We start from the raw sequence: 121,896 nt of genomic DNA on the forward strand, positions 1-121,896 counted from the left end.
GAATCAATATTGTGAGAATGACTATATTACCAAATGCAACCTACTGATTCAGTGCAATCCCTATCAAATTACCAATGGCATTTTTCACAGAACTAGAACAAAAAATTTCACAATTTGTATGGAAATACAAAAGACCCGAAAAGCCAAAGCAGTCTTGAAAAGGAAGAGTAGAGCTGCAGGATTCAACCTTCCTCACTTCAGACTATACTACAAAGCTACAGTCATCAAGACAGCATTGTACTGTCACAAAAACAGGAATATAGACGAATGAAACAAGATAGAAAGTCCAGTCATAAACCCATGCACCTATCAGCACCTTGTCTTTGACAAAGGAGGCAAGAATATATCATGCAAAAAAGATAGTCTCTTCAATAAGTGGTGCTTGGAAAAGCCACGTGTAAAACAACAAAATTGGAATACTTTCTAATACCATATACAAAGATAACCTCAAAATGGATTAAAGATCTAAATGTAAGACCAGAAACTATAAAACTCTTAGAGGAAAACATAGGCAGAACACTCTTTGACAGAAATCATAGCAAGTTCTTCTATGACCCACCTGTTAGAGTAATAGAAATAAAAGCAAAAATAAACAAATAGGGCCTAATTAAACCTAAACGCTTTTGCACAGCAAAGGAAACTATAAACAAGGTGAAAAGACAACCCTCGGAATGGGAGGAAATAATAGCAAATGAAATAACTGACAAAAGATTAATTTCCAAAATATACAAGCAAACAAAACAAAACAAAACAAATATACAAGCAACTTATACAAGTCAATACCAGAAAAAGACACAACCCAATCAAAGAGTGGGCATAAACAGACATTTCTCCAAAGAAGACATACAGATGACTAATAAACACACGAAAAGATGCTCAACAATACTCACTATTAGAGAAATGCAAATCGAAACTACAATGAGATATCACCTCACACTAGTCAGAGTCAGTTCAGTTCAGTTCAGTCGCTCAGTCGTGTCCAACTCTTTGCGACCCCATGAATCACAGCACGCCAGGCCTCCCTGTCCATCACCAACTCCCGGAGTTTACTCAGACTCACGTCCATTGAGTCAGTGATGCCATCCAGCCATCTCATCGTCTGTCGTCCCCTTCTCCTCCTGCCCCCAATCCCTCCCAGCATCAGAGTCTTTTCCAATGAGTCAACTCTTCGCATGAGGTGGCCAAAGTACTGGAGTTTCAGCTTTAGCATCATTCCTTCGAAAGAAATCCCAGGGTTGATCTCCTTCAGAATGGACTGGTTGGACCTCCTTGCAGTCCAAAGGACTCTCAAGAGTCTTCTTCAACACCACAGTTCGAAAGCATCAATTCTCTGGCGCTCAGCCTTCTTCACAGTCCAACTCTCACATCCATACATGACCACAGGAAAAACCATAGCCTTGACTAGATGGACCTTTGTTGGCAAAGTAATGTCTCTGCTTTTGAATATGCTATCTAGGTTGGTCATAACTTTTCTTCCAAGGAGTAAGTGTCTTTTAATTTCATGGCTGCAGTCACCATCTGCAGTGATTTTGGAGCCCCCAAAAATAAAGTCAGCCACTGTTTCCACTGTTTCCCCATCTATTTCCCATGAAGTGATGGGATCGGTTGCCATGATCTTAGTTTTCTGAATGTTGAGCTTTAAGCCAACTTTTTCACTCTCCTCTTTCACTTTCTTCAAGAGGCTCTTTAGTTCCTCTTCACTTTCTGCCATAAGGGTGGTGTTATCTGCATATCTGAGGCTATTGATATTTCTCCCGACAGTCTTGATTCCAGCTTGTGCTTCTTCCAGCCCAGCGTTTCTCATGATGTACTCTGCATAGAAATTAAATAAGCAGAGTGACAGTATACAGCCTTGACGTACTCCTTTTCCTATTTGGAACCAGTCTGTTGTTCCATGTCCAGTTCTAATTGTTGCATCCTGACCTGCATACAGATTTCTTTCTGGTATTCCCATCTGTTTCAGAATTTTCCACAGTTGATTGTGATCCACACAGTCAAAGGCTTTGGCATAGTCAATAAAGCAGAAGTAGATGTTTTTCTGGAACTCTCTTGCTTTTTCCATGATCCAGCGGATGTTGGCAATTTGATCTCTGGTTCCTCTGCCTTTTCTAAAACCAGCTTGAACATCTGGAAGTTCACGATTCATGTATTGCTGAAGCCTGGCTTGGAGAATTTTGAGCATTACTTTACTAGTGTGTTGGAGAAGGCAATGGCACCCCACTCCAGTACTCTTGCCTGGAAAATCCCATGGATGGAGGAGCCTGGTAGGCTGCAGTCCATGGGGTCTCCAAGAGTTGGACACGACTGAGTGACTTCACTTTCACTTTCATACATTGGAGAAGGCAATGGCAGCCCACTCCAGTGTTCTTGCTTGGAGAATCCCAGGGACGGGGAAGCCTGGTGGGCTGCTGTCTATGGGGTCGCACAGAGTTGGACACGACTGAAGTGACTTAGCAGCAGTAGCAGTTACTAGTGTGTGAGATGAGTGCAATTGTGCGGTAGTGTGAGCATTTTTGGCATTGCCTTCCTTTGGGATTGGAATGAAAACTGACCTTTTCCAGTCCTGTGGCCACTGCTGAGTTTTCCAAATTTGCTGGCATATTGAGTGCAGCACTTTCACAGCATCATCTTTCAGGATTTGAAATAGCTCAACTGGAATTCCATCACCTCCACTAGCTTTGTTCGTAGTGATGCTTTCTAAGGCCCACTTAACTTCACATTCCAGGATGTCTGGCTCTAGATGAGTGATCACACCATCGTGATTATCTGGGTCTTGAAGATCATTTTTGTACAGTTCTTCTGTGTACTCTTGCCACCTCTTCGTAATATCTTCTGCTTCTGTTAGGTCCATACCATTTCTGTCCTTTATCGAGCCCATCTTTGCATGAAATGTTCCCTTGGTATCTCTAATTTTCTTGAAGAGATCTCTAGTCTTTCCCACTCTGTTCTTTCCCTCTATTTCTTTGCACTGATCGCTGAGGAAGGCTTTCTTATCTCTTCTTGCTATTCTTTGGAACTCTGCATTCAGATGCTTATATCTTTCCTTTTCTCCTTTGCTTTTCACCTCTCTTCTTTTCACAGCTATTTGTAAGGCCTCCGTAGACAGCCATTTTGCTTTTTTGCATTTCTTTTCCATGGGGATGGTCTTGATCCCTGTCTCCTGTACAATGTCACGAACCTCATTCCATAGTTCATCAGGCACTCTATCTATCAGATCTGGGCCCTTAAATCTATTTCTCACTTCCACTGTATAATCATAAGGGATTTGATTTAGGTCATACCTGAATGGTCTAGCGGTTTTCTCTACTTTCTTCAATTTAAGTCTGAATTTGGTAATAAGGAGTTCATGATCTGAGCCACAGTCAGCTCCTGGTCTTGTTTTTGTTGACTGTATAGAGCTTCTCCATCTTTGGCTGCAAAGAATATAATCAATCTGATTTTGGTGTTGACCATCTGGTGATGTCCATGTGTAGAGTCTTCTCTTGTGTTGTTGGAAGAGGGTGTTTGCTATGACCAGTGCATTTTCTTGGCAAAACTCTATTAGTCTTTGCCCTGCTTCATTCCGTATTCCAAGGCCAAATTTGCCTGTTACTCCAGGTGTTTCTTGACTTCCTACTTTTGCATTCCAGTCCCCTGTAATGAAAAGGACATCCTTTTTGGGTGTTAGTTCTAAAAGGTCTTGTAGGTCTTCATAGGACCGTTCAACTTCAGCTTCTTCAGCGTTACTGGTTGGGGCATAGACTTGGATTACTGTGATATTGAATGGTTCGCCTTGGAGATGAACAGAGATCATCATCAAAAAATCTACAAACAATAAATGCTGGAGAGGATGTGGAGAAAAGGAAACCTCTTGCACTGTTAGTGTAAATTAGAGAATGGAGCTTCCTTTAAAAACTACAAATAAAACTACCATATAGAAAAAAAAAACAAACTACCATATGACTCAGTAATCCCACTACTGGGCATATATCCTGAGGAAACCAAGTTTAAAAAGACACATGTACCCCAGTGTTCATTGCAGCACTATTGACAATAGCTAGAACATGGAAGCAACCTAGATGTCCGTCCACAGATGAGTGGATAGAGAAGCTGTGGTACATACATACGGTGGACTATTACTCAGCTATAAAAAGGAACACATCTCAGTGAATTCTAATGAGACAGATGAACCTAGAGCCTATTATACAGAGTGAAGTAAATTAGAGAAAGACCAATATTGTATATTAATGCATATACATGGGATCTAGAAAGATGTTACTGATGAACCTGTTTGCAGGGCAGCAGTGGAGACACAGACATAGAGAATACCCTGTGGACATGGGGGAAGGAAGGAGAAAGTGGGACACCTGGAAAGAGGAGCATGGAGTCACACTATCATGTGTAAAATAGATAGCCCGTGGGAATTTGCCATATGACTCAGCGAACTCAAACTGGGGCTCTGTGACAACCTAGAGGGGTGGGATGGTGTGGGACGTGGGAGGGAGGGTCAAGAGGGAGTGGACCTGTGTAGATCTACGGCTGGTTCACGTTGATGTGTGGCAGAAACCAACACAATATTATAAAGCAGTTATCTTTCAATTAAAAACAAATAAAATTTTTTGGTTTCATATGGAATAAACGAAAGTAGATCTGCATCTCACATACTATATAGAAATAAATTACAGCTAGCTTAAAGATTTAAAGTGAAAGGCAAATTTTAAAAGCCAATATAGAGGAATATCTTTAAAATCTGAAGGTAGACATAGTTCACTAAGCAAGATACAAAACGTGAAAACGGCAAATGGAAAGTTTGATAAATTTGGCTATATTAAAATTAGAAATACCTAATTCATCGAAAGGTGCCATATGTGTTCATGTTCTTCTTTTTCTCCTTCTTTCCACTTCCTCCCATCCCCTCCTTCCCTTCCCTTCCTGAAACATTCAGTACTAAAAAATTAGGTGAGGACAGGTCAGGTATTTTGTCACGTTAGAGGGTGAAGGGAGAACAAGGGTGGCTCAAAGGAGGCGTCAGAGTCCAAGCAGCATGGAGGCATCTGCATGGGAGATGTACCAGAGGCCAGAGAGCGTAAGCAGGGAAGCAGAACAGGGGCAGCAGCCTGGAATAAGGTGGTAGAGCACAAAGGAAGTGGGGAAGGCATCGGACAGGATGCGCATCCTTTTAAATATACAAATATGCGTATGGATATACATGCTGTCTGTGATTTGCAAAACAACACAGGAGGAAAAGGAAATAGATGCGTGGCAAGGCAGGAGGAGCCAAGGGCGGGAAGTTCCATGAGTCTTGATGATGGGTACACTGGGCTGTATTAGCTTACGTTTTTGTACGTCCAAAATTATCCATAATAAGCAGTTTTCAGTGTAAACACACACACACACCACAATGAAAATGAAGAGATAAGCTACAAATCTGTAAAAGAATTGTGCTATGCATGTAAGTGATGTAGGATTTGAATCTATAACACAGGACTTCCCTGGCGGTCCAGTGGCTAAGACTCAGATATCCGAATGCAAGGGGCCTGGGTTCAATCCCAGGTCAGGGAACTAGACTCCACATGCAACTAAGACTGGGCACAGCATACATAAATGAATGAATGAATAAAAATATAAATATATATCTTAAAAAAAAGAAACTATAACATATATTTAAAGGAAACAAACCTCTCCATGACAACAATAGACAAATAATCTGCTTCCTGGAGAAGGAAATATAAAGACCAAAAAATCTGAAAGAATTTCTGACCCATAGTAGTCAGAAAAATTCACATCAAAAGCACAGTTAGGGACTTCCCTGGTGGTCTAGTGGCTAAGACTCTGTCTTTCCAACGCAGGGTGCCTGGGTCAGAAAATTAGATTCCACACGCCACAACTAAGATGTGGAGCAGTCAAATAAATAAATAAAAATAAATAGAAAAGAAAAAAACACAATTAGATACTAGTTTATCTTTATCAGATTGACACAAATTAAAAGCTGTGTTGCTAAGTTTCAAGCACTGCTTGTAGGAATGTAAGTTCATCAATTGTTCTGGCACCATTTAGCCAAGTATAAACTCTTATACGCGTGCACCAGAGCATGGGAGTAAGAAGACTGAAGGTAAATTTGCCTGTAATTTAAAAAAACAAAAACAAAAACTGGGAGTAAGCCAATGTCTGATGGAGCAATGGGTTAGTCATTGCGACACACACTGAGACGACATTAGCAGAGCAAATGTACTATTTACATCAGTATGAATGAATCCTGCAAACATAAGGTTGAGAGAAAAAGGCAAATCAGAAAAATACAAAAAATAAAACAGTACCTTTTGAAAAGTTCAAAGACAAGCAACACTAAACTACATATTCGGGCTTCCCTGGTGGCTCAGAGGTAAAGAATCTGTCTGCCAATGCAGGAGACACGGGTTCAATCCCTGGTCTGGGAAGATCCCACATGCTGTGGAGCAACTAAGCCCATGCATCACAACTGTCGAGCCTGCGCCCTAGCGCCCAGGAACCACAGCTGCTGAGCACGCAGGCTGCAGCTACTGAAGCCTGTGTGCTCTAGAACCTACGCCATGCAACAGGAGAACCCACCACGACGGGAAGCCACAGCTACAGTAGCCCTTGCTCACGACGACTGGAGGAAAACTCCACAGAGCAATGAAGATCCAGCAAAATGAATAAGCGAAATTATATAAAAAAGAAAACAACACACACACACACACACACACACAAAGGAAAAACAATACGGTCTTTAACAACACATGTACATACGTATGTGGTAAAATATAAAGGAAAGCAGGACTGATAAAAATTCAGGACAGGTTTACCATGGTGGGTGAGGAGGGAGAAGCTTCAAAGACACTCTTAGAGCTCCATTTCTCTTTTGAATTTATTTTTAATTGGAGGGTAATTGCTTACAATAGTGTGTTGGTTTCTGCCATATGTCAGCATGAGTCAGCCGTAGGTATACATGTGTCCCCTCCCTCTTGAACTTCCCTCCTGAGTTCCAGTTCTTACGCTGGAAGTTGGGCACATAAGGGCTCATTTTATTATTTTTATACCTTATATACACATTTAATCATATACATGTTTTGTACTGATGAAATATATAATCTTCTGATACAAATTTTAATCAAAACAGAAATAAGACTATTGAGATCTATAGTAGTTATAAGCAATGCAGACACTTCTGGCGATGCTCTGTGAGAGCCAGGGTAAGCACACACGCAACCTATGTCTTTGGTCTCAGCATCCTCGTATGCACCCTCTTTTCACTCTCGGAAGTTTTGCTGATGGAATCTATTGACAAAAGGATCCTGTGCTCTCAGTGATGGCTGCTGTCACCACTGCTTGTCCCAAGATGAACAGAAATGAACAACAAGCTTAGCTAGGACACTTTCAATTTTTATTACTGAAAGGGAAGCAAGATGAATCAACTGAATTCAAATATTTGAATGGTGAACATTAAAACATAGAATTAACTATAAACAGATCTTTCCTCACCTTCTTTCTAGATAGACAAGAAATACTTACATAAAGATGATCAAAAAAATTTGCACTTTGACCTGAACCAAGTATCTTGTATGGTAGTGGGAGAGCTAATTGTGACAAATGACTGAGTTGTCCAGTTACCTGAATTTTTTAAAAAGAAAAAGTCTTTGGAAACACTTTAAATATTAAAATAATAAAATTATTTAAAATAATATTAAAATAATAAAATACTTTTTAAAAAAAGAGAAAGAGACCTAAGAGACCCATCCACCAAATGTGAAATGTGGATTTTAGGTGGATCCTTAGGTGGTGGCTCAGAGAGTAAAGAATCCACCTGCAATGTGGGAGACCCAGGTTCGATCCCTGGTTTGGGAAGATCCCCTGGAGAAGGGAATGGCTGCCCACTCCAGTATTTCTGCCTGGAGAATTCCATGGAGAGGAGCTTGGCGGGCTACAGTCCATGGGGTTGCAAAGAGTTGGACACAACTGAGCGACTATCTGTTTCTTTTAATTCTGAACTGAACCAATCAACTATAAAAATATATTCTTTATAAAGAGGAAAATGTGAGTAGGGATTGGGTATTAAAAGATACCAAGGTATGATAGTGGAACTGTGGTTGGATTTAAAAAACAACTCTCACCCTTTAGAGATGAAGCCTAAAACATCTGGGGAAGATGTTATAATAGCTAGAATTTGCTGTGAAATAATTCAGTGGTGGGAGTGGAGAGGGAGGGATAAAGATGAAATGAGTGGTCATGAGATGCTCACTGTAGCTGACCGGTAGGTACAAGGGTACCTTGTTCTCTTTGTCCTTCTCATGCTTGTGCTAAATTTTCCATGGGAGAAGGGAAAGATGGGAGAGGAAGAGGGAGGGAGAAAGTAGGAGGGGAGATTCTCCAAACAATGCCTTGTATCTCTCAGAGCAAGAGCCCAGCTCGGTGGATGGTTTCTGCTGCCCTCCTGCAGGAGATAACATCACTGGCCAGAGAGAACCTCAGAGGAGAACGGCCTTGCGCACTATGCCATTTTACTGTTCTGTTGAGGCCAAACCCACACAAAGGGCTGCTGTATCAGAATGCATGGTCTGAGCAGGCCCAGGTATCCAACCCTAGTGCATTTCACAACTCTGGCCCTTCTCAGTCCCAGGAAGCCATGCACAAGAAGTGAGCCACTTTCCTTTTTTTAACCTCCTGAAATACCACAGCAGTTCTGAGTTTAGTTGGCCTCGGCCTGCAGCGCCTTGAAGCAGGATTCTGGTACCAGAGCCTGAAGCCTGGTACCCTAGAGACTAAAGTCAGGCCAAGAGCACTGAATACTAGCCACCAGACCAGCAGAGCCAGTGGCCAGTGATGAGGCACGGGCCCACCGGCTTTGTAGAAATGACTTCCCACGCACAAAAATGGAAAGCAGCGAAACAGGTAGTGTTTATTAAAACACTTTAATAAGGAAAAGGGTACGTGTGGGTAGACACATGTGTGGGCTCAGAGAAAGAGTCATGCCCTTGTGGCCGTTTGAATCACATGGAGCGTTTCTTCCGGGTTTCCTCTGGTCAGTCATCTTGCTTTGCTTGAATCTGAGTCCATAACTGGTTTATCTCAGGGTCCTCTCCTATGTGTGCGCACATCTCTTAGCCAAGATGGATTCTAGTGAAGAGGCCTATGGGTAGATTGACATCACCTACTATGGGATGGCACCCCTCCGTTTTAGCTCTCAAGGAGCCTCATGTGTAGTCAGGAAGGTCTCCTTGACCTCGAGAATGAGAATATGTGGGCTCTCTTTCATTTGGCACAGCTCCTCTCTCACTCCACCTATCATCTTCATCTTGGAGTATCTGTCCACAGTGGACAGATTCTAGCTGCTCAGCCTGGAGCCCATCTATCTCCTGCCTCAGATCCTCTTGGAAAACACCCAATATTTTCATTACACTCCTTCTGGCACAGTCTGATAGCCCCTGAGAAGGAGTTCAGATTTAACAACAAGAGCCTGGCAGCACCCCACGCCCACCCTAGGCCTCTGCCTCCTCCTGGGAAGGGGAAAGACATAGTGTGGACTGGGTAGGGATAATCTTTGCTGATTAATTCCTGTTCACCCCCTATTCTACTTGCCCCAGCCAATATAGACAAGGAGACATCTCACTATAGAAGTGCCATGATAAAAGTTAAGAGGGTAGGTCTCTGCTATAAGCAAGAGAGACTCCAGGTGCTGAATGGAGGCTGTTCGTTCCCATTCCCAGCAAGAGCTCGCCATTCATCCACCGGTTTTTACCGCCCCCTTGTGGTCATTTGCTTCCTGTAGCCAATCCCGGTTTCCCAGGTGGCGCTAGTGATAAAGAACCGGCCTGCCAATGCAGGAGACGTAAGAGATGCTGGTTCAGTCTCTTGGTCTGCAAGATCTCCTGGAGGAGGAAATGGCAACCCACTCTAGTGTTCTTGCCTGGGAAATCCCACAGACAGAGGAGCCTGGCGGGCTGCAGTCTTGCAGTCACAGAGTCGGACATTACTGAAGCAATTTAGCACGCAATCCTGCAACCTCGAAATACAGGTCTCCCACCCACACTGTCTCCCACCCACACTGACCAGTCAATCCCCTGCACACCTTGCATTGGGTTTGTCTTCGTTAAGGGACAGATATTTCGCTCAGTAGTGAGAAAACTTCCTTCCAAAGCAAATAAGAACATGAGTGTCTTCCAGACAATTTCTTTTCTTCTTTTTTATCTTTGACGGTGCCTTGCAGTTTCTGGGATCTTAGTTCCCTGACTAGGGGTTGAACCTGGGCCCATGGCAGTGAAAGTACCAAGTCTTAACTGGACTGCCAGGGAATTCCATCTTTGCTTTTTAAAACCTCTACTGGTTGAACATTTTTAAAACAAAAACTGGCGAGAAAGAAACTTGATGGGGATTTCCCTGGCGGGTCCAGTGGTTAAGAATCCACCTGCGAATGCAGGGGATATGGGTTTGATCCCTGGTCTGGGAAGATCCCACATGCCACAGAGTAACTAAGCCTGTGCACCACAACTCTTGAGCCTGTGCTCTAGAGCCCAGGAACCACAACTACTGAGCCCACGTGCTGCAACTGAAGCCCATGCGCCTGGAGCCCGTGCTCGGCTACAGTTCAGTTCAGCAAGTTCAGTTAAGAGAAGCTGGTGCACTGCAATGAAGCGTAGTCCCCACTCACTGCAACTACAGAAAGCCCACGCATAGCAACGAAGACCCAGCACAGCCTAATAAATAAATAAGAAACTTCATGAGATGGCTATAGGGAAAGGGGATCAGGAAAGTATTCCCTGCCTCTATGTGGGTGAAGGAAGCTCGGTAATTCCTGTAAAAAATGATGCCCCTCCGGATGAAACCATGTAACTCAGATTGGGACTTGAACACATGATCTTTTTAACTGAGATCACATCTAGTCTTAGGACTTAATGAAGCTCAATTTCTTGACGTCTCATTGCAGACAGAATTCAGTGAGAGACAAAGTGACAGGTAGGAAGTGGATTTATTTAGAGAGAAACACACTCCACAGAATGTGGGCCATCTCAGGAAGTGAAAGGTCCCAGGGTAGGCAGTTGTCAAGTTTTTATAGGAATGGGTAATTTCATAGGCTTATGAGTGGGAGGTGTATTCCAGCTATTTTGGGGAAGGAGTGGAGATTTCCAGAAATTGGTCCACCATCCACTTTTTGATCTTTCCTGGTAGGTCACTGTCATGGTGGGTGTGCCAGTTAGCTTGCTGATATGTTACAATGAGTATATGATGAGGCTCAAGATATAGTGGAAGTTAACTGCCATTTTGGACCTATTTGGTTCTAATCAATCAGTTTATGTTGTATCCTCAGGCTATGTCATTTTTTTAAGTTTGTGCCCTGCCCCCCTCCCTCCTGTTTCATTTCCCCCTCAGAGACTTTACTTCCATATTCTTATGGGAAGCAGCCCTTGATAGTCTGTCTTCTGTAACTGCTTCAAGGCTCAGTAGGGGTGTTGACTCTGCCTGTCAGGGAGTAGAAGTCTCTGGATGCCTGATCTAGGGGCCTCAGGGGAGGACACCTCCTTGTTTTAAGTCAGTATGGGCTGGAAATCCTTGTACAGCTGTTAGGAAGGTAGAATAGGGAAAATGAGTCCAAAATGGTGGTGTGATGAGACAAAGAACTGAGGAACATACACTCACGTGACACAGCCATCATGCTGATGTGGAACTGTTGTAACTGCTTCCATAGCTTTTCTATGAATCTCCTTGATAACGAAGCGCTTTTTGTAAAAGCATCCAAGTACAAAAATAACTATCTATAAATAACAAAAGACTTAACAAGCAAGGTTAAACATCTGATTACAGTGTTATCTATAAAGAAACTTAGTTACAATCACTAGAATTACAAATGATTACATTTAACTCAACATATCAAATAATTCTAGCTAAATATTTCTCTGAGAGGCCTCAGGGGCCATCTAAAGCATCCCAATATTAGCTGTAAATCAAAATAACTTTAATTAAAATTTTACATATGAGAAGTTCTGAAACATTTAGTCAAGTAAGATCATCGATTACTGACAATACTTATTTTCCAACCAAAGTTACCAGAGATCTCAAGAGCAAATACCAATAACTTAAAGGCAAACAAACACACAGTCTGTTGTCAAAAGCGGCATTACAGGAACACTTTAGAGGGAGAAACCAAATCCAGTCTTTTCCTAGCCCATGAGGAACAAAATCCATTCACCCAACTAGATTTAATGCAATCTTAGAAAATCCTGATCATGGATAACTCTTTTCAGTATTCTTTTTCTTCCTCACAACTTGTTTTACTGAAAACATAATGTTACTTTCATTAAAAGTTTTTTCCACATTGAGTTACTTTTCTTACTAACAAATCTGCAATAGATATAATAAAGTCTTATTTGAACTCTAGCAAACCTAAGTACATCTAGTAAACCTAGGTAAAGGTATGTCTACTCAAAGCTATGGTTTTCCAGCAGTCATATATGGATGTGAGAGTTGGAATATAAAGAAAGCTGAGCACCAAAGAATTGATGCTTTTGAACTGTGGTGTTGGAGAAGACTCTTGAGAGTCCGTTGGACTCAAAGGAGATCTAACCAGTCAATCCTAAAGGAAATCAGTCCTAACTATTCATTGGAAGGACTGATACTGAAGCTGAAACTCCAATACTTTGGCCGCCTGTTGCAAAGAACTGACTCATTGGACAAGACCCTGATGTTGGGAAAGATTGAAGGCAGGAGGAGAAGGGGACAACAGAGGATGAGATGGTTGGATGGTATCACCGACTTGAGGGACATGAGTTTGAGCCAGCTGTGGGAGCTGGTGATGGACAGGGAAGTCTAGCGTGCTGCAGTCCATAGGGTCACAGAGAGCGACTGAACTGAACTGAAACCTAGGTACAACAGAAGTACTATACTTAACATTGATGAGTCTAAAGAAATGTCTGTATTAATCAAACCAACAAGCTGAAGTCATCTTAAATATCAGCTATCAGTTTGAAACTGAAAGTGTTAGTTACTGATTGTGTCCAACTCTTTGTGACCCCATGGGGTTGGGGTATAGCCTGCCAGGCTCCTCTGTCTACGGAATTCTCCAGGCAAGAATACAGGAGTGGGTTGCCGTTCCCTTCTCCAGGGGATCTTCCTGACCCAGGGATCAAACCTAGGTCTCCCACATTGCAGGCGGTTTCTGTACTGTCTGAGCCACTAGGGAAGTCCTATCAGTTTAGTACTGAATATTTTTCAGATGACATGAACTTGAAATTCATTTTGGCAGATTATTTTCTATTTCTGAGTATTTATATAAGCACTTAATTTCCTTTAAGTCAATTAGAGTTCTTTTTTTTTGCTTAAATATATTTTATTGAAGTATAGTTGACTTAACAATGTTTCAGGTGCACAGAAATGTGATTCAGTTATACATATACACATGTTATTATTCAGATTATTTGCCATTTTAGGTTATTATGAGATACTGACTATAGTTCCCTGTACTATACAGTAAGCCTTTGTTACTTGTTGCATATCTATTTTTAATTAGAAATCTAGCAGTCTATTCATACTAAATCAAATTAGAAATTTTTTTAATTAGAAATTTTGAATTAGAAATCTAGCACTCTATTCACATTATTAAAAAATTATAGTTAGGTACAAGTTCATAATTTTTCTGAAATACATACATAGTATTTATATCCATGTATACAAAAACTTTTCTACTATGCTTGATAGAGGCTTGAGAAAGAACATCAAAAAAAAAAAAAGAGGTGGAGAAATTGGAAAACATAAACTAAATGAAATGGGAGCACTGAATATGAAATAGAAAAAGTGAGACAAACTAGATAAAAGTAAAGATAATCATGTAGTCCAGTTGTTTTTAAACATGGCTGCTCATTCGAAACATATCTGAAACTGGAGAAAAAAAGGCACTATCTGGGCATTTGTATTTTTCAAAAAATTCCAAGATAATTCTGATATGCATCTGGATTTTAAAAAGTGATTACAGGTTTTTCTACTAAATGGCAGTTTTGGTAATAAAGAATTCTATTATTTTTCCATTGACCAATCATAATATAATGGTGTTAAGTGAGTAATAGTTACATAATCCCAATAGTGAAAGATGCTTATCAGTTTCCACAATCAATAGCCAGACAAAAAATAAAAGATAATTACAATTGCAAGTCATAATGGAAACATGATTAACTTAATGATGTAAAATAATTACATGCAGTTGGGGAGGTCAAGCAGAGTGATGCGGTAAGTGGAAGTGCATATATGCACACGCTTTCATCCACCCAGCCAGTGTATGTATTTTGGTTGGTGCATTTAATCCATTTGGATTTAAGGTAATGATTGATATGTATGATCCTATTACCATTTTCTAAATTGTTTTGGGATTATTTTCCGTAGGTCTTTTCCTTCTCTTGTGTTTCCTGCCTAGAGAAATTCCTTTAGCATTTGTTGTAAAGCTGGTTTGGTGGTGCTGAATTCTCTTAACTTCTGCTTGTCTGGAAAGCTTTTGATTTCTCATCAAATCTGAAGGAGAGGTAGAGTGTTCTTGGTTGTAGGTTCTTCCCTTTCATCACTTTAAATATATCATGCCATTCCCTTCTGGTTTGTAGAGTTTCTGTTGAGAAATCAGCAGATAGCCTGATGGGAGATCACTTGTATGCTATTTGTTGTTTTTCCCTTGTTGTTTTTAATGTTTTATCTTTGCCTTTAAATTTTGTCAGTTTGATTACTATGTGTCTCAGTGTGTTCCTCCTTGGGTTCATCCTGCCTGGGACTCTGGGCTTCCTGAACTTGGTTGACTATTTCCATTTCCATGTTATGGAAGTTTTCGGCTATTAGCTCTTCAAATATCTTCTCAGGTTCCCTCTCTCTCCTCCTTCTGGGACCCCTATAATGCTAATGTTCGTGCCTTTAATGTTGTCCCAGAGGTCTCTTGGACTGTCTTCATTTCTCTTCATTTTTTTTTCTATATTCTGTTCTGTGGCAGTGATTTCCACCCTTCTGTCCTCCAGGTCATTTATCTGTGCTTCTGCCTTGGTTATTGGGCTATTGATCCTGCTAGTGTATTATACGGGCTTCCCTTGTAGCTCAGTCAGTAAAGAATCTGCCTGCAAGGCAGGAGATCTGGGTTTGATTCCGGGGCTGGGGAGATCTGGAGAAGGAAATGGCAACCCACTCCAGCATTCTTGCCTGGAGAATCCCATGGACAGAGGAGCCTGGTAGGTTCCCAGTCCGTGGGGTCCCAAGAGTCAGAAACAACTTAGTGACTAAACCACCACCAGCAGCGTGTTATACATCTCTGTTTGCTAGTTCAGTTCTTCTAGGTGTTTGGCAGCCTTTCCTTGCATCTTCTCCATCGTTTTCCTGAGATCCTGGATCATCTTCACTATCATTTCTATGAACTCTTTTCTTTCTGGAAGTTTGCCTATCTCCACTTCATTTAGTTGTTTTTCTGGGGTTTTATCTTGTCCCTTCATCTGGGATATAACTTTCTGCTTTCTCATCATGAGTAAATTTCTGTAATACATTTTTGTTTTGGGACTGTGGGACTGTGCTTCTTGCTTCTGTCTGCCCTCTGATGGATGAGGCTAGGAGCCTTGTGTAAGCTTCCTGATGGGAGGGACTGGCATGGGAAAAACTTGGTCTTGCTCTGGTGGGCAAGGCCTTGCTCAGTAAACCTTTAACCTAATTATCTGCTGATGGGTGGGGTTGCACTCCCTCCCTGGTAGTTGTTTGGTCTGAGGTGACCCCAGCCCTGGGGTGTACAGGCTCTATGGTAGGGTTAATGGTGAACTCCAAGAGGGCTTATGCCAAAGGGAACCTTCCCGACCTGATGCTGCCAGTGCCCCCATCCCTGTGGTGAGCACCTGCTGACCCACACCTCCACAGGAGACCTTCCAACACGAGCAGGTAGTTTTGGTTCAATTGCCTTTTCTCTGGATCTTGGTGCATACAAGATTTTGCGTGTGCCCTCCAAGACTGAATCTCTGTTTCCCCCAGTCCCGTGGATGTCTTGTAATCAAATCCTGCTGGCCTGCAAGGCTAGATTCCCTGGGTAGTCCCAGTTCCTTTGTCAGATCCTCCAGCTGGGAAGCCTGATGTGTGGTTCCGAGCCTTCATGAAAGTGGAATTTCCTTGGTTTTATTCTTCTTCAGTTTGTGGGTCACCCACCAGGAGGGTATGGGGTTTGATTTTATTCTATTTTAGGCCCCTCCTACCGTCTCGCTTCGGCTTCTTCTTTGTCTTTGGACACAGGGTATCTTTTGTTGGTGGGTTCCAGCGTCCTCCTGTCAATGGTTATTCAATAGATCGTTGCAGTTTTGGTGCTCTTGCAGGAGGAGACGAGTCATGTCTTTCTACTTCACCGTCTTGAACCAGAACGATTGAGTTCTTTTACCAATTAATTTTTGCCAACACTATTCAATTACAACACATATACAGATACATCGGAACACACAAATACTGTGGCCTCATAGCTCCCATTTCAAAATTTCAGCCCTGAGTCAGGTACAGCAATGTAAAACTTATTAGTTTACAAAAGAGGTTGGATTAAAATTGGATTTTTGGCAGACGGAACAAATCAAGCTCATTTGACTAGATGGCTAAACTTTTTACTAATGTTTACAGAAAAGACACTTAGGATTTCTATTTATCCTTGACAAGTCAAGTTCTAAATTATTTATCTCTTCAAAATTTGCACTTTAGAAAGAAGGCAGAGATAAAGTTCCTGAGAAGACCAGAAAGGACATTTGCATTTCAAAGGTACAGGCAAGTTTCTTTGCAGTTCAGTTTAGCTCAGTTCAGTCACTCTGTTGTGTAGGACTCTTTGTGACCCCATGGACTGCAGCACACCACGCTTCCCTGTCCATCACCAACTCCCGGAGCTTACTTAAACTTATATCCATTGAGTCAGTGATGCCATCCAACCATCTCATCCTCTGTTGTCCCCTTCTCTTCCTGCCTTCAATCTTTCCCAGCATCAGGGTCTTTTCCAGTGAGTCAGTTCTTTACATCAGGTGGCCAAAGTATTGGAGCTTCAGCTTTAGTATCAGTCCTTCCAATGGATATTCAGGACTGATTTCCTTTAGGATGGGCTGGTTTGTTTCCCCTTTGTTTAATATTTACCAGCCTCTTAAGATAAACAGGGAAGGTTTGGGGCATGGTAAAAGGATTGGTGGGGTTTAGATTATTTTTGGAGCCACACCTCTGGTCCTGTAAGACTAGATTTGAAAAACAAGGACAGTTTTTTATTTTTTTATTTTTTTTCTTTTTCAAAGTATTCCATGGCTACCGCAATGATATTCAAAGGCTGACATACCTATTTACCTGTGCTGAAATGTTTTACTTTTCCTCATTTAGTTTAGGGCAGAAGGACTCCCTGCAAAATTCTTGAAAGTGAAAGCCGCTTAGTCGTGTCCAACTGTTTGCAACCCCATGGACTATACAGTCTACAGAATTCTCCAGGCAAGAATACTAGAGTGGGTAGCCTTTCCCTTCTCCAGGGGATCTCCCCAACCCAGGGATCAAACCCAGATCATCCACACTGCAGGCAGATTCTTTAACAGCTGAGCCACAAGGGAAGCCCAAATATCAGCTATGATTAGTTTAGCTGGACCAGTGGCCTCCCATTTTGGTAATCAAGTTACAGGATTTGAGGATTTTTCCCAGGTATAAAAAATTTGTGCCTTATATTTAGACACTCCAGAACCTTTTTTACTTAGTAACTGTTGGCTGGATTTCTTTAGCCAAGCCAGGAACCTCCATATTCCACATTCCAGGTTCTAATAAGGCTTTTATTTTAGCTTCAGTTTTATCTGTTCCTTTTCCTTTTCTGTAGGACTTCCCTGGTGGCTCAGCTGGTAAAGAATCCGCCTTCAATGCAGGAGACCTGGGTTCGATCGCTGGGTTGGGAAGATTCCCTTGGAGAAGGGAAAGGCTACCCACTCCAGTATTCTGGCCTGGAGAATTCCATGGACCATATAGTTCACGGGATCGCAGAGAGTCGGACATGACTGAGTGACTTTCAGTTTCACTTCACTTTCTCTTTCTGTTAGAACCATTTGGTGATGAGGGTGGTTCCCTTGCCCCTCAAGAAACAGAGTGGCCCCTAACTTAGTCTCTTCCCATTAAAGGCGAAACAGGAGGGGAGGGGGTAAGGCACAACTTTTGAAAGAATGACATAGCCTGAAGATACAACTGATTAGAACGAAATGGGTCCAAGATGGCAGGCAAGTCAGCTTCTGACTTGACCTTGATCCTCAATCAGCAAGCTAAAGGACACACCCAGAGGCACCATGACAGTTCCAAGGTTGACCAAAAAGTGAGTGGTGGCCCAATTCCTGGAAATCTCCACCCTTTCCTGCAAATAGTTGGAATAATACTTCCACTCGTCCTTGTTGTTCAGTTGCTCAGTCATATCCAACTCTTTGTGTCCCCATGGACTGCAGCACACCAGATTTATGCTGGCCTACTCATTAGCCTATGAAATTACCCAGCCCATAAAAGCTAACCACACCACATTTTGAGGTAGCACTTGCCCTCTGCAATGACCCACACATTTGTCTGTGGAGTGTTTCTCTCTGAATAAATCCACTTCTTACCTATCACTTTGTCTCTCACTGAATTCTTTCTGTGATGAGACATCAAGAACCTGAGCTTCATTAGGTCCTGAAACCAGGTCTGTGATCTCAGTTGGAAGACTGTGAGTTTTGGCTGGGTTGGAGTTCCACACATATGGGTTCAAGTTACAGGCAGTTTGCTCAAACTCATGTCCATTGAGTTGGTGATGCCATTCAACCATCTCATCCTCTGTCACCCCCTTCTCTTCTTTCCCTCAATCTTTCCTGGTATCAGGGTCTTTTCCAATGAGCTGGCTCTTCGTATCAGGTGGCAAAAGTATTGGAGCCTCAGCATTAGTCCTTCCAATGAATGTTCAGGGTTGATTTCCTTTAAGATTGATTGGTTTGATTTTTCAGTCTAAGTGACTCTCCAGAGTTTTCTCCACCACAATTTGAAAGCATCAGGTCTTCAGCTCTCAGCCTTCTTTATGGTCCAACTCTCACATCACATGCATACATGACTACTGGAAAAACCGTAGCTTTGACTGTACAGACCTTTGTTGGCAAAGTGATGTCTCTGCTTCGTTGGTTTCAGACCATGAATTTTAAATCATAACTAGGCTCAAACACAGCTTTATTAATCAAAATAGAAACTATTCCAATCAACACATTTTTGCTAATGAGAAATAAGTTTGTTTATTCCTGTAGCATAAAACTCCATGCTTCAGGATTCAAAACTCTTGGAAAGCATTTTCTGCATCCTGCTAGTTGTGGACGGAGAAGACACTGGCAACCCACTCCAGTGTTCTTGCCTGGAGAATCCCAGGGATGGAGGAGCCTGGTGGGCTGCCGTCTATGGGGTTGCACAGAGTTGGACATGACTGACACGACTTAGCAGCAGCAGCAGCTGGTTGTGGAAGCATTTTCCCTGCAAAAAGTTGTCAAGATGCTTGAAGAGGTGGTACTCAGTTGGTGAGAGATCAGGTGAATATGACAGATGAGGCAAAACTTCATAGCCCAATTTGTTCAACTTTTAAAGCATTGGTTGTGTGATGTGCAGTTGGGCATTGTAGTGGAGGAGAACTGGGCCTTTTCTGTTGATCAGTGCTGGTTGCAGATGTTTCAGTTTTTGGTACATCTCATCAATTTGCTGAGCATACTTCTCAGATGTAATGGTTATGCTGGGATTCAGAAGGCTGTAATGGATCAGACAGGCAGCAGATCACCAATCGGTGACCATGATCCTTTTTTTGGTGCAAGTTTGGATTTGGGAAGTGCTTTGGCACTTCTCGATCCAACCACCGAGCTGATTGTGCAAATTTACTTTTTGTTTCAATGTCACAATCCCATTGAGAAATGGTTCATTGTTTTTGCATAGAATAAGAGATGACACTTCAAAATGATGTTTTTGTTTTTTTTTTTGATTTGTGGTCAGCTCAAGGGCCTTCACTTATCAAGCTTTTTCACCTTTCCAATTTGCTTCAAATGCCAAAAAACCATAGAACGGTCGATGTTGAGTTCTTCAGCAACTTTTTGTGTAGTTGTAAGAGGACCAGAAAAACATCTACTTCTGCTTTATAGAGTATGCCAAAGCCTCTGACTGTGTGGATCACAATAAACTGTGGAAAATTCTGAAAGAGATGGGTCTAGCAGACCACCTAACCTGCCTCTTGAGAAATCTGTATGCAGGTCAGGAAGCAACAGTTAGAACTGGACATGGAACAACAGACTGGTTCCAAATAGGAAAAGGAGTACATCAAGGCTGTATATTGTCACCCTGCTTATTTAACTTATATGCAGAGTACATCATGAGAAACACTGGACTGGAAGAAACACAAGCTGGAATCAAGATTGCTGGGAGAAATATCAATAACCTCAGATATGCAGATGACACCACCCTTATGGCAGAAAGTAAAGAGGAGCTAAAAAGCCTCTTGATGAAAGTGAAAGAGGAGAGCGAAAAAGTTGGCTTAAAGCTCAACATTCAGAAAACGAAGATCATGGCATCCAGTCCCATCATTTCATGGGAAATAGATGGGGAAACAGGGGAAACAGTGGAAACAGTGGCTGACTTTATTTTTGTGGGCTCCAAAATCACTGCAGATGGTGACTGCGGCCATGAAATTAAAAGACACTTACTCCTTGGAAGAAAAATTATGACCAAGCTAGATAGCATATTCAAAAGCAGAGACATTACTTTGCTGACTAAGGTCCATCTAGCCAAGGCTATGGTTTTTCCTGTGGTCATGTATGGATGTGAGAGTTGGACTGTGAAGAAGGCTGAGTGCTGAAGAATTGATGCTTTTGAACTGTGGTGTTGGAGAAGACTCTTGAGAGTCCCTTGGACTGCAAGGAGGTCCAACCAGTCCATTCTGAAGGAGATCAACCCTGCCATTTCTTTGGAAGGAATGATGCTAAAGCTGAAGCTCCAGTACTTTGGCCACCTGATGCAAAGAGTGGACTCATTGGAAAAGACTTTGATGCTGGGAGGGATTAGGGGCAGGAGGAGAAGGGGATGACCGAGGATGAGATGGCTGGATGGCATCACCGACTCGATGGATGTGAGTCTAAGTGAACTCCGGGAGATGGTGAGGGACAGGGAGGCCTGGTGTGCTGCTATTCACGGGGTTGCAAAGAGTCGGACACGACTGAGTGACTGAACTGAACTGAAGAGGATCAACTTCAATGATCGTCTTAGTTGCTCATTGTCAACTTCCAATGGCCAGCCACTGCACTCCTCATCTTCAAGGCTCTTGTCTCCTTTGCAGAACTTCTTGGGCCACCACTGCACTGTATGTTTCATAGCAGTTCCTGGGTCAAATGCATTGTTGTTGTTGTGAGTTGTCTCCTCTGCTTAATGACCATTTTTGAACTTAAATTTAAAAATCACTCAAATTTGCTTCTTGTCTAACATCATTCCTATAGTCTAAAATAAACATAAAATAAGCAGCAAGTAATGTCATTAGCAAAAAAAATAAAGCAAGAAATGTGAATTAAAATGATGCATAATATAACCATACTTACTTAAGAATGCATTCTGGGGGAGATTTAAAGATGGAGGACAAGTAGGTGTACGTGGAGTACATCTCTCTCCACGGATACATTAGGAATACACCTTCAGACACAGAAGTGCATGCAGAACACCAGCTGAGAGAATACAGGAGTGCCTGGCCAGTGGAAAAGAATATGTAGAACCACACAAAACTCGGTAGGATGAAGAAACTAGGGAGAAAAGCAGGAGTGTCAGTAGGACTGGACCTGCCCTCGGCGGGTGGGGGAACTGAAGCAGGGGTCTGATCCCCACATCAGGGCAATTGTCTGAGTCAGAGGAGAAACGTTTAAGGCTGAAACAGCTGATCTGTGGCAGCCTAAATGGAATGAGAATCAGACAGTCCTTGCCACAGCCATACATACCCTAGACAGGGAAGAGGGTCCCCTGGAAGGTGCAGTGGCTGGGAGCTGGAGTTTAGCAATTGAGGAGCAATCCCAGGGTGAGGGCTGCTGTTGACTGCAGAGAGACAGATTGAAGGGATGTGAGGGAGGAGATTGTGGTGGGAAATGCCTGTGAAGGAAAACCAGGCAGGGATGGAAGCAAAGCGATACTGCTGAGTCATGCATAGGGGGTGGAGCCATCACCGTAGCCTCTCTCGCCCCAAATGCCAGGATCAGCAGCTGAACAATAGAGGCTGGCCCATCAAACATCTGACGCACTGAACTACAGAGCTGGACCCCACCCAGGGTACCCCTTTTAAGTGCCTGATGCACTGATCTAGAGTAGGACTCCAGCCAGGGGTAGCCCCTCTATATGGCTGATGTGCCAAACAACAGAGAAGGATCCCAGGCAAGGGAGCCCTCTAAGTGCCTGAACAGGTGGAACTACGGAGAAAGACTGGCCAAAGAGGCCTTCTGATTGCCAGCTAAAGAAGGCTCGAAAAAAGACTCTGAGAGGACCGTATCTCCTGCGGCAGAGGCAGTCTGTGTCCCTGCACACTTGGTGCCACCAGGGTCCTCGCAAGACAGGCAGCTGCACCACCTTCATGCTCAACTCTCACAGGGGCAGAGCTGCCACAGGCAAAAAAAAAAAAAAAATCTTGCGTCTATGCACACAGGGTCACTTCAGTCATGTCCAACTCTTTCTGACCCTGTAGACTGTGGCCTCCCAGGCTTCTCTGTCAGGGGGATTCTCCAGGCAGGAACACTGGAGTGTATTGGTCAATACTGGTTGCCATACCCTTCTAGAGCACTGTATTTCCTGCTGCCCTAGCCGCCAACTCCCTTGAGTACCTGGTGCTGCCAGAACCCCTGCGACCCAAGCAACTGCACCACTTCCACACCTGGCCCTCACAGGGCCAAACCCAAGTCCTCCAGGGCAGCCTCAGGAGCAAACCTCAGTGGACGAACCACATGCAGAGGTAGAAATAAAACCACAATTGAAACTCTGGGGCAGTGTGGCTAAGGAAGAAGACCCAAAACCTTCCTAACCTTGCAATTTTACAAGCTGCAGATTAAATCCACAGGATCAACAAGGTAGACTCTGTGTCTATGGAATATATAAAAGGACTTTGAGAGCTCCCACAAAAGAAAAGGCACTAGTTCTGGTAGCTATGGATGTTGGAAGCAAGAACACACAGGAGTAGGACCAGAATAGAATCTGAGCTGCCCCCACAACAGGTCCAGAGATCAGTACAGTGTTGGAAGACATCCTAGGGAGGTGAGGTGGACTGTGACTCCCAGCGAGGGAAAGGACTCTGACAGCAGTGACTCAAGAAAAACACTTATTATTCCTATGTTTTGACTTGTTCTGTAGATTCTTCTGGATTTTTTTCTCTCACCCCCCCCCTCTTTTTCTCTCCTCTCTGTTGTAGTTGTCAATTTTATTGGCACTATGAAATCTAATTAAGCTTTTTTTTTTTCTTGTCATATTTTTTTATTGTTGTTATAAACCTCTGCCTCTATGTTGGACTTTGAAGTTCTGTAGAGTCTTCCTTTTTTTCTTTTTAATTTTTTAAACTTATTATTGTTTTTTCTACATTTATTCCTTTGTTTGCTTTTGCTACTGATCTTTTCCCCTTGCAGTTAATCTTTAATGTACATAAATTTTCTTTATATACCTCTATTTAACCTTGCATATCTACTCTTTCTTTCCTTTCCTCTCAACATATTTGTTAGTTTTATTTTCATTGCTTTATTCCCCAATTGGCACCTTGCTTTAGTTTTGTTTTCCAGTTTGTGCTTTAGTTAGTTTTGTTCTTAACTGGTAGATATAATTTTTGGTTTCCTTTGTTCGCCAAGTCAATCTATCGTACTTTATTTTTGTTGGACTGTTTTGACTTTACTTATGGGTGTATATGAATATGTGTATATTCCATTATTTTAATTATTACTTGCCTGATTTTGTAACCTCCATTTGTCTGGGGTTCATCTTTGGTTTCTCACTTTTGGGTATTTGTTTTAAGCTCACTTAATGCCATAACAAACCACTTGTGGAATCTTCATTCCTGACCAGAGATCAAGTCCTGAGCCTTTGGAGTGGGAGCACTGACTCCAAGACCCTAGACTTCCAGAGACCTAACCTTAGGGAGTATCAGATAGTGAGAACTCACACAAAGGAAATCACTTGAATACAAGACCTGGCATCATGCAACCACCCTGTGCAGGACAGCTCATCTAAACAACAAACAAAACAAAAATACAAACCCAATCATCAGCAGACAGGATTACCACCTCACTCAGCCTTGCCCATCAGAGGAAAAACAAACAAACAAAAAACTGCACAAATCTCACCTATATGAAGTTTACACAAACTACTGGACCAAACTTAGGAGGGCAGAAACCAAAAGGAAGAAAGAATTCAGCCCTGAAGCCTGGGAAAAGGAGACCTCAAATACGATAAGTTAAAAATGAAAAGGCAGAGAAATACTACACAAATGAAGGAACAAATTAGAAACACAGAAGTCCAAATAAATAAAGAGGAAATAGGCAAATTACCTGAAAAAGAATTCGGAATGATAGTAAAGATCATCAAAAACCTTGAAAACAAAATGGAGAAAATGCAAGAATCATTTAACAAAGACCTAGAAGAATTAAAGAATAAACATATACAGACAAACAACACAATTACTGAAATTAAAAATACTCTGAAAAGAATCAATAGCAGAATATCTGAAGCAGAAGAATGAATCAGTGAGCTGGAAGATAAAATGGTGGAAATAACTTCTGAAGAGCAGAATAAAGTAAAAAAGAATGAAAAGAACTGAGGATAGACTCAGAGACCTCTGGGACAATATCAAACACACCAACACTTGAATTATAGGGGCCCCAGAAGAGGAAGAGAAAAAGAAGGGTATGAGAAATTTTTTGAAGAGATTATAGTTGAAAATTTCCCCAACATGGAAAAGAAAATAATCAATCAAGCCCAAGAGGCACAAAGAGTCCCATACAGGAGAAACACAAGGAGAAACACGCCAAGACACATAGTAATCAAACTAATAAAGACCAAACACAAAGAAAGAATATTAAAAGCAGCAAGGGAAAAGCAACAAGTAACATACAGGGGAAACCCCATACATTTAACTGCTGATTTTTCAGCAGAAACTCTGCACACCAGAAGGGAATGACAGGATATATTTAAAGTACTGAAAAGGGAAAATCTACAACCAAGATTACTGCACCCAACAAGGATCTCATTCACAATTGATGGAGAAATAAAAAGCTTTTCAGACAAGCAGAAGTTAAGAGAATTCTGTACCACCAAACCAGCTTTACAACAAATGTTAAAGGGACTTATATAGTCAAGAAATACAAGAGAAGGAAAAAGGTCTACAAAATCAACCCCAAACAATTAAGAAAATGGCAATAGGAACATATATATCAATAATTACTTTAAATGTAAATGGATTAAATGCTCCAACCAAAAGGCACAGACTGGCTAAATGGATACAAAAACAAGACCCGTATATATGCTGTCTATAAGAAACCCACTTCAGACCTAAAGACACATACAGACTGAAAGTGAGAGGATGGAGAAGTATATTCCATGCAAATGGAAAGCAAAAGAAAGCTGGAGTAGCAATCTTCATATCAGAAAAAAATAGACTTTAAAGTAAAGAATATTATAAGAGATAAGGAAGGACACTACATAATGATCAAAGGATCAATCCAAGGAAGATACAACAATTGTAGATATCTATGCACCAAACATAGGAGCACCTCAATAGACATAAAAGGAGAAATTGACAGTCACACAATAATAGTAGGAGACTTTAATACCCCACTTATACCAATGGACAGATCATCAAAACAGAAAAATTAATAAGGAAACACAAGGTCTTAAATGATACATTAGATGAGATGGATCTCATTGATATCTTCAGGACCTTCCATGCAAATGCAGAAGACACCTTCTCAAGTGCACATGGAACATTCTCCAGGATAGACCACATCTTGGGTCACAAATCAAACCTCAGTAAAATTAAGAAAATTGAAATTGTATCAAGCATCTTCTCCAAGCACAACGCTATGAGACTAGATCTCAACTACAAGAAAAAAACTGTAAGAAACACAAACACATGGAGATTAAACGATGTTTCTAAATAACCAAAAGTTTACTGAAGAAATAAAAAGGGAAATAAAAAAATTCTAGAAACAAATGACAATGAAAACACAATAACTATGGATGTAGCAAAAGCAGTTCTAAGAGGGAAGTTTATAGCAACAAAATCCTACCTCAAGAAACAAGAAAAACATCAGACAATCTAACTTTATACCTAAAACAACAGGAAAAAGAACAAAAAACCCCCAAAATTATTAGAAGGAAAGAACATCATAAAGATGCTCACAGAAAGAAATGAAAGAAACAATAGTAAAGATTAATAAAACTAAAAACTGGTTCTTTGAGAAGATAAGCAAAACTGACAAACCTTTAGCCAGAGTCATCAAGAAAAAAAGAGAGAAGAATCAAATCAACAAAATTAGAAATGAAAAAGGAGAGGTTACAATGGACAGTGCAGAAATACAAAGGGTTATAAGAGACTATTATGAACAACTGTATGGCAATAAAATGGAAAACCTGGAAGAAGTGGACAGGTTCTTAGAAAAGTTCAATCTTCCAAGACTGAACCAGGAAGAAATAGGAATTATGGACAACCCAATTACAAGCCCTGAAATTGAAGCTGTGATCAAAAAATCTCCCAAAAAACAAAAGTCCAGGGCCAGATCACTTCACAGGAGAATTCTATCAAACTTTTAGAGAAGACCTAATGCCTAGTTCTTCTAAAACTCTTTCCAAAAATTGCAGAGAAAGGAACACTTCCAAACTCATTCTGCAAGGCCACCATCACCCTGATCCAAAACCAGACAAAGACAACACAAAAAGAAAACTGAAAGGCCAATATCACTGATGAACATAGGTTCAAAAATTCTCAGCAAAATTTTAGCAAACACATCAAATTCAGCAACACATCAAATAGCACATACACCATGATCAAGTTGGGTTTACTCCAGGGATATAAGGATTCTTTGATATATAAAAATCAATCAATGTGATATACCATACTAATAAATCTAAAGATAAAAACTACATGATAATCTCAATAGAAGCAGAAAAAGCCTTGGACAAAATTCAGCACCCATTTATGATTAAAATTCTTCAAAAAATGGGCATAGAAGGAACCTACCTCAACATAGCAAAAGCCATATATGATAAGCCAATATGTGAACCACGAACTTCTAGATATTCAAGCTAGTTTTAGAAAAGGCAGAGGAACCAGAGATCAAATTGCCAACATCCACTGGATCATGGAAAAAGCAAGAGAGTTCCAGAAAAACATCTAATTTTGCTTTATTGACTATGCCAAAGCCTTTGACTGTGTGGATCACAATTAACTGTGGAAAATTCTTCAAGAGATGGGAATAGCAGACCACCTGACCTGCCTCTTGAGAAATCTGTATGCAGGTCAGGAAGCAACAATTAGAACTGGACATGGAACAATAGACTGGTTCCAAATAGGAAAAGGAGTACGTCAAGGCTGTATACTATCACCCTGCTTATTTAATTTCTACACAGAGTACATCATGAGAAACGCTGGGCTGGAGGAAGCACAAGCTGGAATTAAGATTGCTGGAAGAAACATCAATAACCTCAGATATGCAGATGACACCACCTTTATGGCAGAAAGTGGAGAAGAACTCTTGACGAAAGTGAAAGAAGAGAGTGAAAAAGCTGGCTTAAAGCTCAACACTCAGAAAACTAAGATCATGGCATCCGGTCCCATCATTTCATGGGAAATAGATGGGGAAACAGTGCAAACAGTGGCTGACTTTATTTTTGTGGGCTCCAAAATCACTGCAGATGGTGACTGCAGCCATGAAATTAAAAGACGCTTACTCCTTGGAAGGAAAGTTATGACCAACCTAGATAGCATATTCAAAAGCAGAGACATTATTTTGTCAACAAAGGTCCGTCTAGTCAAGGCTATGGTTTTTCCAGTGGCTATGTATGGATGTGAGAGTTGGACTATAAATAAAGCTGAGCACTGAAGAATTGATGCTTTTGAACTGTGGTGTTGGAGAAGACTCTTGAGAGTCCCTTGGACTGCAAGGAGATCCAACCTGTCCATCCTAAAGCAGATCGGTCCTGGGTGCTCATTGGAAGGACTGATGTTGAAGCTAAAACTCCAATACAGTGAAGAGCTGACTCATTTGAAAAGACCCTGATGCTGGGGAAGATTGAGAGCAGGAGGAGAAGGGGATGACAGAGGATGAGATGGTTGGATGGCATCACTGACTCAATGGACATGAGTTTGGGTGGACTCTGGGAGTTAGGGATGGACAGGAAGGCCTGGTGTGCTGCTGTTCATGGGGTCACAAAGAGTCAGACATGACTGAGTGACTGAACTGAACTGAACTGAAACATTATTCTCAATGGTGAAAAACTGAAACCATTCCCCCTAAGATCAGGAATAAGACAAGGGTGTCCACTTTCACCACTATTATTCAACATAGTTCTGGAAGTCCTAGCTATAAAAAAGAAATAAAAGGAATCCATATTGGAGAAGAAGTAAAGCTCTCACTGTTTGCAGATGACATGATACTGTACACAGAAAACCCTAAATATAGTATCAGAAAATCACTAGAGCTAGTCAGTGAATTCAGCAAAGTTGCAGGATATGAAATCATTACACAGAAATCACTTGCATTTCTATATACTAACAATGGAAAAGCAGAAAGAGAAATTAAGGAATCAATCCCAATCACCATTGCAACAAAAAGAATTAAATATCTAGGAATAAACTTACCTAAGGAGGCAAAAGAACTGTACACAGAAAATTATAAGACACTAATGAAAGAAATCAAAGATGACATAAACAGATGGAGAGCTATTCCATGTTCCTGAGTAGGAAGAATCAATATTGTGAAAATGATTATATTACCAAACGGAATCTATAGATTTAGTGTGATCCCTATCAAATTACCAATGACATTTTTCACAGAACTAGAACAAAAAATTTCACAGTTCATATGGAAACACAAAAGACCCTGAATAGTCAAAGCAGTCTGAGAAAGAATGGAGCTGGAGGAATCAACCTTCCTGACTTCAGGTTATACTACAAAACTACAGTCATCAAGACAGTATGGTACAGGCACAAAAACAGAAATATAGACCAATGGAACAAGATAGAAAGCCCAGGAATAAACCCATGCACCTATGGGTAACTTATTTTTGACAAAGGAGGCAAGAATATACAATGGGGCAAAGACAGCCTCTTCAATAAATGGTGCTGGGAAAACTAGACAGCTACATGTAAAAGAATGAAATTAGAGCACTTCCTAACACCATACACAAAGATAAACTCAAAATAGATTAAAGACTTAAATGTAAGACCAGGAACTATGAAACTATAAAATTCTTAGAGGAAAACATAGGCAGAACACTCAATGACACAAATCAAAGCAAGATCCTCTATGACCCACCTCCTAGGGTAATGGAAATAAAAACAAAAGTAAACAAGTGGGACCTGATTAAACTTAAAAGCTTTTGCACAGCAAAGGAAACTATAAGCAAGGTGAAAAGACAACTCTCAGAATGGGAGAAAACAATAGCAAATGAAACAACTGACAAAGGATTAATTCCCAAAATATACAAGTAGCTCATACAACTCAATACCAGAAAAACAAACAACCCAATCAAAAAGTGGCAAAAAGACCTAAACAGACATTTCTCCAAAGAAGACATACAGATGGCTAATAAACACATGAAAAGATGCTCAATATTGCTCATTGTTAGAGAAATGCTAATCAAAACTACGATGAGATATCACCTCACACTGGTCAGAATAGACATCATCAAAAAGTCTACAAACAATAAATGCTGGAGAGGGTGTGGGGCAAAGGGAACACTCTTGCACTGTTGGTGGGAATGTAAATTGATACAGCCACTATGGAAGATGGTATGGAGATTCCTTAAAAAACTAGGAATAAAACCACCATATGACCCAGCACTCCCACTTCTAGGCGTTTCCCACCCTGAGGAAATCAAAATTGAAAAAGACACATGTATTCCATTGTTCATTGCAGCACTATTTACAACAGCTAGAACATGAAAGTAACCTAGATATCCATTGATAGATGAATGGATAAAGAAGTTGTGGTACATATACACAGCGGAATATTCAGTTCAGTTCAGTTCAGTCGCTCAGTTGTGTCCGACTCTTTGCGACCCCATGAATCGCAGCACGCCAGGCCTCCCTGTCCATCACCAACTCCTGGAGTTCACTCAGACTCACGTCCATCGAGTCAGTGATGCCATCCAGCCATCTCATCCTCTGTCGTCTCCTTCTCCTCCTGCCCCTAATCCCTCCCAGCATTAAAGTCTTTTCCAATGAGTCAACTCTTTGCATGAGGTGGCCAAAGTACTGGAGCTTCAGCTTTAGCATCATTCCTTCCAAAGAAATCCCAGGGTTGATCTCCTTCAGAATGGACTGGTTGGACCTCCTTGCAGTCCAAGGGACTCTCAAGAGTCTTCTCCAACACCACAGTTCAAAAGCATCAATTCTTCGGTGCTCAGCTTTCTTTATAGTCCAACTCTCACATCCATACATAATCACTGGAAAAACCATAGCCTTGACTAGACGGACCTTTGTTGACAAAATAATGTCTCTGCTTTTGAATATGCTATCTAGGTTGGTCATAACTTTTCTTCCAAGGAGTAAGCGTCTTTTAATTTCATGGCTGCAGTCACCATCTGCACTGATTTTGGAGCCCACAAAAATAAAGTCAGCCACTGTTTGCACTGTTTCCCCATCTATTTCCCATGAAGTGATGGGACCAGATGCCATGATAGTTTTCTGAGTGTTGAGCTTTAAGCTAACTTTTTCACTCTCCTCTTTCACTTTCATCAAGAGGCTCTTTAGTTCTTCTTCACTTTCTGCATATCTGAGGTTATTGATGTTTCATCCGGCAATCTTGATTCCAGCTTGTGCTTCCTCCAGCCCAGCGTTTCTCATGATATACTCTGCATAGAAATTAAATAAGCAGGGTGACAGTATACAGCCTTGACGTACTCCTTTTCCTATTTGGAACCAGTCTGTTGTTCCATGTCCAGTTCTATCTGTTGCTTCCTGAACGCCTTTGAGTCAGTTCTAATGAGGTAGATGAACCTAGAACCTATTATACAGAGTGAAGTAAGTCAGAAAGAGAAAGATAAATATCATATTCTCATGCATATATATGGAATCTAGAAGAATGGTACTGAAGAATTTATTTACAGGGTAGCAGTGGAGAAACAGACATAGAGAATAGACTTATGGACATGGGGAGAGGGGAGGAGAGGGTGAGATGTATGGAAAGAGTAACATGGAAACTTACATTATCATGTGTAAAATCGATGGCTGACGGGAATTTGCTGTATGGCTCAGGAAACTCAAAGAGGGGCTCTGTGTAAACCTGGAGGGGTGGGATGGGGAGGGAGATGGGGGAGGGGTTCAGGAGGGAGGGGATATATGTATACCTATGGCTGATTCACTTTGAGGTTTGACAGAAAAACAACAAAATTCTGTAAAGCAATTATCCTTCAATAAAAAAAACTTAAAAAAATAATATATTCCAATATCAAACGGCAAATTTCAGCGAAGCAAAACCACAATTACTTTTGCACCAACCTAAATAATACACACAAGAGGGTGTTGGGGAGACAAGAGCCCTGCAAATATTGTCCTGCAGGGGGTGCTTTCCACTCAGGGACCTGCAACCACCTTGGGGGTGGAGGTGGGGTAGGCACTGTTCTCACAACCTGAGGCAACCCTAGATGCTATGTCATTTGGTGTGCATCCACTTATTAAAACATTTGCTTTGCTGTAAACAGGCCCAGAGAGCTCAAGCATATACACTCCTTTAAAATCTCAAGATAGTATCTACCCAGATATCTGTATCCTACACAGACAGAGAACCCTTTCAGAAATACCACCCCCAATTCTCTCTTTCAACAAGCCTCCCAGGCAAAGGTCAGGTTTCTGGTCAATTCTTTTTAGTCTTAGAAAATGTTCCAGTAGTGGATTCAAAGTTACATAAGCCAGTGTGGTTGGTTATGTTATATGTAATTGGCTGTAATTTCTATCTGCTTTCTGTTTAAGGTTTGCTTCTTTAAAAAATGTTTTTTCTGTTTAACTTTGCTTTTTGAATATGTAAAATATTTTCATGATTCAGAAATCAAAACTATATAAAAATGTTAGGCGAGCACTGATCAAAACTGTCTGCCCTGGCCAGGCCTGATAGTAACCACCTGCATGAGTTATCTTAGGAGGTCAGATGTGGAACTAACAAACTACCGCTGACTGGAAGAATTCAGGGAAGGTCCAAAGGAGGGAGGAAAAAACGAGAGGAGATGCTAGTCCTTATGTCCTATCAACCTCCCAGAATTCTCGCTGAAATCCATCTTGGTTGAGTAATACACGCATCACCAGGAAGGACCCTGAGAAAGAACAATTGGTCAGAGACAACCCGGAGACTAACCCCATTACCATAAAACCTGAGACTGCAAGCCACAGGGCAGAGCAGTTCTCCTCGGTTCCTTTACCGTCCTCCTCTCCATCCAGATGTTTTGTTTTGGTAAAGTCTTTTGCTTTGTCAGCACGTGTGTCTCCTCAGACAATTCATTTCCAAGTGTTGGACAAGAGTCCACTCAAGGCCACTTCCTGCAACAAATGGCAACTCAAGTGGGACCTCTTCTTTGTTATGACTGACATCCTGACCATTCAGGGTGCTTGGGGACCAGTTCGCCTGCAGACAGACTAGGCCCAGCAACCCCAACTGGGATCCTTTTGTCTCTGTTCTCCTCCTTACACAGACAGCAGGCCAGAGTGACGTGACTGGGTAAGGAACAAAAGACTTTGTTAATCTCTTTCCCCTTCTTCCCTCTCCCTTTCCTCTTTTCAACCCCTCCTATCCTACCCTTTTTTCTTCTATTCTGGTTCTGGACACAGGAGTCTGGTTGAAGGGCCTCAGCCTGATCTGAGGGTTGGAGCCTGATCTCTTCTAGAGGGCAGAAAACTTGAATTCCCATCTAGTGTTTGGCACCTGGTTTCTAGTTTCTGGTTGGGCCAAGTTCCTGTCCTCCCTTTCTGGAAGCCCAGGGAAAAGTTCCATAATGCCTGAGCATCTGCAGGCAGCAGGGGATGTCTGTAAAGCCACTCTTTGGCCCCTTGTCCTTTCCCTCTTAGTTAACCTGGCCTCCTTTCCTTCCTTTGAAATCTTTGAAGACCCACGATATTTCAATTTACTCTGTCGGTGTTTGGATCTAAAGTCCTGTGACTCTGTGGAAGTAGATTTTCTTAGAGACTGCAACCTTGTCTTTAAGGGAGTGTCTGATTAGGACAGCTTTGCCTATTTGTTTTTTTTTTTTTTTTTTTTTTTTTTGCCTATTTGTTTTATACTCTGTGTTTGTGCTATGACTTGTGATGGCCATTCTGTCTCGTGATATGGGGAATCCTGGTTCTGATCGCATGTGCCACCAGGAAGGACCCCAAGTCAAAACATCTGGCCAGAGACAACCTGGAAACTAACCCCATCACCATAAAACCCAAGACTCATGGCACGTGGCAGAGCAGTGCTCCTGCGTTCACTTACCCTGCCGCTCTCTCCCAGGCGCTCCTTCACAATAAAGTCTCTTGCTTTGTCAACATGCGTGTCTTCTCAGACAATTCATTTACAAGTATTAGACAAGAGCTCACTCTCAGGCCCTGGAAGGGGTCCCCTTTCCTGTAACAAAAAGGTGAACTCAAAGAAGTATATGCTCCTTTGATTCTGCACCCTGATTCCAACACGTGGGTTTTTTTTCCCCCCACATCACCATGCAATTGACAAAAGAAATGCTCACATACTGAGGTATGAGGAAGTCATCCTGGCTTATACATGAGTTAACTTGAATTTTATGCTAACTGGAACAACCTGTTTGTGTCCTATCAAACATACATTGTACATCTGCTTTAACTATTAAAGAAAGGGGCACATTGACCAGAAATAAAGAATTGTTCATGTTAAAAATAAAGACTAAATGCCTCGTGTTCTGGGACATCAGTTCTGGTACTCCTTCAATGATAAGACTCCCTTTCCAGATGCTAAGGCCATACTGACTTGTTGTGTACGTGCTGGTCTGGCTTTTTAAAAGAACCTGGAAGAAATGTACCCCTGACTTATTTATTTACTTATTCTCCTTCTGAGAAGATGTAAATCTGCACTGAAGGTGTCAGTTCACGGACTTTCTTCTGATTGGTGATGAGGTAACAAGGTGATGTTTCCAGAATCTTAATCATCAATCTTCTGGTTCCAACCAGTCTGGGGTCAGCAGATGGTCGCCATCCTTCCACCTGGGTGTGTGTGTGGGGCAGGGGGTGTTGGTGGTGGTCTTAGTTTCTGCAGAACGGCTCAAAGATATGTGTCAGTTTGTTACATATATCCCTTGAAGCGGAGCTAGGACTATGCTTTGGGGCTGAACAATTGTTTTAGCTATGTTTACTTTTCTTGTTGGACAGTTTTTCACTTGTTTCTGCATTCCCTCACTTCCCTAATTAGTAACTGTTTGAGTCTGCTCTTTGGAACTCAGGGAAACCTAAGAAGACTAAAGCCTTTTTCTACAAATAAGAAACAGGGGAACAAAGAGTGATTTTTGTACTCTGGAGGGCCCTGTAGGGTCCTGCTTGGTTTTGATCCTACCTTTTCTTTGATCCTACTCAGTCCTGAAGGAAATGATACCATGCAGGTCCCACTGGGGCTCCTGGGCACGAGGCCTTTCTGTAGCCTCCATTTCTTTGATTATAGGAAACAGTCTTCATTCAGCCTTCATGACCTTCCCTGAGTTCCAATGAGCAGATTCAAGCAGTTTTTAATTAGGGAAGGGAGGGATTGGGAGACCAGGGACAAACAGTCAGGAGCAGCCTTTGGGTAAGGTCCTGTTTCCCCCATCAATGGATACATAATATCTTTGAGCTATTTTGCAGATACTGAAACCCCCTCCAGGTGGGAGAAGTTAATGATTAATGATGTTATGCTGCCCACAACTATGTGGACCCCAGACAGTTGGACCTGAAAATTGATGATGCTGACTCCTACTTATCTCACCACCAGCCCATCAGAAGAATGTTCACGAGCTGATCACACCCTACTTTTACTATAAAACTTGTCACTATCTTCCCCAAGTTGGGACACTTGGTCTTGAGGGCATTAGCCTGCACCCCTTTGCCAGGCAAAGCAGTAAAACTATCCTTTTCTACTTCACCCAAAACTCTGTCTCTGAGATTTAATTCGGCACCAGTGCACAGAGAAGTTGAGCTTTCACCATCAGAATCAGGGGTGGGACAAGAATGGGAATCAAGTTTTGGAGAGAAAAGCTAATCATAAACTCAGCAGGAGAATTTGGTTTTGGAGGTGCTTGGTTTCACTTCTGGCTATATCAGAGATTCCCAAGATTCTCACCTTGGGTTTGATGATGGCTCACAGAACTCAGAGAAAATATTTACTAGGTTTGAAAACGATTTAACTCAGGAACAGCTAGATAGAAGAGATGCACAGAGCAAAGTATGGGGAAGGAGCTTGGGGCTTTCACACCCTCTCTGAGCAGGACACTCTCCCCAATCTCCAGGTGTTCACCAGCCCAGGAGTTCTCCAAACCCTACCCTTTTGGGTTTTTATGGAGGCTTCACTATTAAGGCATGATGGATGAAATCACTGACAGTGCAACTGATTGAACCTCCAATCCCTCTCCCCCTTCCAGAGGTCAGGGAGTGAGAATGAAAGTTCCAAGCCTCTAATCACCTGGTTGATTCTCCAGGCAAACAGTCCTCATCCTTTTGTTGTTGTTTTTCAGTCATTCAGTCATGTAAGACTCTTTGCGACCCCATGGACCGCAGCACTCCAGGCTTCCCTGTCCTTCACCATCTCCCAGAGTTGCTCAAACTCATGTCCATTGAGTCAGTGATGCCATCCAACTATCTTGTCCTCTGTCATCCCCTTCTCCTCCTGCCTTCAATCTTTCCCAGCATCACGGTCTTTTCCAATGAGTCAGCTCTTTGCATCAGGTGGCCAAAGTACTGGAGTTTCAGCTTCAGCATCAGTCCTTCCAGTGAATATTTAGGGTTGATTTCATTAAGGAATCACTGGTTTGATCTCCTTGCAGTCCAAGGGACTCTCAAGAGTCTTCTCCAACACCACAGTTCAAAAGCATCAATTCTTCAGCGTTCAGCTTTCTTCACAGTCCAACTCTCACATTCATACATGACTACTGGAAAAACCATAGCCTTGACTAGATGGACCTTAGTCGGCAAAGTAATGTCTCTGCTTTTGAATATGCTATCTAGGTTGGTCATAACTTTTCTTCCAAGGAGTAAGTGTCTTTTAATTTCATGGCTGCAGTCACCATCTGCAGTGATTTTGGAGCCCACAAAAATAAAGTTTGACACTGTTTGCACTGTTTCTCCATCTATTTCCCATGAAGTGATGGGACTGGATGCCATGATCTTCGTTTCCTGAATGTTGAGCTTTAAGCCAACTTTTTCACTCTCCTCTTTCACTTTCATCAAGAGGCTTTTGAGTTCCTCTTCACTTTCTGCCATAAGGGTAGTGTCATCTACATATCTGAGGTTATTGATATTTCTCCCGGCAATCTTGATTCCAGCTTGTGTTTCTTCCAGTCCACCGTTTCTCATGATATACTCTGCATATAAGTTAAATAAGCAGGGTGACAATATACAGCCTTGACGCACTCCTTTTCCTATTTGGAACCAGTCTGTTGTTCCATGTCCAGTTCTAACTGTTGCTTCCTGACCTGCATACAGATTTCTCAAGAGGCAGGTCAGGTGGTCTAGTATTCCCATCTCTTGAAGAATTTTCCACAGTTGATTGTGATCCACACAGTCAAAGGCTTTGGCATAGTCAATAAAGCAGATATAGATGTTTTTCTGGAACTTTCTTGCTTTTTCCATGATCCAGTGGATGTTGGCAATTTGATCTCTGGTACCTCTGACTTTTCTAAAACCAGCTTGAACATCTGGAAGTTCACGGTTCATGTATTGCTGAAGCCTGGGTTGGAGAATTTTGAGCATTACTTTACTAGCATGTGAGATGAGCGCAATTGTGCAGTAGTTTGAGAATTCTTTGGCATTGCCTTTCTTTGGGATTGGAATGAAAACTGACCTTTTCCAGTCCTGTGGCCACTGCTGAGTTTTCCCAATTTGCTGGCATATTGAGTGCAGCACTTTCACAGCATCATCTTTCAGCATTTGAAATAGCTCAACTGGAATTCCATCACCTCCACTAGCTTTGTTCATAGTGATGCTTTCTAAGGCCAACTTGACTTCACATTCTAGGATGTCTGGCTCTAGATTAGAGATCACACTATCATGATTATCTGGGTCGTGAAGATCTGTTTTGTACAGTTCTTCTGTGTATTCTTTCCACCTCTTCTTCATATCTTCTGCTTCTGTTAGGTCCATACCATTTCCGTCCTTTATTGAGCCCACCTTTGCATGAAATGTTCCCTTGGTATCTCTAATTTTCTTGAAGAGATCTCTAGTCTTTCAAAGTCACCTCATTAACATAATAAAAGACACCTTAAGTTGCTCTTATCACTGAGGAAATTTCAAGGGTTTTCCAAGAAGCTCTGTGCTGGAAACAAGAAGACTAAATATATATTTATCATTTTAAAATCACAACATCACTGCTCCCTTTCCCATTTAGGAAGTATATTTACAGCAGCTGTCTCCAGGAGCCCCCCACACCAGGTATTCCACCCCCTACCTTGTCCCTCTTGGACAGAGCCTGACTGTCCAGATTGCCATCAGGGCATCAGGTGGCCTCAGCAGACAGGGTCCCTGGAGGTCATCCAACATGTCTCTCTTACGGATCCAACTGGTCTGACCCAAAGATTTTCATGCTGCACCACAGAAAACATACTATCCTGCCACTCAGCTGCATCTTAAATTCCCCACTTCTCCCAGCAGCAGGAGCAGCCGCAGCATTCAGGCTTCCAGATCAGCCACACAGGAGCCAGTTTAGCTCTTCCCTTTCCCTCACCCTGGCATCCAGCCTATGGGCACAAAATCCAGCCCCGAAGGGCTGAAGAAACCATAAAGGGCATGCAATTCAGCTGCCCACGCAACACTTGGATTCCCTCTGAATGGCCAGGGCCAAACTGTTGCCCAGACTCAGCCTGACCCACCTCCACACCGGGGAGTTGGTCACTTCCTGACATTGCCTGTTACATCTTGAAATAGTTATGATGTTGAAAAGCAGCCTTAGGTTGAGCTGAAAATTGCCTCCCCATTGCTTCCCACACATACGTTTTCACTGTTCCTAATTTTTTTCTGGGTTGTCACAGGACAGACCTCCCTCCTCTATCTGTATCTTAGTCCTTTGAGCATTAAAGCTATGATCACGACTCCAGAGGGTAAAATCCCCCATCACTCCAGCTAGTCTTCCTATTACATATTTCAAGTCACTAACTGGTCTGGCCTCTCCTCCAGACATGCTCCAATTTATCCAAATCAGGTGTTGCAGACAGTGCTTATGGGCGCCAAAAGCCAGTGACATCAGTGGGTAAGATGGGTGGAGCACAATAGGGAGTGGAGGCGACTGCAGCAAAGAGAGTAGTTGCCCTGGTTACTGGAAACAACCATTTCTGTTTCAGCCAGTTGTCCCCACTCAGAAGTGGGGCCCCAGTTTTGCCAGATCTCTCACTTTCCAATAGAAACGGGAAATCTGGATCTGTATTTGAAATGTCCTGATTTTTAAAAATTGGTAAATAATTAAAATGAAACACTGTATGTGTCAATACTGTGCAGGCAAAACAAAAACCCATGGGCACCAGTATGTAATTTCTGTCTGTAGTTGCTAAGTCATGTCTAACACTTTTGCGACCCCATGGACTGTAGCCCGTGAGGCTCTTCTGTCCATGGGATTTTCCAGGCAAGAATCCTGGAGTGGGTTGCCATTTCCTTCTCTAGGGAATCTTCCTGACCTGGGGATTGAAACTGTGTCTCCTGCATTGGCAGGCGGGTTCTTTACCACTGCACCACCAGGGAAGGCCAGTGTTTGGTCTACAGGCATCAAAAAATGTGCCACCTAAAACTGAATGTGACACTCAGAGGTGGCTGCTGACCTATCCCCTCCATCCTTCCTTGGGAAAGCGTTTTCCCTCTCTCTCAGTGTCTACTATTTCAACATCTCTCATCAGGACTGGGTCTGTAGGATCCTGACCAGCAGCCATCTCTACCTCTCCTGCGTCCTGCTCATCACTGTGGAGGGCATGTCCATCACCCTGGTCCCTGTCCTCGGACCTACGGTGGCCAGACCTCCATCAGCCAGGTCTGCTTCCTTCTGGAGAGCAGACAGACCAGGAGCATGATAACATGCTCCCTCAGCCTGCCCCCCTCTTCTGATAGAAGTCCGCCCTCTTCTGCCCAATCCTCCACACCTTTACTCAAGCCAGGCCTCCCTCCAAGAATGCCTTCCTCCTCCCCCACCCACAGGCTTACCTCTTCCTAAGGCCTTTCCTGGCAGTGTGAGCCCTTCTCTGCCTCTTATACTTTGCCACATCCGTAATATGGGGAGAATGACAGACCCAATTCGAAGAGCGTTTGAGGAATAAATGAGCGACATGTGTCACCTGCTTGGAGCAGTACCGGGCATACAGGAAGCATCCAGTGAACACAAACTGTGACTATTAATACCCACTTAGCACTGAATCCACAGGGGCTTTCCTGGTCGCTCAGACGGCAAAGAATTTGCATGCAGTGCAGGAGACTTGGGTTCACCCCCTGGGTCAGGAAGATCCCCTGGAGAAGGCAGTGGCACCCCACTCCAGTATTCTTGCCTGGAGAATCAATGGACAGAAAAGCCTGGCGGGCTACAGTCCATAGGGTTGCAAAGAGTCGGACGTAACTGAGCAAGTTAAGCCTAGCACTGAATCCACAAGCTGTCTTGTGCCTTTTCACATTTGCTACTCACATCTTTCTACCTAAATGATGAAAGAAGCCTGGACGTGCACACTGGCAGACCTGGGACTGAATTCCATCTCTCCCACGTTTTACCCTGGTGAAGTCACACAACCTCTCTTGGCCTCTGTCTCTGCAACTGTGAAATGGAGCTAATGGCTCCTACTTCTCAGGATTGTGATAAGGATCAAATGAGGCAATGTCTGCAAATGCTCTAAGTAAACTGGGAAGAAACACTGTAAGAATGACCAGTTTCTGGAGGAGGAAATTCCAGACCAGCCACAATACTGCTGGATTGAAGGGCAGGTGGTCCCATCTTTGGGTAGACCTAGAAGATTCTTTTGTTGAAAGTTCAGCAAATGGTTCTTGAGCAGCCACTCTGGGCCAGACACCATGCAGAGTTACTGCAAATGTGAGGGGCCAACCATCAGAGTAAAGGGTTAAGTCACCTTAGAGGTGGTCTCACCAGCCCTCCACTCAGTCCCCCCTCTCTATGCAGACCCTCACCTGGGACCCTGTATTCCCACACCTCCTGACTTCTCTTCCAGGCCCCGCCTACTCCTGTCAGTGCTGCCGGAATAACCTTTGTGCAACACATCCATTCATTCACTCATTCATGCATTATATTATTTATTCAGTAATTACCAGCCTTCTGAAAAGTGAAACAGACCAGAATCCCTGCCCCTCATGGGTTTCATATTCTAATAACTCTAGTAACTCATTACCCAGTTTCTTTGCTTTAAAAGCTCATTGGTCTTCAATTACTTATGCTAGAGTCAAATCTTGAGCTTGGTTTTTGAGCTCACATCTGGCTCCACTCCCTTCCAGCACCTGCCCACTTTCATAGGAAGGTGTTCCGAAGGGCTCCAGATGGGCCACCCCCTTGGACTTAGTTTCCTGAGTTTCCTTGTTGTTCCTTCAGGCTGGGAAAGTCCTCTTTCAAGTTAGAGGCAGCTGAATGTTTCATCTATAGGAGACTCTGTTCTCAGCCCTGCCCATGAGCTCTACCACGCTCACCTGGGAGCTCTCGAAGGTCATTTTTCTTTTGTTTCCCTGACATCTACAGAGTGGATGCTCAACTATGGGGATATGTGTGTGTGTGTGTGTGTGTGTGTGTGTGTGTGTGTTGAGAAAGAAGCTTGTAATGAAGATGGCCAGAGGAGAAAAGCAGAGAGCACCCTTCAAAGAGGAGATGACAGAGAGTCTCAGGGAGGCTGTCCCTGTGGCCTGGGCCTGGATGAATGAGCAGGATATGACCACAGGATGGAGGACCACCTGTTAGGCAGAGAGATGCAGGCACAGTGTGGCCAGAATCATGGGACACGCTAAGGAGCCATCCAGTGTTCCACGGGGAGAAGAAGGTAAGAAAAGGAATGGACAGAGAAAGAAGGTGGGATGGAGGACATGTCCCCTGAGTTGGAAAAGTCTTGAATGTCAAGCTGGGGTATCTGAGCTTAGCAGGCCAGGGGTCAAAAGCTCAGGTGGAACAAGGGCAGGTTAAGGAGACGAATGTGGCCCAGAAGACTCAGGGGAAGTGCAGACTAGAGCCTTTCTAAAAGGGAAAGGCACTCTTAGCTCCCTGTGATAGAGCCAAAGTTTGAAATCTGGGCTCAGGCTGCTGTAGCCACCTTTTAAAAAAAGAAGCCAGAAATCCAGTCTTTATAGTGAAACGTTCTGATGGAAAACACCACCACTGCCACCACCAAACCTGTTTATAGGTCTTGAGTTTGCAGTCTCTGGGTCAGAATTTTAGGTGGCAAGATCAGAGATGTGTGTTGGCCTCGTAAGCTGGAGACTGGTGTGGAACAAGGCCCAGGGAGGGGCAGGAGTAGAAGCAGCTGCAGAGGATTGGAGGGGGCTACAGTAGTTCAGGTGGGCTTGAGTCAGGGGTGAGGATGGAAAGGAGAGGAGAGCTGGGGCAGGGGTAAGGTTGCCAGACAAAACACTGAAACCCCCAGTTAAATTTCAATGTTTCAGAGTAACAAATTATTTTTCTCATATTAAAAAGGGGTATAACAGGTAACTCACTGTTTACCTGAATTTCCAATTTGCCTAGGAGTGCTGTGTTTTTATTCGCTAGACCTGGTCATCTTGCAGATTATGGGCTATGGAACTGAGAGCACCAGATGAAGAATTAACCATCGTGGAGAGTATCCCAGGTGGCTCAGGGCAGGGCAGCAGCACCTAGAGGCCTGGTGAGGACAGCTCGGCCTTATGAACCCAGACCCGCGCCACCAGCCTGGATCAAAGAGCTGGGAGAATTCCAGAGGCGGGCGCTCCTGCTTCCTTGCTTCAGTCCAACCTCTGCAGGCTGACCCTCAGGCTGGGCTCAGGAACAGTCAGAAGATCCGAAGCCTCTGGAGTTGAGGAGGAACAGGCAGACCCCGTCCTCCCAGGGGCCTCTCCCTGCAGCACAACAAAGCACTGCCCGCCCCACGTCTTTCCATCAGGTCAGCTGAGCGGGGCTCCCTATCTCTGAGCCTCTCCACGATCACCGCACCTCCCCAACCCGCTGCTCTGGCAGGCAGGGCAGCGCATGCGCACCGGGATGCAGCCAGACCGGGGCGGGACCTGCTCTTCGCTGAACCCAGTGGACAGGTGGGGTCCGCGCCAGCTTTCCGTCTCTCTCTCTGCGGGTCTTGCCGGCTTCTCATCATCCTGGACCTGCTTTCACATCTGGTAGTCCCACCAGCCTTGACTTTGAACCCAGTTCTCTCTCCAGAGGATCTGAACCTCAGAACTTCAGTAATACGCAGAGGGTGACAGGAGGGCATTTTTGCCCTTTCCTGTTTAAACCCCAAGGTATTCTGATCTGTTGTACCCTGTATCCTCTCCCTGCCCCGCCATCCTCCATCTCTCCCTCCCCGTCTGTTTCTGCCCCCACTCTGTCCTTTCTCCCGTTTTCTGTCCCTCTCTCCCCATGTCCCGATATCCCTCAACTATTCTGTTCTCTTGCTCTCCATTTGTCTTGATCACGTAACTGCTCAAAAATTTCTCCTGGATTTCCTAAGAAACAGAGACAAACCATCACTCGTCCACTGAATGCTGTGCTGTGCTAAGTCCATCAGTCGTGTCCGACTCTTTGGGACCCCAGGGACTGTAGCCCGCCAAGCTCCTCTGTCCATGGGGATTCTCCAGGCAAGAATACTGGAGTGGGTTGCCATGCCCTCTCTTGGGGATCTTCCCAACCCAGGGATTGAAGCCAGGTCTCCTGCATTGCAGGCAGATTCTTTACCGACTGAACTACCAGGGAAGCCCCTTCCACTGAATACCACCAAATAAAACTGACAGCAGCTGAACCTGCACAGGCAAAATGTTTGGCTTTAAAAGGTTGAAAAAGTCAAATCTTCTTGACATAACTTAGATCTGCAAAACCTGATCCAGAAGACTGGACTTCACAGAAATAACAGTTGCAAGAGGAAATGCAAACTGACTCATGGAGAAACTGATTTTAAAGTTAGATTAAATAAAGTTAAATTGAAAAGCAGTGATAAAGAAAATAATTTTTTGCAAAATAAACTTTAAATGCAAAAAATAAGAAACTGCACTGTATTTAAACTTTTTCAGCAAAATTATTTGCTTTAATGCAATATGTTCAAACAATGCTTTATCAATCCAAGAAAAAATCATCAGTGTTGGCAAAAATTATAGTTAAAATATTTCCATTCAAGAAAACCACAGGGTCAAGGGTCAAAGTCTTTTTGTTGAAGACTCACAATTTTATATATCACTGCCTGAACTCCAGACCCAAATATGCAGTTGCCCATGGAACACTCTCTCGGACAGTCCAAAGCCTCATCAAATATATATACCCAAAACCAAACTGCTGATCTTTTGTTCCCAAATTGTTCTTCCTCTCAGACAACTATCTCTGAGACTGGGAATCTATTACCCATTCAGTCACTCATGCCAAACACAATAAAAAACGAAGTCCATCATGTCAACATCCAGAGTAGCTCTCAAAATCTGTCCTCTTTCCAGTTCTACTTCTAATATCCTATCAAAGCTTACAGCATCTTCCATATAGCCTTCCACTGGCCTTCCCAAAACCATTCTTGTACTCTCTGATGTATCCTCCACAATGGTAGTTTAATAGTCTAAAAGGCAACCAGGGGAATTTCCTGGCAGTCCAGTAGTTAGGACTTAGCACTTTTGCTGCTGGGGTGGGGTTCAATCCCTGGTTGGAAGACTGCTGCTGCTGCTGCTAAGTCACTTCAGTCGTGTCTGACTCTGTGCGACCGCATAGACGGCAGCCCACCAGGCTCCCCCGTCCCTGGGATTCTCTGGAAAGAACACTGGAGTGGGTTGCCATTTCCTGCAAGTCTGGCAGCAAGGCCAAAAAAAGAAGTAAACATTTAGAAGGACAAATAAAGAAGGACATTTCTTACAGTAAAGGCAGTCTAGATATTTCGAACACGACCTCCTGCTGAAGACAGCTAAAAGAGCTGGTCAAATGTTCATAAAATTCACACACACACCTTTTTTTGGCGGGGGTGGGGGAGCACAGTATGGCTTGGAGGATCTTAGTTCCCTGACCAGGGATAGATCCCCAGCCCCAGGTAGTGAAAGCCCGGAATCCTAACACCAGACAGCCATGGAATTCACACACACACATATACACACACACACTCTCTCTTAAAAGCATCAAGGAGCTAACAAGATGGTGAGAAACTGCTGTGCCAAGGTCCTGCAGAGGACAGGATTCCAAAGAGGTGATCCTGATACTTGATGCTATGGTCCTCCTCAGAAGCTTTTGCCAAGTGCATAGAAGTGGCTGAGAGACCAAGCTCACTTCCAGTAGCCTTGCATGGCTGGAGACAAAAATCAGAGACAGGGGGCTTCCGTGGTGGCCCAGTGGTAAAGAATTGGACTGTCAAGGGAGACAAGTGTTCGATCCCTGGTCCAGGAAGATCCCACATGCTTTGGAGTAATTAAGCCCACGCGTCACAACTATTGAGCCTGTGCTCTAGAGTCGGCAAGCCACAAGTACTGAAGCCTGCGTGCCCTAGAGTCCATGCTGCTGCTGCTGCTGCTGCTAAGTCGCTTCGGTCGTGTCTGACTCTGTGCGACCCCATAGACGGCAGCCCACCAGGCTCCTCTGTCCCTGGGATTCTCCAGGCAAGAACACTGGAGTGGGTTGCCATTTCCTTCTCCAATGCATGAAAGTGAAACGTGAAAGTGAAGAGGCTCAGTCGTGCCCGACTCTTAGCGACCCCATGGACTGCAGCCTACCAGGCTCCTCCATCCATGGGATTTTCCAGGCAAGAGTACTGGAGTGGGGTATCATTGCCTTCTCTGGCCCTAGAGCCCATACTCTGCAACAAAAGAAGCCACTGCTTTGAGAAGCCCATTCACCACAATTAGAGAGTAGCTCTGCTGCTCACTGAAACTAGAGAAAAGACTGCACAGCAAAGAGAACCCAGCATATAAAATAAATAATTAAATTAGTCAGGGGCCTACCAAGGGTGGTGGACTGACAAACCAGATCAACATTGGGCTCGGCCCCAAAGAACTGCACCCCAGAAGTAAAAATGAACTGAAAGCAAAACTGCCCTTCCCTGAATGGTAGTCAAGCTCTGAGTCATTCAGGTGCCCCAGAAAACATCATGCCCTAAGTATGAACTAACATGATCTCAGTTTGCTAATCCCTCCAGGCACCTGGCAAGAGCAACAGCAAATTCTCCTTGGTGAATGACAAAATCACCTCATATCAAATTGTTCTCTAAAATAATTTCACAAACACAATATTCAACATGCAAAAATAACCAGACACAGGAGGAAGTAAGATTCCTTGAGCAAAACCCTTTGGAAATTATAATCAATAGAAACAGAGCTGGAGGAACTCCAGACTATAAAACAAATTACATTTTCTGTGTTTAAGAAATTAAATACTAAAATTGGAAATTTCAGCAAGGAACTAGGAACTCTATAAAATTATATAGCATATGCAAAAACAGAATAAATAAAAACTCAAAGTTCAAATTATAAACTGAATGGATGGTTTAACAGCAGATTTGACATGACTGAAGAATGTATTGCTGAACAGGAAGGTTGGTCAGAAGAAATGAACCAGAAAGAAGTATGGAAAGACAAAAGGATGGAAAATACAGAAGCTAAGAAAGTTATAATAAGATCTGACATATTTCTAATTGCAGTTCCAGAAGGAAAGAAGAAAGAGAGACCAGAACAGAGACGATATTCAAAAGATGAGTGGAGAATATTCCAGAATGGATAGAAGATATTAATCTACAGATTTGAGAACTCAAATGGATCCCACCAGAATAAATAAAAAGAAATCCATGCCTTGATCCATCATAGTGAAACTGTAGAATCTCAAAGAGAAAAATGGTAAACACATCCAAAGGAAAATAGGTAATAATGCTGGTTATTTACTTCTTGTCTCTCAGGTCTTAACCCACCCTTTCATAACAAGCTCTGCGATGTTAAGGGCGAGGGTTTGAAAGCCATATTTCCCAGGCCCCCTTGCCAGCTGACTTTCTATTCAGTTCTGCCAGTGGGAGGCACTAAAAGAAGATTAACATGTAGGAGAAGGGGATTCCTTCCTGCCCACTTCACTTTAGGAGCCTCCAGCTCCTTTCAATTCTTCCAGAACAAGTCATACAAACCCCCCTCCCAGGTAATAGCACTAGCCAGCAGGGCCCTTCCTATGGTCGACCCAGCACAGCTGCAGGTCCTTCTTCAAGCCCCTGGGTCCTGCTACCCTGCCTCTTCCCTTTTATCCTTCTAGGCCAAGGGATGGCGGCTGCTTCCTGTGATTACTAATATCTGGGTAAACTCAACATCCTCTTTTGCTCTTGCTGCCTTCAAAAATATGTGCAAACAACTCATCTTGTATATTATATCCCTTTTGTTTGAAAAAACTAACATAATTTATATTTTCCTGGGCGTACCTAAAGCATACCCTAGTGAAGAGGAACTAAAGAACCTCTTGATGAAGGTGGAAGAGGAGAGTGAAAAAACTGGCTTGAAACTCGACATTAAAAAAACTAAGATCATGGTATCTGGTCCCACCACTTCCTGGCAAATAGATGCAGAAAAACATGGAAACAGTGACAGATTTTATTTTCTTGGACTCCAAAATCACTGTAGACGGTGACTTCAGTCATGAAATGAAGACGCTTGCTTCTTGGAAGAAAAGCTATGACAAATCTAGACAGCGTACTAAAAAGTAGAGACATCACTTTGTTGACCAAGGTCTGTATAGTCAAAGCTATGGTTTTTCCAGTAGTCATGTACAGATGTGAGAGTTTTCATATTTGCTGTTGAGGAGCCAGATATAGTTGAATTCTGTGAGTCAGTCAGGTTTTGCTAGAGTATGCTGTGGTAACAAACAGCCCCTGAATATCTTTGGTTTCTGACAACAAAGGTTTATTTCTAGCTTTCTTTTCATGTGCTGCATGAGTTGGCTGCAGCTCCTGCCTGAGACATGCTAATCTCCTAACGGAGGGAAAAAGAACCGTGGCAAAATCATGTGATGGTTTGTAAAACTTTTACTGAGTAGTGGTCTTTTAATTTCATGGCTGCAGTCACTGTCTGCAGCAAAAGCTTTACAAACCATAAAGAAGGCTGACTGCTGAAGAACTTATGATTTCAAATGTGGTGTTGGAGAAGACTCTTGAGAGTCCCTTGGACTGTAAGGAAATCAAACCAGTCAATCATAAAGGAAATCAACCCTGAATTTTTGAGCAAACTCTAGGAGACAGTGAAGGACAGGGAAGCCTGGTGTGTTGCAGTCCATGGGGCCACAAAGAGTCATGGCTGAGACATGAGTTACTGGCTGAAAAAAAACAACAACACACCTAGGTGCTACAGAACTCTTCAAAGGAGCCACAGTGTGATAGCACTGTTGTTCCCAATTAGTCATCCCTCAGGATCCACAGGGCATTGATTGGTTCTAGGATGCTCAATTCCCTTATGTAAAATGGTGTCACATTTGCATATAAACTACAAACATCCTCTCATATACTTTAAATCATCTCTAGATTATTTATAGTACTTAATACAGTGTAAATGAAAATAAATAGTTTAGTTCAGTTCAGTTCAGTTGCTCAGTCGTGTCCGACTCTTTGTAACCCCATGAATCGCAGCACACCAGGCCTCCCTGTCCTTCACCAACTCCCAGAGTTCACTCAAACTCATGTCCATCGAGTTGGTGATGCTGTCCAGCCATCTCATTCTCTGTTGTCCCCTTCTCCTCCTGAGCCCAATCCCTCCCAGCATCAGGGTCTTTTCCAATGAGTCAACTCTTTGCATGAGGTGGCCAAAGTATTGGAGTTTCAGCTTTAGCATCAGTCCTTCCAATGAACACCCAGGCTGAGTACAAAGCAGATTCAAGTTTGGCTTGTGGAACTTCCTGGATTTTTTTTTCAAATATTTTTGGTTGAAATATCATGATTGGTTGAATCCACAGATGCAAAATCCTTGGATATGGAAGGCCAATTGTATTTGCCACTAATCTTCATGGGAGGCTAATATTTTTCCAACCTATTGTCAGGCTTTGGCCAATAACATGTGTGGATAAGTGATATCTACCACCACTTCTCAGCAAAAGCTTTACAAACCATCACATGATTTTTCCATGGTTCTTTTCCCTCTGCTAGGAGACTAGCATGTCTCAGGCAGGAACTGCAGCCAACTCATGCAGCACATGGAAAGAAAGCCAGAAACAATCCTTTGTTGTTTCAAACCAAGGAGACTCAGGGGCTGTTTGCTACCACAGCATACTGTAGCAAAACCTGAAGGATTCACAAAATTCAACTATATCTGGTTCCTCAACAGCAAAAATGGAACTGGATGGCTGAACAATAGCATCAATGTACTAAAAGAAAATTAGTGCCAACTTGGAATTCTATACACAGAGACATTATCCTTTAAGGAGAAATGTTAAATAAACACACTGTCACAAAAAACTGAGAAAATATGCCACCAGGAGACCATAATACATTAAAGGAATTCTAAAGGCTGCTTTGCAGAGAGAAAGAAAATTATCTGATATGGCAGATCATGGATGCGGGAAGGAATGGACAAAAACCATGTTATATACATGGGTTAATTGAGCTAAAGATTGGCTGCATGCAAGAACAATAATAAAATCTTTAAAGTTATACAGACAACAGTATCTTGGAAATCAAAGGGTAGTGACCGGAGTTTAAATTTTGTAAGATCTTAGCGGGGTGGTGGCTGAGAGGGGCTACCCCACGTCCGAGGTCAGGGGCGGCGGCCGAGAGCGCCAGGCTGCGACAGCGCAGGAGCAGTCAAGAGGAGCTACCCCATGTCCGAGGTCAGAGGCTGCCGGGAGGAGCTACCCCGCGCCCGAGGCCAGGGGCGGCGGCTGAGAGGAGGTACCCCACGTCCAAGGAGCGTTGGCTGCGCTGGCACAGGAGGGCCTAGAAGAGTTACTCCACATTCAAGGTCAGGAGGGGCGGCAGTGAGGAGAGACCCCTCATCCAAGGTAAGGAGCAGAGGCTGCCCTTTGCTGGGGCAACTGTAAAGAGATACCCCACGTCCAAGGTAAGAGAAACCCAAGTAAGATGGTAGGTGTTGCAAGAGGCCATCAGAGGGCAGACACACTGAAACCATACTCACAGAAAACTAGTCAATCCAATCACACTAGGACCACAGCCTTGTCTAACTCAATGAAACTAAGCCATGCCCGCAGGGCAACCCTAGACGGGCAGGTTATGGTGGAGAGGTCTGACAGAATGTGGTCCACTGGAGAAGGGAATGGCAAACCACTTCACTATTCTTGCCTTGAGAACCCCATGAACAGTATGAAAAGGCAAAATGATCGGATACTGGAAGAGGAACTCCCCAGGTCAGTAGGTGCCCAATATGCTACTGGAGATCAGTGGAGAAATAACTCCAGAAAGAATGAAGAGATGGAGCCAAAGCAAAAACAATACCCAGCTGTGGATGTGACTGGTGATAGAAGCAAGGTCTGATGCTGTAAAGAGCAATATTGCATAGGAACCTGGAATGTCAGGTCCATGAATCAAGGCAAATTGGAAGTGGTCAAACAAGAGATGGCAAGAGTGAACGTCAACATTCTAGGAATCAGTGAACTAAAATGGACTGGAATGGGTGAATTTAACTCAGATGACCATTCTGTCTACTACTGTGGGCAGGAATCCCTTAGAAGAAATGGAGTAGCCATCATGGTCGACAAAAGAGTCCGAAATGCAGTACTTGGATGCAATCTCAAAAACGACAGAATGATCTCTGTTCGTTTCCAAGGTAAACCATTCAATATCACAGTAATTCAAGTCTATGCCCCAACCAGTAACGCTGAAGAAGCTGAAGTTGAATGGTTCTATGAAGACCTACAAGACCTTTTAGAAGTAACACCCAAAAAAGATGTCCATTTCATTATAGGGGACTGGAATGCAAAAATAGGAAGTCAAGAAACACCTGGAGTAACAGGCAAATTTGGCTTTGGAATATGAAATGAAGCAGGGCAAAGGCTAATAGAGTTTTGCCAAGAGAACGCACTGGTCATAGCAAACACCCTCTTCTAACAACACAAGAGAAGACTCTACACATGGACATCACCAGATGGTTAACACCGAAATCAGATTGATTATATTCCTTGCAGCCAAAGATGGAGAAGCTCTATACAGTCAGCAAAAACAAGACCGGGAGCTGACTGTGGCTCAGATCATGAGTTCCTTATTGCCAAATTCAGACTTAAATTGAAGAAAGTAGGGAAAACCACTAGAGCACTCAGTTCAGTTCAGTTCAGTTCAGTTCAGTTGCTGAGTCGTGTCTGACTCTTTGCGACTCCATGAATCGCAGCACACCAGGCCTCCTGTCCATCACCAACTCCCGGAGTTCACTCAAACTCACGTCCATTGAGTCCGTGATGCCATCCAGCCGTCTCATCCTCCGTCATCCCCTCTCCTCCTGCCCCCAATCCCTACCAGCATCAGAGTCTTTTCCAATGAGTCAACTCTGCATGAGGTGGCCAAAGTACTGGAGTTTCAGCTTTAGCATCATTCCTTCCAAAGAACACCCAGGACTGATCTCCTTTAGAATGGCTGTGGTTTTTCCAGTAGTCATGTATGGATGTGAGAGTTGGACTGTGTGAAGAAAGCTGAGTGCCAAAGAATTGATGCTTTTGAACTGTGGTGTTGGAGAAGACTCTTGAGAGTCCCTTGGACTGCAAGGAGACCCAACCAGTCCATTCTAAAGGAGACCATTCAGGTATGACCTAAATCAAATCCCTTATGATTATACAGTAGAAGTGAGAAATAGATTTAAGAGACTAGATCTGATAGATAGAATGCCTGATGAACTATGGACTGAGGTTTGTGACATGTTATAGGAGACAGGGATCAAGACCATCTCCATGGAAAAGAAATGCAAAAAAGCAAAATGGCTGAGGAGGCCTTACAAATAGCTGTGAAAAGAAGATAAGTGAAAAGCAAAGGAGAAAAGGAAAGATATAAGCATCTGAATCCAGAGTTCCAAAGAATAGTAAGAAGAGATAAGAAAGCCTTCCTCAGCGATCAGTGCAAAGAAATAGAAGAAAACAATAGAATGGGAAAGACTAGAGATCACTTCAAGAAAATTAGAGATACCAAGGGAACATTTCATGCAAAGATGGGCTCGATAAAGGACAGAAATGGTATGGACCTAACAGAAGCAGAAGATATTAAGAAGAGGTGGCAAGAATACACAGAAGAACTGTACAAAAGATCTTCAAGACCAAGATAATCACGATGGTGTGATCACTCACCTAGAGCCAGATATCCTGGAATGTGAAGCCAAGTGGGCCTTAGAAAGCATCACTATGAACAAAGCTAGTGGAGGTGATGGAATTCTAGTTGAGCTATTTCAAATCCTGAAAGATGATGCTGTGAAAGTGCTGCACTCAACATGCAACCAAATTTGGAAAACTCAGCAGTGGCCACAGGACTGGAAAAGGTCAGTTTTCATTCCAATTCCAAAGAAAGGCAATGCCAAAGAATGTTCAAACTACTGCACAATTACACTCATCTCACACGCTAGTAAAGTAATGCTCAAAATTCTCCAAGCCAGGCTTCAGCAATACATGAACCGTGAACTTCCAGATGTTCAAGCTGGTTTTGGAAAAGGCAGAGGAACCAGAGATCAAATTGCCAACATCTACTGGATCATGGAAAAAGCAAGAGAGTTTCAGAAAAACATCTATTTCTGCTTTATTGACTATGCCAAAGCTTTTGATTGTGTGGATCACAATCAACTGTGGAAAATTCTTCAAGAGATGGGAATACCAGACCACCTGATCTGCCTCTTGAGAAACCTATATGCAGGTCAGGAAGCAACAGTTAGAACTGGACATGGAACAACAGACTGGTTCCAAATAGGAAAAGGAGTACATCAAGGCTGTATATTGTCACCCTGCTTATTTAACTTATATGCAGAGTACATCACACAAAATGCCAAGCTGGATGAAGCACAAGCTGGAATCAAGATTTCTGGGAGAAATATCCATAACCTCAGATATGCAGATGACACCGCCCTTATGGCAGAAAGTGAAGAGGAACTAAAAAGCCTCTTGATGAAAGTGAAAGAGGAGAGTGAAAAAGTTGGCTTAAAGCTCAACACTCAGAAAACGAAGATCATGGCATCCGGTCTCATCACTTCATGGCAAATAGATGGGGAAACAGTGGAAACAGTGTCAGACTTTATCTTCTTGGGCTCCAAAATCACTGCAGATGGTGACTGCAGCCATGAAATTAAAAGACACTTACTCCTTGGAAGGAAAGTTATGCCCAAGCTAGATAGCATATTCAAAAGCAGAGACATTGCTTTGCCAACAAAGGTCCGTCTAGTCAAGGCTATGGTTTTTCCAGTGGTTATGTATGGATGTGAGAGTTGGACTGTGAAGAAAGCTGAGTGCTGAAGAATTGATGCTTTTGAACTGTGGTGTTGGAGAAGACTCTTGAGAGTTCCTTGGCCTGCAAGGAGATCCAACCAGTCCATTCTGAAGGGGATCAGCCCTGGGTGTTCTGTGGAAGGAATGATGCTAAAGATGAAACTCCAGTACTTTGGCCACCTCATGAGATGAGTTGACTCATTGGAAAAAACTCTGATGCTGGGAGGGATTGGGGGCAGGAGGAAAAGGGGACGACAGAGGCTGAGATGGCTGGACGGTATTACCAACTCGATGGACCTGAGTTTGAGTGAACTCCAGGAGATGGTGATGGACAGGGAAGCCTGGCATGCTGCGATTCATGGGGTCGCAAAGAGTTGGACACAACTGAGCAACTCAACTGAACTGAACTGAAGATCTTAGCACAAGAGAGGAAATACGCTGATATCTTTGCCCCTGATGTGTGCCGAGATGGCACACATCTCGGTAGTTCCCTCCCCATGCTGCCCAGCCTCAGACAAACGTAAGTTGAGGATATTCTACAATATGAGTGCTCTTCAGAGAGTGAAATTATAAAAGATAAGGTAGGACTGAAGAAATGTCAGAGTGGAGGGAACTAAGAAGACATGACAGCTAAATGCCTCGTGGGGTGCTGGGCTAGATCCTGAACCAGACAGGGGGTGTTGGTAGAAAAACTGGTTGAATGCAAATAAAGTCCACAATTTACAGTACTGAACCACTGTTAACTTCTCAGTTGTCATCACTGTGCTTGGTTATGGTTGATATTAACATGGATGGAGGCTGAGTCAAGGGTAAAGAAAACTCCATTATTTTTGTAATTTTTCTCTAAGACCAAAACTATTTCAAAATTAAATCTTAAAAAAAGTCACCCAGAAACACTGAGTGTAACATTCTGGTGTATTTTCTGCCTGTTCCTTATCTTGCACGGGGTGAAGTTCTATGCTTCATATAAGTAAGATCATGTCAGACACATGATTTTATTCTACAGCAGGTTTTCAGAGATGTTACCATGTTTAAGTCTTACAACAGGCATCATCACTCTTATTTTACAAATAAAGAAATCAAGGTGTAGAACAGGTTAAAGGTCATATAGCTAATAAAGGCACAGGCTGAAGGTGAGCGCAGGTTTCCTAATGCTAAATTCCAGAATTGCACTAAAACCTGATTCTTGAGGAGTATGTTCATCTACTTGTTTACACATGTGTTCACCCACACCCTGCACCTCCTGGAGGTGGAGACAGAGTCTAGGAGACCATGATCCCACCATTTAACTGCTTCCCCGCTGAAGGTTTTATGCCTGCAGCCCAGGGCCTCCAGTCACACAGCCTGTCCTATGACTGGGTAGGGCAAGGTGACATGCCCCTTCAAGAAAGGACTCATTGCCCAGCTGCAAGGAGTGTGCCTGGATGACAGAGCCCAGCTATCAGCATCTTCTGAGTCCAGCTAGGCTTTCAGACGGAGCTCACACTCTTCTCTGGAAGCCGGCCTGGTGGTGGTAGAAGGACCTTATCCTTATCAGATGAGGGATCCTCCGATGGGCAGTTAGGTCTGGAGCCCCTCGCTGGGCAGAGTTGTTGGAGTCTGTCTTGCTTCATGGTGCCCTCTTCCCAATCCTGCTCCCTTTTCTTTCATAGATGTTCCCCCAATAAACTCTCCCCTTCTGCCTTTCCATCTCAGCATCTGCTGCCCAGATGGATGGACCTGCAACAAACTGTTCAGTACGTTTGTGGACCTTCCCATTGGCTCCTGTGGGTAAACTAACCCAGGGACAAAGGGTGAGGTGTTGTTTGTCACTGTCAGCCTGGTAAGCCCCCTGAAACTGACAGCTGTGTGCAGAGTATGAGACTGGCCCCATCTCCCTGATGTCCATGCTCACACACAATCCTGTGCCCATCCGGCCATCAGGCCTGACAGGAGTACCACCAACTCCTGCTTGAAAGACCTTGAGGATCACGTGAAGATCTGTATGTGGCCTGGATTTCAGAGGAGGTGGAGCAGTGGGTGGAGAATGTCTTCCCTGGGGAAGTTTTGTTGGAGGGTGGGGTGGGGGCATGGCAGGCAGGCGGGCAAGGGTGTGCATCAGCCTGTCTGGCTCTCCTGGGTGGGGCCAGATGAATGTTTGGGTATGGGCAGCAGCCGACACAAGCCTCTTAGCCTGAGTCAAGCCTGCCCTGAGTTGGGGCTGGAAGCCAGATAGGCTGTGTCGGGCATATCTACTCAGTGGGCTGAGGAAGGGGACAAAGCAGGGGCCTGAGCAGAAGACACAGGGAGAGGGCTGACTTCCAGACTTCCAAGGCCCGTGGCCTTTCATGTGCCAGGGCCTGGGGCATGGATAAATGGAAGGGCAGCTGAGGTGCCCACAGGGTGGATATGTGAGCAAGGAGACCAGGGCGGCCAGGTAGCCGAGCTCCCCAAGACCAGGACCTAAGGGGTCAGGCCTACGGCTCCCACTCACTGTAGGAAGCATCCTTGTCTCGGCACTCCAGCCTGCACCTGAGCACATCAGCCATCTTTTAGACACAGGCAGGGGTCCTACATGTGACCTCAAGGTCTTTCCCCTGGCCCTCTTTAGAGAACAAGAGAGAGGAATGAGCTTCCTCGTTCTCCCTCAGGAAAGCAATGTCAGTGAGCAGGTCACCCCGGTGGTGGTACCTGACAGACCCTGAGGAGTCCAAACCCTTCATACCTGTGAAATTACTCAGCCTAGAATAAATGCATATTGTAATTTCGAATGCTTGTCGACACTGAAATATTGACGGATGAAATACCATGTCTGGAATTTGCTTTAAAATAACCTGGAGTGGAAGAGGAGCTAAGGGCGTGGGGGAGGGTTTATATAGAGATGAATAAAATCAGATGATGAGGTGATGGGTACCTGAGAATTTTTTTACTCTTCTCTTTACCTTTGTGCATGTTGGGAAATGTCCATGATTAAGCTTTGAAAGTAAGCTAGGTAAACCTGTGTTTAAAAAAATACCCTTAATAGCACCTTTCAGTGAACACTGGAATATGTGAATCCAAGTTCACTTCAGTGTAGTTTTTTTTCTGTTAAAAAAATTTCTAATTGTGGTAAAATACACGTCACACAATTTGCCATCTTCAAGTGTGCAGTTCAGTATTGTGCTGTGCTTAGTCACTCAGTCATGTCCAGCTCTTTGCAACTCCATGGACTGCAGCCCACCAGGCTTCTCTGTCCATGGGGATTCTCCAGGCAAGAATACTGCAGTGGGTTGCCATGCCCTCCTCCAGGGGATCGTCCCAACCCAGGGATTGAACCCAGGTCTCCTGCATTGCAGGCGGATTCTTTACTGCCTGAGCCACCTATTGGGCTCCCAATCTCCACAACTCTTTCATCTCGCCATAGACTTCCAAGACTTCTCTCAATCTTCCCTCACCCCCACACCCAGCCTCCCCTACTGCCCACTGTCCATAAGTCACTACAGCCAAGGGCCAGAGCCCAGGTATCGCTGGTTTCAGGGCAGGTTCCCTGCTACACCCTGGTTGGCAGCTGGGCTCAGCCTGGCTATGGGGCCAGGGGGCTGGCCAGGTGGCCTGGACTTCTGGGCGACTTTCACAGTGCAGTCCTGCTGGCTCCTGCAGAGCTGAGCTCTCTGCTCCTGGGCAGGCAACTGAACAAGTTCAGGCAGCTCTCTGCTTCCCCCTCCACCTGCGGCCTGAGGTTGCCCCAGGTCACAGTCACCAGAGGAGGCTGGTCACAGAAACGGTAGCAGAGGCAGACTCAGGCTCCTCCCCAGCATGGTGACTCAAGGAGGACAGTCCAGATCCCAGGAGCCCACTTTCACCCCAGGGTGTGGTGTGCGGGAGGGTGAATGGGGTCCTTCTGCCTCTACCCTGACAGCCACAATGCCCCAGCCGTGACACAGCTCTTGGGTTTAGAATAATCTTGGAGCTGGCAGCAGCTAGAGTGGGCACCAGGAGTTACCTGCTAGCCTGCTCTTGCTACGGTCTGAAATTCTTACTTGCTGCCTCTCTGGGAACGCCCAGTGCTTCTCCCTCTTCCTTCCTCCTTCAGGCTAGGGCCTGGCCCCAGAGGACGAGAAGGGACAGAAGAGGACAAGGAGTGAAGAGCAGGTGGGGGACACACGGCTCTCAAGTCCCTGTATGTGCCAGTTCCTTCCCATGGCTGAAGCCCATGACCTGTTCTGCCTGTTGACAAATGAAGAAATGAAGGCTCAGAGAGGTCACCAGGAAGCTTTAGACTGGGGATTACAGCCAGGGCCACCTTTCTTCATCCTCCTCCTCCTGGTTAGAAAGCAGTCATGACGAGGCTGTGTTTGCAGGTGGTGGGTTGGAGCTGAGCACGGTCAACCATCAGGTTTGGGGAGGCACTGGGGGATGTGTGGACTGGGGGCTCAGAACTCATCAGATGTCTCCAGCCAAATGAACCACAGGCGCCAGTGCACTGCATCAAGTGCTGCCCCGTGGCAGAGAATCGGGGAGCAGTTTTGCCTTGGGGGCAAGAGGAGGGGCCATGGGCATGGTGGGTGCCTTAAGTAGATTCTCCCAACAACAAGCATTTACAGACGAGGACACGCACATGGTCCCCAGCGCAGAGGTGGGGGAGGCAGGGACCAGAGCTGGGCCTGGAGGAGCTATGGGACCAGTCCTGAAGATGGGATGCCATCTCTCAAAAAGAGGACGGTAGAGGCAGAATGCGTAGGCTGGAAAGTGCCCTCCGGGGCAGAGTGGGCAAAGGCCAAGGGTAGGCAGTAGGGAGCCCAAGCAGGCTGATGCAACAATCGAGGAGAAAAGTGACGAGGGCAGAGGTGGCAGCCAGAGAGAGAGCAAAAACCCCAAGTCTCCATGGGTGGCTCCAGGGTTTCACTTGCATGTAGCATGGATGCATGTGCCACCCAGCCCAGAGAAACTGACCCAAGACCAAGTGACTGCACACTAGCTGGGAGTCCAGCTGCCTCAAGATAGACTCTGCGGCAGGCATTTTGACCTTCTGATAAACTTTCCCCATAAGGAGTAGGAAAAGGACAAACTGACATTGACAGATGCCTATTATTTGCCAGATACAGTGGTGGGCCCATGCTTCACAGATGATACTTCATTTAATCCTCCCAGCCAAATAATGATCCCCTTTTTGAGATAAGAAAACCAAGGTGTAGAGAAAGAAATGAAGTTGTCCAAGGCCAGCCAATTCAGGAAGCAGGTGCATCCAGGGAGCTTCTTTCCATTCCCCTGGCCCCAGGCCCTCAGTGCCTCACCCCTTGGCATCTGGGCAGTAAGTCAACTCCACAGGGATGCCAAATCTGGGGGCAGGTGCCCAGACAAGGGTGTCTGCCTGGTGAGCCCAGGAGGGTGAGCAAAGTTCACTGCATTCAACCCCCACGCCTGCCCACTCTGGTCTCTCCCATGCTGTCCAGGTATGGGACAGCATGTGGAGGGGGACAGAGGCCTGGTTTCTGCTCAGCCCTCCTTTTTTTTTTGTTTGTTTGTTTCATTTGCTGAGGCTGCTGGCATTTATTGTTTATTATTGAAACCACATCAATTCTATGATATACAAATTTGACTAAATGTGGTGGTGGTTGTGTCTGAGAATGTGATAATCCACGGAATGTACAGGAGAAAGAAGGTGGAAAAGCAAACACAAAGAGTAGTTTACAAAACTGAAGGTGACCCCAGTTAGGTTAAAATAAAGAAGAACAAATTAACAACAAGAATTTCACTTTTGTGCTGTATATCAAGGATATTTTCAACTTTCAAATTTGTTTTTGAAATATAGCTTTACTGAAATATAGTTCACATACCACTTAATTAATTCATTTAAATGTATAATTTAGTGATTTCTAGTGGTGGTATCACCTCAATCAATTTTAGAATATTTTCATCATCAAAAAAAGAAACCTCATGACTGTAACTGCCCATTTCTCCCAAATCCCCAGCCCTAGGAAACCATTAGTCAACTTTCTATTGATTTGCCTATTCTAGACATTTTATATAAATGGAATCATATAATATGTGGCCTTTTGAGACTGCTCTCTTTCACTTGGCCTAGTGGTTTTAACATTTATTCATGTTGTAATAGGTATCAGTACTCCATTCCTTTTTACAGTCCAATAATATTTATAGCTATAAATTTCCCTCTAAGTACTGTTTTAGCTGTATCCAATAACTTTTGTCATTTTAATTCATCTCAATGTATATTCTGATTTCCTTTGTGATTCTTCTTTGACCCACTGATTACATAGAAGCGTACTGCTTAATTTGCACATATTTGTGAATTGCCCAAATTAATTTTGTTGTTGATATCTAATTTCATTCCATTGCCAGAGAACATAACTTGTATGAGTTCAGTCCTTTGAAACTTATTGAGGCTTGTCATATGGCCTAGCACATGGCCTATCCTGGAGAATACTCAATGTGCACTTGAGAAAAAGACATCTTCTGCTGCTGTTGGATGGAATGTTAGGTTTAGAATGCTTGGGTTATAGTATTGTTCAAGCCTTATATTTCCTTCTTATCTTCTGACTAGCTGTTTTATCCACTATGGAAAGTGGGTATTGAAATCTCCAACTATTGTTCAACTTTCTATTTCTCAGTTCAAATGTGCATTTTTGCTTCATGTAATTTGGGGCTATATTATTATATTCTCTACTTTTAAAGAATCAGTATATTCAGATTTGCCAACATATCCTTGTCTAAATTATTTTATAATTGTATTTATTTATTTTTATTTTTGACTGCTGGGTCTTCATTGTTACATGGGACTTTCTCTAGCAGGGAGCAGGGGCTACTCCAGTTGTGGTGCACAGAGTTCTCACTGAAGGGTCTTCTCCTGTTGTGGAGCACAGGCTCTAGAACATGTGGGCTGCAGTAGCTGTGGTGCATGTGCTCAGCAGTTGCAGTTCCTGGGCGCCACAGCACAGGCTCAGTAGCTGTGGTGCACGGGCTTTGTTGCTCTGCAGCACGTGGGATCTTCCTGGATCAGCGATCAAACCCATATCTCCTGCACTGGCAGGCAAATTCTTTACCACTGAGCCACCAGGGAAGCCTTCCATGTCTAAATTTTTATGAGGTAATTTTCAGGAAGCTTTATATGAGAAACTGAGATAACTATTTCTAAGAATCCGTGCCTAGGGACTTCCCTGGTGATCCAGAGGCTAAGACTATGCACTCCCAAAACAAGGGGGTCGGGTTTGATCTCTGGTCAGGGAACTAGATCTCACATGCCACAACAGAGACCTAGCACAGCCAAATATTAAATAAATAATAGAATTACATTTGACTATTAAACAGTAGTCAAAGTTAAGTTAATTTGTCTTTTTATAATACAAATATAACAGAAACAGTCCATTACTTTATAGACAGTGTTAGTCACTCAGTCGTGTTTGATTCTTTGTGACCCCATGGATTGTAGCCTGCCAGGCTCCTCTGTCCATGAAATTCTCCAGGCAAGAATACTGGAGTGGTTTGTCATTTCCTTCTCCAGGGGATTTTCCTGATCCAGAGATCGAACCTGGGTCTCCTGCATTGCAGGCAGATTCTTTACCATCCAAGCCACTAAGGAATGAAAGCTTTATACAGTGAATATACTATTCAGTTCAATTCAGTTCAGTCGCCCAGTCGTGTCTGATTCTTTGCGACCCCATGAATTGCAGCACGCCAGGCCTCCCTATCCATCACCAACTCCCGGAGTTCACTCAAACTCATGTCCATCAAGTCGGTGACGCGATCCAGCCATCTCATCCTCTGTCGTCCCCTTCTCCTCCTGCCCCCAATCCCTACCAGCATCAGAGTCTTTTCCAATGAGTCAACTCTTTGCACAAGGTGGCCAAAGTACTGGAGTTTCAGTTTTAGCATCATTCCTTCCAAAGAACACCCAGAACTGATCTCCTTTAGGATGGACTGGTTGGATCTCCTTGCAGTCCAAGGGACTCTCAAGAGTCTTCTCCAACACCACAGTTCAAAAGCATCAATTCTTCGGTGCTCAGCTTTCTTCACAGTCCAACTCTCACATCCATACATGACCACTGGGAAAACCATAGCCTTGACTAGACGGACCGTTGTTGGCAAAGTAATGTCTCTGCTTTTGAATATGCTATCTAGGTTGGTCATAACTGTCTCTAATTCTAATACATTTAAAAGGAAAATATTTTAACTATTTTTCAGTTTCCAAAAACCATTAGACATTATAGAAATGAAGTATATTAATCTATGAGGAACTGCTATCTTAATTATAATTCATCCTTATTTACTTATTAGAGTAGATAATACCCCAAGGTGTATTTTCTTGGATTTCATTGTATTATCTTGTATTTCATTCACTTGGAATGAAATAACACATTGCCAGCCCACCTTCTTAAAAGCCTCAGAAAGGTAGATCAGAGCTTAAAGGCCAAGGGGACAGAGGTAAGAATAAGAGGCAGCCTGCATGGAGGGAAGGAGAAGAGTTGAACCGTTAGCTGGCTAGACTTCCAGCTTTCATGTCCACCTCTCAGGAACTAGCTCTGAAACATATTTTGGAGGAGGAAATCATGTGCCTTCTCTGGACCTTAGTTTTTCCATCAGAGATAGCTGGACTGAGGTCACCCAAAGGGTTCAGTGTCATGCTCTCTGGTTAATGCCCTAAGGGAAGAAGGCCTTCTTCAATGAACAATGCAAAGAAGTAGAGGAAAACAATAGAATGGGAAAGACTAGAGATCTCTTCAAGAAAATTGGAGAGATGAAGGGAACATTTCATGCAAGGATGGTCACAATAAAGGACAGAAATGGTAAGGACCTAACAGTGGTAGAAGAGGTGGCAAGAATACACAGAAAAACTATATAAAAAAGGTCTTAATGTCCAGGATAACCACGATGATGTGGTCTCTCACCTAGAGCCTGACATCCTGGAGTGTGAAGTCAAGTGGGTCTTAGAAAGCATTACTACACGCAAAGCTAATGGAAGTGATGGAATTCCAGGTGAGTTATTTAAAATCCTAAAAGATGATGCTGTTAAAGTGCTGTACTCAAAACGTCAGCAAATTTGGAAAACTCAGCAGTGGCCACAGAACTGGAAAATGTCAGTTTTAATTCCAATCCCAAAGAAGGGTAGTACCAAAGAATGTTCAAACTACTAGACAGTTGTGCTCATTTCCCACATTAGTACGGTTATGCTGAAAATCCTTCAAGCTAGACTTCAGTAGTACGTGAACCAAGAACTTCCAGATGTACAAGCTGGGTTTAGAAAAGACAGAAGAACCAAAAATCAAATTGTCAACATCCACTGGCTCATAGAAAAAGCAAAGGAATTCCCCCCAAAAAATCCACTTCTGCTTCATTAACTATGCAAAAGCCTTTCACTGTATGGATCACAATAAACTGTGGAAAATTCTTAAAGAGATGGGAATACCAGACTACCTTACTTGTCTCCTGAGAAACTTGTATGCAGGTCAAGAAGTAACAGTTAGGACTGGACATGGAAAAACGGACTGGTTTAAAATGGGGAAAGGATGACAAGATTGTATATTGTCACCCTGCTTATTTAACTTCTGTGCAGAGTACATCACACGAAATGCCAAGCTGGATGAATCACAAGCTGGAATCAAGACTGCTGGGAGGAAAAGACAGAACAAGAAAAGGTTGCTGGGAAAAGTATCAACTGCCTCAGATATGAAGATAATACCACTTTAACGGCAGAAAGTGAAGAGGAACTAAAGAGCCTCTTGATGAGGGTGAAAGAGAGTGAAAAAGCTGGCTTGAAACTCAACACTCAAAAACTAAGATCACAGCATCTGGTCCCATCATTTCATGGCAAATAGAAGGGGGAAAAGCAGAAGCAGTGACAGATTTCATTCTACTGGGCTCCAAAATCACCGTGGATGGTAACTGCAGCCATGACATTAAAAGATGTTTGCTCCTTGGAAGGAAAGCTATGACAAACCCAGACAGCATGTTAAAAAGCAAAGACATCATTTTGCCAACAAAAGTCCATATAGTCAATGCTATGGTTTTCCTAGTAGTCATGTACAGATGTGAGAGTTGGACTGAGCACTGAAGAACTCATGCTTTAGAATTGTAGTTCTGGAGAAGTCTCTTGGGAGTCCCTTGGACTGTAATGAGATCAGACCAGTCAATCCTAAAGGAAATAACCCTGAATATTCATTGGAAGGACTGATGCTGAATCTGAAGCCCCAATATTTTGGCCACTGAGAGCCAACTCACTGGACAAGACCCTGATGGTGGGAAAGACTGAAGGCAAAAGGAGAAGAGGCAGGCAGTGGATGAGAAGGTGGATGATCACCAATTCAATGGACATGAATTTGAGCAAACTCCAGGAGATGGTGAAGGACAGGGAAGCCTGGCGTGCTGCAGTCCGTAGGCTTGCAAAGAGTTGGACATGACTTAGCATCTGAACGACCATTAAGGTTCTGAATCTCCATGGGAAGATGTGAGGGTGAATGGATGTGGAGGAGGAGGCAATTTCTGGATTAGTGCTGAAGGCAGCTGGTCCCCTCAGCCTTGCACTCCCCATCCAGTGACATGGACATCATCAAAGGGCTCCAAGAAGCCAGGCAGGAAGGAACATCTGCCAGGCCAGCTCCTCAACTTCTGAGGGGAAGTGATGGGGTGCTCTTAGCAGTACAGAGACCAGAGCCTGTGCAGGAGATTGGGACCAGTAGCCCGGTCCAGGCTAGAGGGGGCCACAGACCTGAGCTCTGTTTCTCTTCATGACAACTCTGCTAGAGAGACGGAGTCAGGTTGCTCTCTACTCCTGCCCCAGCCCACTGCACTCTGCATCGTGATGCCCAGCAGCCAAGGGTCTGCCAGCCTCCCACCACCAGCTGCTGCCTCTGGTTGCAGCCATTTTCTTGGTATTCCATTCAGAGGGGCCACTCTCTGGCTCCTCTCTCCTCCCTGCCCTGTTTTTATATCTCTGGGCTCCAGAATATCATCTGATTTCTTTCCCTCCTCCTTGAATGTTCTAAGATATTGAACACCCTTCCCCTCCTACCTCCCTCTGGCTGGGAAAAAACAGACTGGGGGTTGGAGGGATGGTCACTTACCCCCCACCTCCAATTTTGGATAAGTCACTTACCATTGATCTCTTCCCTCTCCTCCTCATGGAATCTCTTGCCAAGACAAGTCAATTCTCTCAGACCATCTCATGAACATCCTTCCTCTCTTCCCCTCCTCACTGCCCTTTCCCTCCATAGCCCTGTTTCTATTCCCTAACACTCCTCTAATCCATCCTGCCTTCCTCAGTCACCCCATAGGGCCTGTGTACTTTCCCCAAAGCCCAACTTGGTCCTCCCACTCCTCTCTCTCAACACCTCCAAGGCTCCCATCATCTGGGCTTTCTGAGTCTGCTCAAATGTGCCACCTGAGCTCCGTCCCTCCCACTGACCTTACCTTCCCCAGGGGTCTGGGTTCACTAGTAAGGTGAAGGCTCTGCCTTCACCGACCATGAGCTGCTTTCTCCAGCCACAGGCTCTTGTTCCATCATAAGCACCCTCCTCCATGGAAATGCCTTCCACCCTTCAAGTACCATCTCAAAAGCCACTTCCCAATGAGGCCTTCTGTCAGGTCCCCCCAAAGGTAAAGTGCATGCTTGTGCTAAAGCTTCATATGTAACACTATCAGACTAGGGGCTCCCCAAGAGCTGATACCCCAAATACTTATTAATGAGTTTTCTTAATTAGACAAGTCTTCTGAATTCTAGCACTTCCATTGTTAGAACACTGGTAAGGACAGCATAGAAGACAGGGGTTGCAAACTGGTGGCCTGTGGGCCAAACCTGATTCAAGGGTAACATGATGTCTTTTTGTTTCTTTGTTTCTTTATTTTTGGCTGCACTGGGTCTTCGTTGCTTTGCGCGGGCTTTCGTTAATTGTGGGGAGCGAGGGCTACTCTCTGGCTGAGGTGGGCTGGCTTCTCATTACAGTGGCTTCTCTTGTTGTGGAATACAGGCTCTTGAAGCACGTGGGCTCAGGAGTTTTAACCTGTGGGCTCTAGAGCACAAACTCAGTAGTTGTGGTATGGGGGGTTAGCTGCTCCGTGGCATGTGGAATCTTTCCAAACAAGAGATCGAATTCATGGCCCCTGCATTGGCAGGCAGATTCTTATCCACTGTGCCACCAGGGAAGTCCTGATGTCTCTCTTTTTTTTAATTGAGGTAAAATTCACATCATATAAAACAAACCATTTTAAATTGTGCAACCACCATTTCTATGTGGTTCCGAAACATTTTCCTCATCGCAAAAGGAAACCCCACATCCATTGTCGACTTAAAAAATATAGTCATAACCTGAAAGTGGAAAGTTGTTTTATTTGGTGGGAATGTTTAGGACTTCAAGCCCAGAGGACTGCATCTCAAGTAACCTTGAAAGAATTGTTCCGAGGAGGCAGGGGAAGGAGTCAGGTTATACAGAAGTTTGCAATAAAGGGAGCAAGTAGCCTTAACATCAAAGATTATTGTTCAGTTCAGTTCAGTTCAGTCACTCAGTCGTGTCCGACTCTCTGCGACCCCATGAATCGCAGCACACCAGGCCTCCCTGTCCATCACCAACTACTGGAGTTCACTCAAACTCACATCCATCGAGTCGGTGATGCCATCCAGCCATCTCATCCTCTGTCGCCCCCTTTTCCTCCTGCCCCCAATCCCTCCCAGCATCAGGGTCTTTTCCAGTGAGTCAACTCTTCGCATGAGGGGGCCAAAGTACTGGAGTTTCATCTTTAGCATCAGTCCTTCCAAAGAACACCCACGACTGATCCCCTTTAGGATGGACTGGTTGGATCTCCTTGCAGTCCAAGGGACTCTCAAGAGTCTTCTCCAACACCACAGTTCAAAAGCATCAATTCTTCGGTGCTCAGCTTTCTTCACAGTCCAGCTCTCACATCCATACATGACCACTGGAAAAACCATAGCCTTGACTAGACGGACCTTTGTTGGCAAAGTAATGTCTCTGCTTTTGAATATGCTATCTAGGTTGGTCATAACTTTCCTTCCAAAAGGAAAATTAGATATCTCAAGTTAAAGAATCTAGCCCTTTTCTATGTGTAGGAAGATGCAAGCTCTGGGCTCACTGAAATCTTTCCTTTCATACACATCTCAGCTATCTGAGGTCAGCATCTTGCTTCTTGTTTTTTTTGGTTACATCCTTAGTTCCTTGTTCACTGCTGGAAGAGACATAAGGAATGATGACAGCTGACAGCTGCTGGATTGCAGGCATTGTTCTCCCTTTTGGGCCCCTCCGAGCTCAGAAATTCACTGTTGGAGGCCTTGAAATCGCTGACATCCTTATTTACTGATATGGCAGGAATCAGTCCATTTTACACCATCAAGCAATCACTCTTCATTCTTCCCTCCCCACAGCATCTAGACCTAATCTTCCTTCTGCTGGATTCATCTGCTTCATATAAGTGGAATCACACCACATGCAGTCTTTAGTGTCTGGTTCAGCAAAACTGGCGGATCATCCAAATTGTCCTTTTACGGTTGAATAATATTCCATCTATGGACATACCACATTTTGTGTGTTCATTTATCTGTCGATAGGCGATTGGGTTGTTTCCACCTTTGGGCGATTATGGCTAGTCTTGCTACAAACATCTGTGCACTAGTGTCTGTTTGAATTCCTGTTTTCAATTCTTCAGAGTATATATCTAGGAGCGGAATTGCTGGATCATACCTCACTATATATTTATAACCTTTTTTGGAAGATGTGGTGTTTTCATACTTGAATCTGAATGCCTATAGGTGTCCATCTCTGTCTCGGTTTCCATCTCTTCTGTTGTCTTACACCTGCCAGTCTGACTCACATTATTTGCCTGGCCCCTGAAGTTCGGTGACTGTAGCCATGAAATTAAAAGATGCTTGCTCCTTGGAAGGAAAGCTATGATCAATCTAGACAGCATATTAAAAAGCAGAGACATTACTTTGCCAACAAAGATCCGTCTAGTCAAAGCTATAGTTTTTTCATGTATGGGTGTGAGAGTCGGGCTATAAAGAAAGCTCAGTGGGGAAGCATTGATGCTTCTGAACTGTGTTATTGGAGAAGACTCTTGACAGTCCCCTGGACTGCAAGGAGATCCAACCAGTCGATTGTAAAGGAAATTAGTCCTGAATATTCACTGGAAGGACGGATGCTGCAGCTGAAACTCCCAATACTTTGGCCACCCGATGAGAAGAACTGACCACTAGAAAAGACCCTGATGCTGGGAAAGATTGAAAGTGGAAGGAGAAGGGGACGATGGAGGATGAGATGGTTGGATGGCATCACCGACTCGATGGACATGAGTTTGAGTAAGCTCTGGGAGTTGGTGATGGACAGGGAAGCCTGGAGTGCTGCAGTCCATGGGGTCACAAAGAGTCCGACACGACTGAGCGACTGAACTGAACTGAAGACATCTGAATTTGCTCCCCTTAGAAGTCTTTGGCACCAAAAACCCCCACAAAAACATAGCGCCCAATTCAACTGCTAAGGAGCCCGAGATCTTGGGCAAATCTCTCCACACCTCTCGGAGTACTATTTTGCTCAGGCTCGCCAGGGAATAATGCTGCTTACCTAAGGGGAGGCGGCAAGAATCAGGGAGATGATGGACGGAATGCGCCTCTTCGGAAGCTGTCGGGTTCTGGAAACCGAGACAGACAGGCTAGGCTAGAAGAGGAGGAGGCGGCGGAGGAGCGAGGCGGGCTGGACGCCCTCTGGGAGCATAGGCCGCACTTCGGGTTGTATACCGGCCCGGGTCCGAGCCGGCGCGCCCGGGCGTCCGCGGCACAGAGCGCAACCGGCAGGGGGCTCGGGCGCCACCGCCTCGCGACGTCTCGGCGGGCTGGGCTAGGCTGGAGTCGCGAGCCCGGGCGGGGCTCAGGTTGGCACGCGGTGGGCGGGGGTGGCCCCCGTCCCCGCCCCCCACATCCGGGGGCCCGGGCCGGGCTGTGGGTCGGCCGCGCGCCGGTGAGTCAGGCCGGGTTTTCCCTCCGCCTCTGGGGCAGGATAGCGAGCGCGGCCGATCGCGTCCCTCCCTCGCCAATCCGGCTCCGGAGCCCGCCCGCCCGCGTTTTCCCGGCGCCTGTCGCCTGGCCGCTCCAGCCTGGTTCGCAGTCTCGGCCGGAGCTGGCGCCCTGGAGGAAGGGTTCAAATCCGCGCGCAAGGGAGCTGCAGTGCGCGAGGGGTGCGGATGGGCGCCAGGATGGTGAGTAGGGCACACCGTGGGGCTGGAGCCGCGGCCCGGGGCTGGACTCGGGGGGTGGGGCTGGCCGCCGCCAAGGTCTAGCTTTCCCGGCGACCTTGGCCAAGCCCGCAGCCCTACGCAGGCGAGGTTCCCGTCGGAGAAGTGGGCAGGGGTGGCAGGGTGAGGTGTACGTCCAGGTACCCCTTACTTCCAGACACCGAAGCACCGAGGTGCGGGATCGGGGACCGTCCGCGGGCAGGGAAGCTCTGCTGAAAGGGCAGGCGACAGGTTACGCTCCCCGTAACCCACGCAAAACGCGCTTTCCTTGGAGGAGTTCCTGGGACCCCTGAACCAGCACTGGGGTGGGGCAGGTGCCCTTGGCGCGGGAGTCTGACCTCGGCTTCCGCGCCCACAGCCCATCCTTTCGGGGTAGGTCTTAGAGAGAAGCCTGGGAGAAACATCCCCTCCCAACCCTCAGGTAGCTTGAGGAGCTCCCCCAGTTCTGGGGGAGCCCCCGCCTCTGTCACATCCTTCCCCGAGGAAATTCCGTGGAGATGCCAACCTCCACTTTCCCCAAGAGACGGCTTCCTGCCCTCTCCTGCCTCCTCCGGGATACCCCTTTCCTCCGCTATATGAGCCCTGTATGAGCCGCAGCTGCCAGCTTGCTGTCAGGGGTCCCGTGAAGAGCGGACGCTCCCAGATTCTGAGCACCATCCCAGTCTGGCCACAACCTTCGGCCAAAGTGAGGGCCCGTCTGGAGCCAGGCGGAAATCGGGGCCGTGACTGCGTCCGGAAAAAAGGACCAGGACCTGTCATCTCCGACACGGCAAACCCTACCGCTGCCCCCCCACCCCGCCCCGCCCCGCCTCCCGCCTCGCGCCTCCGGCCTCCCGCCTCCACGAGCAGACCGGACTCTCCTGGGTTGCACCGGGGGCTCAGCCTGTCCCGCGGCCGTGGTGCTCTGTCCCTGGCCGGTCCAGGGAAGAAGAGAGGCAGGAGGCCATCCTGGAACCGGTGATCTCCCTCCTCCCAGAGCCCTCCTGGGCAGGGCTCCTCTCCTGCCGACTTGGCTGTGTGTGGGTGTGTATGTGCCAGACTGAATGAGAGCGGCCAGTCTGCTCACGCCACCGCCTATGGAACTAGCAGCTTCCAGGGCTCACAGTGCCCATGCAGCGGTGTTTCCACTATTTCTACCTGACCCAGGGGCAGGCAGTGGGTATTCCAGGCTGAGGGGACTGGGATACAAGCCAACCTGGCTGCAGGTACCCTTGGGAGAAGCAGGTGTGGGGAGCTGAACAGACATAATCCACAGCAGTGTGTGAGCCCAGGGAGGGCAGCTGGTAACCCCTGGCTAGTAACCCCAGCCTGGGGCAGAAGAGAGGGCCTTGCCTGGGGAGTTGGGATTGCTGGTCATGTGGAATCATGGGCAGCTCACTTCTTTTTGGACCTCAGTTTATCTAGCTATAGGATGGGGAAAGGGTAACTACTGTCTTGCCTGCCTCCATGAAGCTGATGCGGAGATCAGATGATGAAATGAAAGAGCTGATAAAAACTGTAGAGCAGAAGTGACTTGGTGATACTAAGAATCACTCCAGCAGGACTCTGCCTCTTCATGAGTTGAAATGGGGCTACGGAATGCCAGCCTCTCCCGTCTTCTCCCTGGGCCCCTCTTACCCACTGCCCCCTCTTTTGGAGCTGGGACATTCCAGTCTCATTCCTCAGGGGCAGCTGCAGTCACTCCCTTCAGCAAAGCTGATCCTCCAGCAGGTGGTGGGACCCTCCCTGGGGCCAAGGCTCACGAGGGGCTAAAGGCAGTCGAGGCCAGACTGGGAGCTTCCTACACAAGTGGTTTGGGTACACTCCAGCGGAGATGCACAGTGGGGTCAGGGCAGGCTTCTAAATGTAGAGAGCCTGTGGACTTTTTCCTGTGCAGCTGAGCATGACATTAGGCACTTTATTTTACCTCCTGGGCCTCAGTTTTCTCCTCGGAAGTGGGGGATGACACTCTTCCTCTCCCATGTGTGTTGTGAGCATGTGCCAGGCCCAGCATCAGGCTGACCCAACGAGGCACCCACTAAGGGACACCAGGATGCCTCCCTGAGTGTCCTGTCTTTTTCTGCTTCATGACCAGGGCTGTATCCCAGCCCCATTCTCTGATCTCCTCCAAGAGTTGGTCCAGAGAGATGCTCCCAGTGTCCAGGCTGTCTGATCTTGGAGTGGGTGGAGGGGAAGATGGAAGCAGGATTAAAGGGACCTTGTTGGGACCAACTAGGACCTGTGCAGAATAGGGCCTACGTGACCAGCTGAAAGCTTGCTGGCAGAGCAGTGGGGTGGCGGCGGCGAGGTTCTGCTCTGTGCAGAGCTCTGGGCCCCAGGCATGTCGTGAGTTCTGGGTAGAGAAGCCCAGGCACTTGGAGGAGGAGGCCCTGTTTTCCCCAGTGGGGCTGCAAGGCACTTGCTGTTTCTCCCTCCCTCCTCCCCCTCCACATCCTCTCCTGTACAGCTGCCCTGGGCCAGTCCCTGGGCTTCCAAGCAACGGGAAGGAATGTGTGTATTGGGGGATGTGGGGAAGGCAGGGGAGGTGGATGGAGTCTTTTAGGAAAAAGGACTGTCCCCAGATAGAGACCTGGGCAGGGTAGAGCCTCCTGAAAGCCAGGGCCCTTGGCCCAAGGCGGAGGAGCTAATAATACAGCCTGAGAAGTTATCTAGGAGGGGTGGAGAGAGGAGGGGGAAGGGTGGGGGCCTTAGATAAAGACAAAGGGAAGGGCTGTTGGTGCCCCTCCATGTAGCTCAGGAATTATTTCAAATTGCTCAACTCAAGTGTGAAGAAAAGCCTATCCCATGCCCTCCTTTGCCACACACACACACACACACACACACACACACACTTGCCTACATCTAGCAGCCTCGGGGCTAGGAAGGACAGCTGGGTATTTGTGTGTGGAAGGTGCTCAGTGCAGTGTGAATGACCTTGAGTGTGTGTGAGCCTCGCTGTATCCTCTCACGGAGAAGCTTCTGGGCCACTGGTGGCACCGACTGGACTGCAGTATCTGTGTGGTGTGCGTGTTTTGGCCCATGACTGCTTCTCCCCTCGACCTGGGACCCTTTGTGGGGGTTATGGGGTGTTGATTATTGCAGGCGTACTTAATTTACTAACAGGAAATGAGGCTGTGGCCAGGGGAACGTGAAGCAGTGTGTGTTTGGGATGAAGTGGGCGTGTTTAGCTCCCCCTGCCACCATCCCTGCTCTCAGGCTCTCATCAGGCTTGCAGCTCGAGAGCCCTTTCACCTCCCTGTCCCTGTGCTGGCTGTCACCAGCAACCCAATAGGAAGGCAGAGAAAGTAGAGTCTTTCCCATTTGGGGGAAACTGAGGCATGGTCATGGAGAAGGCGATGGCACCCCACTCCAGTACTCTTGCCTGGAAATTCCCATGGACAGAGGAGCCTGGTAGGCTGCGGTCCACGGGGTCGCGAAGAGTCGGACATGACTGAGCGACTTTCCTTTTCACTTTTCACTTTCATGCATTGGAGAAGGAAATGGCAACCCACTCCAGTGTTCTTGCCTGGAGAATCCCAGGGACGGGGGAGCCTGGTGGGCTGCCGTCTATGGGGTCACATAGAGTTGGACACGACTGAAGTGACTTAGCAGCAGCAGCAGAGGCATGGTCAAGGGAGGTGTCCCATGGAGAGATAACATAAAGGGTGGGCTGGAGACCAGATTGTCTGCTGTCTACGTCCCCAAGAAGCAGTGACAGGAGTTCAGTGGGCTTGTCTGTTGCTCGGTGGGCTTGTCATGGTGAAGGGGTGGGAGGAGTAGGGGGCAAGATGCTTCAATTCCAACTCTTGGGTTGTGGGTGACATTGTCGGTTCCCACTAGACATTTCGAATCATTGTACTGTAATCACAGACCAGCACCTCACTCTGACCAGCTCTGTGACCTTGGGCAGGCCACTTCACCTTTTGGAGCCCCATTGCCCTTACCTAAAACACACAGTTAACCATGTGCCAGGACTCTATGAAACCCCTACTCAGGGCTGCATCACTGTAGGTGCCCAGCACCTGTCATCCCTTATCTAGATGACCCCCCTAACCTTGTGTGGCTTGTGGCACCCCCAGAGAGGTTGAGCTGTCTGGGAACAGGAAAGGGAAACTTGGGAAGGTTTCTTTTGCCCAAGGTAAGGTTGAGGACTGCAGGCTGTAGGGGCAGGGCCGTGCCTTCCACCCCTCTCCCTCCCTCCTCATGGAGAGCTTTGTCTTCTACAAACACAAAACCTGGAAATGGCTGAGGAAGATGGAACCTCCTAACCATTGTTTGGGGTAGGAGTCTGTGTCCCAGAAGTGTATTGGATTTGGGCAGTTGGGGCGGGGCACATCGGACTGGTAGCTGCATTTTGCCTGCTGGGTGTCTGTTCAGGAATGGGAATAGCTGGGTAGGAGGCAGAGAAGGGGGCTTCTCTGGTAGCTCAGCTGGTAAAGAATCCACCTGCAATGCAGGAGACCCTGGTTCGATTCCTGGGTCGGGAAGATCCTCTGGAGAGGATACCCATTCCAGTATTCTTGGGCTTCCCTGGTGGCTCAGATGGTAAAGAATCCGTCTGCAATGCAGGAGACCCTGGTACGATCCCTGGGTTGGGAAGATTCCCTGGAGGAGGGCATGGCAACCCACTCCAGTGTTCTTGCCTGCAGAATCTCCTTGGACAAAGGAGCCTGGAGGCTACAGTCCATGGGGTCACAAAGAGTCGGGCACGACTGAGTGACTAAGCATAGCACACAGGCAGAGGTGGCATTCGTTCATTTGGCAAGTCCTTTCTGAGCACTTACTGTGTGCCAAACGCTGGGATGGACACGGGATCCAGCGGGGCACTGGGGACAGGTCCTGCCTTCCACAGTGTGGTCCCAGCACAGGTGGGAGGCAATCCGTAACCCCGTCACTCGGGCACTCGCTGGTGGTGTTAGTGTGTCTACCAACCAAGTTCAGCTTCAGCTAGCCCGTGTTGACCCTGGCTGTGGGCCAGGCCCTGGACTGGACATTTTATCCTCTAATCTTAGCCAGTCCTCCCAGCATCCATGAGTGATAACAGTTGACATAGTCATTGTCCAGATGAGGAAGCCAGGGCCCACACACTGATTGGTTCCACACATTGGGTCAGGATTGGGGCCCTGATGCCTGGCAGTGGGCTTTGAAGTTGTAGCATATTAGAGGGGCTGGCAGGGGCTCTGGCTGCCCCGTCTCCCTGCCTCCTACCACTGCTCCAACATGAACACCTGTTCCGGAAACTGTGGCCATTGTTCCTGCCATCCTTCCTTCCCCTGGGCCCTTCCTGTTTGTATCCGTCCCGCTGGAGCCCCTAGCCCCACCCATGCCAGGTGCTTCCCTTGGGAAATCTCTGAACCTCTGCAGGAAGAGGGGTTGAATGAAGTTTTTTTCCCCCTGCCAAGGGAAGAAGAGGGATTGGAGCTTCTGAGGCCACCAGTCTTGGTTCCCTGTGCCCTCTGCCCACCTACCACGTTGGGTGCCTGGCAGGAGAATGAACAAAGTTAGAGTCAGAGATGGATTCTGCCCGCTCAGTCCTGGGAGGGGCCCCTATCTTACTGCTTCAGGTCCTGGTCCCCCTGTGACCCCAGTCACACACTGGCCCCTCGTCAGAACTAGGGCGCTAGACAGGTAGCCTTGGGACTTCTGCTACTTTCTCTAGGAGTCCTGTTCCAGATTCTCTCTGGAACTCACATCTGCCACTCCTGGGTGGGCTGGGGTGGGGGAGCTGACACAGAGATCAAGCACCTGCTTCTAGGGCATCTGGGGAGTTGGGCAGCAAGTGCGTACCTGCCCCTGATGGAGCCTCCCAACCCCCAGAAGCAGCCGCCTGTGCCCTGGTGAAACTTCATGGCCACAGCCCCAGGCCCTGCCGGCATTGCCATGGGCAGCGTGAGCAGCCTGTTGGAACGGCAAGACTTTTCCCCTGAAGAGCTACGGGCGGCACTCGCAGGGTCTCGGGGTTCCCGCCAGCCTGATGGGCTTCTCCGGAAAGGCTTGGGCCAGCGCGAGCTCCTCAGCTACCTGCACCTTCCCAAGAAGGATGGCAAGACCACCAAGCGGGCCCCTCGGAATGAGCCTGCCGACTATGCCACCCTCTACTACCGGGAACACCCTCGGGCTGGTGACTTCAGCAAGACCTCGCTGCCTGAACGGGGGCGTTTTGACAAGGTGTGCCTCGGCTCCTCCCTTCCCTACTGTGGCAGGGCGGGGAGGGGGGTCCTCTTTGAAGACCCCGAGGCTGGGATAGGACATGGAAGTCTTTCTGTGGGCTGGCCTGGTGACATGTACCCCTCGTTCTCAAAGGGGATTCCCAGGGGCTTTGGGAGGGAGCACCAGAGAGCAGTCAGCCCAGAGCCTCATCCCTGCCCTCTCTTTCTGGCAGTGTCGCATTCGCCCATCAGTATTCAAGCCAGCCTCGGGCACCGGGAAAGGCTTCCTGTCCATGCAGAGCCTGGCGGCCCACAAGGGCCAGAAGCTGTGGCGCAGCAATGGCAGCCTGCACACGCTGGCCTGCCACCCACCCCTGAGCCCTGGGCCCCGGGCCAGCCAGGCCCAGGCCCGTGCCCAGCTGCTGCACGCCCTCAGCCTGGATGAGGGTGGCCCCGAGCCCGAGCCCAGTCTGTCTGATTCCTCCAGCGGGGGCAGCTTTGGCCGCAGTCCCAGCACTGGCCCTGGCCCCTTCAGCTCCTCCCTGGGCCACATTAACCATCTTGGGGGCTCCCTGGACCGGGCCTCACGGGGTTCCAAGGAGGTTGGGCCACTGGCTCTGCTGAACTGCCTGCCTGAACCACCGCCCCCCTATGAGTTCTCCTGCCCCGTCACCGAGGACATGGGGGCTGTGGTGCCGGACACCTGTGAAGAGCTCAAGAGGGGCCTGGGTGAGGAGGATGGTGCCAGCCCCTTCACACAGGTGAGAGCAGCTGTTGTCTTGGCCACCTGTTCTATCCCCTGGCATTAGCGTACAGGGCAGACAGAGGGTCACCCGCCAGCTCTCCTGCAGGGCTCCGGGTATAGGTGGGTAAGGAAGAGAGAGATGAGTTTGCTTCTTTCCCCAGGCCCCACGTGACATGGGGATGTCATGTCATTGGTGGTCCTTGCAGGAAGTTGTGAGAGGGAGACTCCCTGGGAGGGCCGCGTGCTGGGGACACTTCACCTCCAGAGGCCACATCCTGGGTTGGGGCACATGTGTGCCCAAAGCATTGCACCCTGGACCCTGTGGTGCTGAGACAGAGGATATCAGAAGCAGCTGGAGCGTTGGAGCAGTGGGCCAGCCATGGAGTGCAGGCAGTTGGTATCCAGGGAGGCAGGGCGGTATGTGGATCTTGGGCCATGGCAAGTGCCCTTTCCCCTGGGCAGGTGTTGGAAGAGCGCCAGCGGCTGTGGCTGGCTGAGCTGAAGCGCCTCTACCTGGAGCGACTGCACGAGGTGACCCAGAAGGCCGAGCGTAGTGAGCGCAACCTCCAGCTGCAGCTGTTCATGGCCCAGCAGGAGCAGCGGCGCCTACGCAAGGAGCTGCGAGCACAGCAGGGCCTGGGCCCAGAACCCCGGCCACCAGGCAGCCTCCCAGAGGCCGATCCTAGTGCGCGAGCAGAGGAGGAAGCCCGCTGGGAGGTGAGAGACCAGGCATTCAGAGACTCCTGCCCCCACTACTGTCGTGCCATCCTCTGCTTGCCCTCCGACCGGTCCCCCCCTTACCCTGCTTTGCTTGGCTCTTGCCTGTCCCTGTCCCCCTTCAGGTGTGCCAGAAAACAGCGGAGATCAGCCTCCTGAAGCAGCAGCTGCGGGAAGCCCAGGCGGAACTGGCTCAGAAGCTAGCTGAGATCTTCAGCCTGAAGACACAACTTCGGGGCAGCCGGGCACAGGCCCAGGCCCAGGATGCAGAGCTGGCCCGGCTGCGAGAGGCCATGCGGAGCCTGCAGGAGCAGGCCCCTCGGGAGGAGGCCCCAGGCAGCTGTGAGACCGATGACTGCAAGAGCAGGGGGCTGCTGGGGGAGGTGGGAGGCGGTGAGGCCAGAGATGGGGCTGAGCAGCTGCGGGCCCAGCTCCTGCAGGAGCGGCTCCGAGGCCAGGAGCAGGCGCTGCGCTTTGAGCAGGAGCGGCGGACGTGGCAGGAGGAAAAGGAGCGGGTGCTGCGCTACCAGCGGGAGATCCAGGGTGGCTACATGGACATGTATCGCCGCAACCAGGTGCTGGAACAGGAGCTGCGGGCGCTGCGGGAGCCCCCCGCGCCCTGGAGCCCTCGGCTTGAGTCTTCCAAGATCTGAGGCCCTCGGAGCAAGCTGACAGCAGAAGCACTGTCAGAAGATGGCTTGGACAAGCCCACTCTGAGATGGCCAGCTCCTTCCTTACATTGGTCTGGGGTGGAAGCTGCTGAGACCAGCCAGGGATGGAGAGGCTGGCCGAGAGGAGGGGTCCAGTGGGGCTGTGGGCTGGATGGGGTGCCAGTAGCAGGAGGAGCCAGGGCAAGGTCCCCCTGGCTGAGGAGTCTCCAGGTAGAGCCCAGCCCTGGAGTAGATGTGGCCCAGGAAAGGAGGTTTGAAGTGAAGAGCCCTGTGAAGCGAAAAGGGCCAGTGTGAGGAGGGGAGGCTGGGATGGGAACTTTGGCCTCCCCAGAATAAAATCACATTTTCTACGAGGAATTACCAGGTGATAACGTCAGGCCTGTCTCTGGCCTGAGTGCAGAGGACTTTGGAGGGTCCGGGTTGGGGCTGTTGGCCTGGACTGCAGCTCCACCATGTCCATGATCGGCGGGCAGGGTGTACCCTGCACCTCTGTGTGCAGCTGCTGGACAGGCATGTTGGGGAGTGGAGGAATCCTTGCCCTGGCACCACAAAGTTTCTTAGCTGCCATGTGAGCTGAAATTCCTTTCATTAGCATCAGTGAGAATTTTAATAGGGAACAATGCCAAGGAACCCAAGAAAACAAAGGGGCAAGTCAACCAAGGCATTGCTAGAATATGAGATGTCCTCTTGGTAAAAAGTCTGGGCTCCTGGATCCCAGGCCCAGCTGGATGTGGGGCCAGCCTAAAACAGCTTCTGCTGGAGAGCCTTAAGCCTCCAGTAGTCTGCCCCTCCCAGAACTTGCCTCCCACCTTTCTCTCTGGCTTGTGTACCCCTCCATTGGGATGAGGGCCTGGAAAGATGCAGGAAATGAGGCAGAGAAAGTTCGATAAAGGACTAGAACTGCAGCAGGGAATGTGGACATTTCCCCATAGGCATGGGGGGCCATGGGGTATTCTTGAGCAGGAGTGTGAGGTGTGATCTGATTTGTATTCTGGAAAGTTCTGTCCTGGGAGGAAGCACCCCTGTGCCTGGCCCTGCATTGCCTGATCCTTGCTCTTAGCCAAGGCTTGCTGGTCCTTGACCCCCTAAAACCCACTCCCATCCTCTCTGGACCCTTGCTCCCTCCTGGTGGGAGGAAAGCACAGAACAAGTCGGGCTGTGCAAGTGGCATCTCCCTAGCCCTTGCTGTGAAGCTTGGTGTTCTTACAGATGCGTTAGTGTATCTGCTGCCACACATGGAGCACTTCCTGTCTGCCTGCTGCTGCACTAGGCTGTAAGGGTCTAGGTGCTCAGGGATGAATGAGATGTGCTTCATGCTGCAGGGGAATCAATACACAGATGTCTCCCTCCCAGGCTGCCTGGTGGGGCAGGCCCACCTCAGATCTCCGCAGACACCTTCAGTTTGCTCCCTATGGCTGTGTTCTGATCCTTCCCTGGCCACACCCGGCAGCCCCTCAGGTGGGGCCTGATGGTGGAGTGGTGTGCAGGGGATGGACACAGCTGCGGAGGGTAAGCCAGTGGGCCCCGCCCTTTTAGGGCGGAGAGTGGGGTGTGTGTGTTGTCTGCTGTGGGGATAATGTGTTTATGTCTGTGTGAGTGGCAGGTGTGTACAGTAGAGATGTGCTGTGGGTGGTGGGTGTGTCTAAGGGGGTGTGTTTGGGCCTTCTGGGTTGGAGGCTAGGTTGGGGCTCCTCCCTCTGTTCCATTCTTTCCCACCCTTCTCAGCCCCTTTTAGTCCTGGCCAGGCTTGACTAGAGCTTGTGGCTCTAGATAGGTCCCTGGGCCTTGCTGAGAGCTATCTGGACTCAGCCCTGGGAAGGGAAAGTAGGGACACCTGGCTTAGGCAGGCCTATTCTTCACAGGCCTTGATACCCATTTTACACACCCCACCCAATCAAGCTTTCTGGGTCAGTGATTCCTCCAAAGGGCCCTTCAGAGCTCAGTGCTAGCCTGAAGCCTGGCTCACCCCATGGGCTGGAGCTGGTCAGGCTGGATACCCACATGGTCCACAGTGGCTGGGGTCTAATTTTTGGTGTCCCAGCTCTGCAGAAGAGCTCCCCACCCAGCAATTAGGGAGCTGGGCTGGCCAGTACAGCCAGCAGGGAGTGGGTGGGCGGTACCAAAACTTGGCAAGTATGCCAGAAACCAAGGCCAGGCCCAAATGTAGGGGGAGGGCCCAAGAGAGCTGAAGCTGGGGCGTCTCAGAGGGAACCAGATCCTGTTAGCTCATCGCTGCCAGGAAAACCAGTTCCCTGTCCCCAAGCCGGCTGGGCAGCTCTGGGGCCAGCTGATCACAGGTGCCACTGTAGTGGCTACACCTGGGGCAGCCCCTCCACCCTGCCCCCAATGGATCCCTCAGCGTCCCGGCTGTCCTCTGACCCCTCCCCCAGCAAACTAGGCCCAAGAGCTGATTCTTTCCAGAACTGAGACTAGCTCCCTGCACTGGTCTTCCTGCCTTTGGTCCCTCTTGTTCTCAACTCGATAGTGTGTGTCCTCCAGTGGCTCCTTGGGTCCCTTAGCCTATCATTTGAGGCTTCTGACAGTCTTGCCTCCAGGGTCACTGATGGTGGTACCCCTCCTAATCCCAACAGCCCTCTGGGCCCTCGTTCTCCAGGCAGACTCCCCCCGCCAACCATGATGCTCAGATTTTCCCTCCTTAGGGAAGCCTTCCCGGAACTCACACCCTGTCCAGGCAATTCCTTGCTCCCTATGCCCACAGCCCCTGTTTCCCTCCACCAGCTCTGTTTGTTCCTTTGGAATGGTCAGTTTGCCTCTGTTTTCCACTGGGCTGTGGACATGGCTGGGGGAGGGCCACATCTTCTGTTTTCATCCCCAGAGCCTGCTGTGGTTCCAGCCCAGAAAGCACTGGGGGGGCTTTGGAGTCAAGAGAGACCAGACCCCTCCCCTGACTGGCATGGGTTCAAGCTAGAGGTGGTAGGGGGAGGTGGCAAAGGCTCAAATGCGAAGCGTTCATTCACCTTTTGTGCCACCTGGTCCAACCAGGTCTGTGCCAAGCACCACCATTCACTGCGCAGTGATGTATTGAGTGCCTCCTTTGAGGAGGAAGCTGAGGTGGTCAAGGCCTTTGCCCCTGTGGTCCTTTCCAGAGGGTGAGGGAAGGAGACAACACCTACGGGTCCCCAGTAGTGACTGGGCCAGAAAGGTGCCAACATTACAGAGGTGGGGACAGCAAAGGGCCTGCACAGTGGTGAGCAAGCCAGCAGAGCACGCAGAGGCAGAGGGGGTCCATCTGGGGGCTTGAGAGTAGATTTCTTTGAGACTGGTTGGCTGTGGGTATTAGGGAAACTTTTCCCAAAGAGGGTATAAGCCCCACAGTGACAATTCAGATTGTAATCCACCATTCTAGTAGGCTTAGCCCTCTATATTGGATTCAGAAAAAAATAATGTAGAAAAAACAAGAAATATGAAATAATGCAGCAAAAACAAAAAGTGAAATATGAGAAGTGAAGTTTGAATGCCATGGGAGTTCAGAGGAGAGCTGGCTCACTTATCCCTCCAGGTGGTGGGGTGGGGTGAGGGGACAAAGGTTGACCAAACTTTGGGCAGGCACTTCCAAGCTTTCTGACTGGGCCTTCCTGTGTGCTTCCTTGTGCAGCCCAGTTCTAGCAAGAATCCTGGTAAGTTAGGTTAGCCAGAGTCTCCCATCTTCCATGTCTGAACACCCTCCGTATTCTAACCTGTTTCCTCCACCTGCACCATCTCCCACATTGTGTCTGGTCACTCTGGCCTGCCTTCATTGAGAATTCTCTGCAGTCATTTAGCCAGTTCCCCCTGCCCCCTGAGGTTTCCTCTTAGTACATCCACCGACCTCCACCCTGCACCATGGCCGTGAAATATACTTTCCCTTGTATTTGGAATTGAGGCCACTCTCTGACCCTTATGTAAAATCCCATTCCAGTAGCCCCCACTGAATAAAGTCTTCCTTACCACTCAACACGTCATGGCGATTTTTTTTTTTCTTTTTTCTTTAACAGAGGCAAGCTTCCCTGAGGAGGAGACGTTGCTGCGGGTGGCGGGGTGGGGTGGGATATTTCCTGTGGAGTAGGGTGGGATGAGGGCATTCCAGGATGGGCCTGGATTTCGGCATGGGGAAGTGTGGGGCAGGTCTGCAGAGGGTCTTGTCTGGAAAGGGATGAGAGGAGGCAAGACAGATACTGGGCAGCCCGGCAAGCTGGCACAGAACTTTGCGTCCTGTGACTGTGGGCGGATCCCTCAGGGAGCCAAGGGAGAGGGCCAGAATTGGGACCAACTTTGTGTGTGTGTGACCCGTGCAGTCACCAAGGCCTCACACTCAGAAGGGCCCTAGGCTTGGCGCAGTGCTCTACTGTCACTGTCTGGAACTTAACGATGTTTGAACAAGGGGCGCCACATTTTCATTTTCTTCTGGGGCCTGCAAATGACACAGCTGCTTCTGGCCTGAACCACAGCTTTGCAAGGAAGGGAGGGACAGGGAGAAACAGGAGACTGGGAGCCACCTGAAGGGTGGAAGGAAGAGCAGGGCCTGAGCAGGCAACTTGAGCTCCAGAGGCTGAGCCCTGATGCTCCCAGGTTCTGCAGAGAGCAGGCAGTGGCGGTCCCACCTGCTGTTGCCCCCCATCCCATCAGCTATCAGGGGAGGGTTCATCTTTTTCTAGCCTGGCCTTCCTGGACACACTCTGGGGGGCATGGAAGACTGTGTTTTCAGTACAGAATTCCAAGGCTTGTTCTGTCAAGGACCAATCTTTCTTTCTTCCTAAAGATTTATCTGGTGTGCTTTTTGTGTAGTGGTCTCCCTGCCCACTGCCGTTTTAAAAGTACAGAGAGAAAAATTCAATGTTTTGACAACACAGAGAATTGTACAACCAGCCCTAAACCAAGATACAATACGGTTTCATCATCCTCCCAAATCCCACCCCCTGGCCCCCCTCCCCATCCCTCTACCCTTATGCCCCACCCTCAGGCAACCAGTGATCCGCTTTCTCAATAACCTTGTGTTTTTCTTTTTGTGAGTATTGTTTAATCCCGATTTCAAAGTAGTGAGTAAAACAATATGCAAGGGTGAGTGCACGCTCAGTCTCTTCAAGCTCTTTATGACCCTGCCGGGCTCCTCTGTCCATGGGATTCTCCAGGCAAGAATACTGGAGTGGGTTGCCATGTCCTCCAGGGGATCTTCCTGACCAGGGATCAAACCCGCATTTCCTGTGTCTCTTGCATTGCAGGCGGATTCTTTACCCACCGAGCCACCTGGGAAGCCCAAAACAATATGACATTGGTGTAAAAATAAAACTATACCTCAGTGGAAAGAATGAAGAACTAGAAATAAACTTCATTTTGAAGAAAAATCTTGGTATTATGGTAATGGGCTTCCAAAATGAGAAGGGTAGGCAGGATTATTTTATAAGCAGTTCTGGGATAACTAGACAGAACTATGGGGGAAAATAAGTCATACTTTGCACCATCCCCTGCAAAATAAAATGGAATTACATTTAAAAAATAAAATCCTAGGAAACTAGCAAAAGGTGAAACAGACTGTTAAAGAGCTGGTGGAGAACAGCTAAGTTTTTCTGCTTTGAACCTGCCACACTCCAATAAAACGAAACGAAATAAAATCAACTCCAAATACAAGAAAAAGTATATTTCATGGCCAAGGTGCAGGGTGGAGGTCAGTGGATGAAAAATTACTAAATGAGGAAAGGTTGACAAAATTAGCTAGGTAAGAAGACATGTTGTGCCCTGAAAAGTGACAAAACCATCATGACACAGGTGAAGGAGCCTGACATGTGAGCTGGGCATTCTAAGTTTTGGCAGAAGGTAGGTTTTGCTCACACCCCAGTGTGGCTGAGAAGCAGGCTCCTCCAAAGTGGGGAAGCCTGGGGCGTGTGTTTGGAAAGCCTGTGAGGTCCTGCTGGAGTGAACTCAGCTTCAGATCAGTGGCCCCAGGCAAGGTTCACTCAACCCTCCGACCCCCACAACTCCCACCTGGGCCAGGACCACCCAGGCTCCCGGTGCAGACAAGCTTCTCTGGGATGCTCTGACAACTCTGTAGGTTCCTGGAGGGGCTGTTGACTGCCCCCTTCCCTGCAAGTTTCATCAGGTTTGAAGCCGAGGTTTCCTCATTCATAAACAGAGGATACTGGCTACTTTAGACTATTTCTGAGCACCTCCAGTGTTCCAAGCACAGGGCGTTGGGGATACAACAGCGATGAGTACCAAGTGCTGGGCCCAATGGAGCTTTTATCTTGAAAGGAAGGGTGGGGAGAGTTAGGGGCAGGAAACCAGAATAAACAAATAAACGCTCAAGACAATTAAAAAGTCAAAGATTATAAAGAAAACAGGACTGGATTGTGCAAGTGCTATACAGAAAACAAACCGATTGTGCAAGGCTGTTCTGTTGGGATGGGGAAGAGGTACGGAAGGTTGGAAGGCAAAAGGCTTTAGAATGAGACTGGTCCTGAAAGGAAGCAAGTCAGGGAAAAAGAGACCTTTTCGGGATGTTTCTACTCCAAGTCCCTGAAGCCTTTGGAGGGGGTAGGCCGGGAGGGGCTACTCTACCCCTTCCTTGCAAAGCAAGGGTGCCTGGGAGGGTTGTGAATTCAGTCCTTCGGGTCACCGTCTACTCTCTCCTACGTCTTACCCTTCCGCCTCAGGGCGGTTGTGCAACCCCCGTCTCTTCTCCATTCTGCAAAGAGGGCGACCAATGGAGGCCAGCAGATCAGGGCTGAGTACCTCACAGCTGAATTTAATTGCCCAGTGTCAGGCGCCATCGCGGGAAAGCCTAACTGTTGGACCTTACGTGCACTGTATTGTGTGCTATTGTTTTTCTTTGAATGAGAGTGGAGGGCGGGGAGCTGGGGCGGCACAGTCGTTTCTGGTCTAGAGCTGCTTACTGCTGAGCCGCCCCGCGTACCCTTGCTGGCCAGCGAGTGGGTTGCTCCGAGTCCTTCCCGCACACGTGGAAAGTCGGGGCCCAGCCGGAGGCGTCGGCGGCTGGGGCCCCTTCCCCTCGGGCTCCCTAAGGGAGCCCCGTCACAGCCTCAGCAAACATCCAAGGTGCAGTTTCCTAGCCGCCGCCGGGATCCTGTAGCCGACTTCACTCTTAGTGCGCGGGAGGGGGAGACTCGGCCACCCCTCCGCGAAGCCGTGAGTGGGCGAGTCCGGAGCGGCTGAGCAACTGCCGTGGCTTCCGGTTCCGTTGACAGCTGCACCGGAAACCAGAGACCCGGCTGCGGAACCAGGTGAGAGCCCGCTGGCCTCCCGGCTGGGAGGTGCGGCTCAAGGGCGTGGCGCGGTGGGCGGCTGCTCCGCCAGGCTCCGAGTCCCCGGATCTCCTTCCAAGCTTCGGGACTAAGCGCCCTTCTCCAGTCCTCCCTCGGGTTTGTTTTCTCCGCAGACCTCGGCCCGGGCAGGGAGTTGGACCCTTGCATTCTCAGAGAAATTTGAGGAGCCGCCCCTACTGGGGAGGTCGCTCGAACCGGCACGTCCCATCCAATCGCGACCCAGCCGAGTTGGAGGTAACCTGTCACGGGGAATCTGGGAGAAGTTTTCTAGGCAGTGGGAAAAACCCTGAGGTGGAAATAAGCTGATGTTCGAGAAACAAAACTAGTGTGATTGGAATATGGCCATTGAGAGGGACAGTGGTAGGAGATGAGGTTGGAGAGGTGGTTTGGAGTCACATAGAACCTTGTAGACCATAAAAACAAGGGTGGTTTTTAAGTACGTGTCATTTTTTTTTTTTTAATTCTGTATCTTTTTGTTGTTGTGCTGGGTCTTTGTTGCTGCTCATGGGCTTCCTCTAGTTAGAGCAAGCAGGGGCTACTTTTCATTGTGGTGCACAGGTTTCTCATTCAAAGGCTTCTCTTGTAGAGCCCGAGCTCTAGGCACGCAGGATTCATCAGTTGGGGCGCACAGGCTCAGTTGGGGCACCTGGATTGTAGTTGCTCCACAGCATGTGGGATCTTCCCAGACCAGGGAGCGAACCCTGCGTTGGCAGGCGGATTCTTACCCACTGTACCCCCAGGAAAGTCCACTCTATTGGGTTTTAAGCAGAGGAGTGATGTATAAGGTGAAGAATGGATAGAGGTGGGGAGTGTAAAAGGTTAAGTGTTGGGCCAGCGGAGGCTGTTCAGTTCTGTGTCAAGCAAAGGGGACTTTCTGTGATTTGCACAAACTTCTCTCCTTACCCGCTCACCTCAGAAGGTGCCCCTCTTGTGTTAGGATACTGAAGACTGAGGACAAGACCCCTGTGCACACACCTTGGTGGGGATTTCATTATTTCACTCATCTCTCCTCCTGCCCAACCAGGACAAGTGTGAGTTCCAGTCCCCTAATTAGGAAGTACATGTACCCACTGTGGACCAAGCCATAGGCCTGGGGAGAGAAGATGAGACTGGACTCCAGCCCTGAGCAGCTCACAGTCTAGTGTGGGGAGACAGACATGTGAATGGGCAGTTACTGTGCTGAAGTGCTGAGAACTCAGATGTCTGTGGTATGGGGCACCCTTGATAGAGGTTTGGTTTGTGAAGCAGGGGAGGAGGTAGGGAGATTTCACTGAGGGCTCCATGGGGGAGCTGATGATTAAATGTCATCTTGTGTTCTTGCAGAGAACACTCTAGACATAGGAAGAGTGGCATCTAGACGTAGGAAAAGCTCATGCAAAGGAAGTGAGTGAATGTACGATTGCAGAGGGCTTCTGTGTCAAACCATGGCAGTGAGGAGTAAACGGGTGACAGGATCTGATGTGTTGTTCTGGGGTGATCACCCTGGTAGATAATTTCTGTCCATGTGAGACCTTGGGGAGGAGGGCTTAGGACAATGGAAGTGAAATTCCCGGGATTAATCCTGAAGACAGACTCCCACTCATCCATCCTTGTGCCTGGTGAAGATGACCGACTGTGACTAAGAGTGGCTTACCCTGGACACACTGAATTGGCCTCTTGGGCTTTTCAGATGGAATACCTCCAGGCAGTTATATTTTCCCATCTCGTTCATTTAAAAAATTTTTATTGAGGTAATCACACTTGTCAGTTCATGGTACATTTAACTGGTTCACACAGGCCATTTTTCTCCTTGGCATTTGTTTACGTATTTCCCTTTTATCCCATTCCTCCCTCCATTCCCTTCATCTCCGCCCTGACTGCAGAAAGCCACTCTCTTATGTGTTTGGTACATATCCTTTTATTTGCGTGTGTCCTTGGTTGTATACCTGTATTTTAAAAGTGCATAAATGGTATTCTGCCTGGATTTAATTTTTTTTTTTTTCCTTCAGTACCATGTTTTGGGATCTTACTGATGTTGCTGTGGTTTCTCAGTACTACCCCAGGTTCCACAGATGCATCTCCCAGATTTTACTTCCTTGAGTTACAACTTCCTCTAGGCTCCTGAGTTGTCTCAAGCTCACGCAGCACTGGGATAAAAATTCATCTCCTTCCTCAGGTTTTAAATTCAGTTTCAAGTTGCTGACGTGGGCTTCCCTTTAATAATCCTGGTATTAGTTGATGTCTGACAGGGTCATACTCTGATGGTGGTGAGGTCCTAACCTTTCTTGAGCTGTGTTTATTTTTGGTAAATTGTGATTCTGGTTCCCAGACCCTTTTGGCAAATACTCTTTTGTACTGCCATCTTTCCTAGTTGATCATCTCATAGGCTGTGAGGTTACTTTCCTGTTGCTTGTCATCATGAATCATTGCTTTGTACTCATTCCAACCACAAATATTGGCTGTGTTCCTTTCCTGGTGAGACGGTGGCCTGTTAAGCTGGTCCAGAGAGGACTGTGATGCAGACTGCTTCAGAGAGGAGCTCTGGAGCCAGACTGCCCAGCTTTAGTTCGAGATCCTCTACTTTGCAGCTATGTGACCTTGAGCAGTTTAATATGAATTTCATTTCGTGTCCTGTAAAGTGGGTCTCAGTGTACGTTTCTCATAGTGCAGTTGTAAGAATTTAGTAAATTAGTTAATTAACGCCAAGTCATTAGAGTAGTTCCTATCACATAATAACCCCCTATGAAATATTAACTATTAATAGTAATAATTATAGTATATTATTTCCAACAGGTATCCCTGTTATATTTTGCTTGTAATGGTTCATATCCAGTTATAGGATATTTCTTCAGGGAGCATGAAAAGGAGGGCCTGTTTTCTAGACACGGTGATGAACAAATTCTAGTGTGATAGTGTCAGCCATAAGGAGGGAGGACATGAATACATCTTAAGGCCCTGCGTACCATTTCTCCATCACTCATCACCTGTTTGATAAGGAGACACTGGCTGCAGGTTGGGCTGAGATGATGGGGCCAGAACTAACAGTGCTGCTGGGAATGGGAAGAGAGTCTGGTAAAACTGGGAGAATCCCAATGGTCACTTTGGACACAGAACTCTCTTTGTGGTGTTACTCTGTACCCTTCTTTGAGAGAGAGAACAACTGGCTAGATTTGATCATTTGAGAGGTGCATTTGACAGAACCCTCTCACTTTTTGTGGGGGGAGGGCTTCCGTGGTGGCTCAGACAGTAAAGAATCTGCCTGCAATGTGGGAGACCTGGATTCAATCCCTGGGTTGGGAAGATCCCCTGGAAAAGGGAACGGCTACCCACTCCAGTATTCTGGCCTGGAGAATTCCATGGACAGAGGGGCCTGGCAGGCTGCAGTCCATGGGGTTGCAAAGAGTTGGACATGACTGAGTGACTTTCACTTTAAATCCTGTAGATGGAGGGATGAGGAGTGAAATCAACTCTATCACTAACATTTTAAGGATTGTCTATGTGTTCAGTGTCACAGGCTGCTCTGAAATGGAAGGGAGCGGTGGCCCAGTGTTGAAGGGATTTAGCAGTGGGACCTCAGTGGTAAGAAAGGTAGGACAAGACAAGTCAACTCTCTTTCAGTGGTATAATGAGAAGGAAAGTTGTGTTGCAACAAGAGATTTTCTAGTCTAGTGGGGGAGGCAGGCCCTCAAACAGATCATTACCCAGTGATCAAAACTGAAATAGAAGGATGCCAAGAGGGAGTGGAGAGAGCCAGGTGGGAGCAGATTAGGGATAGCTGCAGAATATGGCCTCTGATGGGCCATTTTCTCCAGTAGTTGAGGAGGTGAAGGGTGATAGAGAGTATACCAAGGCATGGAGCTGTGATGGAGTATAGATAGTATTGCCTACTGAGGGCTCTGCAAGGCCTGCTCTCCATTTTGATTTAAAAAAGAGATGAAGGGAATCCCCTGGTGGTACAGTGGTTAAGACTTCATGATTCCAGTACAGGGGTCACGGGTTTGATCAGGGAACTAAGATCCCTGCATGCTGGGATCAGGCGAAAAAAGGAAGAGAGATGGATGAAGATTCTGATGAAGAGTTGAAAACAATGAACATAGGAGTAATTTTCTTAACACGATTCAGAAAACCCCTGTCCTCATGTCTCCCTTCACCCTCCAATGGGTACCCTGGCTGGGGGTTATGGAAGCTGTGTATGTATATGATAGGCTGGGAATTTCACATTGAAATATGATATGGGAATGGTAGGGTGGGATCTGGAAGCCATCTTCACTGCCCCTCTGACCCAGGTGGGGGCCTGACACAGTGGCTGCTATGGAGCAGTGTGCAAGTGTGGAGAGAGAGGTGGACAAGGTCCTGCAGAAGTTCCTGACCTATGGGCAGCACTGTGAACAGAGCCTGGAGGAGCTGCTGCACTACGTGGGCCAGCTGCGGGCTGAGCTGGCCAGCACAGGTGGGTGTCCCCTCATGAGAGTCCCACATCTGCCTCCTTAGGGGCCTAGGAGACCCCAAGGCTACTTGATGACGGAGTTCTGGAAGGATGGTGGTTAGGGCATTGATAACATGGGTCCTTAGGACTCTTCAACAGGGGACAGTGGAAGTCTCTGAACTATTTCAGAAAACCCAACAGAAATCATTAATTTATCTGAGATCATTTACGTTTAGTTTTCGGTTTACTTTTCTATTTTGAATGTTTAAGACATTTTAAGATGTTTTCAAATGTATAGAAAAGTTCTAAGAACAGTATAAAGAGCTCATATATACCCCTTTACTTAGATTCACCAACTGCTAATATGTTGCCATATTTGTTTTATCAGTTTGCTCATACATTCTTATTACTTTTAAAACCACTAGAAAGTAAGCTGCAGATATTATACAGCTAAGTATGACCTAAGGTCAAGGGCATTCTTTTACATAAGTTCAGTGTAATTATTAAAGTCAAGAAGTTAAACAAGCCACTGACGAGTTTCTGGGAGGCAGGAGTAGAAGGTCTGCCAGTTGATGGTAATGGCAGGTGAGGAGACTAATGAGGACTATCCAGTAGGAATTCATGAGTATTTGTCAACCTTTGAGAATTCCATTGGTGGTGTGGATGAGATGCTGAAGACCAAGATGTCTGTTTCTAGAAATGAGATGTTGCAGAAGTTGGACCCACTCGAACAGGTAAAAGTGGATTCAGTTTCTGGCTTACACATTAAATTCAATGTTTGGGGGTTTATTTGGCAACTCATGGAGTCAGTCCTAAGGAACATCCAGTAAAGCAGGAATTGGAGAGAATCAGAATATATGTGAACAGAGGCAAAGAAATAACAGGCAAGAAAAAGGCTAGCAAGTTGGACAGCGGTGCAGCTTCAGGATTTGTAAAAAAATACCCCCTGGGATCCAAAACCTAATAATGCATCCAAAGTTGCCAATAAAGGCAAAAGTAAGAATTAACCTTTCAGTTTTGACGTACACATATTAAAAAGTACATAATTTTTATTGTCTTCCACAAAATGGATGATGATTATGTGGTATTGTAAGTTTTAAATATATCTTTTATTGAATTCATGTATAAAAATTTGCATTTTAAATTTGTAATGCTGAATACTTTTTTCCTCAGTAAGATTGTTACCTTTATTGATTTTCTTATAGAACACTAGGAGGTTTTTAACATTGTGGTATATATACATTTTTGAACTTCTTATTTTGTATTGGGGTATAGCCGATTAACAGTGTTGCGATGGTTTCCTGTGAGCACTGAAGAGACTCAGCCATACATGTGCACGTATCCATTCTCCCCAAGGCTCCCCTCCCATCCAGGCTGCCACATGGGACTGAGCAGAGTTCCATGTGCTATACCATAGGTCCTTGTTGGTTATGCTTTTTAAATATAGCAGTGTATACATGTGTACCCCAAACAACATTGTGGTATACTTTGTATTTATAGTTTACTATCTCTTGATCAGACTTACTTTATTAGGTCACTCTTGCAAGTGTCATTTTATAAGCAATTATGAAATTTAAGTTAAATGTTCTTTGTCAACATTTGTCTTTTTTTGATGAATAATGATTTTATGAAGTATGCTGAAATTATAAATACATCTGTTTTCACTACATAGTATTAAGAAAGAAAGAAATGACTTAAATGTCCATTTTTTTCTGTGCAGTTAGTTCACTGTGCTTTCATGATCTGAGGAATTAATGTTTTTTGTGATATTTGAAGTATGAAGAGCAGGAATTGGAGAGAATCAGAGTGTGCATGAACTTTAAGGTTAGTCTTCAGGTCAGGGCAGTTTGCCGCTTGTTTAGTCACTCAGTCGTGCTCAACTCTCTGCGACAACATGGACTGTGGCCCACCAGGCTCCTCTGTCCATGGAATTTTCCAGGCAAGGTTACTGGAGTGGGTTGCCATTTCCTTCTCCAACTTTGCCACTGTGTCCCATTTAAAACAAAATATATTCTTGTTAAATTTAAATGGGACATGAGGTTGTACATTGATGGCTGAATTTGACATAATGGCTCTACCCTATCAGTAAAGCTGTAAATGTGTGGGACGTGTTTTTTATTTTTCTCTTTTGAGTAAATTTTCCCTTGAAATTAGAAAGGTAGGTTTTAGAAATCCTTAGAAATGGAGGAGTTCATGAGTTTTTGGTGCTTATGCATAGTGCCCATAATTCTTTTGGCCTCACTTTTTCAGATTTCTTTTTATTTGTATCTGAGGCTACAGCAAGTATGTACAATTATTTTGGAACAACTCTGTATGTTATATAATGCCACCACTTAAGCAGAGGAGAAATCCAAAGGAGAGTACATTGTGTTTATATTCTGATTTATTGTTCTGCAATATTTGTTACAGACGATTCTAAATATTAAAACTGTTTTAATATCTAACTAAGCCCATGAATTTTAATTATATACCATTAATGCTTTCAGTTTTTTTTCTTTTTTTTTCTAGCTTATTTATTTGGTTGCACTGGGTCTTAGTTTCAGCTTGTAGGGCCTTTTTAGTTGTGGCATGTGGAATCTGGTTCCTGGACCAGGGATCAAACCCACACTCCCTGCATTAGGAGCTCAGAGTCTTAGCCACTGGACTACTAGGGAAGTCCCAATGCTTTCATTCTTTGAGTTCATATCATTATATATAGGAATGCCAGGTACAGTAAAGTACTCTAATTTTTGAAAAAGAAGTGTTAAATTTTTCCATGTGATTAATTCTCTGTAAGTAACCTGGAATAAATGGATTTCTTGGTTTATGGTAGCAGATATGGGAAATGGTAATGGATTTTGTAAAGTGTATCGAACTCTTTCTGTGGCCCATGAAGAGGAAGACGCAGAAAGACAGATGCAGACAGTCTTCTGATGCAGATGTCAGACAGTTTTTGAAGTAGAACATTCACAGTTATTTCACTCCTTTTTTCACCTTCATCCCCTCTAAATTGTAGTTTTTTAAAAAGTAACTTCTTTATGAGTGAAGTAAATGTTAAGATAAAAAATTAAGTGAATATAGCTAATGAATGGCAATGGCACCCCACTCCAGTACTCTTGCCTGGAAAATCCCATGGACGGAGGAGCCTTGTAGGCTATAGTCCATAGGGTCGCTAAGAGTCGGACACGACTGAGCTTCTTCACTTTCACTTTTCACTTTCATGCATTGGAGAAGGAAATGGAACTCACTCCAGTATTCTTGCCTGGAGAATCCCAGGGACAGAGGGGCCTGGTGGGCTTCTGTCTATGGGGTCACACAGAGTCGGACACAACTGACGTGACTTAGCAGCAGCAGCAGCAGCAGCTAATGAATATAGCTCATATTTCAATTTGCCATTACCCAGTAATTTTCATAAAGCATTTTATTTCCCGGTCCAGGCTCTGATCTAAGATCAAGCACTGCACTTAGTTTCTTGTGTCTGATCTTTAGTTTTTTTAGTCTGGGATATTTCTACCACGTGCTTTTGTCTTTTAGGACATTGACATTTTGGGAACATTAAGGTCAGTGATTTTGCAGAATGTCTCTTGATTTGAATTTGTTTGCTCTTTCCTCATCTTTTTTTTTTTTTTTTTTTTTTTTGCATTTTGGGCAGGATTACTTCAGAACTGATGTGTTTCTCAGTGCATCACATCAGGAGGTACAAGGTATCAGCTTGTTCCAGTATGGGTGATGTTAACTTTGATCACTTGGTTAAGATGGTGTCTGCCAGGTTCCTATACCCTAATAATGTTAATATTTCTTTCTTTAGAGTTAATAAGTAATTTGTGGGGAGATACTTTGAGACTATATACATTTGCTGTGCTTCTTCACATTCTGCCTCATTGGTTTTCTCATCCCTTGACAATTCTTGCCTGAACAAATCACTACAGAGTTAGTTTCAACACAGGTGGTTTTTCCTGCTCTATCATTTCCTATACACTTGTTAGTAGGAATTTAACATAAGAAAGAAGCTTGCCTATCTTCCTTACTTAAGTTCATGCTCATAAATTCTTATTTTATTCAATGGGTTACAATCCATTACTGTTACTATCAAGTTGTCTAAGATTTGACCAAAGATAACCCCTATTTCCTATGTCATCTTTTTTTGGATTGAGCTATAACTCACATTAAAATTTACCCTTTTAAAGTATACAATTTAGTGGATTTTAGTATATTTCCAGAATTGTACATTCATTACTACTAATTATAGAACATTTTCATCTCTCTCAAAAGAATCCCCCACCCATTAATAATCACTCTGTCAGTTTGGTTTATCTCGCTTCCTCAGTTCTTGTCTGTCACAATAAAAATTTGGAACAATGAACTAAAGGGTTTAAAACAACAAACAAGTTAAGAGCTCAATTCAGCTCAAGCAGATAGATCTTTTATAAGACACTCACAAGACATGGGAGCAGGCCGACCCCAAAGGAATTGTCCTCCCCTTGCCTCTTGGCTTCCCCCTTTTTATACTTCCTGTCACCTCCTATTGGTTATGCCCTGTGCAGAATAGGGCTTATACCCACCAATAATCAATGAAAGGGAATGCAAATGGGCGTATGCTCAAGGCCGATTGACAACTGCAAGTTCTGTAACAGCAGGCCCTGGTGTTTACGACTTCCCATAATTCAGTCTGTTTTATATACATATATATATATATACATGTTATAATATATATATATTGGGCTTCCCTGATAGCTCAGTTGGTAAAGAATCCGCCTGTGATGCAGCAGACCCTGGTTCAATTCCTGGGTCAGGAAGATCCACTGGAGAAGGGATAGGCTACCCACTCCAGTATTCTTGGGCTTCCCTTGTGGCCCAGCTGGTAAAGAATCTGCCTGCAATGAGGGAGACCTGGGTTTGATCCCTGGGTTGGGAAGCTCCTTCAGCATATGCTCAAGGCTGATTGACAGTTGCAAGTTATATAAAAGCAGGCTCTGTTGTTCATGTCTTCCCATAATTCACTCTGATAACAATCATATATACATACACACATATATCCATGTAATAATCATATATATAATCATATATGTATATAATGATATATATATAGAGAGAGGGACAGACTATTTATGAACCCTTAATGGGCTCCTAGCTACCTAAGGTTACTTGGAGAAGCCCCTGTGGTTAGCTTATATCCACTGTGTGCCTGGGATGCATGTGCAGGAGTTGGAAAGGTCTCTGTGGTTATTTTTGTAGCACATCTGTGAGCTCTCCGGGGTGTATCTGGGATGGAGTTTAGAGATCAGCTTGCATCCCATTCAGCCAGGCCTCCCCTGGTTGCTCATGTCTAACTTCCGACCTTATAACTCCATTTCTGCTTCTCCTCCAGCCCCTGGCAACCACTAACCTACTTTCTGTGGACTGCTCTGGATACTTCATGTAAATGGAATCATGTAATATATGGCCTTTTATACTCTTTGACTTCGTGTGTTTTCAGGGCTCATCCCTATTGTGCCATGAATCATTGCTTTGTTCTTTTTTATGTGCTGGGTCATGTGGTAACTCTCTGTTCAACTTTTTGAAGAGCTGGCACACTGCTTTCCAAAGTAACTGCAACTTTTTGTATTCCCACCAACAGTGTATGAGAGTTCCAATTTTCCCCCATCCTCACCCTCGCTTGCTTTTATGTTTTTTTTTTTGTTGTTGTTATAGCCATACTAGTAGGAGGAGGCCCAGCCACCACCTTCTGTTTGTATTTGTCAGGACTCATTCAGTTAAATGTGACAGAAACCTAGCTCAGACCAGCTTAAACAAACACAAAGTGGGGGGTTGGGCTGCTGGATTTATAGTCTCAGGTAACTGAAAGGTCCAGCCCAGTTGGATCTGGGTGCTCATGTGATGCCTTCAATCTACACTGACTTCATTTTCAGAGCACCTCCTCTCTGGAGGTGGCCGAGGTGCTCCAGCAATTCCAGGAGTATACATTTTGTTTAGCAAGCTGGCAGAATGCATTTCTCTTCCAGGGCTTCTGATCTCAGAGCTGAGACACTCCCTGGTCCTCATGGGTCATGTTATCTTCCCTGGGTCATATTTTCCTCCCTGAACCCAGATGCTACCATCTAAAGAAGGGGCAGAGATGCTGGCTGGAAGAAGGGAGTTGTCTGCTCTTCTCTATTCCAAGCCCCACACACTTTTGGTAGTGCATGTGGTTCACCCAGCCATGGGGGTGGAAAGCACTGTATTGTGAGACAGAAATGTCCCTGTGCTTCCCTGATGGACCCTGGCCTGCCTGGTGTCCTCTGGGTTAGAGGCATTAATATGGGGATAATACTTTACGATTCAAAGCCTTCCCACACAGTGTCTCCCTCGAGATGTTAAGGAACCTTCGGTGTGGTGGTGAGGAGCCAGGGCTTCAGATGTCACTGCTGTGAGCTCTGGCAAGTTACTGCCTCAGCTTCCTCGGCTGGAGTATAGGCTACTAACAGTGCCGGTGCACATAATGGTAGTGAGGATTAAATGAGCTAAAACCAAGTACTTAACCCACACTAAGTGCCAGAGCATCTTCATTTCACAGCAGCCTCCAAGGCCAGTGCTGTCGCCTGTTTTATAGATGAGGAAATGAAGACTCCAGGCAATGAACTGGCTTGTCCCATTTGGCTAATTCCAAGTCATACAGTTAAAGAGTGGCAGGACCCAGAAGAGAGGCTGAGTCTTTCACTCTGGAGTTTAGGGCTGCTTCCCAGGCCTCCATGCTGGCATATAGAATAGGGAGGCCGGGACAAGGCCTGCTCCTCTGTGTCCGAGTCCTGACTCATTACCATTGTTTCTCTGCAGCCGTCCAGGGAACCCCTCTCTCAGCTACCCTCTCCCTGGTTATGTCACAGTGCTGCCGGAAGATAAAAGACACCGTGCAGAAACTGGCTTCGGACCACAAGGACATTCACAGCAGTGTTTCCCGAGTGGGCAAAGCCATTGACAGGGTGAGCATGTGGGCAGCTCCAGACTGGAGGCGGGAATACCTGTGGCTGGTGTGTATATAGCAGGGCTCCCCGGGAAGCTGGTGTGAGAAGTGCAGGCCTGAGTCACAGGGCGCTGTCTCTCGTCCTTGTCAGAACTTTGACTCTGAGATTTGCGGTGTGGTCTCCGACGCAGTGTGGGACTCGCGGGAGAAGCAGCAGCAGACCCTGCAGATGGCCATCTTGGAGCACTTGTATCAGCAGGGCATGCTCAGTGTCGCTGAGGAGCTGTGTCAGGTAACGGGCTCACCGGGGAGGTGCTGGCACCTGCCTGTTCTGCTTTCTGCTTGGTAGCGTTCTTTACATTAGGACCCCATTATTATTATTATTTTTATATCCAGACAGGTCAGTTTATGTACATGACTCAGACATGTGTGTCAGGGGAACACCTGTTCCCAGAGACCTGTCTCCAGTGGACAGTTGGCCTGGCAGGGCATGCTCCCCTCTGGACTGCACATGGGGAGTCCAAGGTTTCCGTCAAGACTGTGTGCCTTTACCTTGTTTCCTTAAATGAGTTCATCTCTATTTTATTAAAACAAAAAACAACAAAAATAGTTCATCCATTGCTCCCACCCCCTACCCTCCACTTCTTTTAAACACCAATCTGTTCTTTGTATTTATGAGCTTGGTTTTCTCAAAAACTTTTTAGATTCCACATGTAAGTGAGATCATACAGTAGCTGTCTTTGTCTGGCACATTTCATTTAGCATAATGCTCCCATCCATGTTATCACAAATGACAGGATTTCCCCACTTTTTTTAATGGCTGAATGCGTGCATGCTCAGTCGCCCAGTCATGTCTGACTCTTTGCAGCCCCGTGGACTGTAGCCCACCAGGCTTCTCTGTGCGTGGGATTTTCCAGGCAAGAATACTGGAGTGGGTTGCCATTTCTTACTCTAGGGAATTTTCTGACCCAGGGATTGAACCCAAGTGTCTTACGTCTCCTGCGTTGGCAGGTGGGTTCTTTACCACCAGTACCATCTGGGAAGCAACATTTCATTATATATATACATATATATATTTAGATGGTAAAGAATCTGCCTGCAATGCAGGAGACCCGGGCTTGATGCCTGTGAAGGGAATGGCTACCCACTCCAGTATTCTCTGCTGGAGAATTCCATGGACAAAGGAGCCATGGACACAAGGACAGTGGGATACAGTTGATTGGGTTGCAGAGTCAGACATGACTGAGCGACTATGTATTTATTTTATATATATATATATATACACACACCACATTTTCTTTATCTATTCATCCATAAATGGACACTTAGGTTGCTTCCTTATCTTGGCTATTGTAAATAATCCTGCGGTGAATATGGGGCGGTGGTGCAGATATCTTTTCAAGTTAGTGCTTTCATTTTCTTTGGGAAAACACCCAGAAATGGGATTGCTAGATCATATGGTAGCTATATTTTAATTTTCTGAGAAACTTCCATACTGTTATCCATAGTGGCTGCACCAGTTTATGTTCCCACCAAAGATGCATGAAGGTTCCCCTTTCTCCGCATGCTTGCCAGCACTTATTTCTTGTCTTTTCGATAACAACCATTCTGACAGGAGTGAGGTGATGGCTCACTGTGGTGTTGATTTGCATTGCCCTGATGATTAATGAGGTAGAGCATCTTTTCATGTGCCTGCTGGCCATTTTGATGTCTTTGGAAAAATGTCTCTTCAGATATTGTCTCTATTTTTTTATAAGAATTTTTTCTTTTGCTATTGAGTTTTTATATATTTTGGATATTAGTCCCTTAGGTAACACGATCTGCAGATATTTTTTCCTGTCCTGTAGGTTGCCTTTTCATTTTGTTCATGGTTTCCTTTACTGTTTCAGAAGCTTTAAATTTAGTTTGATGTAGTCCTACTTGTTTGTTTTGCTTTTGTTACTTCTTAAATTTATTTTAGAAATCAGTGTCCCTGCCATAAATGGAAAATAGCTACAAAATATATACAATACAAAGTGAAATTATGAATTTCTAGCTGGATTTGGGTGTCCGCCAGAGTTCTCAGTGCCTGATAATCCTTTTCTTAAAAGGGAAGACTAGTAAAATGACAAAGTTGTACTTGTTAGGTGTTAAACGACACCCTGGCAGTGAAAGTAAAGGATGCTTTCCCTTAATGTAATTAGGGGGATTGAAAAAGAGTAATTTTCTCTCCACGCTACTCAGTGTGGGTCTCCAGTACCACAGCAGATGGGGTGGGTTTTGCAGTCTGTCCTCTGGGAGGCCAGCATGTAGCACTCAGCCTCCCAGAACTTGAACTGGGAAAAAGAGGAGTCCAAGGGACTGGCAAGAGACCATGGCCCCTCTCTGGCTTGTCTTTGGTGGTTGAGGTTTTACTAGGTGTGGAGCAGAGAAGTTTGGAAACACAGTCCTCCAGTGGTAGATGGCTCTCTCTCCCTCTAGGAATCAACACTGAATGTGGACTTGGATTTCAAGCAGCCTTTCCTGGAGTTGAATCGTATCCTGGAAGCTCTGCATGAACAAGACCTGGGGCCAGCATTGGAGTACGTTGGCCTTTGGTTGGTCCCACAGGGGACAGGGCTTGTCTGCTCTTCGAGTCACCCAGCATACTGGACACACCTCCAGCCCTGTCTCACGGGCCTCACATAAGATTTTGGAGGCCCTGCCAAGCCCCCTTCTCTTGCCTTACTACCTCCCACTCAGCTGGCCTCTTTCTCCCCAGGTGGGCTGTCTCCCACAGGCAGCGCCTGCTGGAGCTCAATAGCTCCCTGGAGTTCAAGCTGCACCGACTGCAGTTCATCCGTCTCCTGGCAGGTGGCCCTGAGAAGCAGCTGGAGGCCCTCAGCTACGCCCGGCACTTCCAGCCCTTTGCTCACGTGCACCAGCGTGGTACGTGCCCAGGTGCTGGGGTGGCCCCCTACAACATGCATTCCCTTATGCTGCTCTGCCTCACGTGCTATACCGCATGCCCCCCCACCGCCCCCCCTGCAAAAAAGATTAGCTAGCACTGGAGCAGAGGGACAAGAGCCTGAGACCCGCTCCTTGACGCAGCTGGAAGGGTGGGGAAGAAACTGAAACCCCTCCCTACGTCACGTCATGCGGTCATGCTTGCCACAGAAACAGCCCTGAAACCTTACTTCCTCACTGGGTTTTAGGGAAAACTGGCTTTGCCAGAGGGCATTTTAATCTTCGATTGGCCAGGTCATGGGCCTGGGAGCCATGGGGCACAGCCTGCTCCCCATACTGCCTCTGCAGCCCTGCCACCTGAGGGCTAGGGGCAGCCTGGAGAAAAGCTGCCTCCTTGCACCCTGATTCCCTTTTGCCTTGTAGAGATCCAGGTGATGATGGGCAGTCTGGTGTACCTGCAGCTGGGTTTGGAGAAGTCACCCTACTGCCATCTCCTGGACAACAGCCATTGGGCCGAGATCTGTGAGACCTTTACACGTGATGCTTGTTCCCTGTTGGGCCTTTCTGTGGAGTCACCCCTCAGTGTCAGGTATAGTCAGCCCTGAGGGGGCAGTACAAGTGGGCGGGCTGAGGGAAACCCAACTTGTCAAGGCCCTGCCCTGTCCAGGGGTGGTGTTTGGTGCCTTCACAGACCTAAACTGGCTGCTCAGTCACTCTTCTAGGTAGGAATTACCTTTCTTTCTAGTACCCCTCCCAGGTGGTGCTTGTGGTAAAAACCTGCCTGCTATGCAGGAAACATAAGGGACGTGGGTTCAATCCCCGGGTAGGCAAGATGCCTTGGAGGAGGAAATGGCAACCCACTCCAGTATTCTTGCCTGGAGATTCTCATGGAGAAAGGAGACTGGTGGGCTACAGTCCACGGGGTCACAAAGAGTCGGACATGGCTGAAGTGACTCAACACACACTACAGCTGGAGAACAGATTTAGAGTTGTGGCCTGGGGTCACCACAAGGTCAGTGGCAGAGTCAGGGTTCCCATTTTGTAAGGTCTCTTGAATGAAGTCTGTGCTTCCTGTACCTCACCTCTGGGTAATCAGAGGACCCTCTGACGGCCCAGCCTTCTGGCCACCTCATGTCTCAAACACCACTTCCCTCAGGGAGACTGAGTAGCTGAGTCACAAGTGCTGAGAGCTTTCGCTTTGACAGCTCCTTTACAGTAATATTCTCATGGCTTCAAACCAACCCAAGAGTTACAGGTGCTGTTACCCTCATTTTGTAGGAAAAAACAGGCTCCTAAGGCCTCATAGGGAATGAAGGTCACCTGGACCTGACCCCACCACATATACATGTGTGGTGTATGTACATACAGTGATGTATTTTATTTAGGCTGGCCGTGGAACCGCATGGGGCGCATTTGTCTGCCCAGTCATGATAGGCTCCATCCTCCAGTTTCTTCCCATGGACTCTGGTTACAGAACATTCTTCCCCAGCACGAACATGGGCACTTTAGGCCGGTTCTGTTTGCACACCTGCTCTGTGTATTGCAGGGGTTTGGCACCCCAGGCTCCAGTCAGTTGGTTCCCCATCCCCACCCCAATTCAGTGAAAACTGAATCTACTTTTTCCCATTTCTAAGTGCCCTGGTTGATAACCAGTTATAGACGTGCACTGTGATGACAGAATGGGGTACACAGGCAGGATGAGGCCCTTCCGAACATTAGTGTCCCTGTCACACCGAGGATGTATCCGTGGATGAACAGGTATCTGGCCTCTGGATATTCCTTTTGTCCAAATTGTGGGGTGCATTAGAATGACTTTCTAGAGTTAAGACACAGAATCACGTATGTGGCTTTCTGTGTGACCTGAGAGATTTTTAAGGACTGGTTTGATCAAGTGCCACTTTGAAACCCTGTGCTGAGTCATGTACTGACAGCGTGCTGTGCCTTTTGTCTGTCTGCTGGGCTCTTGGTCAGGCTGGTCCCTCCAGCCCCTGCTCTCTGTTCTGCAGCTTTGCCTCTGGCTGTGTGGCGCTGCCTGTGCTGATGAATATCAAAGCTGTGATGGAGCAGAGGCAGTGCTCTGGGGTCTGGAGTCACAAGGACGAGCTACCGGTGAGGCCCAGTGTCGGGGGGAGGCACGGCCTGAAGCACTGGGGAGGACACCGCCACAGGAAGGGGGACTCACCCCACTGTTGGTCTCCCCAGATTGAGATTGAACTCGGCATGAAGTGCTGGTACCACTCCGTGTTTGCGTGCCCCATCCTCCGCCAGCAGACGTCAGATTCCAACCCTCCCATCAAGCTCATCTGTGGCCATGTCATCTCCCGAGATGCACTCAACAAGCTCATTAATGGAGGAAAGTAAGTTCCTGGGGTTCTCTTCCACCTTAGGTTGATTCTTCTGCTGGCTGGCCACCTGAGACATTCTTGGTTCTTCTCCCTTTGTAGGCTGAAGTGTCCCTACTGTCCCATGGAGCAGAACCCAGCAGATGGGAAACGCATCATATTCTGATTCCTGCTGGGGAGGAACTTTGTTGCAAGAGGTCTTTCACCCACAAGCCTTGGTCTGTCTTGGTGGGGGTAGTTGGCTTCCGTGAACTGTGGTTCATTTCAGAGCAACTGGCTGAGGAGTGCCACCACAAGCAGGGCCGGCCCTCTAGCAGAGGCCAAGGAGGGAGATGAGACCGCCTACAGCAGGCAGCTGGCCTCTTGACGAACGGCAGGGAAACTGGCGTCTTGTACTCCTGCTCTGCTTCCTGCTCTTTATATTTGCTGTTGACTAAGTGGCAGCTGACAGAATAGCAAAGGACTTGGTGGGCACAGCAGATGTCTTCCATCCCCGCCCTCAGCCAGATCTCTTCCTGCCACACCAAGGCTTGTGTCCACTCCTCCCAATGTACAGCCTCACAGCTCTATGTGTCAGCTGCCCACTGTAGTCCAGGATAGAACTAAATGCCGTGGTTTTATAACTTTGAGCAAATATATTCACAGGCCTTCTCCTTACTTTGCCTGCCTTTAGCTTCACTGGCAAAGAATTACCATGTGCCCACCGTGCACAGGTGCAGGGCGTGCCGGTTGGGAGCATGGCAGCCACAGAGTGCAGTTGGAAAGAACCCAACCTGCGTGTGATTGGGAGAAAACGCTAGGAGATGGCAAACCCTGGGCAAGACGCTTTTACATATACATAATTGTATTACTTCCTCATTAGAAACGAGGGTGAAGGGCTATAGAAAGATGAAATGACTTGCCCAGAAGGGCTCACAGCTTATCAAGAAGAGAGCTTGGAGTTTAAACCAGTTCCAACCCTCAAGCCCAAGGTCCTTCCAGTTTATTGCAGGGTGCCTGAAGCTTGGCTGCTGTGTGTACTGAGTCTGCGCTGGGCCTCTGAGAGCAACAAGACACTGTAAGTCTAAAATGTGTGAAGAGATGAGGTTACTGGGGCCATAATGGCAAAGTAGGAGAGATGGCCTGGGATTCTGCATTAGCTTCAAATACCTACTTAAAATTTACTGTGTGCGGAGGTAAATTGCATCCGTCAGCTTCCCAGAGGCATTTAAGGCTCTCGGCGGAGGGGGGGGAGAAAAGAGGAATGGGGGTGTCCCCAACATAGGAACTACAGGCTCTATGAAGTGGGTTCTGGGCTCAGCTGGCTTGCCCTGCAGCTCCCAGCTACTCTAGAAGTAGAGTGGAAAGCTCAGGGTGGGAGCAGGGTCCGTTCTCAGCTTGAGTCCAGCACTGACCCTGGTGGCCAAGCATTCACACCGAGCATTATTGAAGTCCTGGGGTCTTCTGGTGAGAAAGGTTACTTCTGCCCTTTCCTCCCCACCAACAACTTGGCCCCACCAGTAGTTGCTGCTTAAAAAAAAAAAACACCCGCAGACTCACCACATTTTAGTTTTAGGATTTACTTCCCCCACATCACATTCTTGAAACTATCTTCACTGAAGCTCAACAGGAAACAGCACTGTCGGAGAAGACGCTGGCTTTGCTGTTGTGAAGTAGCTGTTGGAGCTGCTTAGGAAGAATACGTGCCTCGGGACCACGGAGATGTCTGAATGTGAGCAGGCAGGAGGGCAGCCAACTGGCCCGCCACCAAGCCAACTGTTTTTGGAGCAGGTGCCCAAGTTGTGCCTAAGTTCCTTCACATGGGTGGGGGCAGGGCTTGCACCTCCTCTAGGCACTCGTCATAGGCCTCCTGGTATTCCTCGTGGGGCTTGACCATTATCACGCAGGTGGGGCGCTTAGAGCCAGCGGCTGCACCCAGGTCCTGCAGAGAAGGAAGAAAGGCTGTTTGGAACAAAGGCCACACAACCTGTGCACCAAGGAGTCACAAACTGATGGTCCACCAGCCTAATGCAGCCCACAGACATGTGCTATTCAGCCAATGTTAACATTTTGAATTGGTTGCCACCATCTAAACTCATCAGACTTTCAAGCTGTGGTCCAGCGACACTGGGCCTACAGTTCCATAGGGCAATTGTGAAAGGGCTCCAGCTCAGTAGGGGCTGTCCCCTTAAGTAGGGCCTGTGCTTTCCAGGGCCCTGCTATTCCTCATCCCTTGGAGCCCAGACCTGGCCTCTGCTATGTAAGGGTAAGGACAGCTGCAGGTCCCTAGAACATCCCTTCTGAACACTGCACCCACCTAACAGGACTGACACGTTCAAGTTCACCTTCTGTTTCATTCCCACAGTCCCATTTTACAGGGAAGTAGAAGTACAGAGAGGTGACTTATCTGCATTCCCTCATCTGGGAAGCAGCAGAGCCAAGAATCCATCCAGGCCTGTCTTTAGCTCCAGAGCTCATGCTGTTTGCCACTATGACCTGCTGCCACCAACCTGATCCCAGGCCCTCTTCTGTGCTGAGCAAGATCAGGGGCTCAGGGGCTCCTTACCGTCTTAGAGGGGATATAGACATACGGTAAATTCCGGTCTTCACACATAACTGGGAGATGGCAGTATACCTCAATGGGTAACGTGTCTCCTGCTAAAACCATAATCCTGAAATAAGAGAAATCACTGTCACTCCCAGCTTGCTGGTTTCCTTTTCAGTCATAAGGGAAGCCTCTGAGCTGGGCCTTGGAGGTTACAGAGATGGGTAAACAGGCCCCTGCCCTCAAGGAGCCCCATCATATATGTCTCCCAAACTCAAGAAATGCATTCAGATTTGTTTGGTGAGTGCATGGAGGTGATCTCTGTTGCCTGGCAACAAGTAAATGCCACCAAGTGTGACAAAAGGTACTGTACCAGGACAGATGAAGTATGAGAGATGCTAAGGAGTAAGAGCTCAGCTTTCCTTGGACAATCAAGAAAGGAATCAGGAAAAACACTTTAGAGGAAAGCTGAATGATGAACATCTGTCAGGCAGCCCATGGAGGGGCTTTGTTGCTGCCAGTCACTAAGTCATGTCCTACTTTTTGTGACCCCATGGACTATAGCCCGCCAGGCTCCTCTGTCCATGGGGTTTTTCTAGGCAAGAATACTGGAGTGGGGTGCTATTTCCTTCTCCAGGGGATCTTCCCAGATCAGGGATTGAACCTGCATCTCCTGCCTTGGCAGGCACATTCTTTACCACTGAACTACCAGGGAAGCCCATAGAGGGGCTGGGGGCAGGGAAAGCATTTAAGGTTGAGAGAATCAGAAAGATACCAGATACACAGGCGATGGCTGTTGCTGGGAGCCAGGGATGGCTTTGGAATCCAGGATGTGGAGATAAGGCTGACAAGAAGGCTAGAAAAACTAGTCATATGTAAGGGTCTTGAGTGCTTCAAGGCTCATTCCTAAGAGTGATAGGGAACCAAGGAAAGCTTGCCAGAGAATCTGTAACTGTTCTAGCTGTCCAGGTGATGGGGTTCTGCGACAAGAGCCTCAGGAGCCCTGATGACAGCAGGAAGAGTCTGTTCTAGGGGAGAGGAAAACACAAGGAAAGAGCTCTTGGGTTCAAAGCAGTATGTCCACACTCCCTAGTTTTCCTTTGGCTCATAGACCCTCCTCTGCAGGCTCCACTTCCTTTGAGTAGCCTTTGTTGTTTTTAGCCGTGCTGTGCAGCTTGTGGGATGTTAGTTCCCCAACCAAGGATGGAACCCTGGCCCGCTTGCAGTGGAAGCATGGAGTCCTAACCGCTGGACTGCCCAGAAATTCCAGAGAAGCCTTTCAATGCTGGTATTCCCACAGCCTGGTCTTTCTGCTCCGTCAGTACGTTCTCTCAGCTGACCCCATCTGTAACCAAGGCTTCAAGTGCCAACTCTATATTTAGACAACTCCCAAATCTATTCTCTCCAACCCAACCCTATCCCAAACTGAACACCCATATAGCCACCTGCCTATCTGATAGTTCTGCTAGGGAGAGGGTTTCCATGTTTAAAAGGCACCTTGAAAACTTGTCTAAAACCAGACTCGTGATCTTCTCATACAAATCTGGCTCCCTCACTGTTCACTGTCTCAGGGAACGGGCCCTCTGTCCATCTGCCTGGAGCCCACACCTCCTCACTCTGTATGCAAAAGTCCTCTCATCCATCCACTTTAATTCTCTCCATCTCTGCCATCAATAACCCAATCAAAATTGCTCTCATCTCTTCTGCACCTGAGTAGCCACCTATCTCAATTTCTCCATCTATTTTTCCACCTCTGATCTTTTCCAAAGTTGCCAGAAAAACCTTCTAAAGATGTAAACATAATTATGTCACCCCTCACTTTAACACTCATTGGCTTCCAAAACTCCTGAGTACAAAAACTAAACTTACAATGGCTTATTAGAGTCCTATGAGAAGGTAGCACTTCTATCCACTACTACCCTCTCCTGCCCTGGAATCTACTTTCTTCTGGCAGAATGCCCCCCCAAACCTGGAAGCCACAAACGAATCCTGTATCTTCAGGCCTCAGCTACTCCACCTAGGTCAGACTCCATAGAGCACCAAATACTCCCAGCATTATTTAGCTCTTGAGCACCTACAATGTACCAGGCGCTTCTGAAAATAAAGCAGTGAGAGGCTTTATTCTGTTCTCAAAGAGCTTACTTTCTGGCCTGAGTGAGAGAGACAGGGAACAAAAATGCAAATAATTTTCAGATCCTGAAAAATGCCCAAAAGGAAAGCTGTAGGATAATGAAGTCATTCTCGCTGCACCCTGTACTCTTCCTTCATGCTCACCCATGACAACTTGTACTTTTGTGTGTATTTAGTTACTGCCATTGTCTCCCCATAGCACAGTGCCTGAAAAACAGTAGACACTCGGTAAATAGTCGCTAAGTGAATGAAGCTGGGATCAATCCTAAGGAAGTTGGCTTATACGATTTGGTTCCCCTGGAATTCACCTTCCCCAAGGTGTCCCTTTGAGCTCTTGTAAGTGGTATCGACATCTGTACGGAATGTATCTTCTGCATACGACCCAAGTCGGAGCACTTTTACCAACTACCTGTTAAGCAGCAGGATACCATCGAAATCCTGCGGAGGGTAGGGGGGATTCTTACCCTTTCTCGCCTTTGTTGATAAATTTCTGAACCTCCTTCACCCCGCGCCGAATCTGCTTCTGCTTCACGGCTGCAACGACAGAACAATCAGTTGGGGGGGCCTCGGCCTGCCACCCGCGTCCCGCCCCGGCTAGGCGTCCACCGCACCTTTCTTGATGCATTTGTAGAGCTTCCGCGTGAGGCGGCGAGAAGCCAGAGGCTGCGCGATGGGGTTCAGATTCACCAGCAGTTCATGGTAAGTGCGCTCCCCGCAGCACGCGTCCGCCTGAGCCTCCGGCCCGTCCGGATCTGCCTTTATTTTGGTCATGGCAGCGACTGTGGCAACCTAGCACTCAAGGCACAAGCCCACGCGGCCGGCACTTCAGAAATCACTTCCGGGTCATGCTACTCTGCGGGAAGAGGCAGTGCAACATAGCCAATTAGGAAACAGGGAGCGCCGAGAGGTGGAGTCTTGGCCGTAGGGGCGGGGCCACTCCCACATTGCAGGCGGGGCGGAAGCGATTTCGGGCACCAGTCGGCAGGCAAGCTGTGAATTTGGGCTAACTCGGCAAGATAGTGAAAGGCAGAGGAAAGGCGTGCTACAGTCCATTGAGTCGCAAAGAATAGCACACAACTTCGCGACTAAACAACAACAACGGAGGGCCTATGAGGCGAGGGGCGAAGGCCGGAAGGAGGCGGGCCCTGGAGGAGGCGAAGAGGGACTAGGATCCGGGCTTGGGTTTGTGTGAGAGTTCAGCGTCACAGGTGTAGGCGGTGCAAGGAGGAAGCTGTACCTGTAGGGGCGTGACCGCATCTAAGCGGACAGGAGCCCTGCCTAAAGGGCGGGGTCTGCGACCAGAGTTGTGGAATGGGAAGTCTTCGGTGTGATTCCAAACCTCAGAATCTGATCCCTCACTTGGGCAGTTCCGATCCCCATCTCGTGCCAGGTCCTGAGTTGGTCCTGGGTCCTTGGCACTCCCTAGGTGCCAAGGTTAAGGTAAAGCCTGGCACTGCTTGCGATTTCTTCGTTCTAGCACGGTTCTCACACTCTGTTTTCTCTTTATTGGCAAGAGATGGAACCATTCACTCACTAAGCGCCTCGGTCTAGACCTCTTTTCTTCGGAGAACTCGGTACCACCCTTCCCGCAGAAATCTGCTCAGCTGTTAATCACAGGAGAGAGCCTCCTGACCAACGTACCCAAAATTAAAGTTCTTTGCCTACCTCCCGCCGGCATCCTCTAACCCTCTTGTTTTCTTCGTAGTTCCCGCCACTGCCTGGCATCACACCCACAGAAGGCATGACGGAGACCGCTGAGAGGGAAGACAGTGTGAACACGGGCTGAGGGTGGGGAAGTGCGCTGAGTAGGCGGCGCTTTTGCAGTTAACTCTAGAGGATTAATTGGGCTACCCTGGTGGCTCAGATGGTAAAGAATCTGCAGGCAATGAGAGAGACCCGGGTTAGATCCCTGGGTTGGGAAGATCCCGTGAAGAAGGAAATAGCAACCCACTCCACTCCAATATTCTTGCCTGGAGACTCCCATGGACAGGGGAGCCTGGAGGGCTACGGTCCACGGAGATCGCAAAGAGGCGGACACGACTGAGCGACTAACACACACATACGGTGCTGGGGAGGTCAGCAGGCCTAGACCGGGGTGGGTCTTGTACCTCTGACTTATTTCTTGTACTCTGTCTTGGAACGTTGGATGAATATTTGTTGTTATTTAGTCGCTAAGTCGTGTCTGACTTTTGTGACCCCATGGTTATAGCCCACCAGGCTTTTCTGTCCATGGGATTTCCCAGGCAAGAATACTGGAGTGAATTGCCATTTCCTTCTCTAGGGAATCTTCCCAACCCAGGGATCAAACAGGCATCTCCTGTATTGGCAGGCAGATTCTTTACCACTGAGCCACCAGGGAAGTGAATCATTGTTATACATCAGTTGCCTTTGATTATGTGGTGGTAGGCGGGCCATTTCTGTGGTAGTGGAACAGGCCATAAAGTGGTACTTTAAAAGTCTGCAGGTGGCCTTGACAGCAAGGGACAGTTAAGCCAACTGAAAACCTGAACTTTTAACCCTGAAACCAAGTGCAGCCGTTACATAAAAAACAAGTACTCTTGTTTTCAGACTTTAAACTTTTTATTTGTATTGGGATATAGCTGGTTAAAAATGTTGTGGTAGTTTCAGGTGAACAGGGAAGGAACTCAGCCATACATATACATGAATCCATTCTCCCCTAAACCCCTCCTCCCATGCAGGCTGGCACATAACATTGAACAGAGTTCCTTGTGCTATACAATAGGTCCTTGTTGGTTATCCGTTGTAAATATAGCAATGTGTACCTGACCTTCCCCAAATCCCTAACTATCCCTTCCCTCTGGCAACCATAAGTCATTTTCTGAGTTTGTGACTGTCTTTCTGCTTTGTAAGTTCATTTGTATAATTTCTTTTTTGAATCCACATATAAGGGATGTCATATGGTATTTCTCCTCCGTCTGACTTACTTCACTCACTATGACACTCTTTTGGTCCATCCATGTTGCTACAAATGGCATTATGTCGTTCTTTTTAATGGCTGAGTAATATTCCATCATATATATATTATCATATCTTCTTTATCCATTCCTCTGTTGATGGGCATTTAGGTTGCTTCCATGTCTTGGCTATTGTAAACAGTGCTATAATGAACACTGGAGTGCATGTATCCTTCCAAATCATGTTTTTTTTTTCCAGATATATGCCCACGAGTGGGATTGTGGAGTCATAGGATAGCTCTGTTTTTAGTTTTTTAAGGAACCTCCATCCTGTTCTCCATAGTGGCTATACCAATTTACATTCCCACCAACAGTGTAGGAGGGTTCCCTTCTCTCCACACCCTTTCCAGCATTTGTTGTTTGTGGATTTTTTGATGATAGCCATTCTGACCAGTCTGAGGTGATGTCTCATTGTAGTTTTGATTTGCATTTCACTAATAACTAGCGATGTTGAACATCTTTTCATGTGCCTATTGGCCATCTGTATATCCTCTTTGGAGAAATGTCTATTCAGGTCTTCTGCCCATTTTTTGAATGGGTTGTTTGTTTATGCTGTTAAGTGTCATAAGCTATTTGTAAATTTTGGAGACTAATCCCTTATCAGTCACGTCATTTGCAAATATTTTTCTCCCAGTCTTTGAATTGTTTTCATTTTATTTCCTTTGCTGTGCAAAAGCTTTTGAGTTTAAGTAGGTTCCATTTATTTATTTTTGGTTTTATTTCCATTATTCAGAGAGATGAATCAAAAAAGATGTTGCTGTGATTTTTATGAGAGCATGTTCTGCCTATGTTTTTCTCTAGAAGTTTTATAGTGTCAAGTCTCACATTTAGGTCTTTAATCCATTTTGAGTTTATTTTTGTGAGTAGAGTTAACTAATGATCTAATTTCATTTTTTTTTTTTTACAGGTGGCTGTCCAGTTTTCCCAGCGCCATTTGTTGAAGAGACTGTCTTTCCAACATTGTGTAGTCTTACCTCCTTTGTCATAGATTAATTGACCATAGGTGCTTGGGCTTATTTCTGGGTTTTCTATACTGTCCCATTGATGTATGTTTCTATTTTTGTGCCAGTACTATACTGTTTTGATGACTGTAGCCTTGTAATATAGTCTGAAGTCAGAGGGCCTGATTCCTCCAGCTCTGTTTTTCTTTTTAAAGATTGATTTGGCTATTTGGAGTCTTGAGTCTCCATACATTTTAAATATTGAGATTTTTAATTCTAGTTCTGCAAAAAAATGCCATTGGTAGTTTGATAGGTGTTGCATTGAATCTGTAGATTACCTATCTTTCTGAAACTATTCCAGAAAGTTACAGAGGAAGGAAGCTTTGAAACTCATTTTATAAGGTCACCATCACTCTAATACCAAAACCAAAGATATCACACACACAAAAAGAAAATTACAGACTAATATCACTGATAAATATAGATGCAAATAGTCCTCAGCAAAATATTAGCAATCCATATCCAACAATACATTAAAAAAATCATACAAAGTGTCAGCTTTTTGAGTCATAAGACAATGAAATGCCAAGAACAAGTCTGTCATTAGTAAACCTCTCTGATGATCAAGAGGGATTCATCCCAGGGATGCAAGGACTTTTCAACATCTGCAGGAAACCTCTCTGATGATCAAGAAGGATTCAACCCAGGGATGCAAGGACTTTTCAACATCTGCAGGTTAATGTGATACACCACATCAACATATTGAAGAATAAAGAGCATATGATCATCTCAATAGATGCAGAAAAACCTTCTGACAAAATTCAAAATTCAGCACCTGTTTATGATTAAAAAAAAACTTCAGAAAGTGGGCATAGAGGGTACATATCTCAGCTTAATAAAGGCCATATATGACAAACCTACAACTAGCATCATACTCAGTGGTGAAAAGCTGAAAACATTCCCTCTAAGATCAGGGATAAGACAAGGATGTCCATTCTCACCACTTTATTCAACATAGTTTTGAAAGTCCTAGCTACAGCAATCAGAGAAAAAGAAGAAAGGGAATCCAAATTGGAAAAGAAGAAATTAAACTGTCACTGTTTGCAGATGACATGATACTATACACAGAAGATCCTAAAGATACTACCAGAAAAATACTAGGACTCGGCAAAGAATTTAGCAAAGGCACAGGTTACAAAATTAATACATGGAAATCTGTTGCATTTCTATACACTTAACAACAAAAGATCAGAAAGAGAAATTCAAGAAGCAACTCCATTTACCATCACATAAAAAAAGAACCTAGGAATGAACCTACCTAAGGAGACAAAAGGCCTGTACTCTGAACACTACAAGCTGCTGAAGAAAGAAATCAAGACATAAAGATGGAAAGGTGTACCATGTTTGTGGATTGAAAGAATCAATATTAAGAAAATGACTATACTTACTATCCCAAAACAAGTAGTTTTTTGAAACTTAGTATTTTAATAGGAAAAGTAGGATGTAATCCATTCTAACCTTAGACCCCAAATAATTTCACAAATAGAAAAATATATCAGTTGAGCAATGAGAATGGTTATGTAAGCAACAAAATATAATTTGAAAATAAAGTTTATATGCACAATGTAACCAAAAATTGATCTTTCAAATGTTTTTACTGTGTAATTTCTTGAGTAAAGATAACCTGTCCTGAGCTTTAGGACTGGGGGCTACTGTCAGATTTGCCTTACTGTCTACCACTTTGCTACAGCATTTCTCACAAACCGTCCCCTGCCTCCCTCCCCCTAGGTCTTGTAGTAGAAGTTCTGGCCCTCTTTGGGGAAGGCTCAGTCGCGTCTGACTCTTTGCGGCCCATGGACTGTAGCCCACCAAGCTCCTCCGTCCATGGGATTCTCCAGGCAAGATTACTGGGGTGGGTTGCCATTTCCTTCTCTAGGGGATCTTCCCGACCCAGGGATTTGTCTCCTTGGGGAGCCCTCCCCAAGTGGCACGTGAGATCATGAGAGCAGCGCTCCTCTGAGCACACAGCTGGCTGGGATTCCCAGGTGGTTTTCTATTCCTCTTTCAAGCTTGTTGGTTGGGTGACAATGTATCAGGGTTGCAAAGGGGAAAGTGTTCCCAGATGTGTGCACTGGGCATGATTAAATCTGCAGAGAATTTCATCCCCACGAAACCCGATTCAAGCAAATGTGCTTGACTGACCTCACCAAGGTCTCACGTATGAAGACCACTCAGTTCTTATGTGGAAAGAGGAAGGAATTAAAAATGCATGTGCCAAGCACATTACATGCAATAGCTCACAAAGAATACCCTTATTATTCAAAGTTTCCTTAGGTTCATAAAGGTAATAGCTTCCTGCAGCTCACACAAAGCTGAGTTTGAATCCTGTCCACTAGTGTCCAAACTCGTGCTCTGCTCATCTCCTGTGGACTTGGTATTCAACTTTAGTTCAAAGGTGATGAAACATGGCTGGATAATGAAAGTGTAGGCATCTTGGCTTGACTAGGTCACAAGTGTCAGCTTTTTGAGCTCTAAGACAACGAAATGCCAAGAACGAATCTGTCCTCAGTAAACAACTCTGTATATTTCTAACACCAGTCTGGAGCTCTGTGTTAGACTTAAGGTGGTTTGTGTGACCTCACTGATTTTTTTGTGAAGGGCCACTCATGTGCACTTGAAGTAGGGTAAAATGGGTGAAGACATAACTGCTAATGGGTAGTCAGGCCATCAGGATTCTAAATGGCAAAAGACTTTGGGCAAGTCATTTTAACCTCTCTGGGCTTCAGTGTCTCATCTAGAAAATGAGAAAGTTAGGCCTTGATGAACTAAAGGTCTGTTCTTTTAAAAAACTCAGGAGGATGATTTTTTTCAACTGGAGACATGGGACTTCCCTGGTGGTCCAGTGGCTAAAATGCTGCGTTCCCAATGCAGGGGGCCTGCATTTGGGGCCTGGGTTCGATTCCTGGTTGGGGAAGTAAGATCCCAAATGCTGCAGCTAAAACAAACAAAAAAAGATCCTGCATGCTGCAGCTACAACCCGGTGCAGCCAGATAAATAAATAAAGTATTTTTTTAAATAAATAAATTGAGACATAATTCCCATATCATATAATTCACCCATTTACAGTGTGCAATTCAGTGGCTTTCAAAAGCAGAGACATTACTTTTGCCAACAAAGGTCTGTCTAGTCAAGGCTATGGTTTTTCCAGCGGTCATGTATGGATGTGAGAGTTGGACTGTGAAGAAAGCTGAGCACCGAAGAATTGATGCTTTTGAACTGTGGTGTTGGAGAAGACTCTTGAGAGTCCCTTGGACTGCAAGGAGATCCAACCAGTCCATTCTAAAGGAGATCAGTCCTAGGTGTTCTTTGGAAGGAATGATGCTAAAGCTGAAACTCCAGTACTTTGGCCACCTCATGCGAAGAGTTGACTCATTGGAAAAGACTCTGATGCTGGGAGGGATTGGGGGCAGGAGGAGAAGGGGACGACAGAGGCTGAGATGGCTGGATGGCATCACCGACTCGATGGACATGAGTTTGGGTGAACTCTGGGAGATGGACAGGGAGGCCTGGTGTGCTGCGATTCATGGGGTTGCAAAGAGTCGGACACGACTGAGTGACTGAACTGAACTGAGTGTATTCACTGAGTTGTGCAGCTATCATCAAAATTAATTAGGACATTTTCATTAACTTCAAAGAGAGCCCCTGCACACTTTAGTTATCACATTTCGCCCCCTTATCCTCCCTGGACCTAAGTAACCACTAATCTACGCTTTGTCTCTATAGATGTCCCTCTTCTAGACATTACACAGACATGGAATCATAAAATGTGTGGCCTCTTGTGTCTGGCTCCTTTCACTTAGCATGTTTTCAAGGTTTATCTATGTTGTAGCATGTGTCACTGTTCCTTTATTAAATATTAAATACAACATTCTGTTGTATGGATATACTGCATTTTATCCATTTATAAGTTGATAGACAGGGTTGTTACCACCTTTTAGCTGTTGTACTACTGTGGACATATATGTACAAGTTTTCCTGTGGGCATATGTTTTTGATTCTTCTCTTGGGTATGCACCTAGAAACAGAATTGCTGTGTCAGTGATAACTCTAAATTTTGGGGGAACTGCCTGGCTGTTTTCCAAAGTGGCTATACCATTTCACATTTCTATCAGCAGTGTGTAAGAGTTCCAATTTCTCCTCATTCTCATCAATACTTGCTGTTATCTGACTTTTTCATTATAGTGATCCAAGTGTGTATGAAGCAGTATCTGGTTGTGGTTTTGATTTGTGTTTTCCTGATGAATAATGATGCCGAACAATTTTTCATGTGCTTAATGGCTGTTTGCATACCTTTGGAAAAATGTTGACCCTTTTCCATATTTCAGCCTGGAAATTTGGGGTGCACAGCTTCTGGCCTAAAATCTGAACTTCATATTTCAGCACAGAAACTTGGGACACAGATAAAAATATGGGAAACACATCTTCAGAGTTAACACCTTTTGAATAGTTTTCTGAAAAAATCGTCAGAACTTTTATGTATCATTTGATGGTACTTATTATCAGAACATGGGCCTGGTAAAACGTGACTTTTGCGTGGCTTTCTTGTTTGTATTTATTTTGCTCATAGGTTCATTGGCCTCCTTTGACTAATTGGTTGTTTTGGAAGCAAAGATTAAAATGGTAGTTTGTGTGATTTTTAATAATCTATCCAAAGTAATTTCTCAATTGGTTTTTCTATTGTATATAATTTCCCATTTTCATTTTGTTCCTTTTTTCTTGTTTTCTTTTGTGTTTGTAGCTATATATCCCATTTTTTTTGTAATTGAAGTACATTTGATTAACATAACTATATTTGTGTTGCGATACAACATAGTAATGCAATATTTTTATGGAATCGACTTTATTTATATATTACCAGAGTGTGAGCTGTTTGTTAGTTTTGGAGATGAATTGCTTGTGGGTATCTTGGTTTGCAAATATTTCTTTGCATTCTAGGTTGCCTTCTTCATTCCTTAAAATTTCCTTTTCTGGGCACCTGCTTTGAAATTGAAGTAGATCACATTTTCCTGGTTTTGGTTTATTTCTCATTGCTCTAGGAGATGGATTCCAAAAGACCTTGCAATGATGTCATCCAAATCCCAAAACAGATTGTAGTTTATATAATCACCTTTCCTTCCTATGTTTTCCTTAAGACTTTCATAAAATCCCTCCTGACCTTTAGATATTAATGATTTGGAGTTAATTTCATGTATGGGATTAGAGAGTGTTCTAACCTCATTCTCATTTTCTTTGTTTTAATAAGCCTCGCACGATCCTTCATAGTGTCTCTGTGTATATTCCCAGCATCAGGGGAGGAATATTCCCTTTTCTCCACACCTCCATCAGGTAGTGTTTGTCAAGTTTCTGACAATGGCCATTCTGAATGCTGAGATGATTCCTTCCTATGGCTTTGATTTGCATTTCTAGTATTTAGTAAAATTGACCTCTTTCCATGTGATTTCTTTTCAAAGGTGAGTTCCTGTTACCTCTCGATTCAGCTTCCTATAACTTGGCCCTGCTTTAAATTCTTTTCTGATGACCACTCCTAGGACGTTTGTTGAGATCAGCTCTTTTTGACTTAGAGACCCTTTTGGCCTTGAGAATGCTCAATGCCCATCAACACAGCTTTTCAAGCTGTTGTTACAGAAGATGGCCACAAGACAGCAGCATTATTCAGCCCCACGCATTCCCTACCCCCAGCCTCCCCATCGTTTCTGTGTGATTTTATATTGGAATAGAGGTGATTTCTGATTTTATGTGTGTTTCAGGTGTACAGAGATTGATGCATTAATGTATGACCACTTATCTATTTCCTTTCAGGTTCTTGTTCTCATCTAGGTGGTTACGGTGGGATCAGTAAACTTCCACCTGCTATTCAGTAGGTCGTTTTGGATCGTCTATTGGATACATATATGTGTGTCTACATTGATTCAAATCTCTTAATTCACTTCACCTGTACCTAGAGATTGAGGGGTCCTGCAGAGGGCAAGAGGCATTCCAGGAATATCGTAGGGTCATGCTGCCTGTCACATCCTCCCAGGACCCTGAGCCCCAGAACAACCCAGCCTTGGGACCCTAGCCTGCCCGTTCTCCAGCGATGTGATACCAGCCAAGGCAACCATGGAATGAGGGGAATAGAGTCAGGTTATGTTTCTATATTTATTGTGTTTATTCGCTTGTTTGAACTTTGAATTACAAGGCAGTGGGTTGTTTTTTTTAAAATTCAGTCACTTGATTTACTCACACATAGATGTGTATATATTATATTTCAGGGACTGTCCTTGTATAGATTATTACAGAAAGTGGAGTATCATTCCTAGTGTTACTTAGGGGGTCCTTGCGGCTTATTTTCTAAATAGTGTGCACACGTTAGTCAAGTAGCTCATTTCTATGTGCGCAACACCTTTCTTCTCTGCTAATAGTAAGTGAGAAGAGTTTTTCTAAGTCTGTGAACTGTTTATCTTGGCTCAAAGAGCTCCTATGTATCCATTTTTAGATTCCACCTAGAAGTGACACCGTATTCTATCACTTGCTACCATCATCTCTGCCTTCTGGTCCGTGCCTGAACATGGCATTTTTCCCTTTTCCTTATGGCTGATTCATATACCGTTTTGTACATAGAATCCATTTCCTTTATTCATTTCTGTGTCTTTTAAACTTAGGTTGCAGCAGTGTCCCAATTTTGGAAACTGGTCTGGCAGGGATGGCATGGGTACCCTTGTCTTCGAAAATGTTTCCTCTCCCTGACTGTATGCCCAGGCGCGTGATTGCTGTTTCCGCAGTCACTTCCGCGTTTCGTTTTCTAATGATCCTCCATACTGTTCCCTCTAGTGGATGAACCAGTGGAGATTTTTAGTAATCCTATCCAAATTCGTTTCTTGATGGGAGTTTCTATTCCTAAACGTTTCCCATTTTTATTTTGCTAAGCTTCATTATTGATTATTTCTTGTGTTTGTAGCTATCCATCCACTCTTTCTTTTTCAGTGGAGGTATAGTTGATTCACATTACTCTATTTGCTTTGGGATACAACATAATGATTCAATATTTTAATGGAATATATACCATTTAAAGATATTTCAAAATCATGGTTATATTTCTCTCTGTTGCATACTATACAGCCTATTATTTTAATACATCCTATTATTTTACTTATATTATACATAGTGACTTTTATCTCTTAATTTCTACTTCAATCTGGCAACACCCACAACAAAATCCCCACAGGCATCCATTAGTTTCTGGATTCGTGAGTCTCTTTCTGCTTCATAGATAGGTGCTGCTGCTGCTAAGTCGCTTCAGTCGTGTCTGACTCTGTGCGATGCCACAGATGGCAGCCTACCAGGCTCCTCCGTCCGTGGGATTTTCCAGGCAAGAGTACTGGAGTGGGGTGCCATTGCCTTCTCTGATAGAGAGGTGCATTTGAGTCTTATTTTAGATGGAAATTAAATGTGATTTCCTATGGAAGTTTTCTCTGTGTTTCTGACAACCTTGCCTTATGGGAATATGTAAATACATTTTCCTAAAAAGAGTATAACTTTCAGGAATAGTATAATGTCAAATGGATTTTTTTCCAGCTTTCAGCCCACAGAGTTTCTGGCCCAAAATATGAACTTGTCCATATATCAGCCTGGAAATGTGGGGCACAGAGCTTCCCGCCGGAAATGAGCACATCTTGTCCTCCATCTTTCAGCCCCGAAACTTGGGGTGCACAGCTTCTGGCCTGAAATATGAACTCTTTTCCATTTAACATGGAATATGAACTCTTTTTCCATTTAAAATTAAGGAAGAGTTTTTAATTGACTTTTTATTTGTCAGTCTAGATGCTTACTCTAGGAGCTAAAGTTCAATTAGAAGTTCAGCTGCCTTAATGGCAATTAGTGTCTCCCCAGAAGTGAAGCCTGAGATTTTGGAACAGAGGCTAAGGAAAGAGGGACCATCAAGTGGGATTCCAGAGTATGAAGCCTTCCTCATACATAACTGCTTAGGACACACCTGACTCAGTGTAAAGCTGAGAGCTTAGAAAAATCAGGTTGACACTTCAGAACACTAGCTTTCTTTAAGGTCAGGATTTTGGCTTTGGAATTTAAAATGTAGCATTGTGATGATATTTATGTTAAAAACATTTTCAGATCGTACAGAAGAGTATAAAGCAAAAGTTAAACATCCTTCTCCCCTAACACCTATCCTCTCATTTAAATGTTCTCCAGAGATATTCACTATTAAATTTGTGTATGTATATATGCAAATATATATCATGTATTTGTTTACGTACATTAAATAATATAATACACTGTTTTGACCATTTGTTTCCACTTCTCAATATATATTGGGAAATTTTTCTATTTTCATCATAGATAAAGATAAGTCATTCTTTTAATACATTGCCATTTCATGTTGTATATTTAACCAACCTTTACTGAAAGACTTTAGTTTGTTGTTAGTGTTTTTACAATTTTGAAAAAGTTTGCAATGAACCTTGTGCACTATCTTTGGTACTTTTGTAAGTCTCTTCAAGGATAAATCCATAACTTTTATGTTTTGATGGATGCAGTGTGGTTCAATTGTCTTCTAAAGAGGTGTGGTTTAAAGTTGTCCTAATAGTGTCTCTTTTGGAAGACTGGGTTTTTGCAAACTTTTTTTTCAGAGGGAAGAGCACTGGTGTTGATCTAATAGGGAGAAATAGTGTCTATTTTCATTTACATTTCTTTAGTTCAGAAAGAGACTGATATCTTATATTTTTATAGGTCATTTCTGTTTCTTTTCTGTGAACTTTCTGTTCTTTTCTGGTCCAGTTTTTCTATAGAATTGTCTCTTAATGCTTTAGAAAAGCTTTTTGTATTTTAAGGAAATTTTCTAGTGCTTTTGTGGTTTTACTGTTTATAGGAAAATTTTTGATCATCGGTTTTACTGTGTGAGGAACAAGGCGGGACTCCAGCTTTGCTTTCTTCCAGTTGACATGCCATTGTCTTGGTGCCATTTATTGAATTCTTTCTCTTTCTATCCATTCATTTAAAATGCCTTTGTGATATACCAGATTCTAATATGTGTTCGAGTCTATGTCCAGCCTTTGTATTCTTCTCTAGTATTAAGTTACTTTGATGGCTGCACTGCTTGCTTTTTAGAAATCTGTTTGTTATTAATCTATTTTATATGGTTTTGGCAGTTTACCAATTAAGTCAGGTCTAGGGAAAAGCAGGTTATGTGAAGAAAAATAAGTGGGAGTCAAACAGATCACGATTTGATCCCAGAAATGTACTTTGTCAGCTGTTTAGCCATGAACAAGTTCTTCAACTTTACTATGCTTCAGTTATGTTCACCTTTAAAATAGAATGAGGGTGGAGGTGAGATGCTGCCGGGAAAGTACTTCCTGGTGCTCTTCGGCATGTACTGGACATCAGGCTGTTGCCTTTTGGGCCACCAGGCACTGCCAGGGCCTGAGCAGGGGTGAGAGATGTACAAGGTCAAGGGAGTGTGTGACACCCCACCCCACCCCTGGTCAAATCCTCCGAGTGCGGTAACTCCCTGCCCAGTCGGCCCTGAGTCCGTTACTACAGACTGCCCAGCTGTCTCCCTTGATCTGTTCTTCAGAGAGAGAACTGTCCCTGGAGGGTGGCCAAGACGTGTGTGGGTGGCGTGTGGACAGAGCATGGGGTGTCCACGTATCTGCATATGGGTCCCTCACCATACAGAACAGAGTGGGATGGGTAGAAATAGAAAAGGAGGGACCGGAACTCCATCTATACTCTCGCCCTGAATCCTTCCCACATGAAGGTTGGGCCTGCTTCCTCTCCTTTTCCTCATGATGATAGACTGGGGTGGGGTGGGGAGGAGCTCTAGTCACATGTTCAGTAAGCAGATCCTGGGGACTGGCTGGGTGTATTAGTTTCCAAGGGGTGCACTAATAAAATACTGCAAACTGGGGGGTTTAAAACAACACAATTTATTGTCTCACAATCCTGGAGGCTAGAAGTCCAAAATCAAGATACCCACAGGGCTGTGCTTTTTCTTCAGGTTCTGGGAAGAACCCCTTCTGTGCCTTTCTCTTAGCTTTTGGTGTTGCTGCCTTCCCTGGTGTTCCTCGGCTTGGAGACACATTGTTCTAATCTCTGCCTCTGTCGTCACATGGCATTTTCCTCTTTTATAATAACACCAGCCCTATTGTATTAGGGCCCACCCTAAAGAGCTCATCTTTACTTGATTACCTCTGTAAAACCCTCTTTCCTAATAAGGTTATGTGCATAGGTACCAGGGCTAGCACTTGAACATATCATTTTGGGGGACACAGTTTAATCCGTAACACTGGTAACACTACCTCTTAGTAGGGTTAGGGTTAGGGCTAATGGAAGGCATCAGCACTTCTCTCCCTCTCTTCCTGCTTTTCCAGCCAGTGACCTGGGGTGGGCAGTAGCATGTGGCTTTGATTTCTAACAGAGATAAAACCAGTGGGGAGGATGATATTTTTAGAAATCCAAGGGGCCCTAGGGACCACCTCATCTGGACATTCAACAGACGGGAGCTGAGGCAGTCCAGCAAGATGCTTGGTGTTCTGGTCGGGCTCTTTGTGCCGATGCAGCTGCCATGGGCCATGGACTGTGGCTCCAGCTGGTGGTGGAGAGAGGGAGAGTGTGGCCGCTGAGTCCATTGTCAGCCCTGGATCCCCAGTTGCAGCCTGAGGCAAATGCTACTAAGGACTACTAACACCTGCTGAAAGCCCATGCTTTTCCCAGATGAAATTTCTTCTGGGGTTGCCGGGAAGGAGGAGGAGGCGGTGGGTGCCAGTGCTGCCACTGTTAATGTCTGACTCCCATTCGCACCAACCTGAAGCCTGTGGGTGCCACTTGAGGCAAGTTTCCTCTGCAGTGTCCCTGCCACCCTCACAAAGACTCCCCTAGGCTGCAGCTCTCACCGTCTGCTTCATCTGTTATCCTCTTCCATTGGCTTTGCATGTTCTCAAAAATCAGAGAAGTTTCTCCTCTGTTGGAGACTCTGCTGTTTTCTTTGCGGTTTTGATAGAAGCTGGTGGTGTGTTGATGTGTGTGTGTGTGTGTTTCTGTGTGCAAGTCCCTGCATGTAAAACCTGCCCTGTCTTCACAGTGCCATCCTGCCTTCCACTGCTTAACAAGATCCTTGAGCTTGATGGGCCCAGAAAATCTCATCCTCTCCCCTTGGCCTCTTTGGAATCAACACTGACATGCCTGCCAGACTTCGTGCCATGGAATGAGCTCTGGTCCTTAAATAGCTGATCCCAACTGGGATTCCAGCTGCAATTTACAGGTAGGACTCAGGAGGGCAGCTTAGGCACCCATGGGCTAGAGCTGAGTGGCTGGAGTTTTTGCTGCCAGCATTTTCTGTGGAGTTAACAAACCATCAGGAATAGAGGATGCTGAAGAGGTTTGCATCTCCACCATTTGCCTATCAGACTCTCCATTCATTCCAAAAAATGTACTGAACATTTGGTATGTGTCAAATGCTGTACCAGGCATTGGAGGAAGTGCCAGTGAGCTGGAGAAAGTCCTTACCTTCCCAGAGGTTCCATATGAACTCCACTACTGTGTTCCATGATGGGGAAGCATCAGGAACTCTAAGAGTGTTGAACTGGAACCTAGGAAGGGATCTGGGAAAAAGCTCCTTCCTACTGAGATTTGTGGAATGGGTGGGGGTGGTGCTGGCAAAGCCTGGGGGTATGGAAAGGGGAGGGCAGGGATGAAGGCAGCCTGGTGGGCCCACTAACTCTTAACACCACCATGTTCATTGTTGGGGTCCCTCTGTCTCACAGCACTTAAAGCTCCAGGAGGGCAGAGACTGTCTGTGGATCTGGCATGTGGCAGGGAGTCAGTGCTTAGAAAACATTTGAATGAATGAACTTTACAGAATTTTGTTTAGATCTTGATGCTACTGGGGACTAGAGTTTAAGTGGGGGCTAACCTGGTTAGTTTTATGATTTTGGAAGATCATTTAGGCAACCGTGGGAAAACAGGAGAATGGACAGTATGTCTGAGGAGCTTCCGCTGCTCGTGACTGAAGGGGAATCAGATTTGAACCTGGTACCTGAAGATGGAGGAGGCCACCTGGAAGGAACAAAGAGCAGCTGCCAGGGGCTGAGAAGGATCCCTGGCCAACAGCAAGTGAGGATCCCAGTCCTACAACCACAAGGAACTGAAACCTGCCAACAGCAGTAACGAACTAGGAAGAGGATCCCAAACACCAGATCATGACAGTTGGAAACTTTGATTTCACCCTTGTAAGCACTGCTCAGAGAACCCGATCATGCCATCCTGGACTTCAAACCTGCAGGCCTGGGAGAGATTAAAAGGATAAGGCACTAAGTGGTCATGAAGTGAAGGTCACTCAGTCGTGTCCAACTCTTTGTGGCCACGTGGACTATACAGTCCATGGAATTCTCCAGGCCAGAATACTGGAGTGGGTAGCCTTTCCCTTCCTCAGAGTGTCTTCTCAAACCAGGAATCAAAACCAGGTCTCCTGCATTGTAGGTGGATTCTTTACCAGGTGAGCCACAAGGGAAGCCCAAGTGGTCATATGTTACAACAACAATAGAAAATGAACACACCACCTGCTGAATACATTCACACATGTGAAGGGGCAGGTCGGGACAGGCCAGCAGAGAAAAGAGGCCCAGGAGGACTTGGAGTCGACGATAATCACCCCTACCTCATCAGATTGTGGAAAGGCTCGAATGCACAGAAAGTAAGTGGATAAACGTTGGCCACGGGAGGTGTGGCTGGAACTGCAGAGAGACCTGGGTCCTAGGTGGAGGGGGAGATCTGGGAGTTGCAGAAGGGCTGCAAGCCCTCTCAGTCGTTGACTCCATGAGATAGGATGGAGAGAGCAGCTGACATTGTCACTGCCCAAGCTCTGCTGTATCCCCTGTGCTTGGGGTCTGTCGAGTGGGCTGGTCCCAGTCCTCTCTGCCCGGGCTCACACCTTCTCTCCTTTGAGTTTACACCCACCCTCTAGAGCAGTGAGGAATTACCGAGATTGGTTGTGGCTGTCTCTGGTTTATGAGCTTTGTATTGCAGTGCTCTGCTGACAGCTGGTTTCTTACTTTGCCTTTGGAGGGG

General features: G+C 45.9%; 3 protein-coding genes and 1 pseudogene across 5 annotated transcripts; 3 read left to right on the top strand and 1 right to left on the bottom strand.

Moving 5' to 3' along the window:
* Nucleotides 1-73,904: 73,904 nt before the first annotated feature.
* N4BP3 (NEDD4 binding protein 3) lies at nt 73,905-76,321 on the top strand. The gene is made up of 4 exons (XM_068981526.1): nt 73,905-74,225; nt 74,440-74,967; nt 75,414-75,668; nt 75,794-76,321. Exons 1-4 carry the CDS (start codon nt 73,905-73,907, stop codon nt 76,319-76,321), a joined length of 1,632 nt encoding a protein of 543 aa, XP_068837627.1.
* Nucleotides 76,322-83,609: 7,288 nt separating this feature from the next.
* Nucleotides 83,610-100,921, top strand: RMND5B (required for meiotic nuclear division 5 homolog B). Of its 2 annotated transcripts, XM_068980563.1 has the most exons (11): nt 83,610-83,850; nt 87,882-88,045; nt 91,653-91,704; nt 94,814-94,959; nt 95,092-95,232; nt 97,401-97,501; nt 97,681-97,847; nt 98,289-98,454; nt 99,872-99,974; nt 100,068-100,222; nt 100,310-100,921. In XM_068980563.1, exons 2-11 carry the CDS (start codon nt 87,968-87,970, stop codon nt 100,371-100,373), a joined length of 1,173 nt encoding a protein of 390 aa, XP_068836664.1. In that variant the 5' UTR covers nt 83,610-83,850; nt 87,882-87,967; the 3' UTR covers nt 100,374-100,921. The 2 variants fall into 2 exon arrangements, with proteins under 2 accessions (XP_068836664.1, XP_068836663.1); XM_068980562.1 differs by lacking the exon at nt 91,653-91,704.
* On the top strand, nt 88,600-89,028 carry LOC138086568 (nuclear nucleic acid-binding protein C1D pseudogene; annotated as a pseudogene).
* Nucleotides 100,922-101,793: 872 nt separating the features above from the next.
* Nucleotides 101,794-105,658, bottom strand: NHP2 (NHP2 ribonucleoprotein). Of its 2 annotated transcripts, XM_068981184.1 has the most exons (4): nt 105,473-105,658; nt 105,326-105,395; nt 102,753-102,858; nt 101,794-102,128 (listed from the first exon to the last, which is right to left on the bottom strand). In XM_068981184.1, exons 1-4 carry the CDS (start codon nt 105,630-105,632, stop codon nt 102,003-102,005), a joined length of 462 nt encoding a protein of 153 aa, XP_068837285.1. In that variant the 5' UTR covers nt 105,633-105,658; the 3' UTR covers nt 101,794-102,002. The 2 variants fall into 2 exon arrangements, with proteins under 2 accessions (XP_068837285.1, XP_068837286.1); XM_068981185.1 differs by lacking the exon at nt 102,753-102,858.
* Nucleotides 105,659-121,896: the final 16,238 nt, after the last annotated feature.

The sequence above is a fragment of the Capricornis sumatraensis genome, chromosome 9 (genome assembly GCF_032405125.1).
Source record: "Capricornis sumatraensis isolate serow.1 chromosome 9, serow.2, whole genome shotgun sequence".
In the NCBI taxonomy this organism is placed as follows: Eukaryota; Metazoa; Chordata; class Mammalia; order Artiodactyla; family Bovidae; genus Capricornis; species Capricornis sumatraensis.

What these genes read in the sequence shown, in the direction of transcription:
- N4BP3 (XM_068981526.1), top strand. Translation starts at nt 73,905, where the DNA reads ATGGCCACAGCCCCAGGCCCTGCCGGCATTGCCATGGGCAGCGTGAGC. An exon ending in GTGCCAGCCCCTTCACACAG is followed by an intron (nt 74,968 to 75,413) that starts GTGAGAGCAGCT and finishes TCCCCTGGGCAG; the next exon opens with GTGTTGGAAGAGCGCCAGCG. An exon ending in AGGAGGAAGCCCGCTGGGAG is followed by an intron (nt 75,669 to 75,793) that starts GTGAGAGACCAG and finishes GTCCCCCTTCAG; the next exon opens with GTGTGCCAGAAAACAGCGGA.
- RMND5B (XM_068980562.1), top strand. Translation starts at nt 87,907, where the DNA reads ATGGAGCAGTGTGCAAGTGTGGAGAGAGAGGTGGACAAGGTCCTGCAG. An exon ending in TGGGCAAAGCCATTGACAGG is followed by an intron (nt 94,960 to 95,091) that starts GTGAGCATGTGG and finishes CGTCCTTGTCAG; the next exon opens with AACTTTGACTCTGAGATTTG. An exon ending in AAGCTCATTAATGGAGGAAA is followed by an intron (nt 100,223 to 100,309) that starts GTAAGTTCCTGG and finishes CTCCCTTTGTAG; the next exon opens with GCTGAAGTGTCCCTACTGTC.
- NHP2 (XM_068981184.1), bottom strand. Translation starts at nt 105,632, where the DNA reads ATGACCAAAATAAAGGCAGATCCGGACGGGCCGGAGGCTCAGGCGGAC. An exon ending in CTACAAATGCATCAAGAAAG is followed by an intron (nt 105,396 to 105,472) that starts GTGCGGTGGACG and finishes CTGTCGTTGCAG; the next exon opens with CCGTGAAGCAGAAGCAGATT. An exon ending in TCTATATCCCCTCTAAGACG is followed by an intron (nt 102,129 to 102,752) that starts GTAAGGAGCCCC and finishes CCTTCTCTGCAG; the next exon opens with GACCTGGGTGCAGCCGCTGG.